Source organism: Ursus maritimus, unplaced genomic scaffold, assembly GCF_017311325.1.
Source record: "Ursus maritimus isolate PB19 unplaced genomic scaffold, ASM1731132v1 scaffold_26, whole genome shotgun sequence".
NCBI classification, from domain to species: domain Eukaryota; kingdom Metazoa; phylum Chordata; class Mammalia; order Carnivora; family Ursidae; genus Ursus; species Ursus maritimus.
Genome location: NW_024425119.1, coordinates 6,413,473 through 6,555,678, shown reverse-complemented (window position 1 = coordinate 6,555,678; position 142,206 = coordinate 6,413,473). Strand labels below are relative to the sequence as shown.

Below are 142,206 nucleotides of genomic sequence, written 5' to 3'. Positions count from 1 at the left end.
AGGGAAGTATTTATTGAATGATACTCCAAAAGCACAAATGACAAGGAAATTTAAAAAAAATGATACATTTGACTTTATCAGAATTTTTGTTTAACAAAAGACATCACTGTCAAGGAGAATAAATCAATAACAGATTGGGAGGTGTTTACAAAAATAAAAAATAAGCCTGGAATTAGTATCTAGGATGTTAAAAAAAACAGAAATCAGCAGCAAATACGTGGGTACCCAAGAGAATAATGGGGGAAAAGTTATGAATAAGCAATCCACAATAGGAGAAACCCAAATGGCCAACAAGTATATAAAGGGATACTAAATCTCACTAGAAGTGATAGTACTAGCAGCAGCAAATAGTAACAGTCTATTAACGCCACGAGGTAATTATATTCGTATCTCTATTTTATAGAAGCAAAAACAGAGGCATAGAGAAGAGTCTTTTCCAAGGTCATACACGTAGTAAGGGATGGACTGAAGATTTGAACCCATACTCTTAACCACCACAAAACCCCAAACTTTGCTTTCATCCACGTGTCAAGGATGTCGGTAAGGACTCAGGGAAACAGACGGCTTTGTACCCTGCTGGCAGGAAGACAGTCTGGTGCTGAGGTTCTAGAGAGAAACCTGGGAGGGGTGAGCACAAGCCAGCATGCCTTTCCCTACCAGAGGACGTGAGCAGAGTTAGGGGCAGAGGCCTGGGTACATGTGAAGGGGTGGGTGCTCCGTGGAACACCAGGTAGTGACTGTCAAGACCAAGACTTAGAGGGACATAGAGCATCACGGGCGAATCTGAAAAATGTACTTTTAAGTTAAGAAAGAGAAGAAGAATCAGAAAGTCCATAGCACAATGCCATTTATGTAGATTAAACACACAAACAAGGTATGTTCAAAATGTGTTTTAGGAAGTCCGTTTCTATTGGAGTGCCGGGGTGGCTCGGTCCTTTGAGTGTCTGACTCTTGATTTTGGCTCAGGTCCTGATCTCAGGGTCATGAGATCAAGCCCTGTGTCTGGCTCTGTGCTCAGCATTGCAGAGGCGGCGGGGGTGGGGGAGTGGAGGGTGGTTCTGCTACAGAGTCTCTGGCTCTGCCCTCCTCCCACTTGCTCGCGGGAGCTCCATCCCTCCCCCTCCCTCTCTAGAATAACTAAATAAATAAAGCTTAAAAAAAAGAGAAAGTCCATTTCTGTTAAGGACTTGTGTCAAACACATTGGGAGTGCGGTGAGAGGACTGGGGATCGAGGATGTGGAGGAAAAGATCATTAGACACCACCAGTGGGAATCGTGCATGGTCACAGTTTGCGTGATTAGCTCTGTCTTCCCTTCGTAGCGCTGCGAACTCACTGTCTGAGAGGTCCGTCTCTCCAGATGCCACCTGCCCCTGAAGAGCCCTTCCTGGGGGTTCTGCCGGGTCATGGCTGCCAGAACTCAGACTTGCCTCTACGAGACCCTGGCTTCCCTGAGCTGTGTAATTCCTTGAATGTGGAATTTTGGTCACGTCCAGACCTCATGCCTGAGGCTGGGCATCTGGCACTCTGTGGTACTGACACAGAGCTCCATCGCAGCCAGGTGGCCCTTCAGGGGAAAATGGCTTCTCCTCACCAAGGCCTATCCACCACCCCACCTGCCTAGTGCTAAGCTCAGCAGGTCCCCCTACCCGAATGCCTGCCCCTGTTACTGCCAGCCTCTGCCAGGCTTAGGGGACAACAGGGTCCCTGACCCAGAGCTTCCTTTTTCCTCAGTCACCCCAGTAAAGGAGAGGCCCTTCTTGCTCCTTGCCCTGAGTGGCACTTCTCCCAGACAGCCCCTCCCTACTCTCATTCCTTGGCGTGCACACAGGCCTGGCACTGGGCCTCCAAGTTCTCAGCGTCAGACGGCAAGAGCGTGCCAGGTGTACCTCGGGCCAGCCTTGGCCCTGTGTTCCAGCTGTGTGGGCTTTCAGCATTTTTGCGTCTGTCTGGGCTGCGTCACTTGGCACTTTAAGATGTGTTGCTTTCTATTAAGGTCACTTCCCATGTATGCATTTAATGTCCCCTGCCAGACTGATGACTTTCAAGAAACAAAGCTTGTCCCACTCCCCAAGTCCCTGGAAATGCATATGTGTGTGCCCCGGGGTAATGTTTGTTCTGCTATTTTTCAGTGGTGGGATGGACAGGCCCCGAGCCAGGCATACCATGGCATCACAGCCTTCACCCCTGCTCCCATCCAACCTACATGACCAGGGTGCAGTAGGACCTGATTAGGAAAACCAACAGAGCTCATGGAGTAGAAATAACTTTTGGGAGTCTGGACCTCTACCGCTTACAAAAGCCCTTTCACAGACATTTAACTGGTCCAAACTCCCGAAGGCCCAGAGCCTTACCCAGAGCTGTGGGGCTGTAGGTGGCTGTGGCAGGCTGGACCTCCCATCTTCTGCACCCACCTCTGGGATTTTCAGAGAATCCAAGTCTGACCAGCTTCTGCCTTTCTCTCGAGTGGAAGTTACAGTGTCTGTGCACTGGAGTTTGGGCCCAGCCTTCTGGCCTGTCCTGCTCTGCAGAAGCAGGATGCTTTCATGAGCACCTCGGCCTACAGGGAGGGAATGCTAACCAGCTCTAACACTTCCTTCCCCAAATGGCTTTCCTCCTAATCAATCCCAGGAGCTCCCCCTTTGGCTGCAGGGAGATGCTGACGGAGACACTCCAAATGCTCAGTGCCACACAGTAGCAACTTCGACTGTAAATACCCCAAATTGTGTTTAGACGGCATTAAAGCCTGGTTAGTTAGCAGCAGGAAGCTGGTCTAGGGCCCTGCCTCCATCCTGGGCTGGCTGGCTCTCTGCTCACACGAGGGACAGAATGAGCACCCTTGCGGGCCTGTCGGCTTCCTCTGAGGAGTGTGTCTCTGTCCCTATCCCTTGAGACACAGCAGGGCTGGGGAGAGAACTCTAGATGAAAATGGGGTTCCCTGCCTCCCTGGCCCCTATCATCCCTCCCTCTGTCCCAGCAGCCGGTGTTGATAAGAAAAGCATGGCTCAGGGGTGGATCCTGGTTACTTTATTAGTTTCCTGTGGCTGCTGGGACAAATCACAACTCAGGGGCTTAAGACAACAGAAATGTATTGTTTCCCAGTTCTGGACCCAGAGGTCCAGAGTCAGTTCCACCAGGCCCAAACCAGTGTGTCTGCTGGGACACCTGCCTCTGGAGGCTCTGGGGGAGAACTTGTCCTGTGTCTTCCAGGGCCCAGTGGTTTGTGTGTACATCCCTCCCCTCTCCGGGGTCAGCGTCTTCTCTCTCTCTGCTCATCTTCACATCACCTTCTCCTTGGCATGGGGTCAAGTCTCCCTCTGCCTCTCTCTTATCAAGATACATGTAATTGCATTTGGGGGCCATCCGGAGAATCCCGTATAATCCCCCATCTCAAAATCTTTGCTTTGATCACTTCTGCAAAGACTCCTCTCCCCACCATGTATCAGGTAGCGTTCATAGGTTCCAGATACCAGGACGTAGATATCTTCTGGGAGAGGAGCATTTTTTAGCCTTTTCCAGCCTCATTCCTCATGTTGTTGGTGAAGTTTACTTCCTCTCTCTTGGCCTCAGTTTCCCCATTTGTGAAGGGTGAGGTGTGGCTAAGATGGCCCTGAAGCCCTTCCCATGCTCTGGTGTCATTAACTTCCCCTCACAACCCGATCCAGCAGAGCAGCCCCCACTTGCCTCAGGAGGGGCCAGCCTTTCCTCAGCCCTGGAGCCCGTGTTTGCGGGCGGGGGGCACATTCTCCTCCCCACCAGGGCCATTTCCTGGGGAGTTTCAATTGCCCGAGGTGTTGGGGCAGTGACTGAAAGGAGGCCTGAGCAGCCTGTGCTCTCACGGGGTGCCTGTCAGACCTGCACCAACACCTGCCACCAAGCTCCAGGCCTGGGAGAGCGAGAAGGAAACAAGGGTAGGGGGCAGATATGCAGGACCCTTCCCTCCCACCCCTGCACCTAATACACGCCCATCCAGTTCCTCTCAACAGGAACACTGAAGGGCGGCCAGTCGCTGCCCCACCACCCCCTCTCCTCCCCTCCACCCCAGCTGCATGTTCCCTATAGTAAACACATGACCTCACGTCTGGCTGCCTGGCATTCTGGAAGCTGTCCAAGGAGCCTAGGCAGGTGGGTAGCAAGCCCCTCAGCATGGAGCAGCCGCAACCCCAGGCTGCACCCTCAGCCCTGTGCTCTTGGATTTTAAAACCAGACTCTGCGTGAAGAGAAGGGACATATGCACCCCAATGTTCATAGCAGCATTGTCCACAATAGCTAAATCGTGGAAGGAGCCGAGATGCTCTTCAACAGATGACTGGATTAAGAAGTTGTGGTCCATATATACAATGGAATATTACTCAGCTATCAGAAAGAACGAATTCTCAACATTTGCTGCAACATGGACGGCACTGGAGGAGATAATGCTAAGTGAAATAAGTCAGGCAGAGAAAGACAAATATCATATGATTTCTCTCATCTATGGAACATAAGAAATAGGATGATCGGTAGGGAAAGAAAGGGATAAAGAAAGGGGGGGTAATCAGAAGGGGGAATGAAGCATGAGAGACTATGGACTCTGAGAAACAAACTGAGGGCCTCAGAGGGGAGGGGGGTAGGGGAATGGGATAGACCGGTGATGGGCAGTAAGGAGGGCACGTATTGCATGGTGCACTGGGTGTTATACGCAACTAATGAATCATCGAGCCTTACATCGGAAACCGGGGATGTACTGTATGGTGACTAACATAATATAATAAAAAATCATTAAAAAAATAAATAAATAAAACCAGGCTCTGCAAACCTGGTCACAAGCCCTGTGCTCACTCCCTCTCTGTTCTGTGGGGCAGCCCCTAAGCCCCTCCTGTGTGATGTAGGTTATGGTGGCCTGAGGTGACCTTGCATTTACTCCCCCTCAGCATTGCTGCTGTGCCTCCTCTCTCCCCCAGCTTACCTACCAGGAATCTTGGCACCATCAGCAATTACCCAGGCAGAACTCTGTTTCTGGGGCCCTGGCACATGCCGAGGACTCTGCTAAATGCTCTACCCATGTGAAACCACCTTCTTCCTCCAAACCACAATTCTGAGAGGTTTGTGTTTTTCCTGACTTCTTTACAGGTGAGCAAGTGGAGACCTGGATAAGTCATAGATTGGCCCATGGTGGCCCTGCTGGTCAAGTGGCAGCCTGGGGTTTGAACCACTCTGCCCGACTTCAGCACAGGTGTCCCACCAGCTCGGAGACATTCCACAAACCATTCTTGCCCCAACACATGTCTCCCCTCTGTCTCTTTGCCAAGCATGTCCTTCTCCACCTTTGAGGCCTTGATCACCTCTCAACAACATTGTCGTGATCGCTCTTTTCCAGAAGCCTCCTTGTACCTAGGTTCATTCCAGACCACCCTTGTCTTTACTGTAACATTCCTCGCAGACACTGGGTTAATGTTGACATACCAGGTATAGTCCTGGGCAGCTCTTGGTCCTCAGTTTTCTAATCTGCAGACTGGCAGGGTTGCATGAATTTACTGTCCTCTGTCCTCACCTCTGCTCTGACCTCCATTCCCTCATAGACCTATCCAGCAAGCCGGCTGGAGAGAAAATAGAGAGCCAGTGCCAGCCCTGCCCCTCACCTAGCCTCCCGGCCTCCGATGTGACCAGCCCTGCCCAGGGTAGAAAGGCCATGGGGATCCAGTGAGCGCTCATGTGGTCCTTGTTCTCCACACTGACTATCCATGGGGCACCTTCCATGGACTGGTTTCACTCAGCCTCCTCTTCCCGGCTTCTGATTGGTCCCCTGGCAAAGAGCACAGGCTCGGTAGTCACATAGACTCAGGTTAAATACCAGCTCTGCCAACCAACAGCCATGTCCTTGAAACTCTGTAGGTCTCAGTTTCCTCCCCTGCTAAATGGGATCATATGACTTCGGAGTGTCATAAGGTCTGAAGGAATGTAGCATAGTAGCTGGCATAAGGTTACGGGTAACTCCTCTTACTCCCCCCTCCCTGTTCTCCCCTATATTCTTGCCCAGGCTTGCAGCCTAGTGTCCAGCCATTGCCCAAGGCTCTGGGTGGAATTCCTGGGTCTGCCGACCGCCTAGCACTGCCTGCTGCTTGGAGGTTCCGGATAAAGCCCAGCTAGTGTGTGCCTCAGGCTTCATGTTTAAGCCAGCTTAGTGCCTCTGCAGGAGGCTCTGTGGCATCCAGCCCCACTCCAGCTTCCGGCTTGTGGCCTGCCTGTCCGGTAGGACCATGTCATCGCTATACCTCCCAATATCCAGACCCACTGCCTGGGCCTCTGCTTTCCCCTGTGGCGTTTGTCACTCTGCCCCATCTCTTGTTGGCTCCTCCACTGCCAGCTCTTACTGTGTCCCCATGACCAGCTGACCACTCCTCATGTAAAGATGCAGCCTCTGGGGACACCTGTTTGTCTACGAAACAGAAAATCTGAGGAAGATTCTAGAACCAGACACAATGCCTTGCAAGTTGTTTTCAGGCCACAGACGAATCATCAGCAAAGATAAAGAAGGTGAACATAGCATTTGGGGTGCTGCTATTATTACAACCTTTTAAGATCAGTTAAGGTTGGATTTTACTGGGGTGAGACAGGAAATTATGGTACCTGAAGCCTGGAAACAGTCAAGACAGTGCAATGATTTCCTATGGTGATAGTGATAAAGCCCAACCAGGACTCAGAATCAGCTACAAGAGGTCCAGGACTTGCCACCTACCCTAGCTGTCCCTACCCCATCCCCATGCCAGAGAAGCTCTCTCCCTCTTTGTCCTTCCGTGAAATTCTGCTCCAAACCTTCCGTCCCTACAGCTTCTACCCACAGACTGGGAGGGCTGGTAGGACCCAAGGGACCACCTGGACTCATGGTTCCCAAGTTTGGCTGCTCCTCAAAACCACCGTCTAAAACTTACAGATTCTGGGCTTGTGTTCCAAGTCCGCTGACTCAGAATCTCTAGGGGTGAAAGCCCAAGACAGTGGGATTTTAGAAAACTCCTAGGTTATTCTTCCAAACACCCCGACTATAGAACTTCTGGCTTACCCCCATCCCCTCATCATACAGCTGAGGAATGAAGTTGAGCGGGGAGGCAGCTGGCTCAGGGTCAGAGCCAAGCAACGCAGAACTGGACAGACCCTTGGAGGGGGTCCTCTGACTATCCCGTGATCCCATCCCTATCGGCTGGCAGCATGCCGACCCTCAGCTTGCCAGGTGCTCTTCCATATAGGTATGCCTGTGGCCATGGTGCTAGGCTCTGAGGTCATAGGCCAGCTCTGGATCCCATCTTTTATCTGTAAACTGGGGGCAGGCATATAGTTTCTACTCTCCACTGATCCTGTCCAGGGAGCCTGGGACTGGGCTCTGCCCCTGGGATCCAGTTATGTGATCTTTCCAACTCATTTTGCCTCCAGGAGAACAGGCCATCGAAAATAATCTTCTGCACTATTCCAATTTGGGAACATTTTAGATGTGCCTACGTTCCTCTATATCTTTTAACTCTACCATAGAATACATACTCCTCTTGGAACAGGTCGCTCAAGCTGACAAAACCTTGAATTGTCAAGGTGACTCACTCCTTCCTCTTCTCCAAAGTGTAAAGCACTTCACTGAGAATCATAGCCCCTGCTAGTCATCCAGGGGCATTGAGGAACAATGAGGAGGCATGGATTTACAACATCTCAGCATAACAGGAGAAAGTTGGTTCTAGAATCTTTTAATTCCTTATTTCTGTATGGTAATATTCTGTCAAACAAGGACAATTCACATGGCATCCTCAAGGAAGGAAAATATTTTCTGCATCTTATTTCATAGTAAAGAAGACAATATGTCCACATGACTTTTATGTGGTTTTCTGTTTTGAGGATGAAACAAGCACCAGCCCTTCCTCCCCAAGTGAAAAATTAACATGTTTCATAGTTTACAAAATGCTTTCACATGCATTATCTCCCCAAACCCTTTGAGATAGGTATTGTTCTATCGCCATCACACTCTGTACAGACATGTAAACTGAGGCTGGGTTGTTCAAGTTCCTTCCATCTGACCACTGACTGTGTTTCTCTGAAGGCAGAGCTGACCCGCTTGGGGCCGGTCCTGCCACGGTGGTCTCATGTGGCCTCAGGACCCTGCCAGCCCCTCCCTGATCTCTAAGTCCCCTGCTCTGCTGCTGGCCATGGATATGTCCATTTCAGCTGTAATATTGGCCTCAAGTTGGGGGCTGCCAAAACGTGGGCAATTTATAGACATTGCTCTTTTTTTCCGGTATGAAAACCTTGCATTTCAGATCAAATGCACTGAGACTGAGAGACTGTCCTGTAGATTTTCCATGCATCCCTCCAAATCTTTTCTCTGCCCTTCTCTCCCTGCTCTGTGCTACAGGGCTGACCCATAGGAGCCAACAAGGTCTACACCAATGGACTCCCTTGTCCACCAGCATGCAGTTGTGTCCAGCCCATGAAGAACATCGGCAGGAGACAGGAGAAGGAGGTGAATGAGGTTCAGATGTTTCCCAGCTTTTCCTTGCAGAGGTCCCAGTTCTTGCCAATCCATCCTCTCCACTCTGTCTGCAGCTTCCAGGAAGGTTATGCCTTCCAGGCTGGTGGCCGTGTCCTGCACAGCCATATTGGAGCCCGAGGCAAGAGGAAATCTGAGGGCCCATGTAGACATGCTTTTATATCATTTTTAACGGTCTTTTTTTTTTTCTAGAACCTTAGCTGAAAAAAAAACTGAAAAACTGAAAATGGGTGTATCAAAGGTCACATTTTTTTTGTATTTCTAAAATATTTTATTAATACTCCACACTGAATGTATTATAATTTTGTTTCCCAGGCTTGAATGAAAGTGAACACATCAATAATACTTTAAAAATCTGTTTCTTGGCTATTCTCATTTTTAACTGAGAGTTGAGAGTTACAATAATAAGAGGAAATAATTTTGAAAATGTTTGATGAATGTAAGATTTATCAACAGATATAAATATACTTTCTGAATTTAAGAAGAAATGAAAGGGGCTCCTTGGTGGCTCAGTCAGTTAATCATCTGACTCTTCATTTTGGCTCAGGTCATAATCTCAGGGTCGTGGGATAGAGCCCCTTATTGGGCTCCATACTCAGCAGGGAGTCTGCTTGAGATTCTCTTCTTCTCCCTCTGCTCCCCACCCCCACCCCACTCACTCTCTCTCTCTCTCAAATATATAAATAAGTCTTTAAAAAATCAAGAAGTAGATTCTGAAAACACTATTGCTGAAGTTGCTTTTATTTTAAGCCAGGAAAGTAAAATTATGGTACAATCTGGTTTTGATGTATATAAAATATTTAAGTTTCAAATAATGCCGAGTTATACCATTTACTTTGAATTTTCAATATTTTAAAAACTCTATGTTCTAGAAAAAAATTAACCATTAAAAATATACAGAAATATGTAACTATAGGGATGCACATTTTTTCCTTTTGCCTCAGGCTCCACCATGGCTCAGCAAGGCATTGCTGGATCTTGTTTTTAGGATTTTGATGTTTTGTTCTGTAAGGGTTTTTTATATATATATATTTTTTTAATGTTCTGTGCTTAAGTAGATACCATTTTTTAATTTTTTTAAGATTTTCATTATTTATTTGAGAGAGAGAAAGAGAGAGAGAGCACAAGCAGGGGGAAAGGCAGCGGGAGAGGGAGAAACAGGTTCCCCACTAAGCAGGGATCCTGATGCAGGACTCGATCCCAGGACCCTGGGATCATGACCTGGGCTGAAGGCCAATGCTTAACTGACTGAGCCACCAGGTGCCCTGAGTTTTTTATATTGATTTTAATTTGAAAAAATATTGCTTCAAGATACTCTTTATCTTGACTGCTGAGTTGTTTGGTCACCCTTCACTAGCTCACCCTCGTCTGGCACCCCCTGGGTCATGGTGCCATGCTGTTCCTAGCCCCGGGGTGCTGCACCTTCCCCTCGTGCCCACGTTTTTGTAAACAGTCCATTACTACAAATCTCTTCAAATTATCCACTTTGACTGCACCTCCGCTTCCTGCTGGGGTCCTGACTAATACAACAAGGTCAAGGAACTGCCCCAAGGTGGCAGAGCTAGCAGGTAGCCAAACCAGGGTTCAAATTCAATTCTGTGTAACTCCAGAGTTCTCGCCCACTCCCTGTGCTGTGTGGCCTCCCTCGTGGGAACAAGGACTTGGAAAAAGTGAGGCTGTCCCGGAGACAGCTAACCTACTGAGGCACCTGTGCTCTTTCCCTGTCTGGATGGGCAGGATTGCACAAGCTGCTTCCCACCCCCCACCCCCAACTGTTTCCCAGGGCACACTGCCGGCTGGAGCTGTTCGTCCTCCACCTGGGAGTCCCCAGGCCTCGGGCAGGCAGGCTTCAGGAGAGGATTCCATGCTAGACTTTTTCTTCTTTTCCAACTCAGCCTCTAATTGAAAATGACCCCATGCAGCTGTCAACCTGGAGGCCTCGGGTGTCTGCACCCCAGCCTGTGCCAATTGCTGAGATCCTTGTTGTGATGACATCAAGCGCATACGCCCAGGAAGACATTAACAACTGGTTATTTGCCCCTGACAGGAAGGCGCTGGAGAACACAGCCTTGGGGCTCCTGAAGCCTGGCAGTGCTCCTAGAAACCAGAGAGCCCCACGCATGGTGCCCGTTCGCAGACACAAGCAAGCCCCAGCCTGCCCTTCGAGGGGCGGGGGCAGCTGGACAGAGGAGGTGCCTTCTCCCGTGTTGCAGGCATTGAGAACACTTACTGCAGTGCCTTGGAAGGGAGCCACAGACTGACTTTCTCTGGCCACACTTTTGGGACAGAATTTGCCTTCTCAAGGTGGACCCTCTTGTTGAGAAAGCAAAGACTAAGGATGGCTTAACTTCTCTGGGCCTTTTTCCTCCTCGGTGAAATGGAAGTAACTACACTACCTCTTCAGTTGGGAGGGAGGAAGGCATGATCTGAAGAAAGAAAAACAAATGCTTCTCTCTCTCTCTCTCTCTTTTAACAGAGAAGCAATGGGATTTAATTCACCCCTTCTGAACTCCAAGTATAATGTTTGCACTATGCTGTAGACTTGCCCTTTCACTTAAGGATTACCTAACAAATCAAAACATTTAGAAATATTAGAATTAATGAGAACACATAGGCGTCTGTTCCATAAATGCCTATCATGCAGCTGGGAAAGACAAGGTACTGTTCACTGTGCTAGGTATACGGTGGGACACAGACAGATGGGACCACGGCACCAGGTGGCTCATGTCCAGCATCCAATCAGTAAATAAACAAGTACACAATACAGCATAAGGCGGTGGTAAGCACTATTCAAAGGGATAGAGAGCGAAGGGCATTGTTGAAGAGGAGTGGGGTAGTGGTGATAGTGGGTATTCTAGCTCTGGTAGGGATTGAGTAGAGTTTGAAATGTCATAAAAAGTTGTCCATGAACAGATCTGGGTCAGCTGGATCACAGGCAGAGGGAACAGGTAGTGCAAAGGCCCTGAGACAGGAATGTTTGGCAGATTTAAGGAAAAGCAATACTGCCCATGTGGCTAGAGCAGGGTTGGTAAGGGGAGAGTGATGGGGGGTATGGCGAGAGAAGTAGTTGAGGCTGGATCTTCTGGGGTCTGGTAGGCTCCGATAAGTTTGGGATTTATTGTAAGTATGGTAGGAAGTCACCTGGAGGGTTTTGAGTTGAGAATGAACATAATCAGACTTCTGTTTGAATGGGATCTTTTTGCTCACTGGTTTCAAGAGTATGTGGGGGGGAAGGAAGGAAGTGGGAAGACTAGTTAGATTGTGTAGAAGTCCAGGGGACACATGTTCATGGTTGGTGCCAGGGTGGTGATGGAGGCAATGGGAAGCGGTTGGCTTCTGTGACATTACAAAGGGAGAGTTATAGCATGTATAATGGGTGAGACCCAGTACAAAAGAGAAAAAGATAACAGGTTGTTTACATAAATATATATGTTTTTGCTTTGTTTTTACATGATGCGCCTCTATTTTTGGCTTGAGTTGCTAGGTGAGCAGAGGAATCACTTGGGGGGGGGTGGGTAACACTGGGAGACTGGTTTTGGGAGAGGGCTGTAAATCAAGAGTCTGCCTCTGAGTATGAATAGTATTTGCACAGAGAGATGCAATTTGAGTAAAATGTGAAGAACTATAAACTCCTAAGTCATAGAAATATCTTGCTAACTGACCTTTGTAACTGCTGATCATTGATTAATCTGGCTTTATCACCAGACTTTGAGAAGAAATAACCAGATCTGAACCTAGTGATATATTAGCACAGGCCCCTGGGGCTTTTCTGATGATGAAGTAGTAAGTTCCTTGAGGGCAAGGACTCTGCCTGTTTTATTTTTGTCATTTCCAGTGTCGTCCGGCTTTAGGATAGACTTCTAACAGAGGTTCATTGAACCCAGAAGGGAAATGTGGAGTGCTTGTACCGAAACAGGGTCAATGCTTACCAGACTTATGAGTGTAGAACTTGCCTGTGTGCTCTTGATTTTCAGCTTGCTTACTTCCCATGACCTCAGGGAGGCCTTGACTGGAACACTCAGCCAAATCTGCATCCCCCACACTAAAAGTGGCCATTCCTGGATCTGATTCCATTTCACCTGATAGCTCATGCCACTGAGACAGAGGTGGCGTGTGTGTTGTCTAAATGGTATGTGTCATCTCTATTATAATTCAAAAGACTGGCCCAAGTGGCTGGTACTTTATGCCACTCAGTTTTTAAGAGAACTTGAAAAATAAAATCATATCACGTAGACAGTTGTCTGTATGTCTTCATACATAAAGCTGGAATTGGGTGGGAAACTGTAGTTTTAAGAAATAAATTAGTGCAGAGGCAGAAAGGGCAGACCACATGCATGGATGGTCAAGGCAGCAAAATAAGGGAGGGCTGGGATGCCGTAAGAAGATTCTGGGTGTATCATCTCTAAGCTGTTGCTGTATAATGAACCACCCTGCAATGGCCATTCATCACTCACAAGTCTGTGGACCAGTTCTGCTGATCGGTATTGGGCTTGGCTCATTTTGGCTGATGTTGGCCGGGCTTGGCTGGACAATTCTTCTGGTGGTGGCTAGGGGTCATTCATGTGTCCCACCTTCCAGTAAGCTAGCCTGGCACATGCCAGTTACAGGAGTCCAAGAAGGAGAAAGGAATTGTGCAAAGCCTCTTGAAACCTGAGCTCCAAATTTACTCATCAATACTTCTAGTGCATTCTTTTGGCCAAAGCAGCCACAGACCAGTCCAAATTTAAGGAATGGGGACATAGGCTCCACCTCCAGATGAGAAAAGTATGAACTCATATTGCAAAGGACTTGGATACAGGGTGGGGTGGAGAACTGGGGCCATTTGTGCAGGGGGGGCACTCTGCTTTTCATTTCTTGTCAAATAGGGTCCTCATGATGCATCGTGTGGCATATTCCAAAGGAAGGACAGCTACAGGGGGTAGCAGGCAGGGACCTGAGCACCAGGAAGGAGGTCCTCTCTTTCCTATAATTAATTCCAGATATGCTAGGTTGTGAGGCTTTTCTTCAAAGAAGCAGCACCCTTTGTGAATGTTATCTGGGGGTAGCCATCAGAAGCTCACCCCCTTCTAGCTTCTCCTTCCCTTATAGAAAACTGAGTCACGGAGAGGGAAGTGATTTGATCAAGGTCACATAGCTACTGCTGGCTCCAGGAGAATCCAGATGTACATGGAGGGACAGAAAGTGGGTTTTTTTGTTTTTTGTTTATGTTTTGCTTTTTTTAAACTTTTATAATGTAAAATAACAACCCATTCCACAATGAGGGAGGGAGTCAAACCCATTAGGTTGTAGGAAAGCATTTTGAGAAATGAGAAAGGGATTTAGGGACCTTATAGGATAAGGATGTGATGGACAAAGGGAGAGAAAGTTGAGGTCTCAGTGTCCAGAGACCACCTATTGCCTCTGAGCAGCCTGGCAGGAAACAAAAGGGCATCTCATCTCAAGGAACAGGTCATCTTTAAAGAAAAATAATCAGCATCATTTTCCTTTCCTGACTGAGGTCCCTTTCCTTGTCTTCTCTGCTCTATCATGCTGTATTTTCTCCATTTCTTCATCAAAAAAAAAAAAATGTGCAAGCTAAGTCTTAAACACTTATTTATTTTTAAGATTTTATTTATTTATTTGACAGAGATAGACAGCCAGCAAGAGAGGGAACACAAGCAGGGGGAGTGGGAGAGGAAGAAGCAGGCTCATAGCAGAGGAGCCTGATGTGGGGCCCGATCCCACAACGCCAGGATCACGCCCTGAGCCGAAGGCAGACGCTTAACGACTGCGCCACACAGGCGCCCCAACACTTATTTTTTTTAAAAGATTATTTTTTTAAGAGTGAGAGAGTGCACAAGCAGGAGGGGCAGTGAGGGAGAGAGGATCTGAAGCAGACTCCGAGATGAGTGGGGAGTCCGACGCAGGGCTGGATCCCATGACCCTGAGATCATGACCTGAGTCGAAAGAAAGAGTCTGATGCTTAACCGACTGAGCCACCCAGGTGCCCCTTAAACACATACTTAATATAATAAAATATATTTATTGAATGCCTGCCCTGTGCTGGGTATTCTTACAGGTGCTGATAATGCCATAGCAGAAAGAAGAGCCAGTCCCTGTCGTCAAGGTGCTTGCGCTCTCGTGAGCACAGAAACACCAGGCGGACGGGATATGGCAGGACAGAGATGGAGTGCAGGGAAGGCATCCTCGGGGAGGTGACCTTTAAAGTTGCCATCTGAAAGACAAGAAGGAGATGGCAAGTGGAAATGTGAGGAAAGAGCATTTGGGGTGGACAGAGCAGCTAGGGCAAGAACCCCCGTGAGCACACCAGAAGGGGAGGGTCCTGTCTGCAGCCTAACCTGTCACCTCTAACGCAGAACAGGTTGTGCTCTCCAAACAAAGAGTTGTTTTTGTTTCTCTTTTAAGCTTTTTCCTATGTGAAAACAGGCTGTCAGCATTGGCTCAGAAACCATTTGCTCGCCCGACGGGGGAATAAGCACACGGCCCTGGTGCCTTGATCGCCTGTACTTAAGCCAGCGCCCTGGTGTGTGGGGCAAGAAAGATTTGAGCGCTGGAACCGCATCCAATTTCCCCCAACCCCAGTAACAAGATCTCATGTACTTGACAAGCGGGCCCTCTCCCCACTTCCCGCACCATCCCTGCCCCCTGGAATTCCTGGGCGAACAGCTGCACCGGGGGCTCAATTTTCAATGAAACAATAAAATACTCCTGCGTGTCCCTAGGAGGATGGCATTTATGACTGGTGTGGGCCAGATTCTCTGCACAGACACCCCCTCCCCGATTCCCAGGCTCGCCAGCCCAGACGTCCACATGTCCCACAGCCTGTCCTTAAGCCTCTGGGAACTGCAGCATGGGTGCCCCAGAAGGTCCTGGCCCAGAGCAAACTGGTGGAGAAAAAAAGACATGCATAACCAGTAAACAGAAGGGCCTTTGCCAAGAAGTACCACGCGCACTTTTGCAGCCTGGGCCATCCAGCAGGGCACCCTCCTTGGCAACACACCCTCTCCCAGAACCCCGCCACCCCGCCCCACGCACACAGCTGCCTTGGGGAGACTGTCTGCTCTCTGGTTCAAGGACAGGAAAGCCCTTCCTGGCTCCGAGAGGAGAGAGAGGAGAGCGGGTGTGGCCCACATTCCGCCAGCATCGCACACCCCTCCCCCACTCCCTGCCTCTGTCCTGCGCTCTTCTTTAACGGAGCAAGAAGTCCTTGACTTTCCTAACTTTCTCTTGTGCTCTGCAGGCTCATTTGGACTTGCTTCGGAGTGCCAGACTGGAACTTCCACGCTAAGGGGCCAAACCTTGCAAGCTTCCACGTGGGGGCGCAGCGTGCCAGCCCTCCGCTCAGTGTTGGCCCGCACCCTCTGCCTCAGGCTCAGAGTTTGTGCCGTTATGTTATACACTTAATTTGATTTTGTCCTTCCTGCTTTATAAAAACAGAGCCATAGAGAGCAGGGGTAGGAGGCATAGGTCTCATAAACGGAACATAAATGAGACGAAGATAGGCGTCATTAGGCATGCTCTAGGAAGAGCAAAAAAGCCACAAGCAGGCACTTACCAGAATGAAGTGGATGGACTGTGTTCCATGGGTGCCAGAGGTGTTCCCGCTGTAGGCCCTCTACCCAGAAAGCTCTTCCCCTGAGCTTGCACAGTGCTCTTGCTCACCAACCTTCCAAGTCATTGCTCAGAGTTCAGCATATCAGTGAGGCTTCCTGACTCTCCTGTCTACCCTCCCCTGCCTTTTGGGACCTTAATTTTTCTCTGTTCTGCTTTCTACCCTACCTTCCCCGCCCCTCCCCCGCTCCCCCTGGCACTTAATCACCATCTCACCATCTCACAGACTGACTTATTTATTATGTGTCCTTTTTATTGTCTGTCTCCTTCCATAAATGATGGATCCCAAATACCTTGGCTGGGGTCTGGTACCTAAGACATTTGACATTTCATTCATATTGACATTTCATTATGAATGTTGGATCGTAAAGGAAATAAATTAGCGAACATGTTCAAACTATGGGTAGCCTATTGCAAAAATTGCGCAAAACAAGATGAGGTGTACTCACGAGGTTACGATTTCTTTTAGGTCCCTGGGAAAATACACACCTCGGCTGTGTAAGTCTATGACTCTGCTTTTGGATATTTTATTTCAGTGCACAGTTTCAGAAACACTGTACATAACGGTAGGGATGACTTTTGAACAAGCTGAGCTCAGAGTTAGAACAGATATAGGTTATGAGCAGAATTCAAGGAAGGAGAGTGAAACCCAGAAAGACTTTTTGGAAGAAGCAGTGGGGCTTGCCTTTCTAGTGGTTGATGTTTGGCACATAGTGAGTCAGGTTTTGCAGCAAGCTCTTGCCAAGCAGGGATGGGCTGGGGACTAGAGCCTGGGCCCATCTAGAATGCTCAGCCGGTGTTGGCCGTCTGCCTTTGCAGTGAGTATAACCACCTTGTGCACTCCTTCTGATAGGGAACAGGGACAAAACGTGTGGCTGTTCCCCAAGACAGAGGAACAGAGGGTGCAGCTCCCAATGAGGCCTGAGGGAAGGGAGTGAGTAGATCCCCTGGAGCAAGGACGGGGTTGGTCCTCACTACTGGTTTCCCCTGATTCTCCAGATCACATCCTTGATAAAAACATCAGCTATCCTGTAGTGAGCACTTGTGAAGTGCCCCGTCCTGTACTAAATGCTTTGCTTGCAACTATAACTCACTAACTTTTCACTATGACAACTATCCTGTGTTCTTTGGTTCCTTTCCCTCCATTTCCCAGATGAGGAAAGATAGGATCAGAGGGGCTCGTTTGCCCCTCATTGCACAGTGAGTGTAGGATGGAGTTTGTATCAGAGCTGCAGCTGCCTGGCTCCAGAGCCCGTACTGTTAACCCCCTCGAGGGCTGCAGAGAGAGGGGGCACACTGGGGGACCGGTGTCACCTCTCACTAGCCCCTCACCCTGAGGGAATGCAGAGTTTCTTTGTGGAATGGATAACAAAACCCAAACCCTTTCATGCTGCTGAAAAAGACAAACAGAAAAACCTTACACACAAAACCAGAGAAAAGCTTATGTGGGTTGACCAGATGTACAGAGTAGACAATGCCCTGCGAGTCAACTTCGTTTTGGGTTCAGGGAATTATTTCTCTTTCTCTACATGCAAACACAGAAAATGTGCATCATTTCATCCTAACCTCACAGAAATTCACCGCAGCCTGGGACCATGGGTTTGGATGCCTGTGTGGCTGGCTGGGGCAAGTGATAGTGGCCGGCCGGGGGTGGGGCGCTTGAAGTATGTGTCCCTTCAGTTCTTCTGCTCTGGATGCCGGTGTGGCTGGCTGGGGCAAGCGATAGTGGCCGGCGGGGGGTGGGGCGCTTGAAGTATGTGTCCCTTCAGTTCTTCTGAGCCCCAGCCTTTAACCTTGACCACGGCTGATTTACCAGGAAGTTATGAAGCTTCAGTTTCCCTCATTGGCTCTGGCCCTTTCCAAAGGCTGGGAGGTGCCCTTGCAATGTCTTCATATGCGACATGGTTTTTTAAATCTTGTGGAAGTAAGATTAAGATTATTCTGACATCAAGAAACAAATTGTGATCACACTAACATATTAATTCATTAAGGGAAAGACATAAATTTCCAATAGAAATGATACATTTCCGATAGAAGTAATGAGTAGGTCTTGGATTGTTACATAATCCAGTTAAAGGAAAGGAATGAATTATATGTTCACATGGAAAAAAGATTTCTTTTCTTTTGCTGATGCAACAAAAACTGCTATCATTGACAAATACATAACATAACCCCACAGTGGGAGCGATGATGACAGACTGCTTAATGAATGTTGGCAATTCAGAGAGCAGGTGAGATTAATCACTGCATTAAAAAAAAAAAAAAAAGGAAATGTCCTGACATTTTTCAACTGATATGTGAAAGAACTTTAATAGAGGTTTTCCTAAATTTAGTGACAATTCTGAAAATGCATATGACATTACCAAGGATAATTTGTGAGCCTGGAAGAAACTTTGCCGGAATATAAATATTACAAAAAGCAAAATGCAATCACCCACGTGACTAGAGAAACTAAGGTCCCTTTCTCTTCTCTCTATAGAAAACAGCATTATGAAACTATAGTCAGATGTGAAGAATACGCAGACAAAAAATATGGGAAAGAAAATGTCATAGGCATATGCTGGGCAATTAATGAAATTATTAGTATTAGGGTTTTCATATTTCCTGGTTTTTTAGTAGGACCTGTTGACCTTTAACATTTATAATTGTTGTGATTTATTTTTCTTCTTTAAGTACCTGTGCTGGTTTGTCAGGACTGCCACTGCAAAGAACTACAGACCGGGGCTCACACCGTGGGAATCGATTGTCTCGAAGTTCTGGAAGTCCAAGGTCAAGGTGTTGGCAGGGTTGGTTTCTTCTGAGGGCTGAGAGGGAGGCATCTGTTGGCTCGTAGATGGTGGTCTTGTCCCCGTGTTTTCACACAGTTAGTCTTCCCTCCGTGTGTGTGTGTGTGTGTGTGTGTGTGTGTGTGTGTGTGTTCTAACCTCCTCTTCTTCTAAGGACAGCTGTCAGATTGGATTAAGGCCCACCCTAATGATTTCCTTTTAATTTCATTACCTCTTTAAAGACCCTCCCTCCAAATACAGTCACAGTCTGAGGTACTGGGGATAGGACTTCGACACTTGAGTTTGGGGGGTGGGGGAGGTGTGCACAATTATGCCTATAATCGTACTCAATCTTTTATTGTTTTTGAAGAGGATGTCAGGTTGGTTTTTTTTTTTTCTTCCAAGTTTCAAGCAGCAGGAAATCTGGACATACGGGTATCTCTTTGTTTCTGAAGTTCATAATCCCTTGCATACAAGAAGTCTTTCCAATTCAATAATGTTTATTGAGGACCTACTACGTGTGGGCACTACTCACACCGGGGGTCCAGCGAAGACAGCCACAGGCCTGGCTTGCCCAGTTCCCAGGGACTGAGGACCTACTACGTGTGGGCACTACTCACACCGGGGCTCCAGCGAGGACAGCCACAGGCCTGGCTTGCCCAGTTCCCAGGGGTGGTGAGTGCTGGGAGGGAAGCACCCAGTGTCTGGAGCTCAGAGCAAGAGCAGGTGGGCCTCACGGGAGCACCACCTGGGCAGTCACCCAGGGCCCTGCCTGTAGAAGGGCTCCGTGCTCGGGGTTAATATTTTCCTGTCACCACTTTGAAATTATTTATCATTTATGAATAAGAGACCCCTTGTTTGCCTTGAGTATCAGGCCCTGTAGATTCTGTCCCCTGTCCCAAGGAGGGAAATTGAAGCAGCTTCTGGTGATGGCCAAGTTAGTGCTGATAGCTGGCTAGGGTTTTCCCTTCAGAAAAAGTGGAGGGGGACCAGTGTGTGCAAGGCATGTGGGAGCACTGCGTGTGTAATCCAGAACTCTCTCCCTCCTAGTGAGTCAGTGGAAATGAATTTTATATGGGGAGCAGTTTGAGGCTTGAGCTCTGGAGACGAGGATGCAGGACTGAGTGCTAGCACTCTCCTTCACCGACTGCACCTGTGGGCAAGGTACTGACCCTCCCCGGCGCTCAGCATCCTCATCCGACACAGGGCAGAGAGTCATACATTCAAGAGTCAGGGCTTCATACCTGTGTTTCCTCTCCTTTTCTGGCACGGCTTTTAGGTCAGAGTGGGGTGGGGGTGGGGACCACTGTGTGTGATGAAGGTTGTGGTCAGGGAATGATCTGGGGAGAGTGGGAAGGCGGGTGGCTATGCCAAGGCTGGGCACTTGCATGGCAGGTCTGGGAAATACAGCCACAATCGGGGGGGTTGCTGATTTCAGGGTCTGTGAAAGAGAGAAATGGCCAGAAAAGAAGCTGGACTACACTGTCAGTGACCCCCAGTGCCCAGCCAGGAAGCTTTGATTCTAGCACTGGGGATCTCCTGGAAGCGTTTGGGTGAGACCTGATGAAAGTGACATTTGATGAAAATTCATGTCTGGGAATTCTCTTATTCAGCTCCTTTGCAAGGAGGGAGGAAAGCCAGCATCACCGCAGGGCTCCTGCAGGAGGGGATGAGACCCCGTCTCTTTTGATCAGCAGCACAGGACACGCAATGCAAAGGAATCCAGGGGGCCGCCAGGAGCCTAGTGCTCCGAAGACCACCAGAACTGCACTCTCCGTCTTCCTACCCTCTTAAAGAATTGCAGCCTTGCTGCCTGTGGGTGGAGAAGGGAAGTGTGGCTCGCTTGCCTGGAACAGGGCCTGTGGGTTTCTGAGGCACAGCGAGGCTGCAAGACAGACGCCGAGGAGGCTGACTCCACTGGGCTGACTGTCAGGCTGACATGAAACAGGGTTCATGTCAAAAGTTCAGGAGGAAGCATGACAGGATAAGAGGGAGAGGAAGCCATGTGGACACTGCGATTGTCCCGGGACCGAGACCCAGCATCTGGCCTTCCAGCTGCAGAAGACCAGAAAAGGTAGGAACCAGAGCTGGTCCTCCCACCAGGCCAAGGGGTCCAGGGAATGCCCAGGGGGATGTTGAGTGATGGGTCAAAACCAGATGATGGGATGAGCGATGAAGTGGCCCTGCCTACACTGAGACCCGCATCCCCTTTCTCCAAACCTGGCTTTCAACACAACAGGATACCTCCTGGGGCTCTCCCTTCCACCTGTCTTTGAGCATGTCCTTCCTCCAGAGAGGATGTAATAGCACATCCTGAGATGTACACTGGGGCCATCCAATGGCTACAGTGCTGGCCACATCGGCTCCTCCCACTCCAGGCAGGCCTGGGTCTGCCTAGATCCAGGGAAGCAGCCAGAGCAGGTGGTCCAGGGGGTCTGGAGCACCATCGTCTCAGGGCTCTTCTTGACATATGAGACTCTTGGACCCATGGTGACCTCTCTACTGAAGGCCATTCTGCTGCTTAGCTCCCACAGGATGCAGACTCCCCATTTCCTGCAGGACTAGTCCACGTTCCTTAGCACGGTACAGTTGGCCTCCATGATGTAGCCCTTGCCGTCCCCACTTCCTGTGTTCCAACAACACAACTCTGTTGGTGGGACTGAGGCAAAAAGCCCCTTATCTTTGCCCTAATAATGATCTGTCATGAAACTATTGAGACACTGATTGCTAACCGTGTCTATGTCTCCAGGAGAGTGTGCTGCAAGTCTTGGTGGGATTCTGACCCAGAGCCGGTGCCGAGGGAAGAGGGCACTGGTGTGGCCTAGAGAACCTTGCCTCCTCTGAGGTCTTGTGGGGGGACTGGCGTGGTCAGGTTCACATCTGTAGTTCCTGATGTGTGCATGAGCTCTTGCCTGTTGACGTTTCTCCCACCTCTTGCTAAGCAGAAAGGACCAGGATGGGGCAGTGTGTCACCCAGCAGCAGGGGCGGGATCTGAGCCCTGCTGGAGCCACCGTTCACTAGAACATGAGGAGGACCAAAGGTAGATGTTGCAAAAGAAATTGGGAGAAATCAGGAATCCTCTGCTCTATGACCTCCCTTCAACCCCATTGGTACTGTGCTTTTGGAACCTATAGATACTTTGATGAGGACCTCAGAAAGCTTTCAGATTTGGTCTGGACTAAAATATCAAAAACACTGGAGTTGGCTTGAGCTAGAGTGTGAGGGATCTGGGCAAGGAAAAGAGACACTTCCTCAAAAGTGAGGGTGGCGGTGGGCAGCAAGAGAGTACATGCCTCTGTGAAGTTCCCTTAAGTGAGCTCCCGCTACATTTCCTCTGGGCTCCTCAGGAATTCCTTATAATCCAGCACCCCGAGAGGGTCAGTGAGGCCCCCAGGACCCTGCCCCAGCCTACAGCCCTCCACTGGCCCACTCTGCCTGTTCCAGCTGTAGACACCTTCACTCTCCCCCAGAGACAGATCCTACATCACTCTATTTGCGGATACTGAAGGAAATCAGGGAACTTGCCCAAGAGCCCGTGGTTACGAATGGCGGGATCAGGGGTCAAGAGTAGTTCAGCTGGACTTGGGGCCCCCACATCCCACCACAAACCCGAGGGGCAGTGTCTGGAGGGTCTGAGCCACAGATGGAAGATTCCATGTGGAAAAATCTGGTCTCTGGGAAGTCCCTGGAAACAGTAGACACATTTGCCGGCAGGGAAGATGTTGGGGTGACATCTGCAAGGCCCTTGCAAACACGCTTCTGTTGGCCTAGTAGAAGCATCTAGATTGCTCCTGTCCCTCACCCTGTAGCTCGGTCAAGAAGGAGCCTATTGAGGCAGTGTGGAGGGAGTTCTGGACAGGATGACAGAAGATCCAGTTCTCATCCTAGCTCTGTCCTACATATTGGCTGTGTGACCTTGGCTGGGTTGCCTGAACTCTCTGGAGTCCAGCCGGTTTAGTAGGTTGGGGTGGGAAGTAGTTCTAATGGTCTTTCTGGAGCTTCTTAGACGTCACCCTGCTTTCCTTTCCTTATAGTCTCAAATCTCTTACCCCAGCCACTCATTTTTAAGGTGGGTTGGTAGAGCACCCACAATACTTTGTAATTGAAGGAGAAATGTTTTTATACCCACTTTTCAGGAAGGAAAACTAAGGCTTGCAGAATACAAATGATTCCACTACAGTCTCAAGAGAAGTCACCGTGATGGGGTCACAGGCATAGTTTTCTTGAAGTATGACTTAGATTAAAAGGAAGTTCCCTTGGAGTACCCAAGCCAGAAACCTAGCCTTGGGTGGGGCAAACCATTCCACCTACCCTGGTTGGGAAGCTGCTCCCAGGAGCCAGAGGCACAGAATTTCAGAGGGAGTGGCCCTGCCACCACCTGTTCCCCACACCCCAGGGCTTTCAGCATCTGGAGGGGGACCAGAAGGCCCTCCCAGACAGGAGGAGGGAGTGACTGAGTCTTGTTTCTCTGGAATGGAACAGGTTTGACAGGATAAAAAGTCCCTCAGAGGGAGGGAGGGCTGGAGAAGACCCTCTGGCAAAAAGCAACACTATGCAAAAGGGAGCAATGGGGTGCCTAAGGTCCTCTGATAAAAAGCTTTGCCCAGAGATGATTCATTCATTGGGCCCTGTTTGCACTTCCATTGCCAAAGCCTGACTTTTGACTTTTGGTTACAGATCCCATGCTTCAATTAGGGCCATTAATTGCTCAGAGTACATGAAGTGTGTTTGGCTTCCCTTAGGTATACTGACGTGTCAGGCTTGAATTTCACAGCGGTAAGCATTTTAAACACGACAATACACGGGGTATAATAGAAGCACAATGCCCCTGCCCCCTCCTGCTCCCTGCTCATTCCTATCCTTTGCCTGTTTCAGATTTCTTCTTAGCAGTTACCACTGCCTGAAATGATTGTTATATACACTTTTGCTTCTTCCTTTCTTTTTTCCCTGCTGCACGTTCTAGACGGGAAGCTCCACGAAGGTATGGGCATCATCTGCCTGTTTGTCATTATATTAATCAATGCCCAGGAGGAGAGCGGGCACGCAGGTGGGTCTCTACGGAAATTTGTTGAGTGAATGCGCGCTCGAATGGTTGAATGACCACTTCACTGGTACACGAAGGGCTTTATTTACAAGCAGTGTAAACGTAGCCCTGGTTCACGGCTTCGTGTTGTGTTTCCCTAAGCTTCGATTTGAAAGTTTTCTCCTTCCAGCTCGGGTTCTTGTCCCCACATTTCCACCAATGGAATAATGGAGGCTCCAAGCTTAGGACTGAGAGGGACATTATGATTGTAGAATATTGGATGTGTGACCTGGAGCTTTTTGCCTCCAAAACATATTCCCCTACCTCCTCATCGACATCTAAATAACTAAAGAGCAATACAGTCTTCTACACTAATCCGTTCTCCTTTAAGTTTGACCCAAATCCTTCTTCCTGTTGTAATCCCAGTTTACTAAAGGGCCTCATTCATTGGTCTGTGCTATAAATACTGATTGAATGTCTCCCGAGAGCATGGTGCCCAGCATTTGGTAGCTACTTACAGAGATTACAGCCAAATGGGGCAACATCCACAACAAGTGATCACACAAATAACCATAGAAGTGACTTCGGTGGTGTTCTGTGGCAGGAGGTGAAATTCTGTGTGCTATGGGAACACATGGTGGTGGGGAAGGCTGGGTAATGAACTCAGGAGGAGGTTTCAGGAGATGTACCCCAGGGAAACAGAATTTACAAACTGAGATCTGAAGACTGAGCAGAGTGAGTCCGACCAGGGGAGTGGAGGGCAGAGGAAGAGCATTCAAGGCAGAGGGGCATGGCGTGTCTGCACCTTCAGAGCAGGGGTGTTGGCTCCTTCCAGGATTTTCCTAATAGAGAGGGGAATCTTTTATTTTCCTGCTTGACCAAGAGGCTTTCAAGCAGGCACGTTAACAATTGGTAAAGGTCCTAGCCCAGAAAATACGACAGAACCACAGTAAGTCTTTTTTGCCAGAATCTTTAGATTTCAACTACCCAACATTTGACCTTTCCCTTTAAACTGTAACCTGAATTGTCCTTGATGGTAGTATCCTCAAGCGGGCTGCCGAGTCATATCTCCATGGAATGCCACTGCCCTGGGCCTCAGAATATTCATTTGCTTCTCCTCAGTCATCCCCAAGCTGTCTGTCCAGGTTTCAAAGTGATAAAGAAGGAGGGTGGAAGAGGTCACAGGCAGTGGAGGCCTGACCACAGATCCCCAGAGGATCCAGATGCCACACCCTGATTTGCTGATGAGCTTCGACCGATCCACTGAGCTTCGACTAGACCCATTTGCAAATGGCTTATCTATGCTGGAATATTCTTAAATAAGTAAGAACTGTTCTTTCATAGTGCCAAGCATAAGGCTATCTTGATATCTGTCTGTTGGGTCTTTGTACCTTGATGTCTCATGGCCCCCTCAAACTCATTGTCATTTCTGCCTTCAAACCCACTCGTCTCGCTGTCCTCTTGAATTTGGTTTAGAACCATTATGCCTCGAGAATGTTGTGGTCGTCTTCCTTAACACCTTCCTGTCCCACCTTCCATATCCAGAGGTGACCAAATCTTCCTGATAACATTTCAAAAACGCTTCTCCAACCGAATGTGTCTCCCCACCCACACTGCCTTCTCCCTAGCCTGTCCCCTCTCTTGAGTTATGTACTGTTGATCTTCCAGCTATCAACCTGTCTCCAGTCTGTGTGTCAGTTATACTGTTGCCAAAATCACCTTCTTAAAAAAATAGGTGGAAAAACCCTTGTTGACACCTCATTGCTGAGTAGACCAGTGATTCTCAAAGGGTGCAGCACCATCGCCTGCGAACTTGTTAGAAATTCGAATTCTCAGGCTCCACCCCAGACCTAAGGAATCAGAAACTCAGGTGATGGGGCCCAGCAATCAGTTTTAAGAAGGCTTCCCAGTGGTTATTCTGATGCTAAGGTTGGGGGTACCCAAATAATCAGAAACAAATGTCGTAGACTTTCACACGTGACTTTGAAATAGTCTGTCCCCGCTTCTCTCTCCAGCTTCCTATAGTCATGAAATTCTTGTTACCCCAAACCTTTTACTTTTCTCCATGTGTGTCAGACCCTTTCACCCTTACTCTCTTTTGTAGGCTATTGTTCCGTCTGGGGCACCCTTCCTCTCATTCCTCCCTGTCAACTACTACGCATTGTTAAGAGCCAGCTCAGAGGTCACCTCTTCCATGAAGCCTTCTTCGATTTCCCAAGCAGCACTTAGTTGCTTATTCTCTAGGTTCGTATAGTCCTTTTGTTGACAATTTAGTTATAGATGTTATATCTGTGGATGTGGCTTTAACACTGGGAATGGATTTCTCTTGGATAATTAGAGCTGTTTTAAAATAGAGCCAGCTCCCTGTGAAGAGGTGCTTATAGAAAAGATGTGGAAATTATGTAGGCCACTGTAAGCTGCTATACCTTAAGGTCCCATCCTTTCTACACTGCTCTCCTGGGAGAGATAACATCTCTTGGGCTGAGTCCATGTGCTTGGACAGGGTGCATGACATCTCATAGGAATTCCACAAATTAAAAAGAAAAGGGGGGGCGCCTGGGTGGTGCAGTCATTAAGCGTCTGCCTTTGGCTCAGGGCATGATACTGGCGTTCCGGGATCGAGCCCCACATCAGGCTTCTCCACTAGGAGCCTGCTTCTTCCTCTCCCACTCCCCCTGCTTGTGTTCCCTCTCTCGCTGGCTGTTTCTATCTCTGTCAAATAAATAAATAAAATCTTTAAAAAAAAATTAAAAAGAAAAGGATTGAATGAATAAAATATTTTTGCCTTGTAAGGGAGGATGAAAGTCTCTATCCAAATGTGAAATTCCCATCTTCTATCTCTTTGCAAAAGACCCAGAGAAATAATACAGCAATACTGGTCTTCACACTTCAGGGACAAGCCACCGCCACCTTCCCCCAGCACAGCGATTGTCCAGCTGCTGGGCTGGGGGATGCAAGTTGTGGGCTGGGAGGGCCACTTGTGTTCGCCAACCCACTGAAGTTTCCTCCTGCAGCAGCCACTGCCCTGAGTCTGGCAGCTCCCTTCAGTGAAACGATCATTGTCATCTCTGCTGTACTGTACTTCCATCTCCCCTGCGTGCCAAGAGCCCGCCACCCTCCTCTCTCCCTTCACCCCATCGCGATCCAGCCATCAGGGGCCCCTGAAGCACTCAGCATCTTCTCCATTACTGTGTCAATCACTTAAGAGCATTGTGCCTCCAAACCACACAGGCCTCCGGGGCTCTGATATGGGCCCTTGCCCTTACCAGCTGCTCAGCACTGGGCAAGTGACAACTTTTTTAAAACCAGTGTTCTCAACTTCAGGAAGGAGTTAAAACGACCAGGCGCCCACAGGCTTTACGTGGAGGGATCAGCCAGTAAATGATCACCATTATTATTATTTATTCTTTGGTCTGGCCTTATCTTCTACCACTTAAACTCAGCACCAGCTTCCAGTGTTCCTACCAAATCAGAAAGCCCACAAATCCAGCTCCTTCTGTTTTGGCTGGTGGAGTCTGCCTCATGCCTTTTCTGTCTGTAAATCCTCAACCCTGATCAGCCTGTTTTCCAGTCCCAAGAATGTTCATTTTCCATATGCTCGCCAGCTGGCTACCAGCTCCGTTTCCTAAAGGTTATACTTGTGTTCCGGAGCATTCTTTTTGAGCATTACCTTTTCTTAAAAAAATGCAATGCATCAGTGGTTAGGAAATCAAAGCAGCTACACACACACACACACACACACACACACACACACACACACACATGTGCAAGCACACACACGCCCACCCACCTCCATACACCTCCATGTGAGAAACCATCTAACTCTAAAGAGTGTTTCACAATTTTCCAATAAACTTTTATGTTTTCTTGCCATGGAGCCTTCTGTAATTGACAGGCAATGTCATTAACTGAACTCTGTAAAACTCAGCCAAACTCATCAGTGGTAGGTGGCTTCTAGAAAAGGCTTCTGCTATCTCTGGGCCATTGCCTTCCACCTCTTTGCTTCTCTGCACCCCTGGCCCCTGCCACAGGCACATCTGTGCTTGCTTCATTGGACTCTGTATGCTGTCACCAAATACAGGCCAGCCGTGAAGGAAACCAATCCACTGCCCGTCAGAGGGCTTCTGACCGGCTCTGTGGTTCCGCTCTTCCCTGAAGGGCCAGCCTCCATCTGGAACCAAACAAGGACCCAGGGGTCCCAGCCAACACAGAGTGCTTGCATTGCAGCTTGTCGTGAATATGTGTGCCTTTGAGACAGCCACTCTTCCAGGGTAACTTGACAAGGCATGTGTAAGGAGTTCGGATCTCCTTAGAGGTGGGGGTTAGGCTGAAGAAGGTTCCAGTGGAGAGGCTCAGCCTTCAGTGGCTGAGGCTCTTTCTGGGTCTGTGGAACAGAGCACATTCAAAGACCTTGGGCCAGGGGTGAGGACGGTGGTGGAGTGGGTGGGCAGAGGTAGGGGTGGGGTTGGAGTGGGAGGAGGGGCTGCTGCAGGCTGTTGGCTATTCTCCCGGCTTCACAGTACCCTCTGCGGGGCTGAGCAGAGCTGGAGCTCTAGGGGGCAAAGCCAGGCCTAACTGGGGACCTGGCATTGAGTTTGCACGCCCAAGGCCGTCCACGCTTGAAGTCTGGGAGATGCGTCTTCCTGGTGAAGCCAAACAAATCTCTAGGTAGCCATAAACTGACTACACGGATTTCATTTCTGAACACATGTTCAAAGGTGATAAAATAAATGCAGATGGTTTCTGCAAACCTCAGTGGAGCTTCTTACATGGACTAAAGTGAAAAGCACACACGAACACACACACGGGAAAGGGAACGGCAAAGAAATCCTCAAAACTGCCAATGCAAAGAACCAAATGAACCAAAGATCAGGCTGGAGAAAGCTTTGTTAGACACAAGCGAGAGGGAGAGTTAGCAAGAACAAGGCTGCCTCATGCATTTGCAAAACACACGTGTGCACACATCGGAAAAACAGGTGCTAGTAGTTCTGCTAAGGAGGGTCAGAAATACCTTTCCTGGTGTGTCAGCTGAGGATTCAAGGCCTGTCAGGGAGACCGGGCCAGGGGAACTGGGCAAATGCTCTCTTGGAGACTGCATCCTGGGGGGTTGGTGACTGATACACTGTAATCAGGGCTAATCTTCCACCTGGAAGTTTGCAAGTTTCTACCAGAATTCCAAAATGTGGACCGGTGCAAATCCCCCGAGAGCTAATCATCTTCATCAGTAACCCTCGAAGTGACTTATGAGCCAAGAGCCGGATGATTTCATTACATGGCAAAACAATCTTATGTTGTAGGTATTACCCTCATTTCACAGACCAGGGAAGAAAGGCTCAGAGAGGTTTAGCAATGTATGCAAGTTCACACAGCTTGTAGATGGAGGCACCCGAGAGACTCATGGGAGGGCAGAGAGAATCCCCCCAATGGCCAGCAGAGCTTCTCCCTGTAGCTGCCATTAAGGAAGTAAGGATGGTCCATCCAGTCTGGCCACTGCCCCTCCGCACAGTAGAATCTCGTGTTGCTGAAAAGCTCCCATCATGACAGGTGAGTTATCTGAGGACATGCGGCTGTAGTTGACAACAAAGCTGGGCCAGAGCACGTTTCCGCCTGTCCGGGGAAGTTCTTCACACTGCGGCACACCTGCTTGTGTCCGGAAGCTCCAACAGGAAACCAGGGAGTACAGAGAGATGAAGGCGAGTGTGGAGTTCTCCCAGAGCCAGACACCAGCCCGCCAGGTCTCCTCTGTGGCACAGGAGAGTTTAATTATGGAGCTATCGCAATGGCAAGTATGTACACTAGATAGAAGCAGGGCTCCTGTGAACCTTGAGGAAGGCTGTGCCCCGGACCTGTAAGCCCGACGTGTTGACTTTGGCAGCACTTGAACGCCCTCTTATGCCAATAAAGTTACTCACGTGGAACCAGATAAGGCTTTGTTGCTCTGCCACCCAGTATGGGGGAGGCAAAGCCGTTCCCATGGCCTGAAGGCTGGAGTTCCTTTCTGGAAGGTCTTCATCTCATCCCCAGGCTCACTTTGTCACCAGAGCTGCACGCTGCCCAGAAGCACGCTGCTCCAGATTCACTCTCCATCTGCAGGCAAACTCCTTTGCTGGGGCCCTGTTGTTTAGGAACAGTGCATTCCCAGGTGGGGGGCGGGGGGGGAGCTCTGTCTCCCAAGCCCATCTCCCCAGGCAGCCAGACCCTCCAGACAGGCCCTCTACCTACTTGGAATAGCAAGTCCAGAAGAGGACCATTAGTTTCAGTCTGAGAAGAGGGCTTGGATTCCACCATAAGCCAGACGTTACTTTATCAGTGGGTTCATTGTGTTCTTGCTCACGAAGCAGGAACCACACAAGGTTTCCATGCAGGCAACTATGCTTTCCATGTCCCTAGGCTGTACTGTTCATTCTGAAATGCAAAGTGATGCATAGAAGAGGGGCAGAGCAGGCCTAATGAAGAGGAAACAAGACCGTGGTCCTCATTCCAGCCACGGATTTAACTCTTAGCTCTGCCACCTGCTCGCTCAATGACCACGGGCCAGTTAAATCCTCAGCACGTTTCCTTGCCTGTAAACTGGAGGTGATAATGCCTACCTCAACACACGTGTGACAAGGAAGGGTGGCCGTGTTTGCAAGTGCCCCGCAGAAGGTGGGCACAAGGCCAATTCCTCATGTTCTGCCTTCGTATTTTAGACGTCCGGCATCGAGTGCAATATGATGGTGCTCTTGAAATTTGCTGAGGCTGTTTCAAGAGGTTCATGTCACATAAAGAATGCATGTTTTATCAGGGGACATGGGCTGCTCTAGTTAGAGAACACTCGGACCTCGAAAGCAGCGCAACGCAGGGAAGGGCTGCAGAGCTGAACAGTGGGTACTCAGGCCTCTGATGAGATGGGAGATGAGAGTCCTTGGGCCTTAGTCCCGGGGGGAATGTCTGCTTCCCAGGGGCAAACGGCTTGGGGGAGCCACTGTGTCTTCCTCAGGCCTGCTTCTGCAGGCGGGTGTGGCCATCACCACAGGGATCTCTCTGGGACTCAGTAGCACCTTCCTTCCGTTTGAGCTCTTACGTCTCAGAATGATAAACCCACCAAAAATGATACAGAGGTATATGATAGCTAAGAAAGGAGAGGAAGGGAAGGAAGAAGGAACTATCTCGAATGCCTGCCCCATGCTAAGAAGTCCACAGTGGTTATTTAGCGGAGTCCTCCTGTTAGCCCTGTTGAGTTTGCAAGAATCCCAGGTGACTTTCTGACCCTAGGCACCCCAGGCTCTGGAAAGCCTTCAAAGCCTTGCCCCCAGTCACAAGGAAGGGAGGACCTGGGATTTTGAACCCAGATCTGACTCCGAAGTGCGAGCATTTTCCAATTTCTCATACAGCTCTGGGAGGGGCCTCCGGAGAAAGGGGGAGGCCACGCACCCAGAGGATCTCTAATGAGGAAGTTCACTTCTGTCTGTAGATTATTCATGATCTATTTCAGCTGGCTTCTGGGTAGCCATAAAATTATTCTGTTACAAAGACTTTAAACATTTTTTCCTATATGCCTAAAAGGATGAAACCACTTACAGAAAGCAAAACAAAAACCGTAGCCAAAAAAAAAAAAAAAAAAAAAAAAAAATCCAACTCTTAACCCAAACCCCCAAACAACAAAAGTGCTGAAAAGAGACTTCCACAACTAAAATTGCCAGGTTTGTTGTTATTGTTCCGGGACCATAACGTTGGAGCGAATCAGAGTTCTAATTGGCAAGAGTGACAGCAGAGAAGGGAGAGCAAGTCCCCGACAGTGAACTTGCTGGCCAGAATGAAGTATGGCTCTCATAGCTACCGTGTATCATTCCCGCGGACGTGCCAACAGTGCATTTAATGAACCAATCAAACATGAAGTATACCAGAAGGCGGGGGGGGCATCACTGTGTCTACACACAACTCTGACAGCATCTGATTTTAACAAGTTTACTAAAACGACAGTCATGGCCTTGACAAATACTGAATGCAGAATACTGGTGTACAAAGATTTTACAGGGCGGCTCCCAAGAGCAGGGGCACAAAATAAGGTTTAACAGATGGGAGAGGCCTGAGGGAAGGCAAGCACACGGATTTTATTGAGAAAAAAGCTTATATACTGTAGGGTTGCTGAAGTTTAATAAATAAAGGTCAACTTATAATATATAAAAACAATATAAACATTTATATGCTACATGCATATCATATAATTTAAAGTAATAATTTATATATGGGGAGAGATGCCAATTTATGTTCTTCCGATTTTTCTCGACAAGGCACACACACAGGAGGTGTCTATCCGTATCCATCGCCAGCCCACAAGTTTATTGTTTTCTGACGTCAGTGCTCGGACGTAGGTTTGGGACGTTTTGCACTGAGAGTTCCAGTGTTTATCGTCAATCCCCCTGCAACCGTTTTTGACAGGCCTGGCTTCTTTACATCTTGTCTCATAAAAATATTGTTTGACGGGAGAGTTGCCGGTTTTGATCTCCCCCAGCACCGTGACCTGGTGTCCCCGAATGTCGATGGCCGATGACTTGTCGGTTACCCACAGACTCTCGCTGTCGCATACGGAGTACTCCCCTCGGTGACTCTTGTGCTCCGCGTACCTCTTCCTCCGCGACGTTCTGTTGGCCACCACGGGGTTGCCCACGTAATCCTCCATGAGATACAAGGGAGGGGGCTCCAGGGGGGTGCTGTCACTCAGCAGGACCCGTGGCGAGTTGTAGCGTCTCTGTTGCCGCAGCAGGTCCGTGTCCATCGCAATCACGGGCTGGAATTCCGACTTGGCGGGCTCTCCCTGCTCCGGCTTGCGGGGGGCCTCCGCTTTGGGCACGGTGCTCTGGTAGTTCTCCTTAACGTCCACCATCTGCTTGGAGAGCTTGTTTTTCAAAATATCTGCCTGGATCAGCTTAATAATCAGGGAATTGAGCGAGTCTTCAGGCAAACTCCTTTGATCCATGTTGTTACCTTGGATGCCACGGAGATACGCGAGAAATATCACATAAAACAAGATGGACATCACCTTGTTCACCTGTAAGATCTGAAAAGGAAACACAAGGGTTAATGGCAGGCTGGGGCAGCTGAATCCACATCATACTGGGCTGAGTATCCTGTGAGAGCCAGCAAGAACACCCAGGCTCCTCTCTGATGTCTGGAGACCAGGGCTGTTGACTTCCTTCCTTGGGAAATACTGCCTCCATAGGAGTCCTTTGAATCTCTAAAGTACCTTTTTCTCCTGGAATTCCACCTGCTTCTTCCTCAATCATCCTTCCTCTGGCATGGTGGCTGTGTGCTAGGGAAAGTGCTCGTGAATGACAGAGAGGGCAAAGTAATTTTTTTATTAAACTAAATAAACCAAAAACCTGAGTGGTGAGGTCTAGGGTATAGAAGAGTTAGGGCTGTCCCCAGGACCTGGGTCCTCAAAAGCCTCCAGGACAGAGGGAGGATGAGGCTCATACTTCGGACTTCCGCCTCTGCCCTCTTTCCTAGACAGAAATCTAGGTCTGCATTTGAGGTCTGCTCTTATCTGCAGACTTCTGTTGTGCGTGGATGACATCCTGCCACTTCTTTAAATATCACTTGAGCCTGAGAAGACGATAGCCTGCTCCACCTTGGCAAATTATGAAGTTGTACCTGAAAATTATAAAGGCATATTTACATTCTTTTAGCAACAGGAGCAGACTTGCAATGGTCTTAAGGAACATAGCTCTACCGCCCTCCCCCCTACACCTCCTGCAGCATCTGGGTCCCTGGAAGGAATACCCTGAGGCTGGGGATGGGTCAGCTGCCCGCACACCGCAGCATCAGAATGGGCCCATCCCTGGCCAGGCAGTGTCTGGTGGAGCCGTTCTCCCGCCCTTGTAATGAACACGGGGGGTCGGGGGCTGCTCCCCACTCTGTGAGAGGGCCTGGCCGAGCTCTCCAACAGACATTCCTCACCAGGGCACCAAACTGCTTCCCAGAGACCCCTCCCCACCAGAGAACTACCTGCAGAAGTTGGAGGCACAGCAACAAAACAGCTCAAGTGAATGGGCTGGACCTGCCGAGAACAGCGAGATTCCTTGTGGATTCTTTTTTTCCCCTTGTTTGGCCTTTTAATGTGACGTTTCTAGTACACAATGTTTTTTTGGGGGGTTGCATTTTCATTTTGCTATCTCCTCGTTTAAATTGTACTTGAACCCATCCACACTCTCCTTCTGTGGCCAGAGCAGAACCTCGACACACAGTTTCCGCTGGGTCCTTATGGAATTATAGGGCTGATCTCAAGACACCTTTCTGGCTCCTCTCTCCCTCACTAGAGCAAAGCCCAGCTTTTCTGAAGGTTGGCTCCGGAAGAAGACTCTATAGGCGGGGAGGGCTGGCAGCAGGAGTGATCTCCACCTGCGCTCTGTGATCCACACCACCCTGGTGAGGTAGCCAAACCTTAGTTACCATTGCTACCACCTCACTGGCCCCCTGGGGCTCACAGTTTCCTCTTAAAGGCTCTCAGCATGGAAAATAAGAGCACTTCCCTTGGTTCACCTTTGGTATTTGCAGAGAGACTTTAGTAAATCCAGGGGGAAAATAGAAGGGAAATAAACAAGAGACACAGGAATCAGAGAAGCAGCACTGCTTACCAAGTACCCGTGTCTGAGCTTGCCCACGCTAACTTGCTCTTGGGACTTCCAGATGCAGTCTCTTTCCCCATCTTGTCTGAAGTACTGCTCTCTTGTCCCCAAAGGCCAGCAATGCTGCAGGCACTTTACTCCAACTTCCTCCTCCTGGCTCTTGGCCCACCTCTTTGATAAGGGGATCATCTTCCTTCCATGGGAACCACTCTTGTGGACAACTGACTCCTTCAAGGTCAAAGCCGAGAGAAGGATTCTAGCTTCGCTGCCCACCCCTAGAGACCGCTCTAAGAATCTATTATCCTAAGAAAGTGGTTCCCACAGGATAACTACTCTCCCTCCCACTCTGCATATAATTGACATTTCCTTCAGTGTTGCAGGCCCAACAAAATGAACCTTGAACACAAAATGTATGGCATGCATGCAGCTAGAATTGCATGCCCTTTCTCCCCACTCCAAATGGAATACAGCTGCGGTAAAGCAATTTGGGACTAAGAGTCTATCAGAAAACAATTTATTAAATCCTCCCAAATCCCAGCCACTGTAAGCTACACAGGGTACCTGATCAGGGGGAAATAGATCAAGGATGGTCAGCGACGGGAAGTCCCAGAGAGAATGAGAGTCGATGTACAGATTAGCCAGGTAATGACAAGGGTGCATGGACAAAAAGAAAGATGGATGGTGCCAGTGGACTGGGGATTCAAAAGGAAGCCCAGGGGGAGAAGAGCCATGTAAAGAGAGCATTGAATCCAGCTCCTTCATTATATAGATGACGAAAACCTAACTGCAGTTGAAGGAGGAAGAGAAAGGCACAGGGTAGAGGAGTCCTCTGCACTTCCGGCATAGCGGCCTGGCCCCAGCCCATTTGCTCTTCCAAAGCTGCCTGAACAAGCTTTAGGAGCTGTGTGCACATGCTTTTCCCTTCTGCTGGCACACTTTTCTCACCTCTCCTGTTGAAACTACACTCATTCTTCAGTGCCCGGTTGGAAAGCAAACTTTTCTACGTGGCCCCCCAAAAGCTGCAAGGCCCCCAAAAGCAGCAACCGCCGCTTCCTTGGCATTCCTGCGGCAGGTTTTGGATTGGCTGTGGCAGCAGGTATGACAGGCCCCAGGGCTCTCCATACTTTACTCACTAGATTCCCTCCTCTCCAAGGCTAGGAGCCCCTTCCTGCCTGTGCCTCGCCCCTGCGTGAATACACGGTGGAGGTCCAGGTCTGGGTGCGGGGAGGCTGGGATAGAAGAGAGGGTAGCTGAAGGCAGAATGACTTAGTTTGCAGGGCTTTGTGTGAAAATAATTTAGAGGCAGGGTGGTGGCAGGTGGGGTGACTGCATTTGAGCCAAGACTGCGAGCCTCCCGGTGCATGCTCCATTGTCCCATCAGACCTCACTTACAAAACACATATTTGAAGATAAAATTAGGAATTTCAAAATGGCAACCACAGAGCATTAAACCCTGAGTGTGGGGTCCCCTTCTTGAGTGCAGGGCCTTGGACAATGGTTACTGGCTGCACACCCATGAAGCCAGCCCTGGCTGCAGGAGCTAGGATGTTCCATTTTGGTGAAATTGTCTGAAGGTGAGAGCAGCCATCCATTTTTGGTCGGGAGGGATGGGCAAAGCCCACTCAGTGCTGCATGGGAGGGGGTCACGTTCAGACCTATGGACAGGGGCCATAACTTCAGCTGCAGTCTGGCGGGGAGACCCTGGGGATGTGCCAAATGAAAAGGCTCTCATGACGACCTGCTTTCCTCCTCTTGGCAGTGGCAACTAAGGAATGTGGGAACTAAGGGCCCCTGGATGGCTCAGTCGGTTAAGCGTCTGCCTTTGGCTCAGGTCATGATCCCAGGGTCTTGGGATTGAGCCCCGCTTCGGGCTCCCTGCTCAGGAGGGAGTCTGTTTCTCCCTCTGTCCCTCACCCCACTTGTGCTCTCTCGCTCTTTTTCTCTCTCAAATAAATAAATAAATAATCTTTAAAAAAAATGTGGGGACTAAATGGGGCAGTGGGAGAAGTCAGGATTGTCAGGAAGGAACATCGTATCACGGATATGGCTCAGAATTGCCAGAGCATGCTGATTATAAAAAGCAGAATGGTTTGTAGTTGATTTTATTACTATTTTTAGCTTCTGCCCGGACAATACTGCACCTGGGCGGACTGGTCCTACCAGCCCAACTCGCTGCGCGCTGCCTCTGGGACCCAAGGCATTGATTAGAACCCAGGTCTCCTGACTCTTTTAGACAACTCTGTCCCTCTCGGGTCTTAAGCACAGAAACTCAACACAAAGAAATCAGGTCACCATGGGTCGGGGTGGGGGTGTGACACATACAAAAAATTAATAATATAAGAAAGTTTCCAAATGCCTCTTAGCATTGGTCCTACCTATTTCTGGAGCTGCACTGTTTCTTACCATCAAATCCAAAACCTTACCATGATGCTTGAGAATAAGTTGTGGGAATAAATCATCTGCAGACTGGGAAGGGTTTCTAACCCACTTGTAAGGCTGCATTAAAACCCAGCAGGGATGCCTGTGGCTGCCACCTTGATAATCTGCTTGTAGCTTTCTCATAATGAGCAAGTCCAAGAATGTTGCAACTAGACCTCTCCAAAACACAGATGTTTGAAGCGGAAAGGAACCTGTGTAAACCCCTCATTTTTACAAGTCAGGAAGCTGAGGCCCGGGGTGGGAATGGAGGGAGTCGTCTAAGATTAGACTCCTCAGTAATGGCAGAGAGTGACAGAGGACGCCGGTTCTAAAGCTCAATAAATAAATGTGGCCTTGTGCATAAGCAGCATTATTGTGAGGGGTTCATAATGAAATCTATATGAGAGCTCTCAGCACAGTGTCTGGCATGTAGCGGCACCCTGGGAATGTTCGCTGAACGTGGATTTGAGTTCTCTGAGGCAGCAGAGTCGCTGCACGCCCGTCCTCCACGCAGTGTGCAAGGTACCTAGCAGCCGAATTCAGGAATTCCTTTTTCCGCATACAGCCTACAGCAATCTGCACCAACACAGAGCTTTCTCCCAAATGCCACTGCTAGCAAGTACTTGGATCTCAGACCAGCCACACGAGTTGTGAGAGAAGAAAAGATTATTGCAAATTGGAAGCACAGAGAAGAGGCAAATCTCAAAAGCAAACAAGTACGGGAAGCTGTGAAGTAGTGTTTCTGAATAAGCTGGGGCACGAAGGGCCTCAATCTGATCTCTGGCTCCCTCTGGTCCCTGGAGCCTGCATCTTCCACCCCATCTGCTGGGATGGGCTTTCCCCAGAAGACTAGCTCCCTGGAGTGGGGAGTGAAGAAAGGAAGGCAGTCCTGGCTTGACCCAAGCAAGGCACATCGGCGAAGTTTTCAATTTAGAAGGGCCTCTATTCTTCTCTTTTGGTCACTGTTAACAGAGACCCCCATCCAAGCATCCTACTGTGTTATCATTGGCCGTAGGTCTTCTCTTGGCTGAGGGGCCATGCTTTCTTCATCTACACGTGCCTGCTGCCTACCATGGGGCTGGTCCATTGCAGAGTCTCAATGTCTGCTTAGTGAATGAGTGCCTACCACCATCGAGACCTGCCCAAGACACTGCTCACTGGCCTGAGATCCTGTATGGGCTTCTGCCAAGCCTGGTCTGGAAGCCACTCAACTCTGCCCTCTTTTCCCAAAGAAAATACAAGGCCTGGCTCTGAAGTAGGCCATGGTCCCCAGGCTCTTCTTGGCTATAATTGGAAAAAGACCTGTTAAAGACCTCAGTAAAACCCCCTTCCTACACTCTCCCCAGTGCCCATTTCCCCTGCTCAGAGTTTTCCAAGATCCTGACCAACTAGCAGATGCTATTTTCCTCACTTAGAAATGCTTTCCCACATATGGTGTTTTCTCAGTCCCTGGAGCAACATTCCTACAAGGTTTCACCATCCCTCAAAATACTCAAAAGAGAGCAATTTCTGATTTCTCCTTTCTGGCTCAGTTTACAACACACACACAGAGGGTTCTTGGGCAAAGCGGCTGAAATGGAAAAGAAAGCTGGGTGGAGACTGGGGTGGGACAGAACCTGAGCCCACAGCCACCTGTGTCTGTCCTGTCACACACAAACACCTGGGGCACTCTCCTTTGAGTTCCAGTTTACCTCTCCATGACTAGCTTCCCAGTACATATGCCTCCTCCTGACCATGGACCTAGAGACCTTGCTTGCTGTCCACGTGTGGAGTGAAGGTTTAGCCAGGTTGGAGTAGGGGCATCAGGAACAAAAATGCAATGTGCCAGGGACCGACACACATTAGATCTTTAATCTTGGTAACAACTCCTGTGGGGTAGGTACTAACATTCCCCAGTTCGGATGGGGAGACTGAGGCACAAGACGGTTAATAACCAGCTAACAAGCAGCAGAGCCAGGATTTGATCAGAGTCTGGCTCTGGAATTGATGCCCTTACGGATTACGCTATAGGGTTTGTCCATCCCTGCTCTCCAACATTGCAGAGAGTTTATTTCCAGAGGAAGTTCAAGTTCCAAGGCTGGGACCAAGGCAGCTGCAGGTCGAGCACCTCCCCAAGAATCCTCAGCTCTGGGCAGAATTTCTAGGTGTTTGAGGCCACCACCCCTGTTTCCTCCTCCCCATATTCCCTGTGAAAGTGTTCACCATGGAAGTAAACAAACTCCTGTCCCCCTTAGGCCCGATGTCCTCCGAGGCTGGTCCCTCTGCGGGTCACTCACCCCTGCAGAGGCCATGTGTTGTAGTGGACGGAGCACCAGACACACCATCTCAAGGCCTGGCGTTGAAACCAGTGCTGGAAATCAGGGTGACTTACAAATAAGGCATAGAGGCTGTGCTCTAGCTGTCCTCAGGGAGGAGGCATGAGATCAAAGTGGATGCACTTTTTAATGTGCCAAGTTTTTAATATGCAAATTCAAGACATTTCATTATTTCTGGTACAGCCACATCCTCTGGAGGCAAATGCATTTCTCTGGCTGGGTTAACAAGGACACTGTCCAGCTGTATCCAGAAGGGCCTAATTCTTTGGAGAATTCCTGCAGCTATGACATGGTCTCTGACTAATGTTAAGGGCTCAAAAGACTACATCCTGCCAGATAACCCTAATATCTTGTTCAGGGACTGGAAAGGGGGAGAGGTGGGAAAGCGACAGATTTAAAGTAGAATGACAAAAAGGAAAGGAATGTGGTGGAAATATTAAACTAAGGCCATATAGAAGACTGGCTAAGCTTGGTCCCCATATCTTAATTGCAAAATTAATTCAAATTGGCTTTGTTCTGAACCCAGGTCCCGAGGCCTGAAAATTAGTCAGTGAGGCCATATGAAGATGTTCTGACCCATGACAAGGCTGGTTGCCGGGAGAGAGAGATCCTGGTGGAGCCTCCACTGGGGATTGGTCTGGTTTTGGTTAATCTCTTTATTAATGATCCGGAAGCAGGAGAGAGGAAAAAGTGGCAGATTAATTAAAATGCACAGATGACGCTCAAAGGGAAGGTGCTACAAACACCGGTGAGGACAGACCAATTATTCCCCAGCACCCGTGGGGGCTGGCAGCCTGGAAATAGCACGATGAGATTCAAACTGGAAACACGTAGGTTAACTCACTGGGGGCAAGAAGAATCCAAAACCAACAAGGGAGGGAAATGCTTGTAAAGGGATGAAGGGAAGGAGCGACTTGGAATGGCTACAACGAGTATATGAGAAATGAACTCACATGACTAGGGCCGTGTGGGTTTCCACCGCCTCGTCTTCTTCCCCTATAGTCCCACGGTCTTTCCCAAATCCCACTTCATTCACTCTGAGCACGCTTCCGAGTGGTGGCAACTCTTACGTTCCCTGTCTTATGAAGCACAAAAGTGTATGTAAGCTGAGCTTCAGAGACGGCAAGAAATAGAACCAAGATTGTAGAGCAAGTGGATGGCTGTCACCAAAAGGTGCCGACCAGCATGCTCTGCGTTCCCCCAAACTGGAAGCGAACAGTGATCGGAGGAAGGAAGAGCCTCCTCTCTCTGCTTCACTTGGTGACACCTCATTTGAGAGCCCTGATCCTTGGGCAGAACCCGCATCAACACAGTCAAAACTGGTGAGAACAGAGGCAGGGAGATGGACTGCTCTCCTGTTCCTCTTGTTAAAATACTTAATTCCAGGTTCGGAAACTGTCTGACATAGACAACACTTGGCCCGAGATCTGGGATAGGACAAGGTTCTCCACTTTCAGGGGCTGCTGGCTTACAGGGGAAACAAGGCACACAGTCAACAGGGAAGGCCTATTCTAGAACAAAATGAAACAGAAGAGAGAACCTCTAAAGGTTTCCTTGCCCCCCTCAGAAAGGAATTTCTGAAACTGGTCCCTCTTGGAAGCCAGAAAATGAGGGAGACAGATTCCAGAATGGACAAGGAGCCCGTATCCAAAAAGCAAGCTCGATGCCCTGAGATGGAAGTTGAAAGCTGTGAGTTTGCTTTGCACAGCTGTTGGAAGAGGAATTTTACATTGTTCAAAGCATACCCTCCCCTCTGGCCCCAAGGCAGTGAAAGACGGAAGGTATGGCATATGTCAAAACAATGTGCCTCAGCTCCAAGAGCAAGGTAGTACAGTTATTACCCAGGCCACGGAAGCCTCCGGCATGGCTCTGTCTTGGCAAAGAGATCTGAAAGGAGCTTGGTATGCCAACACAAGCCCCAGGAAATCCAGATTTACTTTATCCTTTGCATACTACATACTCTCATTTCATGGCCAGAGGGTGGACAAGGAAGGATCTGCAGAGAAAATCGGAATCAATCCAGCTATTGGCCATAATGGCATGTATTTATACATTTAGTTTTCTTTGTTCTGGGCACTAACATTCATCCACCACTGTGCATAAAAGTGTGCATGCATGGGCTCGTGTGTGTGTGCACATGGGCACCAATGCACATGGGCGTGCATTGTGTTCTCCTGCACACACGCATGAGTACACACACACACACACACACACACTGCAGTCCCCAAGATGAGGATGTGTTACAGCCAGCTATTTCTAAATTATTGTGTCATTTAATATCTTAAGACATTTTGATTTTGGTTTTGTCTTCTGCATCAGGGGAAACCCCGTTTTCCAAGTGTGAAAACACACAAGAGAAGGTTGCTTCAGTTATACAGACAGTTGGGGGTACAGCTGGCATTAAACTCTTAGCATCAGAGAATAACTGTCCAAGTCAACCTTCTGTTTGAGATTTGTGCCTCGTGTTGGAGTTGGGTTTATGTGTCATGCATCTGCATTACCTGCAAAGTGCTGCACAGCTGTAGGTTAGTATTATCACAAGGTAGGGGCTGCTGAGTAATTGATCTTTAATAAATAAAATAAATGATGATGATGATGATGATAAATTATTTATCTTGTCCACCCAGCCAAGAATGGGTCTCAAAATGGCAGAAAAAGAAGTTGGCTTCATCTTGAGAGCAGGAAGCTAAGGGAAATCCCGAAGTACAACTTCCATTCACACTCTGGATGCCTCTTCCAAACCAAGACCGCAGCTGACTTGGCAACGCCCAAACCTTTGTGCATCAACCAGAGCAGTGGCAGCGAGAATGGGATCAACCCAAACCATAATGGTTTGGCCCCATGAGAACTTGGCTGCAGTGTAGTCAGATGGCAGTCTTTCTCCTCCAGCCTCGGCGATCGGGTCCGTGTCAAATAGAGCTTCTGTCTCCCCCTCCGACTCCCCGCTGGCCCTGCAGCCAACCTCCTTCCATGAAGATGAGAGATTGGCAAATGGTCCAGGGCTGTCTTTGGTCTGGATCCCCTCTCCAAGAAACTGTGAGGTCTGAAGACTCCCAGTGCCACGGTTACCTCCTACTCTTCTGGGGGTCTCTCCCCTCTGCTCACCCTGGCTGCCATCATTCACCTGAACACTCTGACAGACCAGGAAACTGAGGCAGGAGAGACGTCTACATGATTTCCTGAGCCTCTTCTTGCCCACTTGTAAAGCGATGCTGGGATGTGCACACAGGAAGAAAATCAATCTTTCACCCAAACTGGAGTGTGCAGTAGGCACTTCATAAACATTATGACTCCAATCCCAAACAGTCTACGGCTCTCTTTCTGGGCAGCTGGGCGAGACTGAAAACCAACTCAGAGCTTGTCCTCTGAAAGCAATTTTGGCACCAACACTCTGAACCCAAAGCTGTCTTTAATCACAGACACAGTCATAATAATCGCTTGTAATAACAGCTAACATTCACTGAGCCGCGCCATATGCTAGGGACTTTGTGGGACACTTTACATGGATTATCTCAATTAATCCTCATAGATACGATTATTATCCCCACTTTTCAGTTGAGGAAACTGAGGCTCAGAGGGATTAAGGCATGTTGTCTGAGATCACACATCAACTGAGAGGCAGAGCCAGGATGTCAACCCCTCTCTGGGTGACCCCATGGGCCTGACTTATAGCCAATACTGCCTAACACCTCCCAGTTCATTCCAGGGAATCTGAGGCACCTGCCACTTGCTTGCAGTGCACTAGGCAGTGATAGCCACGCTGGTATATTAGTGCTTCTTTCCTTTTTAGAGAAAGGGATATCCAGAACAGGGGCTCTGAAACGTAAAGAGTCTGTTTCACAGTCTAAGCTTGGTGTCACCAATTCACAGTGGCTGAAAAATATACAATGCCACTTAGGGCTATCAGGCTCATTTATATACCCCCCAGCTTCCCAATACGTAAAGCACTTCTTTCCTCCCTCTTTATTTGATGGTGAAGAAGACCAAGAACCCAGGGATTCTTTTTAAAAATCGCTGGATATTTTGAAGGCCAGACAGATTTCTGATTCTTTGGTTTTCTTTGTAGTGTATTTGCAGTTGGCAAGGAGAAATAAAACAATGTGGACTCCTGGCACATTTCCTGCTCTGATTTATGAATAAAGCCCAACTTGGCCACTGATGAGCTTTGTGGCAAAGGGAGAATCATTGCTCGTCTTAGGGTCTCAATTCCTGATGATATTTCTCCATGGGGTGCTGCTGGTCTTTGAGCAGTGTAGTTCATTGCTCAGTCTTGTTTCCCCCCCCCCCCCCACAAAGCTCTGGCCCCCATCTACTGAATGCTAGTCTTATCCCCCCAATCACGTGACAATGGAAAAAATGCACTCACACTTGCCGAATGCCATCTCATCTGGGGAGGCTTTATCCCTCCTGGTTAGGAATCACATGACATAACATTGGTGGACTAAAGCAGTGGCTCTTAACCAGTTTTGGATCACTGACCTTTCCAGAATGTGATAGAAGCTAAAGCATCTTTCCCCTGAGAAGCATACATGTGCACATCAAAGAACAACTATTCAGAAAACTTTCGAGGCTGTGCAGACTCCCTGAAATTTAACCCAGAGGCCCACAGATCCTAGGTGAAGAATTCTCAAACTAAAGAACATTTTTTTCATTTATTCATTTTTTGTTTATTTATTCATTTGAGAGAGTGAGTAGGGGGAGGGTCAGAGGGAGAGATCCTCAAGTAGACTCCCGCTGATTACGGAGCCCAATGCAGGGCTTGATCTCAAGACCCGGGAGATCATGACCTGGGCCCAAAGCAAGAGTCATATGCTTTAACTGACTGAGCTACCCAGGCACCCCTCAAACTGAAGAATTTTAAAGTTTCTTTCTAGCTGGAGTAATCTGTTTTTCTATTACCTTCTGCCAAACCTGAGCCATTTCTTCGCCAGACCAAATGATCCTCATTACTGGTCTCATTTTCTGGTCCTCCCCATTCCTCTGTGTCATGTGGAGCATGACACCCACATCCTAATCCACTCAGATTCTTGTAGCATGGGAAGGTTATGGCAGGAAAGTGACCTGCCCCAAATGAAACGACACATTAGTAGAAGAGCCAGAAATAGAAGCCAGCTCTCCAGAGGACCAGCCCTGTGCTGCTCATTTGGAACCAACGCGGGACACTATATTTAAGAACACCAAGAGGGAAACCTGTCCCCAAGGCTCATTGCCTGCAGGGTTTCCTCGAGCAGACAGAGAGGTCCCGTGTGAGCCTGACCAACATGGTACCTTCAACACTACAGTGTGAGAGGGCTGAAGTGCTCATAGCCTGACCCAGCCAGAGAGGTAGCCCACAGAAGAAGTATTCTTCCCTTCCTCTTCCTTTCACAAATATCTGTGTCGCATCAGCACCATCCCTCACATGATCTCCACATTCCTCAAGGGCTTTGGGATTTTGTGCATTTTACTTTCCATGTCTGACCATGCCATCACCCTGGATGGTCTCGGGTCCACCCTGATGGCTTTCCATCCCTTTGGTCTCCCTGTTCCTCAATGCCCCCAAGACCATTATGTTGGAAAACCTCATTGTTTCTGAAGAGCTTCTCGCATTCCAACCAATTGTCTTTATGATTCTAGGGATGCCAAGGATGGAGTGTGGCTGTACTTGCTCTCGGAGGAAAAGCCAGTCACATGTGGAACCCTGAAAGCTTGAGAGAGCTTTAAGTATAGAGGCTCTCTTGATATATCAGGTATCAAAAATGGGTTAATCTACAAGAGGGTCTAGCCAGAAAATACATTGGGGCCAGATATCACACACAAGCATGTTGCTAGTTTAAAAACAGCTGCTCATTTCTGACCTGCCTGTCTAGAGGTGCTGTCTACATGCCCTCCCCTTGTATGGGGGTAGCCTGTGGCTGCTGTTTGACCAGGAAGTCATGCCAGAAGTCATGCTAGATGACTTCCAACGCTAGGCCCGAAGAGGCCTTCCTCTTCCATCTGTTGTTGGAACCCCGAGCTACCGCGTGAGTCACCTGACAGTCCCAAGGCCAGCATGTTGGAGAGGCTTCCCTTGATGGTCTTCTAGCTGGCCCTGCCAAGGCGCTAGTCTCGCAAGTAAAACTGGCCTAAATAATCCAGACCAGCCCATCTGCCAACTGAATACCACCAAGTAACCTCTGTTAAGGTCACATGGCACAGAAAAATCACCCGGCCCAGCAGCCCCCAAATTCCCGACCCACAAAATCTTGAGAAATGTGAAAATGGTTGCATTTTATGCCACTAAGTTTGGGGTGGTTTGCTACATAGTGAAAATAAGCAAACACCCAGAGCTGGAAAAACTATACAGATTAAATGTGTCATTTGTTAGTTTTGATGATGACATTTCATGAAATCTGCCCAGAAGCGTCTGAGTAAATTCCTGGAGGATAGATCTAAAATGGACCTCTAGGACCACTGCCAGTGCACTGCTGATGACTTGAGGCTGGAACTGTGAGAGGAGGGGTCCCCTGGAGCTGCCAATCACCTGAGGGTGTGCTCCAGCCGGGGTGCTGCAGTCCCGATGGGCCTGACTGCAAAGTGGCGAAGCGGGGGTGTAAAGACACCCCCTGCTCTTTGAGGTTTCAGGGTGTGTGTGCACCAGCATGTGTGCCTGTGTATGGAGAGAGAGAAGGAGGGAGAGACGGAGGGAGACACAGAGAGGAAGACAAGGTTTTCCTGAACAGGGGGTTTCAGTTGAGTCAAAGGCCCCCGGACCGGTGCACTTTTTCCTGGCTAGGGAAAAACGGGGGGACTGGGAGTGAATGTCCCCTCCAAAGCCACCACCACTGTAGGCCCAGAGGCTGGGTGCACTTCTATCCATGTTAGAAACTGCTCCGCCCTGACATTATCCCCCCAGATATCCACGCACTAGCACACATTTCCTTCCCACCCACCAGAGAAATATCACGCTGGTGCTGCAGACAGGCAGGTAGCCAGAGATCAGGGACCGGAGGAAAGCCCGAGGGCAGGAGCACTCAGGTTCACAAAGAGTTTCTGGCAATGCTGCAGAGGCCCACAAAACAGGCCATGAGCATATAGGCCGCCTGTGGCTCGTTCTAAGAGTGGGTGGGGGCAGTGCCAGCAGCCCTTGGTCTTCAGAGGTGGGAAGAGCGGGAATTTCAACCAATGCATGTGCTGTTGGGAAACAGGCCAGGTAGTGCGTGTGTGTGTCCATGTGTGTGAGTATGTCTGGGTATATGTATTTGTGAGTGTGTGTATATGTGTGAGTCTGTGTATGAATATCTGTGTGTGTTGTGTGCATCTGCCTTGAGTGTGTAATGTGTATGTATGTGTTTGTGTGAGTGTGTGGTGTGTCTAAGTGCACGTGTCTGTGTGAATATCTGTGTGTGTGCGCACATGTGGTGTGTCTATGTGTCTGTATGAATATCTGGGTGTGGTGTGTCTGTCCATATGACTGCATGCGAGTGTATGGTATGTGTGTGTGTTTGTGAATATTGGTGTGAGCGTGTGTGTGTGTGGTGTGTTCGCATGTGATTGTGTGGAGTGTGTGACTCTGTGTGTGTGTGTGTGTGTGTGTGTGTGTGCAGTATGCTGGGAGAGGGATGCTGACAAGGGGAGAAAACCCAAGCGTTAAGGGGACTCCAAAGATGGGGGTCCCCTCCCAGCTTGTAGTCACTGGGAAACCTTGGACAAGCCTTTTTCCCCCCCCACCTTCCAGGCATCAGTTTGCTCTTCTAGAGTGAGAGGATCAGAATAAATCATCCTCAGATCATTCCAGTGCTATCAGTGTGCCCCCCACAGGGGGTCTAAGGCAAGACTCTGGGCTGATGCTCTCTTTCTGGCCCCCTTGGACACAGAGGATTGAGAGATGGCTCTGGGGGATTTCCTTAACCCTTCCCCCGCCCCCACCACACACACACCACACAGGCTCTGCTCGTCTAAAGAGTAAGGCACATGGCTCCAGTGGCCTTCTTGGGTCCCTGTGAATTGGAAACATGTAAGGACAGGCAGGGGAGAAGCCCAGGAGATAGAAAGAGAAACTCTGGGTCAAGTTTGCATTTCTCATTATTTCTCCAACCCTTCTCAAATTCCTTTTGTTTAAAAACCTCCTTGAGTTTCTGAAGGCTTCCCCCTCCCCCATCCCACCCCTGAAAAACTCTAGGAGCTCCTCCAGCCTGTAACCCTTCCCGATAACACGTTCCATATGTCGGTCACTCTCTGCATGAAACGTTTGCACTCACTTTTCTGGTCACATCATCCGTGGGCTCCCCACACCGCCTCTCCCTAGAACAGCCCATCCAGCCCCTCTCAGGCCCTCTGTTCAAGCAGCGTGGGTTTGGGTCAGGCTGAAGCGCTCTGTGCTTCCCGTCCCAGGCCAATTCCCACTTAGGATTCTTGCAGGTTTGCCTCCTGAGTGCCTCTGCCCCAGCCCGCCACGCCTGCCGCTACCACCAGCTGCAGGGAGACCCTCCTTTAGGCACTGGGGCTAATTGAGCAGTGCTCTGACTGAGCTTGCCACATTATTTGCTTAAGAGCATGCTTTTATAGCAAGGCAACACAGCATTCTATTGTCTTCTTTTTCCCAGCCCGGCTCCCCCCTCCTCCCGCGGCTAGCCACCATGGTAAATAAAGGCTGAAGAGAGTTTTCCAACATAACTTCCAATACTCCTCATGGGGATACAAACAGACCTTCCGTCCCTCCTCACCCACCCCTACCCCATGTGCCCCCCCACCCCACCCCTTGTGACTTTCTGATGCATCTTTGGATGACTGGGCTTGACTCTTGAAAAATACAATGCATGGCTTCACACTAGTTTTTGTGCGTTTCCCAAAAGACCGAAGGTGGGTTTCCACAGTTCTGGAGGGGTTGCGTTAGAAGGGCTGAAGACCTCAAATTGGTCAAGGGAACCTGAGGACTGTGTGTAGCCCCTCTTCCTCAAAAGCATAATTGTATTTAATGGCTTCATCCCTACAGGTGCTAATGGAGAGGAAGTAGGGTGCCTTGAGACAGGCAGTGAGGCAGCCCCTTAACCTAATAAGTGCAGCCAGGGGCAATTGGAGAAAACACGAGGTCCCAGGGGCTAGATCGAGGGCTCAGGGCCTTCCAGAACAGACACGTGGGTCCCAGGCAGAGAAACACATCTAGGCACATGGCAGAACGATCCACTCTCTTATAGGAAGGAAGGGTGATACATCGAGCACCTGCTATGTGCCAAAGACTGCAGTTTAAAGCTTATATTCTACTGTCTTTAGGTTTTTTGGTCTAGATGGAGTTAGGGAAATTAAAAGAGGGTATTTCTAAGGGCGCCTGGGTGACTTAGTTGGTTAAGTGTCTGCCTTTGGCTCAGGTCATGATCCCAGGGTCCTGGGATGGGCTCCCTGCTCAGCCGGGAGTCTGTTTCTCCCTCTGCCCCTGCCCTCCCCAATTCGTGTTCTCTTTCTTTCTCACCTGCTCTCTCTCAAATAAATACATAAAATCTTTAAAAAAAATGAAAGAAAGTATTTCTATTTTAAAGCTGAAAGCTTTAGGGCATAGAGGTGGTGAGTGATAGGCTCAAAGCTGTCACAGCTAGAGGTTAATTCAGTACCAGAATCCCTGCTCCCTGACACCTGGTCCTACACTCTTCCTAAAAGACAACCCTCTTTACCGTCAAAGTCCTAAAGAGTCCAGAGGGCAGACCACACGCCTATGATCCCCCAGGGAGCCGAGCTCCTTCAGCTGTCTGTGAAGTCTGGGGGAGCCCCTGTAGTGCAAAATGCACACCGTACTTTTCTCTAGGCTCACCGGATCTTTGAAGTGCCAGCTTATACTAAGTGTGTCATTTCCAAAGCCGGGCTCCCTCTGGCTGCAAGAAAGTCCCCCTGTCCAGGTAGATGGATGGGGCCTGCCACTGGCCCACGTTTTGCCCCTACTTCTTTATAAGCCACCCCTACTCCCACCCTCACCCAACCTGCCTCCTTTTAGTGTCAAGATTTACTGCATTCCGGAGATCAAACAATAGGTTGAACAAAAGTGCGTGTTAAAAACAATCTTTCTCCACAATACCTGCATTAAGAAAATGACAACAATAATGAAGGAAAACATGTCTGACGATGGGTTTGGATGATGCGTGGTGGCTAATGAGACAGCTGAACTAATGTAATTGGGGGATCCGACTTCAGAAGCTCCAATTATGCTTGATGGGCTTGGCAAGGCATGCTGCAATTTGGTGCTAATGAATGGATTAATCCGGAGGAGAAGCTGGAACCCAAGAATGTGCAGGAATGTGTCCTGACGCCGTGCTGGGCATGCTGTGGTGGGGCAAACAAGGACGGATGGAGGTGGAAAAGTTCGTTGGCTCATTGTAGGGCCGTCATATCTGGCCAACCGACTAGCTCTTCCTCCAGTGGACCGACTCACAAAGCACTAGAGCCATCTATTTCAGGGAGATGTATTTCAGCTTACTAGAAAGCATGTGGTTGTGAGTTTCCAGGCATGCAGTCTAAATGACCAGATTAACTGGATTTAATAGAGCCAGTTGCAAAAAAAAGTTCCTTCCAGACCCGAGGCTCTGTGATTCTGTGTTGATGTTGTGAAGGAAAAACCTCCACCACAGGGAAGCCGGTGGGGCCACAGAGATGTGTGGGAGCAGTGAGTGACTTCCACCCCACATGGATGAGTCATGTGGCTGGAGGGAGGGGATCACTGCAGACTGTGGTCAAACAGAACGGTCTGGAAATACACTGGCATTGATTCAGAATGTGGAACTTTTGATCCTATAACATGATACATTTTAATTCCCCTTGGTGATGTTAATAATGTAGTGGCTAATGCCACACTAACAGAATTTACGAAGCGCCAGTCATCCAGGAAAAGGAAGAAGTAATGACCTCAGTTTGTACCCTACTCATGCTTCTGAAAAGGTTGTGTACAAAGCAAAGTTTTGTGAACTGAATTATATTTTAAAGAATACGAGAAGGTCTCACAACAAAAAATCTGATTGTGGATTCCAATGGAAAGCAGTAAAAAAATCATTCTTCAATTAAAAAATATTATATATTAGACTAGTTTTAGATGAAAGCAAAATGGAGAGCAACTATGCTATAAATACATTACAATTCCACAGTGAACACATATGCTTCGAGATTCAATTCTTCACCAAGGCAATCAGACTTATTTATCCTTTGATGAGTTCTTCAACCATCCGGGTGCCCCGTGAACGCGCACTATTCCCTATGGCTTATTCTCCAGGAAACTAGAAATCCGGAAGAAGAAAAGAGGCAGGAGAACTTCCTGCTGCAAATTCCCATTTGTTCCACTCTTGGTCTTAAATCATGTCAGCCTGAGTTCCCATGGTAAGCCACACTTCAGTCTTCTCTCAGGTCCCAATAAGGAAAGAAACAGAAGGAAGAGAGGGCAAGCAGAAACCATGCACTCTATTTAGTGAAGGTTCAAGAATAATTAGAAGGTCAATGATGATGATAGCTAACCTCACTGGACATGACTCCATGCCAGGGACTATGGCTAGGAACTCTACAGTCATAACTGATTTAATTCTACAATAACCCTCCCAGGAAGGTCCCCCAGTTTACAGTCTCTTATCTGAAACCCTGTATATTACCTAATACTCTCAGTGGGCCTGGGGCAGTAGGCCACGATGAAATGACCTAATATGTCTGCTGCAAAATTATCAACGCTCACTGAAGGGAGGGAGATCGTGTCGATTCAGGTCATATTTTGTAGCCAAATGGATCTGCTGTAACCTCAAGAAATGATGCCTTTTTTTTGAGTTTTGGGGTTTTTGGAATTATAAAGATGAAACTGGGGACATTTATAGTCCCCCCACTTTCATAAATAAAGAAACCACACCCAAGAGAAAGTAGCTCGCCTGAGATGACACCATGGCCATCCCACACAGCTAAGTAGGTAGTGAAGATTGGTAGCAGAGCTGGGATTCAAACCCAGGCGTCTCTGACACCAAAATCCATGTTCTCAGATACCAGGCCAGGCTGGTGGTGTTCCTCGGGTGAGTCCTGAAGGAATTAAAACTCCCTACAATGGTTTTTTGAGGAGACAAATTTAAACTGTGATTGCATACACCCTTTCTTATGTTTAAAGAATTTTTTCCTTAAATAAATTTCTCTAGAGAGAGTCTTTTTCTTTATAAAATAAGAGCATATTGAAGAATATTCTAAAAATGTGCAAGTATATAAAGAAATCTATCAGCTCCCACAAGTATCATTATGGAATATTTGTGTCCAGCCTTTTTTAAACACATGCAAAGTTTTTCTCTGCATTCCATAGTTGAGAATGTTTAATATACAGCATTCTGTGACATTCTTACTTAATCTTATAATTGAAGCATTCTCCCATCATATTAAAATTCTACGCAAACAAAATTTTGATGGCTACATAATATTCCATCATAGGAATGTGTTGTAATTTACTGGATTACACCCCTTCGTAGGAAATTTATTATTTCCAATTCTTTGCTCTCATAAATAAAGCTGCAGTAAATGTCTTCATGCTCAGGGCTGACTGTTGGTCTGAATTACTGCCTGGTGCATGGGCTCAGCTGATGCACCGGCCATGGGCACATCTGCCCTGCGGCCGCCTGGGGCGTCAGGTGGACACATCAGGTGGACTGGAGCCTCCGTCATCCCTGTTGATTGTCGGGCTGCTCAGAGGCAGGGACAGCACAGACACTCTGTTTGCTGCCCACACATTCATGTTCTCAGGTTCCGCTCAGCCCTGCTGTGGACCGACAAGACTCTGCTATTATTTCCAGCTCCCCCGAGGACACTAGTTTCAAAACGGCACTTGTCCTGAGGTCTCTTAGAACACAGAAAACCCTGCTCCCTACTTCACAGAGCCCCTCAGATAGGAACTCCTTCAGTCCCGACCTGCCGGAATCCATTGGAATGCACACGGTTGAAGGGATGGATCCTGCAACCCCCAAACCCATGCACTGCCGAAAGTGAAAAGGGGTGCTACTGATCACGCGGTCAGGGGAAGGGCTGCACCGCCGGCCTGCCCTGGGTCAGCCGTCACTTCCACTGAGTGGCCAGCTGTCCCTGTCACAGCCCTCTCTAACAGGACCTATGGTAACACGCTGATCCCACTCCGTCCCTCTTGCACGGGATCCTCATTGCTTCTGGCCTCCATCCTGGCTCTGTCTTCAGCCTGCCCCCCATGGACTTCCACCCCTTGGTACATAGTGTCCACCTCTTGCCAACCTTAAGAAAAGAAAATAGTTGTCCTCTGCTAAGGAGGTCCCAACCCAGCTTTGCACAAGAGCACGTGTGGCTCCGTCCATTTCCTCAGCCCCTGGCAACAGACAGGATCCCACCTTCCGTCACCAGGGCACCAGGCCACTCATGAAGCAGCACCACCAGGACACCCCTGAGCACCTCATTTCAATCAGACAGACGCCTGCAGTCCTTCCTCCAGCTGCTGTGACAGCATGCTCACGGTTTCGTCCAACCGCCACCAGTGCTGACCTTCTCACACATTCAGTGCTGTTTCCCCCAATCCTGTGTCCTCATCTGCACCTGTGACTGCACACCTGCACACACCTCTCCACCTGTGGCTAACTCCCACACCCCCGCCCCCAGCACGGACCCCAGTCCTAGACTCCGCGTCTGCAGATGCAACTGCCCGCTGGGCGTCTCCCCTTGAATGTTTCAGAGGCATCTCGAGGGTGGTATGTCCCCAACTGACGTCACCACCTTCCCCCAAGCCCTGGTCCTCCTCTGGCCTCCTGTGCTTGCTTGCAGGCAAGGGTACCAGCATTCACCAGGTACGGTGCTTGAGTCTTCGCCTTTCCCTGCCCCCCGCATCACACTGATCTTTAATTCCAGGTGATTCTGGCTCCTCCATCTCTGACCTGTGCCCCTTTCCTGCATAGTCCATACCTCTATGGCCCGCATGACTTCTCTTGCCCAGGGAACATCAACAGACTCTGAGGTGGTCTCCAAGACCCTACTTTTGTCCTCTCCCAGACTTCCTGGTGTTTCTTCTCCACACTGGAATGGGATGAGCTTTCTCAAGTTAAGCCTTATTGGGTCACTTCCCAACTGCAAAAATGTGTCCTTTTCTAAAACCTTCAGAATAAAGCCCAAATCCCTTGGCCAGGCAGGAGGCCCTTCCCAGCCTGGCTTCCTGGGTGCCTTCTTCCTTGGCCTTATCGCTCACTGTTCTCTCTTTACCCTCCGCATACCAGCCACAGGAAGGGGCTTCAGTTCTGCAAACGCACCAGTACCTACTCACCTCTGCAGAGACTCCATTGTCCCCCCCTTTCCTGGCTGATTCCTATTTTTCTGTCTGGCCCACTCCTATTCCACCCCCCTGACGACTTCCCTCAACATTTCCCCATTCTTTAATAATCAAAAATAAAGCTTGAGATTTTTTTTTTTTTTTTGCCCTTAAGTAGTTCACTGAATAACAGTTCTTGGGGTAAATTAATACAGTCATCAATATGGCAATTTGAGGGCACTGATTCTCTAGAGTAGAAAGCAAAAGGCTAACTCTGAGACTAGCTCCTGGCAGTAGAGGTCCCTGCCACTACCCTTAGCACCACCCTCCTGGGAGCCCTGGGCTCGGGGGGGGGGGGGGGACAGGTACAGATGGGAAGAGACTAGAGAAGGGGGCAATGCCAACCTTGAAAAACTGCCTAGTCACTCAGCATCATGGGAGATCAGCGCCTCCCCACACTCAGGCAGGTTCAAATCATACCAAAAAAAAATTGACCATAAAGAGGGATAAAGCAAGTAAGCACCAAAGGGGAAAAAGCAAGGATGGTGGCAGTGGTGGGTTCCAAATGTCATAATAATTCCTAACATATATACTGTTCTGTATATTTTCAAATTTATCGTTACAGTAGTTCAATGAGATATGAGGACCAATAGTATTTCCATTTTGAATCCAAGCCAACTGAATCATAAGAAGGTTAAATGAATCGTCCAATGGCAAACAGCCAGTAAGTGACACAGCCAGGACCAGAACCCCCAACCCCTACATACTCATGTACACTATATGCCCTACCATGCTCTTCTCCCTTCCCAGTACACAGACCCCCAACCCTCTTTCGCTGACACAGTCCTATAAGATTCTCGCCCATTCCAGGAAGGTAAAGTCTGGGTATAGATTTTTCAAAGTATTTCCATGAGCAAATAAATAAAAACTCGAAACTTCTTTAGATCCTGTGTATGGATAGATGGCAAACTTACTGTTAGCTAAATAACATACCTCTTGCCAGGTGATACTTTCTTGACCAGGTGAAAATTGACAGTAGGCAGGCAAAGGTGTCAGGGTCCCCAGGTTGGTTTTCTGTCTTGTACATAATGCTTTCCTGCATCAGACTTCTAGGGGTTATGCAAGGCAGCGGTGGGCTCATTCCTTGTCTCTTTGTGCTCCAATCACCGTCCAATGCCAAACCCCACTTTCTAACTTCCACTAGGAAACAGAGACTTCTCTGCCAAAAGACATCTATCTGTCCCCAAATTCTGCAGAGAAATCTCCCCCAGTGAACAAATTCTAATCCGTGCAGAGGTCCGCCTCTGCCTCCAATGCCTTTTCATGTAGATTTCTAATCATTCTTCACCAGCCCCCACCCAGACCCCCCTGCCTGCTTCCAAGAAGAGCTCCCTAGGGGTATGGCCACAGGGCAAGGGGTGTGCCCACACGGACCCTTCTAAGAGGCCTATGGGAGGGGCCATGGCTCCTCTCAGTTGTCTATGCCCTGCTGTCTACCTGAAAGCTTCTTACTACAAATCCAGTCCCTTTTCTTGGGGTATGCACTTGGTGGCAATGGGAGTATCAACATGATCCTGCTTCTTTAGCATTATTTTATAATTTCAATATGCTATCACATCAGAGTTTCCCGAATCCACATAGTGCTTCTGTGTGACAGACGAGGAAACTAAAGCCCAAGGAGGAAAGTGACGTATTTAAAGTTACTCCCTGGCTGATGACACAAGGCGAAGTATGAGTCCAGGTGTGCTGACCCCTTGTGAATTGCTGTTTCCAAAGGCAGTCTGCTCCACGTTAATAGCCCATGAAACAGTCTATAAAAGCTAGAGGAATTTTTAGTGCTAGAAAAGACCTTAAAGTCAGGGAGTCCATGTTTCTCAACACAAATTATACTGTGGAAGAAGAAACTAGCTAACGTGTCTATTGCAAGACCCAGTAAAAGGGCAGGAGAGAGGAGGATGGTCCTGGAGGAAATGAATTGCAACTTAGCTGCCAAAAGGAAGGGTGGGAAAGGGAAAGACATGCCCAGCTTCTGTGAATACCGGCAGTTGAGAGACACACACATTTTGTATTTCAAAATAACAGCCTTTATCAGACATCATCTGGGGGGCATACTCATCCTACAATCAGTACTTGTTTTATTGAAGAGAAGCCTCAGGGCTGGGTGGCATGTCCTAAGGATGCATTTGGGCTCTGTAAGTGAGGGAAATACCAGGTCTTTAGGTCTCATAGCCATGCTGGCTGGTACAGACGGGTAAAAGCAGGGGAACCGTTCCATTTATGGCCCCTCAGCCCCCCCTTTCTCCAGCCACCGCCTCAGGAGCCGGGAAAAGCAAGGGCACACTTGCCCAGGACAGGAAGTAAAGAGGAGGGCACAGCCCCTGCCCTCTAGCCAAGGGAGGATGGGTGGTGGGGGAGATTTTTCAACAGGAACTGCACAAACTGTTCATTCAGGTTACAGCTGACCAAGTGCAATGCCCCCAGGAATGCAGATGTCCCTGCTCCCACTTCGGCATCCAGACCGTGATACAGGATTCAGTAATAGACTTGGGGCGAGGGGCTGTTTTCCTGCTGTAAAACTTGGACGTGCTAGATACTCCCTCCTGGAGCCTGTGGCAGTTAATCCAGCTTCCTGCTCTCAGTGGACGATAGGAAAGGGGTCTTGTCTCCGTATCAGAGGAGTGGAAGAATCCCAACCATATAATTCCTCCCCATGAAAACCTGTACACCAGAAGCTGCTCTTAAAATGAACTCATGAACAACTAACAATGCCAAAGGGAAATGGAGTTCCTCCCATTCTGTTCTTTTCTTTCTTTCTTTTTTCTTTTTTTTAGAAAGAGAGCACATGAGCAAGGGGTTGGGAGGGGCAGAGAGAGAGGGAGAGAGAGAGAGTATCGTAAGCAGGTTCCATGCTTATTCTGGAGCCTGACGTGGGGCTTGATCTCACGACCCCGAGATCATGACCTTGGCTGAAATCAAACGTCAGACTTAGAATGAAACTTAGCTGACTGAGCCACCCAGGTGCCCCTCTTTTTTTTTTTTTTTTTTAAATATAGGGTGTCTCACTAAATCAAAGACATGGGTAAGTAACAAAAACAAAGGAGGCCATGAGCGAAAAATTATCTCATAAAAATTAAATTTTGGGGCACCTGGGTGGCACAGTTGGTTGAGCCTCTGACTTTTGGTTTTGGTTCCGGTCGTGATTTCAGGGTTGTGATATCCAGGCCCTCATCAGGCTCCATGCTCAGTGCAGAGTCTGCTTAAAACTCTCTCTCCCTCTACCCCTCCACCTCTCTCTCTCAAATAAATAAATCTTAAAAAAAAATTGAACGTTAAAAAAATGCATGGTTCAGGGTTGCCTGGGTGGCTCAGTCAGTTAAGCATCTGACTATGGAGCTCAGGTCACAGTCTCGGGGTTCTGGGATTGAGTCCCATGTCGTGTTCCCTGTTCAGCAGGGAGACTGCTTATCCCTCTCCCTCTGCCCCTCCCCCAGCTTGTGCTCACTCTCTCTTAAATAAATAAATAAATAAAATCTTTTAAAAAATTCATGGTTCAAAATTATTTTTATATTGTTGCGGAATGTGAAAGAGACACATGTTTGCCAAGATCTGTGACCTTCAAGGAAGGTTTGGCCAGTATTCCCCCATTTTGCCTTACTGGTCAGGGTTAGCTCTGGATTAATGATAAATCCCATCCAATTCCATGCTTGTCCATAGCCTGTAGTTAAGCAAAGATGTGGAGCTTCCCCCTATTCTGCTCACTTGAAATGGTCACTGTACCCCTGGGGAATGTCTGGAGCCCCCAATGGTGGTGGTGTCCCTCGTGCAGTTCTCTGCCTGTCTCCAGGACTCTGCACACCCCAGCCCCTCCCCGCCTCCCTCCAAAGAGCTTTGTCCCTTTCCCCTAGAACTCTTCTCTCCTCGCCTGTTGTTTGGGAAAGTGGCTCTGTCATCACTATACTCTGACTCCCCCAGACTCTTGCTCTGAATGTTGTAAAGTTAAAATTTCATAATTCACAAAACACTTTTCTCTCTTAAGTGCCTGGCTGAAATTAAAGCCATGACTTGCCAGAATCGATTCTGCAATTCAATTGACTTTGCTGTTCTAGATGGTATCCACCCTCCACGATGAGGTGATGAGTGTTAATGACCTTGCAGGTGGCAGGGGGGGGCTTCACTATCACTCAGAATACTGTCCTGCTTCACTGTATCCACACAACCAGGCAGTGTAATTGCGGGGCTGGTATTATTCAGCATGTGGGGCGTGTACCCGGATTTTACCACTAAGCTGCCATTTCTGAGTTCATCTGCACACTGTCTTCTAGGCCGTCCCTGAGTCAGAACTTCCCCAGCGCTGCCTCGTAGCCTTTCTTCTAGACAAAAGAAAGGACCTGTAATAGGATGCATGAAGACTGAGAAAGCACCCCTGGTGGTGGGGAGCATGGAGAAGCAAACCACCCACCCCACTCTTCACTACTCTGCTATGTGGCTGAGATTTAGGACTGGGGGAAAAGAAGTCTGTCCTCCGTCGATAACTCGTTCTTGGCCCAGATTTAGAGAGCTCTTCTTAAAAAGTAAAAAGAGCCCATAGAGTTCTCAAAATGAATCCAGTTTAGGTGATATGCATTAAGACACTGATTTGGAGAAAGATGAAAAGAAATTACAGGCATGATGGAAAATGTATCTCTCTTTCAATCTATAATATACATACATTACATGTAATATATACACATATATATGTATTTAAGTATGTATACATAAAACAGCCCGAGAGGTGGAGGACACAGTGTGAATTACACGAACAAATCAAGACGGAGTTGGTATCACTGAACAGACTGATTATGTTGATTGAAACCAGGTTTAAAGGACCAGGGGAATTTGTTTGGGAACAGAGAACAGGACCAAAATATTCCCTCAGAGAGGAAATCTCATCAGAGGAGAACCATGGGGGTGGGGGGGAGAGGCAGGGGGCGGAGCAGGCGCAGCAGCTGAGTTTGGGAAAGTGGAACGAATCTGTCCATTTGCAAGGGTGTACGAGATATACAGCAGGAAAAATCCAGGGGAGAGGATGGTGGGACAAAGCGGGGTCTGGGCAGGGAGGGAGGAGGAAGAACCGGCCTGTCTATCCCTCTGCTGCTATGTGCTGGGAAATAAATTCACTCTGATTTGGTAACTTCACAGTGAAACATACCTCATCTCTAATTGTCGGAATTCAAGGATGAACGTTCATCATGTTTAGGTTTGAAGGAAGCAAGATTAATGGACAGGTCTAGCAAGATGAACCAAAAGAATCTTTTTAGGCCCAAACATTTGAGGACGGGTGAGAGGCAGGAGGTGCAAGAATCTGGCATCTGGCCAGTCCCTTGGAGAAGAAAATGGCAAATTCAGAATTCTTACCTTCTAGACCAGTCGAAGCCACTCACAGCTGCAGGTGACCACCGCCTGACTGAATGACAACCTCTCAGATCTGTGACAACACAAGGTCATGCTCCCTGGGGGATCTCCCCAAATACATGCTTTGAAATGACAGTGGCATTTTTAAAAACAGTCATCACAGGAGAGGAGGATTTTAGCACTTGGGGGAACACGGAGGTCTTCTAACTCTTCAGCCTTTCTTTTACAGTGGAGGAAACCAAGGCCCAAGGATCCAAGGTGAATTGCCCAAGGTCACAGCCGGCTAATGGCCCAGCTGGCACTGGGTTTTGTGCACCCAATTAAATGGCAGTTTCTACTTATTCTTTTTTAGTTTTTTTTTTCTTTTAAATTTCGTGCTGCTTTTATGACAACATCATAACCTTCATTAGATCAATTAAATCATAGAAGACACTCAACGGAATTTGGCCTAAGAAGAAGTAAGTTAAATACGGAATAGAAATAAGCACCACACTGAAGACTTCTTCCTCCCAGGCACTAGGATGTGAGCATTTGGGAGAACAAAATTCTGCTCCTTTGAATGCAGTCACTGAAATAACGGGAAGGACAGAGAAGGGCTGGTGAAGATCACAGAACCCAAATCCCAGGATCAGATCTTCCTAATTTTGTTCCAATGCTCCCAACGGGAGCCTGGTAAGTCCCCACTTTTCAAGGGGATGGAGGAACACTTGTAGGGGCGGTACGTTCCTGCTGTTTCCTTTCTCCACCTCCCTTCCCTAAACAAAACTAACAAGTACAGGGAGTTCGGGTTCCCTGGTCAGTCCTCCTGGGAAATCCCAACCTACAGCATTTCTCGCCTGTTCATTCTAAAGTGGAGGAATTTTTACTTTCAAGTTCCAACAGGAGACTCTACCCAGGGGGGAAAAACGGCAAATAACATTTCAGTGAGTAGGTAGTACTCTCTGGATATGGTTCTCTGCTACATTCGAGCAGATCCAAACTTCTCATTTCCCCTCTTATCCTCTTCCCTGGACTCCTCTCAACTGTGTATATGTGCACACGCATGTCACTTCTGGAATGACTGGATGCCTAGGAAAGTCAGTATCAAAAGGAGAATTTGTCAGAAGAATTACGAGTGAACAAGAAGTTGTCATAAAAGACACCCCTGGGGCCGGCAGAACATTCTTTTGTCCTTATCCTTGCACGCTGGTTTTAGAGCTCAGCCGCACTAGAAGGGACAGCCCCATTCTGCTGACACGCTGGAGGCAGACCTGTCCTATATCAGGAGCTGCCCTTGCCACGGTGCCTCTCACCCCTGGCCACAGTGGAACAGGGCTGGCCTTTCCAGAGGGACTCGCTCAAGGAGACACTGAGAGATACCAGAGCTGGCTTCAAAGACATGAGAAGCTCCAGTATCGACCTGTGCCACTGGTAACCTAGAGGGAGCTCAGCCTGGAGCGTGGAGCAAGAGCCTAACGATACCTCCAGGCCCTGCTTCTGCCTTCCTTGGCCTGGTGGCACCTTAGAATGCCCAGCAATCTCCAGAGGGGCCGAGCTAGGAATGGTACGAGGACAGTCGAGTCAGAGGACCTGTCTCTCAGTCCCGGCTCCACCACTTGGAAGTTGGGCAGCCCTGAGTGACTCTGTCATCCCTCTGTGAGCCTCGACAAGCTTCTTATGGCAATGCTTCCTCAGTAGCCACTCCCGGTGCACTGTCTCTTAGATGAGCACGGGTGCTGGTATGAGACGAAGGCCAGTCTTTCCTGGTGATGTTACTGCTGTGATGCTCCTGATGGACCAGCTTAGTAGGGTCCCGGCCAGGGACTCGGGAGATGCAGAGACACCAGGTGAGCCACATGGTAGGCAGCTCTGATGCAAGAAGGTGGGCTGGGAAGTCAGAAAGACCTAGAAAGACCCAGAAAGCCCTGCTCTGCCATCTCTTAGCCGTCTGTGCTTACATCACATAGTCTCTATGAGTCTCAGTTGTCCCCGCTGTAAAATCAGGTGAACACTGCTGACCTCGCAGAGCAGGGAAGAGGAATAAATGAGGCATTTCATGGTATCTACCCAGTGTGCACACTGCCTGGCACATAGGAGGCACTCAGTAAATGCCAGTTCCATTTATTTAGGAAAAGTACTCCTTTTGACTTGAATTTTCCCACCGGCAAGCTTCTGGGTAATAAACTCTTCCTCCTTTCTGCCTCATGTGAATTCTGTGCAGAGGAAACACCATAGCACACTTCGTCACAGTACTACTTACCCCCTTAGAAGGTGGATAGGAAAAGCTGTCATTCTCAGCAGCAGGGGTCATTTCAGATCAGAGCCCTGTCAGCTGCCCTGCTCTGAGTGACGGGCTCCAGCCAATTCTCTGCCACCTGGAGTCTGGCCCTGTGTGCAGCTGCCCCCAGGGACCCCAGCCCACACTGGCCTCTCCCAGCTCTGGAATCCAGTGCTCTGAGGGGCAAGGGGAATGCTTCTCACTTAGCGTGGAGTGGGGAGCGGCACTGAACTGAGGGCAGGAGTTGGGCTCTGAGTGGTGGGCTTTATGCTTGCTACTTCCATGGGTTGTGCATGCTGATCCCCCTCTCTGAGCCTTAGTCTCCACATCTGGAAAAAAGAAATAAGGACACCTGAGTTGTCCACTGTAGGGGGCTCTTTCCAGTCTCAATAGATACAATGCAGTCTTAAATGAAGGCTTAAGGAGATGGTGCAGATGCTAATGAAAACATTTCCCATGGAGTGACTTGCCTTCTGGAGGTTGTAAGCTGTGCAGGCACTCACAGGTGTAGGTCTTACCGTATTCTAGTTTACATCCTCCATCCCCAGCTCCCACCCTGGGATACAGACGCCCACATCAGGCACGCAGGAGATAATTGAGAATCCTCCTTAGTTGGCGCTCCCTGATCTTGGCCCGGCATCATGATCATCCAGGGAGAGGTTAATGTTACAGATTACCAGGCCCCACCCCAGCTTACTAAATCAACAGCACCAAAGGAAAGGAGCCCAGGAATCCACATTTCAAATAAATCCTCTACAATGACTCTAATAAGCATCAGGTCTGGGAACTGCTACTTCTTCCGTGTCTCCCCTTCTGCCTCAACATTGGCAGTGATCTCCACCCCACAAAACCCCAGCACCATACCCCACATAGGAACTGGTCTAAAAGCACTTACTGAATGGGGCTGAAATTCCAAGTTGGTGGCCCAGCAAGACAGAGCCCGTTGGAACCTCCCAGAGGACAAGGGCGAGCTGAGCTGTCTACCAGTGCCAGGGCAGAAAATGGACACAGCGTGGCTTAGGCCATGCCCCTTATATCAATCCATTCTCATAACAACCTGTACCTCTCAGGGCTCTTTATCTCCACAGCCTCACTCTGGGGGCCCCTTCGGCCTGTCGGTCCTACTGCCCCACCCCCACCTTCCTTGCTCATCCATCTAGAGCCTTACGGCCAGACTGATCCCAAAGGCTACAATCGCTTACCTTCTCCACAAAGCCCTTTGGGATCTGCCTCCCAAGGCATTTTGATGATTTCTTTGGTAGATCTTCTATTTTGCCCTGTCCTTTGTATATTTCTTTATCCCTCATGACAGTTTTTAAGGTGTGTAAGGATAGGGACTACACTTTTATGCCTTTCAATAGTCCCTGTATTGTCTAGCACACACTTAGGTGATCAACATGTATTTATTCAATTAAACTGAGTCTTGACCTGATGCAATGGCCTTGGTCCTGCCTCTCTCATTCCAGAAGAAAGGGCAAAATGCCGTTGACCAACCTTTGGTGTGGAGTAGCCACACTTGAATGGAAAGATAAACAAGGTAAAGTCCAGAGAGAATTTGAAGCCACAGGGAAGAGTTCTATTCAGCTTGCCTTTTTCAGTGCAGACCAGTAGGATAGGAAGTAAAATGCATGCACTACACAGGATATATATATGTATGTAAACTTGAGAAGGTATTGTTTAATTAATTAATTAATTTTATATATAGAGAGAGCGCACAAGCAGGAGCGGCAGATGGAGAAGGAGAGAGAATCTCAAGCAGACTCTGTGCTGAGTGCAGAGCCTGAAGAGGGGCTCAATCTCGCCACCCCGAGATCATGACCTGGGCTGAAACAGAGAGTTGGATGTTCAACCAAGTGCGCCACTCAGGCACCCCCAGAAGGAATTTTAAAGTCATCAATATCTTGGGGTATATAAATTTATGATACTAAAGGTTCAATTTGCTCAAAGAATAGTCTTTGAGCTTGCTGCTCTGCAAATATCACCTTCCCAATCTGGAGGCAGGGTTGGGTTCCAGTCTGATATTGTTTTATTCCCAGGGATGCCCTACACACCAGTCTGTAGTCTTCTGACCTTGGAATGTGGTAAACTACAGTGAAACCTCCTCCAGCAAATCCTGTCCTACCACCTCCCTATCAACCAGTTGTACAAAGGTCTCTACCAAGATCTCTTCTGGAGCTTTCCTCAGTCACATGAAGACGCTCTGGAGAAGGACTAACACAGGCCTGGTGTTGCCACATGGCTACACACTTAGTGTGTCAGGTCCTGTCACGTGGGTGTGAACTGTGTCTTCCCAGGGTAATGAGGGGGTATTATATTAGTTCACAGAAGAGAGTTTCATAGCAGTCTTAAGCATGTGAAGTTAAAGTGAGGTAGATTTAGAGGGCCCAGGTGTTCTCCATCTGCCTTCACTGAGGACATTAAAGGAAGCAGCAAGGGTGAAAGAAGTACTATTCGTTGTTCCACACATTGGGGGGTGCACATTGTGCCTGTGCCACTTCAAATCATATTTGCTTATCATTTGCTGAGTGCTTACAATGTGCCAGGCACTGTTCTAACATGTATGTTATCTTACATTTTATATGTTATCTTACCGAATCCTTACCTCAGATCTCAGTGATAAGCAAGTTTTGCTTATCATAGAGGAGGAAGCTGAGGTTAGATAATCATTATTAACAATTAATTATTAATAAGTAGTAGGTCAGGGACTAGGATTTAGGTATTCTGAATCTGAGCTTAATGGTCTTTCCATTAAACTAGAGGTTTAAATGGGTTTCAATCTAAGTTCCAAATCCAATTGGTTGATACATAGGGTGACCTGGAGGTCTATGTAGAGGATTAAAAGACTTGGTGAAACTCAGTGTGAACAAGTGCTCTGATTGATTAGTGATGTCTGCTATGGGCAAAGGCATGACAGTACCAAGGAACGATGTGATTGATTAGCGATGTCTGCTTTGAGCACAAGTAGAGTGTCAGCACGTGTGATGAATGTAATTTGTCATCTTTGCACCAAAACATACTTCAGCAAGTGAACAGGTTACCATTACAAGGTTTGAACACAAATCCAATTCCCCACCATATTCTTTTAATACTTATCCATACACATACCCCTCAAACATTTTCAACACTCCCTTGATTTTCTTTTCCCAAGTCTTCCAAGTTCTCCACATTTTCAAGTCGCTAGCCCAAAAAACAAGTCTTGGATTAGCATGGCTTATGGACACGATTTCCCTTCTAAGGGCTTCTTCCTGTAGGCTGCCCCAGTTTGACCTTCCTTTTTTTTCCAGAAAGGCCCTTTGGGGATGGAAAACATTCTCAAAACATAGAGGGTGGCATGTTTTATATGACCCTTGACAGTTGTTCCCTGGAATGACCGTTACCGACTGAGGGCTGCAGCTGATGGAGCGTGAGGAATGGAGTCCAGGAGAGTCGGGGGTATGAGGACAAGGATGGAGGGCGGCAAGGAGGCAGGACTGCATGGGGGGGGGGGTCAAAAGGCAGAGCAAAGGCAGCTGAGCAGCCACTTTCAGAGTATAGGCAAAACAGCACTGCCTGCTTGAGCAAGGAGCTGAGGAGTGCAAAGAGCAAGGCTAATGACCAATAGCCATTCCGTCTCAAAGTGATTTACTGCCTTGTGGAGCCAACCATTAAAAAATAAATAAAAAGGAAAAGAGAGGGAGGAAGCGTCTCTTCTTCACTTTAGCTCCACTGTCTTAATCATCGGAGTCATTTGGATGTTGCGCTGCGTGCAGGACTGACCGCAGCTGAGAGCCTGGAGAAACCGGATCCTACCCTGGGCCCCCTTTAAAGCGATTAAACTCGTATCAGACCAGGCTGGACCCCCTGACAGCAAAGACGTCATGCTTGGAGCAGCAACCCAGGGAAATGCTCATTGGGCAAATCAAGACTTTAAAAAATAATTACAGTTCACACATCCTGAAGCAATAATGACTTCAAAACTCTCTTCACATGTGATTTATATATAAGCACATTTCCCCCTTGAACCTTCTCCCCCATTCCCATTCTGCTCACTCCACCCAAATCCAAGTGGTTAGAAAGTCAATATTCTGAGGTCCTGCTAAAAAGTCCAGATGGAAAAACCCTGGTCTGTATCAGGAGGAAAAGAACCGCTAACACCACCTGCCATTAAAATTCTTATACACCCAATTGTGCATGAATGTGTGTATGTGCATGCATTCCAAGAAGTTCAAAGGAAAAGACAGAAAAATTAATTAAGCCTTCACCTCTCTGCCAAGGAATCAAAAGCTCTCTGGGGCCTGGTTTTTGAGGCAAAGAAATGTACTCCTACAGGGCTGCTGGTTCTGATCCAGTCTATTGCAGAAAGAAGGGAGAATGAAGTTAAATGGGGGTGGGCACTTGAATTGACCCTGACCTCCTTTGTTGTCCCTAGGAAGGTGTCCCAGGTTGTGAGAGGTAATGATCACTAAATGTGCATCTGTTATATGCCAAGTCTGGCACAGGTAGAGGTAGAAAAGAGCATATAAAGATGGAGAAATCCCTTGGGTGGTTGGCCTTGTGGTGACTGATTCCGCTTCCATGAGATCCCAAGGGGGGACTGATAAGTGGGATCAGGAAAAGGGAAATGCAAGAGGATAAGCTGGCCCCTTAGGACAAACTGCAAATTGGAATGAGCATCTGGGATGACTAATCAAATATATTTTCAATGTTGGTCGTAAAGACGTGAACCAAGTGCTCAGACTGATCTCACACGCCTGTGAAGAAGAAAGAACCAGACACCCCAAAGAGAAAGCAGCTGAAGAAGGGTGTCCCCTCAAAGGCTCTGCTGATGGGATCTGCTCTAGGACTGTAGTCCCTACTGGAAAACAACCTCCAAGCACCTTGATAACCTAGGTCTGGGACATCAGATGAACTCCAATCTTTTCTTTCTCATATTGCAATCGCAGGTGTAAAGAAATGAAATGAAATTTCACAGCCAGGCAAAGATCCAATATTCATGTTCCTCCCTGTAGATATATGAAATACAGAAACACCTCCAAAGAGGATGGAATCACTTATAAGACCTCTGGGAAATAGCCTCTTGCTGGATTGTGAAGGGCAGGAGCCAGGGCGGGGTGTCAGTCTGGCTGGGGAACAACAGCAACATCTTTCAGAGTGAGGCACAGACATGTCCTTAACTGAGAAGCCTGGGGGCAGGCACTGAGCCTTGAGCTTCTCAAAGCATCCTCCTCCTCCCTAGCAAGAGCTGGCTGCCTCCTGGGAGCTTTCACGAAACTTTATGGGGGTCAAGGAGGAAGGGTGTGGTCAGTCTCCCTCCTCTGACTTCATCCCATATGAGAATCCAGAAGAGGAAGAGAAGATGAACTCTAAGCACAGGAAGGAGAAAACCAGTTGTGGGGGGGGGGTGTCAAATCAGGTGTTTGCTTTGGGAGCAAGCAGAGTGCTCACCGATGAGAAATGGGGACAGGAAGGAAATCAGCAAAGATCAAGCTACAGACTTCACTGTTGGAGTCAAACCTGCTTCCCCAGGTCGAAGGCTGATGGGATTTTCCATGGCATGCCAAGAGCCCAAACTGAAAAGTGAGCTACCGTTTTGTAAAACAGAGGGTTTGGGCATGTCCATGGGTGAGTGTGTGTGTGTGTGTGTGTGTGTGTGCGCGCGCACATGCGAGTGCGTGTGTGTGTATGCATGTGTGTACATGCACGCTCCCTTTTTCTACATCACTGCTCACAGAGAAAGAAGGACCAGTTCGTCTACCTGCCAAAATCATTTCAGAGTTTGTCTTAAGAGACTTTCAAAGAAGGAATAAGCTCCTTGTGAGAAGGGATTAAATCTCATTCAACTTTTACCTGGCTGTGCGGCATGGAGTAACTGTTTGCCAAAGTGAATGAGGGTTAGTCACCTGTTCTGGGAATTCAAGATGCCACCTTCAGAAAGTTGGTTCCTTAATCCCAGGCCAGATCTCAGATCCAAGTCCAGGTTTCTGCTGGATAAACACCTTCCATTCACTCCTCTATCTATTCGACAACTACTGTTAAGCCAGGCACTGTGTTAGGTGTGTTTGGCACAATGCTATGAACAAGCGGGGATGATTCCTGCCCTCAAGAAGTCTAGAGTCTAGTAAAAACGGGTTGAACCAGTGGTTAAAATACAAAATGCTGGTGTTAGGAAAAACATAGGGTACTATGAGAGCATGTGGCAGGGGACCCTAACGTAAGGCGGGATTAGGGGCAAACTCCCAAAGGAAGTTCAAGCTGACACCCGAAGAGTGGTAAGAATCAGGCAAGAGGCAGTGAGGGCAGAGAAAGACGGTTCTAGGTAGTGGGAACAATTACCTAAAGACTGAGGCTCAGAGGTAGGAAGGTACATTTGTACATTCTGAGGAAACAACAACAAAATCCAGGATGTCTGAGGGAGAGGGAGAGGGATAGAGGAGAGGGAGAAAGGATGTATAAAGAGGAGGGGGATCATGAACAGTCTTCAGAGTCATGATAAGGACTCGGAAACAATGGAGAACCATTGTAAAATTTCGAGTAGAAAAATGACCCAATTAGCTTTGCAAAGTGTGGAGAACAGCAAAAGATGAAGGTGGTTTTGATTAGGGTAGAGGCAGTGGAAATGAGGAGATTGGGACAAACTCGAGAGGTAGTTTGGAGCTTAGAATTAGGATGATGTGGAGGACGCTTGGTCACGGGGAGTGAGAGTAGGACAAGCTAGGGATGACCCCCAGGCTTCTGACTTGACCAAAACACAGTAGCAGGTGGCTCCGTTTCCTAAGCCGGGAAACAATGGAGAACATTCACTGGAAGGAGAGCAGGCCTGCAGCACAGAGAGTCCACACTGAGTGTGGGATGCATTGAGTGCCAGGTACACAGAAGACATCTGGATGGCGTATCTGCTGGGGGGTTGGATGTTTGGGTCTGGAGCCTAAGAGAAAGTGCCCACATGTTTGGGAGTCAGCATTGTGCAGATAAGGGAGGCCACTGGAATGCTTGGCTTTGGCTATGGAGAGTGTGTCGGGAGAGGAGAGCCCAGGTCAGGCAGAGGAGAAAAAGTCAGCCAAGAAAAGTATAAAGACACTGTCCAAGAGGCAGAATGAAAAGCAGGACAATGTGGTTGATCAGGGGAAGACAGAACTACAAGAATGGAAGAGAGCGTGGAAGAGGGTATTCAGGGACCATGCAAGACAAGCTTGGCTCTCTTCCTCGGTTTAGTGACACAAGGGCCATGGGCCAGAGAAGGCTCTGGGGCATGTCAGTGGTGACAGCCCCACCCAGTGGTTTTGAGCACAGAATGGAAGTTGCAGAAATGGAGACTCCATTGAAGAAGTCAGGTTTGTAAAGAGGAGAGAATCAAGGTAGGAACTGGAATGGAGTAGCCCGTGATGGTGCGAGGGACAGCAGTGGTCTCTAGTTCACAGACCCCCCCGGCACTTCCTGACAATGGCACCCAATGACTGGATTAGATTAATTTCTAACTTCTGACCGTGCAGACCTCAAATCCTAATATGCCATGAATTTATACGGTTCCTATTCTCTCTGGAATTCAAAACACTTCATAAATATGTTCTCTTTGTTCTCATTCCATACATGTAGCAAAAGCAGCGAGACGATCATTTTCTTCTTTTTGCAGGTGAGCAAACCCAGGCCGACACTGCCTTGGCCCTGCAACCCTGTCAGTGGGTGGGTGGGGGTTGGAAATGGGAAGTCAGCTCAGCAGCCCCCTTTTTCCTTCCATACCCATCTCTCCTGGACCAGCAGCTGCAGGATGCTTGGCATGCTCTTGCTACTAACAGAGCAGTTATTCAAGGGCTCTGATAAACTTGGGCCCAAATCACTTGACCTAAGGGAGCTTGCTCTGTTTCCCTGTCTATTTCAGGAAGCCTGGTAAAAATCTTGGCAAATATCAGAGCTCAGAAACTGAATCTGGTCCTCGTCATCCCATCTGGGCTGAGCTGTGGAGAGGGAATCTTACACAAACCTCTCCTCCAACAGTCAGACACTTAGCAGACTAATGCCAGAGCTCTGACCCGGAGCCATGGCTCCAAGGGGGAGGGGTGGAGGTGGGCTCCCCAGGCTCACAGGCAGGGGGACAGAAACTGAATGTGGACCACCTCTGCATAGAGAGCTTTCTGCAGAACAAGTGGCAGCCCTGCCTGAGGCAGTTAGGTGCAGTCAGCCCCAGCAGCAGGGGAATGGATTAAATAACGCTGGCAAGGCTCCACCTGGGGCTGAAGATTCCAAAGCTCCCAGTGTTCAGTACGTTTCTAGAGTGAGAAAAGGAAGCGGAAGTTATGTTGCAAAATCACAGAAGTTGGAGATCATTCATTCATTTTTCACTCATTTAATCAATGTTGATCTATGTGATTCTCTGAAAGGGCTGGTACATCCCCTCCTAAAAAGGGCGTTTGGAAACGTGTGGAGGTGATCTTGGTTGTCATGGTGACCGGAAGGGGGAAGATGCTATTGGCGTTTAATGGGTGCAGTGCGTCCTGCACCACCAAGCACTGTCCCGTGCAAACTGCCCACAGTATCCTGGCTGAGAAGACTCAATGCCCACTGCAGACCTACAGCCCACCCATTGACTGTGGAATTCCTAGGAAACTGGAAAGAAGGAGCCATTGAGATGCAAACACCTGGCCTGCCCTGTGGTGTGACCACACCCCTCCTTTTTCTCTTTTCCCAGCACTGACACTTATCTTGTCTGGAGTGGGCAATTATGATCCCTGTGAGCCAGAGTTGGTCCTGTTTTCCTAAACTCTGTGGACCTTCAAATGCTTCCCATTGACCGACACTCCTGACCCTTCTCCCTGCTTATCCTTCCCCATCCCTGCCAATCATGAAAGGGGCCTCAACAGAAGGATGCGAAGAGTCAGCCTCTTGCATCAGCATCTGGGGGTCAACAGCTCATTCTAGTTTATCTGCTGGGTGCCCCCAAGTGAGACATTCTCTTCTCTGATCCATCCGTATCCTCCCCTTCCCCATCATCCATACAAACAGGGTGCAGATCTTGGCCTCACATTACCCATGATGTAAGCGGCTAAATTGGGCAGCAGGGCAGGGCTCGGGCTCCTTGGAATAACAGGGCAGTGTCTGTGTCAGTACTGATGAGAGGTGAATAGGCCATCATGGCCTCGAGATTCATTTAACTATGTAGGCAGCCCCTCTGCAGTCGGAGCTGGAGCCCGGCCCAGGCACTTCTGCCCCACCCCAGCGTGCAGGCATCTTCCTCTCAGCTCCCGGCGAAAGCACAGGACAGAACCCAGGCAGTCACAGGCTGTGTTCAAGAAGCTTGGCATAGCCTCCCAGAGCTGACAACGATCGAAGACAGATGTGTGCAGTCAAAGACTAATGGGAATCATGAAAAGGAGTAGCAGGCTTACATGTGGAACGAGACAGCAGCTGGTGGGGGAGAGAAGTGGGAGCAGTTTACAAAAGAGCAGGCTGAGCACAGATGCACACTGGGTGACCTTGTGGGCAGGACAGCCCCGTTGAGAAGATGTTTCCACAGGAAGAGGGGCTCGACTCTCTGCAGGGGGCCGAGAACTCCCATTTGCTCTACATGTTAAACTCTAATTGAGAATTCTGTTCTGGCCAGGAAGGGACCCTAGGGAGCAGCCACCCACCTCCCAATTTTACCCATGGAGAAACCCAAGGTGCAGAGAAATTGAACGCCTAGGCCAAAGGTACACAGCTTAGTGGCAGGGCCGGGACAAGAACTCATGGCTGCCAAGCAACCTTCTGCTGCCTCCTTACCAATCTGGTGCCTCACTCACTGTACTTTCCTGATCTCTCCACCCGTTGCACACCCCTCCACCCTCTGCTTTCCCAGACCTCCAGCCCCTCCCGCTGTTCCCTACCAGCTGGCCTCCCGCTGCACATTCTCTCCGTGGCTCCTAGAAACTCCCAAATTGTTGGAAGAGGAAAGCAGAGTCATGATGAAAATGAAAAAAAAAAAAAAAAAGATTGGATTGAGACAAGGAAGGCAAGACACCTTCCTCCTTGACTATCAACTCTTGCTGAGACAGACAGAGGCTCTACTCAAAGGTCTTGCCCCTCTTCACCTTAATTCTGAAAAGAGCTGGCTGTATTTGCACATGGCCTGCCTTGCACAGTGTGAATGGGCGGAGGAGCGTGAATCCTTAACGTCTTTCCTCCTCTTATAGGTTGAATGGTGTCCCCCAGAAAGATAGGGAAAGTCCTAAATCTCTGGCACCACAGAATATGACTTTATTTGGAAATAGGGTCTTTACGGAGGTAATCAAGTTACAATGGGGTCTTTGGGTGGGTCCTAATACAATGGGTGTGCTAATGAAATTGGGAAATTTGGACACAGCCAGACATGCTGTGAAAACACATAGGGAGAACGCATGTAAAGAGTAAGGATTTGAGTGATGCATCTACAAGCCAAGGGACACATTAAGCTACTAGAAGCTGAGGGAAAGGCATGTGAAGTTCCTTCCCTGGCACCTCTAGATGGAGTGCAGCCACACTAACACCTTGATTTTGGATCTCTGGCCTTCTGAACAGTGAGGCAATACATTCTTGTTGTTTTAAGCCACCCAGGAAGCTCAAACAGTACTTCCTAGGTAATCTTCGGCAGGCTGCCCTACCCTAGGGGCCTCACTCTTTTGTCCACAACAGATAATTTAGGTTTAGTTTTTATCAACATGCCACAAAGTACAAGCTGCATCATGTATATTGCCGATCGACAGAGCTCCTAGGACAGGTCTAAGAAACTTCAGCTGACGTCCCCAACCTCCATCCTTCCCTAAAAGCAGCCACTCCAGGAAGTCCTGGTCACCATGCCACACCTAGTGTTGCTGGGCAGATGAGAGCTTCAGGATAGATGTCCCTGGTCTGTGGTCAGCTGGGAAAAAGACCCCGAACTAGTGAAGGATCTGGAAGGGACATGAGGCTAGGCAAATGGGATGCAAAAATCCTCCAGCTACCCACACAACTGCCAGGAGAACGAAGCCAGCTTGACACAGATCTAAGAGGTTTCTAGGTAATAGTGAGAGTGGTCCTACAGTGCAGCACACAGACACAGCCAGCTGGAAAAGCTGCCAGCCAGGCTCTGATGGCTCCTCAATGGAACAAAAGAACTGCTAAGGAGGGAGAGATGGGAAGGAGTAACATGCACGTGTGGGTGGATTGGGAAACGGGGGAGAAGCCCATGCTCTGTGAAATAGCGGGTGTCTAAGGGGAGGGGAGAGAGAAGGAATGAGAAAAACTGAAAGGGAGGAGGGAACTGGTGTTAGGGACTGGAGAAAGAGTTGTTGGCAAGTCACACGCACACAGCGGTGCTAACACACTCGCAACAGACTTTACAAGTCGAAACAATATGGACACAGACATTAAGAACGACAGTCTGTTACCGATTTATCCATCTTAAGATTTATTTAATAAACCGTCACTTATTAAGTGCTTCCTGTGGGCCAGGCACCATTTGAAGCGTTTTATATGGATTCGATCGTATCATCCTCACCTCATCCGATGAGGTAGTTCGGGTAGTTTGATTTTTAGCCCCATTTAACAGAAGAGGAAAATGAGGATGACTGGCAGACTAGTCAAGTAACCTGCTCAAGGTCACCCTGCTAGTGAGAGATGGAGCCAGCCTGGCTCCTGCATCCCAGTTCTTTTCCACCATGCTACAGGAGATGTACACGTAGTGGAAAGGTGGTTGTTGGGCTGGGGAGAGAAGACGAGAGGAGAACCATCCAGAAATTGGATCAAGAACACACATACACCCAGAAGAGCAAGCTAATGGAGCGCGTTGGGGGGGGGGCAGGCTTTTTCATGACCCATAGTGGTCTCCACTAAGGCTGGTCCTGGGGGCAGGGGCAGAGATGTCGGGATACCTTTTAGCTGCCCTGTGATAACCGTCAGCTCAGATTCCCCACTCAGAGCTGATACACCTTTTAAAAATCACCACCTTGGCATAGCAGCATTGTCCACAATAGCTAAATTGTGGAAGGAGCCGAGATGCCCTGCAACAGATGACTGGATTAAGAAGATGTGGTCATATATACAATGGAATATTACTCAGCCATCAGAACGATTACCCAACATTTACAGTAACATGGACGGGACTGGAGGAGATTATGCTAAGTGAAATAAGTCAAGCAGAGAAAGACAATTATCATATGGTTTCACTGATTTATGGAACATAAGAAATAGCAGGAAGATCGGTAGGAGAAGGAAGGGAAAAATGAAGGGGGGGTAAACAGAAGGGGGAATGAACCATGAGAGACTATGGACTCTGGAAAACAAACTGAAGCCTGTAGAGGGGAGGGGGGTGGGATAGGCCGGCTTCAGAGGGGAGGGGGGTGGGATAGGCCGGTGACCGGTATTAAGGAGGGCACATATTGCTTGATGCACTGGGTGTTATATACAAATAATGAATCATGGAACACTACACCAAAAACTAAGGATATACTGTATGGTGACTAACATAACATAATAAAAAATTATTATAAAAAAAATCACCACCTTGGGGGTGCTTGGGCAGCTCAGTCTGTTAAGCGTCTGCCTTCAGCTCAGGTCATGATCCCAGGGTCCTGGGATTGAGCCCCACATCAGGCTCCCTGCTCAGGGAGGAGTCTGCTTCTCCCTCTGCGCTGCCCCCCACCCCCTGCCCATGCTCTCTCTTTCAAATAAATAAATAAAATCTTTGAAAAAATAAAAAATAAATAAAAATCATCACCTTAAAAAAATGCTAACATCTTTAAGCCCAGAAAGGTAACTTCTAGAAATCTATTTTAAGAAAATAACCAGATACATGTATGGTTAACTGTAGAATAAAAACAGTGGCCGAAATGAAAATATGCAACAATAATGAAAAGGTTCAAGGACGGTGCACGATGGACTAATATACAGTGAAAATCATCTTACACAAGAATACTTGAAGATATGGGGAGATACATACGATATACAGAGGTGGGAAATGCCATTTGAAAACTGTTTATCCATATGATGAGCTCCATTACAAAGAAAAGGAAACATACACATAGGGACACATAAACACGCACACACGTGTACACATGCACACAGAAAGAACTGCAAGGGATATGTACTGGAAATTGTCTTCCTCTTCATTTATCCTAATCTTCCTAATTCTCTATAGTGAACATGCATTAGAACAGGTACCTATTTCATAATCAGAAAACAATGTTGTATGTTGTAACTACTTCTGGGAGGGTCCCAAAGCTTTAGCTGTCATTTTTAGCTGTCTGTGTCATCTACTTTCCACCAACCAAGTCCAAGAAGAGGGCTTTCAAAGCAGCCTCAATCAGCTCTATGGTACTTCTTTGGCCCTGATCCTAATTTAGGAAAAACCAAAGCTTTTGAATTAAAGAGATAACTTTTTTGTGTTTCCAATTAGATAAAAGAACTATAAATATTGTATATATATATATATTTAATATATTTATGATACCTGTTGATTTAATAGGGACTCAAGGAAGGAGGTCAAGTGGGCTGAGGGTACCGTGTGGTGGGGTACTTGCTTACTGCATCTAGTAAATGACAACTGTGCCGTTTACGCAGCTAGGACGAGAAGGGTGAAAGGTGCTAGAGAGGTGGGCAGAGCAGAAGAAGGGAAATAAACTATAAATAAACAAGAAGGCAATGTGAAGTAGTGGGTAGGAGCACAGACTCTGGAATCCAGAGAGTGATTCTAAGCTTGGTGCCACCACTTCTTAGCCATTTAATGTCAGGCGTGTTATGTGGTCATTCTGCAAGTATTTACTGAGCAACTACTATGTGTCACATTCTATTCCAGGTCCTAGAGATAGAGCAGTGAAGCCAGGATACAAAAATGAGTGCCCCCATAGAATTTACTTATATATAAGGGAGAAGAAGAGAGGCACCTGGGTGGCTCAGTTGGTTGAGTGTCTGTCTTAGGCTCAGGTTATTGATCCCAGGGTCCTGGGATGGAGCCCCATGTTGGGCTCTCGGGAGCCTGCTTCTCCCTCCCCCACCCATCCCCCCACTGCTCATGCTTGTTCTCTCTCTCTCTCTGCCTCAAAAATATAAATAAAATTTTTTAAAAATAGGGAGAAAAGGATAGTACATGAGGAAAACAAGTAAAATATGTAGTTTCTCAGATGATCTTACGAGCAATGGAGAAAAATCTGTCCAAGCTTCAGCTGCCTTGTCTGCAAAATGGAACGGAGATAATAAAAGAGCTATTTCATCGAGTACTTGTGAGGATTCGTGAAGTCACACATAAGGAACTGAACAGGATTCCCACTTCAATAGATATTACCAATTACCATTATTTTGAGATTAAAGGAGGCAAATCTACTCTTATCTGAGTGATGACATAGGGAATTGTAAGAAATGGCTGCAAGCATTCAGAAATTGCAGAGGCAATGAGGATTCATGCCCAGCAATGAGGAAACATCAAACCACCAACACTGTGGTAAGGTACTGAGCTTCCTATCGACTAAGACAAAGAGCACAATCTTTCTCACCTGGGGTTTATCCAACCCCAGGAGAAGGCAGAGGAATCCCTGATCACTTCTATTATCATTGGATAAAGATAATCTCTGCTCTTCGGATTCTCCCACTTCAGGATTTAGCAAAAGGCACCTGACCCAGCGAACTTCACCTGTGTCCCCACTGCTCCGTTGTCATTTCTTCCCCGGTGTCTCTCTACGGATGGCAGAGGCCAAGAGGAAAGGAGGTCTATTGCGTATCTAAGTCCCCATGTTTTCAGGGCCATTTGGGAGTCATGAGATCAGTCAAAGATTCTAATGGAGTTCTCCCAAAGCCTGGTGGAGCCAAATTAGAGATCCCATTGCAGATTTCCACACAGATTTTAGGAATGAGCCCCCAGAATACAAGGGTGCTTCTGACCCATGTCCCAACCCCTGGGCCAATGGCCAAGGATTCTCTGGGGGAAGAAGGAAAAAAATGGTGCCCTGGCTAGTCAGAAGGAAAAGCTTTCCAGAAGTCTCTTTTATAAGCCTTGGATTCTAGCCTCCTGGAGAGGAGAGAAGTCATCATAAGTTCTCAAAGGGCACAAAAAGAGAGATGTGTGTGTTTGTATGTACATGTGCCAACATAAGGGTGTGCAAGAATGTTTTAAGTAACTAAACGCAGAGCTTAAATCAGATGGATTATCCTGGGGTTTCATAGACCAGTAGCTTATTTTTGGTGGACCTCTGAGGAGCTAAATGATTTGTTTGCTCTTGACATCAAAGAGGATTGCTTGTTAGTGCTTTTCCTCTTCTCTCTGTAAAGCCAGGTTTGGCAGAGCTCTGGCCCTAACTGAGAACTCAGAAGTGTTAGGATTTTCTGTGAAGCCCTGCTGCTACACTTATGTCCTTCCTTCCCGGGAACTGGGATGACAACACAGGGCTGAACACAGAGCAGCACTTTGGGAAAGCCGAATCTCAAAACACTACAACCTCCAAAGCGGGACCCCCTGAGATGGAGCATTGCGTTAAACTAGGAACAGATGAGAAGACCCCAAGAGGAGTTTCTAGAAAGTTCAAAGAATGCTCCAAGCGGGAAATAATGCAAACCAAAAGCAGAAAAAGGGAAGAGAGGGGCCATGAGGGGATGTAATCGGCCCTTTCCCCCAAACCACAGGGTTCCCCCAAATGCCCAGGGAGCAGAGGAAGCTACCCTGAGACACAGCCTCTCTTACTGCTGTGTGCAAGCTCTCTCTTTCGGGCACATTGGTCAAGCCCCAAACACTGTGTGCTTTTCCCCACCTCTGTGCCTCTCATTGTGTTATCCAGATCTACCCCTTAGAACTCTCTTGTCTGATCCAGGGGTCTCCTCAATCACCTACCAAATGTCTTTGGAGCTCTAACTGCCCTCCACGTATGACACATCCGTTGCCCTAATCCTTTCGCTCGGGTTTTGTTTATTCGGGGATGTCTTATTTCCTGAGATGTACTCAACATTCCTAGAGGTGAGGAACCATGCATTTTTGTATTCCCCAAAGCACAGGACACAATACCTTACCATATCAGGCACTCAGTAGCTCGCGGCCGAATGAGTGGTTTTTTTAGAACCAGAATTTATGCCCATTAGGTCACTGAGCAGAGTTCATTTTTCAGAGGAGAGAAATGAAGCATACTGAACATTCTGACTGCTTTTCTTTCTCTTGTGCTCCTGCTAGAGGCACACCCAGTCTCAGGCATGGAAAGTAAGCTCTTCCCAGTAGGTCTCCAGAAGCCAACAAGAACCGTGGTGTTGGGGCTCTGACTGCCCCTTCTTCTGTCACAGCTTTCTTGCCCTCACCCTCCATTGCTCATCCATCAGCAAACCCTCCCAGCCCTGCTTCCAGAAAAGATCCCCAATCTTCTGGCTCCTTCTATCTCACCCATGATCACCCAAGTCCAGGCTTCTCTCTCTCCCACCGTGTTGGCATCTGATGATCTCACTGCCTCCACAGTCTGCCCCCCAACAAGGTAGGCAGAGGAGCCTTCTTAAAAGGTTAACCACATGACATTATTCCCTGATCCGAACCCTCCAGTGGCTTCCCATTGTATCTGAGAGGGAAAAAACTCTGGCTTCCCAACATATTTGCTGGGGGCACTGAGAGGTCCTGGCTTCTCATTATATGCTTCAACTCAACACACAAATAAACTTTGTAAATGGCCCATGAGGCCCTACACGGTCTGGTTGGCCTCTCTTGCTGCTCTCTATCCCAGCCACACAAGCTTTCCTGCTGTGTCTTGAACATACCAATCTAAAATTCCCTCTCCCCCAGCCTCACATCTCTTTGTTTTATTGTCCACCATGGCCCTGATCCCCATAGGAAAATGTCATTTTTTGATCTATTTATATGCTTGTTTTTTTCTGCATTAATGGATTGTCTCCACTGGAATGTAAGCTCCATGAGGGCAGAAGGTTAATTTTTCCCATTCACTGCTCTATTTACTGCGTCTGAAACGGTGCCTTGCACATATCAGGTGCTTACTAAATGTTTCTGGATAGAAAAATCTTTTGGGATACTGATGTAAGAATTACTTGCCAGAAGAGCTCTTTCTAATGTCAATATTAATGCTGAAAGACATTCCTAGAGATCAGAAATTGAAAGTCATAATTTTATAGCTCTTTTTAAAGTTATCTAGTTGAAATTTCTCATGGAAAGAACAGAAGGCTTTAAAAAATGTCCACAAACCTTCCCACAAAGATGTGCTCAACAAAGATAGATCTCGCAGGGCTGAAAAGAGTCTTGCCACATTCTGTTTACCCATCGTGCTGCTGTAGGTTTGTTTGCCTGGGGTTTAGCTCAGTGTAACCAACATTTCTTGAACACCGGAATTAGGTCCTGGTGAATATAAAGATGATTAGCATAGGGCTCTTACCAGTAAAGAGCTTAAAGATGCAGGGGGGAGATAGACACAAGAGCACCATATTTGCAGGGGGGCCCGGGGTAGTAACACAGTAAATAGCAAACCAGAGATCTGTTTGGGGCTTCAGGAAGGTTTCCTGCATGAGCACCCCTAACAGTCAGCCAGGTAAACAAAAGGGGAAAGAAACCCTAAGCTTTGGGAGAAACATAAACAAAAGTATGGCTGGGAGAAACCCCACAGAGGCAGACAGAGTGTGTCACCGAAAAATAAGCAAGTCACGTTCCAAGAGCCTGGACTGTATTTGGTGTGCAATGGAGAGAATCTTCTACTGCACCTTATTCATTCAAATATACAAGTGTGGGGTAGTATGGAGTATGTCCACTCTTGTCCTCCATAATCAACAAAATTGTTCATCATCAAAAACCCCAGCTAACGTAGGAAATAAAGAGAAGAGTGAGAGGAAAGACAATGGCTGAGACTTTTGAAGCCCACTCAAAAATTAATCTAACAATTAGATAAGAAGTTACAACAAAAGAAGAATTTCACATGAAATTCAATGAAATTGTGTATTTTTTACAGAAAAGTATGTGGCTTTATTGAAAGGTTGGACGAATGGAAGGAAGCCAGACAGACAACCACCATAATCCTGAACAGAGGAGATGCATGGTCAATGGGCAGCCCATGAGGCTGGGAGTCAGATCTTGCTTCTGATCAAGGCCCTATTGGGCCAGCCACTTTACTTCCCTGAGTCTTGGTTTCCCCATTTGTAAAATGGGGGAGATTATGTCTAGGCGTCCTGTCGAGTTGTTGTGCAGATTGGGATTGTACAGGGATAGCACCTAGCATGGTGGGATACCTGGTGCCACGACCGCATGTGCAAATAAATCCTGAACAAAATTATCCCATTAAAAACTCTCCTTGGGGATCAGAAACTGTTTATCTTAATTGCCTAGGGTTTAAGGATCTGAATCTTGGCAGCTTTGGATATTCTTAAGGCCTTCATTTTTTAATCTCGTGTTCAGCTTGGAAAATGCAGGGAATTAAAAGGCTCACACAATTGGGAACTCCCTGTATACAGTGAGGGGCTGCATTTTCTGACTTTATGAGGAGAGCCCAGGGGACCTTCAGAAGGAAGATCTGAGATCTGTGCTTGGGAAGGGAAGCTGAGCATTGAGAAGGCAAGGCCTGGGTTCCCTGTGCTGCACAGCACGTGTGAGGGAGAGGGGAGGCCCCGCCGACCAAACCTCACCAAGCCTTCCTAAACTACAAGCAGAATTCATCTCCTGCTTGTTGACCCAGGGATAGGCCCTGATTGAATTGTCACCCAAAGATAAAGACCAGGGATGGTCCTGAGCATGGCCTGAGGCTCAGCAAGAGTCTTGCAGGAACACATTGACTGCCTTTTTCTGAACAGGATGCTCGGTGGGCTCGGCTTGCTTGTTGTATTAGCTGCATCTTGTTACCTGCTTCTCTCCTCCCTGGTGCAGACGCTCCTGGTGCCCTACAGTTCAGCATAGGAGCCGTGTGCAGCCCAGAACAAACTGGTCTCTTCTGATGGTCCCCATCTATCCTCACCTGAGAATCCTCACATGCCTCATTGCTGTTTTCAGTTCTGACGTGATGTATTGACCATTTTAATGGATAATTTGGGGGGTAAATTCTCAGTCCATAGGCCTATACTCTGAGAACAGCTGCACCTTTGTTGAAAGGCTGGGCTTCTGACGTTATTTATGAACTACATGACATGACCCCGCTCCCCGGTCCACAGCTAATGAACTAGCACGAACCTCTGAGTCAAGCTGGGCCAATCAGGATCTCTCTCTGAGGAATCTGAGAATGGGGGCCTGGGACACTCAGTTGCTGGGCCTAGAATGGTGGGGGCTATAGAGGCATAGAGAGCAGAACCACATGATCCTGCAGACAGAGAATGGCCTCCAGGATCCTCGGTTAACGTCTTAGGAAACCTGTTTGCAGTGCCTGCTCTTGGGTCCCCAAGATGGCACTGTGTCTATTTATTTTTTTCCCTCGGGTTAATGAGTAGTAGTCAAGATAAAATCATGATAGTAATAATTAACATTTATTGAACCCTGACCATGTTGCAGACTCAGAGAGCCACATACTGTCTCATTTAGTCCTTCCAACAATGTGATGATATCCTTTTACACTTAAGAAAACCCACTGAAAGACCACATAGCTAAGAAGTGAAGCCAGGATTTAAAGCCGGGCTGATGGTCTACTTTTAAGGACAATAATATACAGCTAAGAGAACAGTTCTGCCTGTGCACCATAAGCCCCCGCTGTGGGGCCAGCACCATGCTAAGTGGTCCAGCTGTTACCCCCATCACCTCTGCTGCAGCGATGGGCTTTGAAGTTTCTGCTAGCTGAAGCATTCTGAGAACTTGGAAGGGTATCCCTTTCAAGACGGCAGATGGAGTATCCCCTGCAGATCTCCTCCTCCTGTATTAAATCCATACACACTGGGGCGCCTGGGTGGCTCAGTCGGTTAAGCGTCTGCCTTCGGCTCAGGTCATGATCTCGGGGGTCCTGGGATTGAGCCCTGAAAGCCAGCACCAGGAAAAGAAAACAGCAAACTGGTACCGGAAAAACTGAAACCCAAGGAAGCCGCTAAAAGAGGAATCAAGAAATTGAATGAGAGGCAGAATTCTTTGGAATACCATTTTTCTGTTTTATGTATATACAATCAATCAAGAAAATGAATTATGGGTGAAAAAAAGCAATCAGAAGGGGACTGTGAATATTTCATAATCTTGAAAATATAAGGTGCTTCATCCACAATATGAGAATAGGATGTTCCAAGGAGATTTTCACAATGATAAGAAGATACACCAGAAGGGCAGGTCAGCCGTGAGCTCTGCGGCCAGATCCATAAAGGTGCTGGAAAGGAAGTTCTGTCTGGCAGATACACACGTGTCCTTGCAGAGGGAGTATCACACTGAGCAAGCAGTTGGACACAAACTGGGCGGCTGGCCTCAAGGAAGGGGTGGGCAAGCCGTACTGAAATAAACTCAAATTGCCTGGACAACATTTTGACTGCCCTGTGCGTGTCCATCCTCAATATTCTGTTCCACCAGCCGCCCCTCACAAATGACAGGACCCTGAGCTTATACCCCAGGTGACAGCATCAGAAAGACGTAAAGTAATACATTGATTCTTTCAAGCCACACCTGGGATATTCCTTCCCATTTCTCTTGGTGCCACTTGAAGGCTACCTCCCAGACTCCCAAGGTTTGCAGGAGGGCCTGACTTGGAGGAGAGCCATTTTTCAAACAGAACAATGTGCTATTAGCATAAGAATATACCAGTTTAAACCATAACATGTATTTGTAAGGTAATTCACGGCTTGTAAAACACCATCTTATGCATCATCTCATCTGCAACTCTGCATTAATTATCTTGATTAGGTAGGGTTTATTACCCCAGCTTACAAAAGAGGAAATTAAGGCTCCAAGAGGTTGTGACCATTAGTGATTGACAGAAGTGGAAATAGAACTGGGTCCTCTTGCTTAAATGTTAGTTCTCAGTATATTTCACTGTAATGAGGTTTGCATTCCTTCACCATTCCCTCTAAGGCCGAAATAGCCTGAGGGGCATTTTCTCCTGAAACTCCTGTGCATAATCCTATGGGGAGGGGGGACCTTGGAGGACCACTCTTATCTGCTTTTACTGCCAAATGTACTTCATATTCCTCAACACTAGTGCCAACTTTCTACTCAGTTCATGATCCCTTCTGAACATGGTCTAGACTGGATTTTGGAAAACAAAATAAATTGCCTCAAGTCCAGAAATAAGTGCTTCAGCTCATCTCTCTCCATCTTCCTTTGAAACATTCCTGTGTCTTGACCAAAAAAAAAAAAAAAAAAAAAAAAAAAAAAAAAAAAAAAAAGCCACTGTTGAAGGTGAGCGTTGGAGAAGGGGGATGGTGGCAGCTACACACTGCCGGGAATGACTTCAGTTCCATCCACTTGATACACAGAGAGGCAGCCCGGGCCTTCCTGCCTCCACTGCTCCTTGAAGGGCTTGTCTCTGGCTGTGACAATGCAATCCTCTGGCAGTCCTCTGCACAGGATGAGGCCTGTCCCCACCTCATTGCCCAGTGCTGCAGATCGCGGTCACACCAACGTCTGCCTTCCTCCCATGAGCCACCGTCCCAGTCTTCCCTCTGGTGGGTGTGGCTCACTCCACCAGAGTTCCTAAACCACCCTAGGCCACTCTCCACTGTCTGTCTGGAGAACGCCAGATCCAAAACGCTTACGGAAGCACACACTTAGCAATGGGTGTTAGACGTCTAGCCCCAGCCTGCCTGACAGCATACCCGGTAATATCTTTTTGTAAACGAGAAACCCAGAGACTACAATGATTCCAGATGGTCCACTTTACAATTCAGGAATATGTGGTTGGAAACATAACTTTTTCAGGCCTTATTCTTGTTTTCAAACCTTAGCTTTTAGCTTCTTTCTCTGACCCTCTGCTCCCTGGCCCTCCTGTGAGCCCTGGCTTCCCAACAAGAAAATGTCAAGGGAGAGAACAACTACTTTCTTGGATACGGAGGACCACTGGTTAAGGCATGGCCTCAGGCTGCACCTCCTGGAAGCCCCATCCCAAGACTGGCCTTTGGGCTGGATCGCACAGGATGAGAGGGGACAGAGGTGCTTCCTTTCCCATGAGCCATCAGTGCAGAAATCAGCAGCCCTGATCCCCAGCTAAGCCTGGAGGAGGGTCTCTGACTGGTATGCACATTCCCAGGAAGAACCAGCGCAAGAAATCTGATCATTCAGAGACCACAAACCATTTTGCATCTTAAATGCACTGTGGAAACCTGGTATAATATCTGCCTCTGGGGAAATATCTGCTACTGGGGAAACTAATGAGATGACACTTACAAAAGTGCCTACACAGCATTCATGTCCTGGGAATGCTGGTCTCTGCTCCTTTCTCCTGCTCCGCACCCTTCATCCTCAAAACTCCCTCCAGAAGATGGGGGTGGTGGGGTGCTTCACAATCCACTGATGACCTGTGATCTGCCCTCCTGGTACCCAGTTTCTAAGGCAAATGCTAGGTAGTGAGGGAGTAGGAGAGCTCACCCCAAATTCACTAAACATCTTAACTAGGTGAGGAACTCTCACAAGGACACCAAGGGTGAGGATGGGGACAGACGGGGCAGCGTGGGCCACTACTGTAAGCCAGTGGTTCTCAATCTGGGCCGCATATTGGAATCACCTGTTGAACATTGAAAAGTATAGACATCTCTGTCCCAACCCTAGATACTCAACATCAATTGGTCTGAATATCATCCAGAGCAACCACTGAGCCAAAGCTAAAAGATCTTCAAGTGCAAAGTGAGATCAGAACAGCAAGAACATGGTATGGGGGTGTCTGTCGAGCAAAGCCTTTTGAGATGACACCTGAGGTTCCCTTTTGGCTTTACCAAGTGGAGTTCTGGCATTCCCACATCCCAAGTTGCTGGGTGGCGTGCCAAGTGTCTGTCTGGGTCACTGTCACACACAGTCTCTTTATAATATCCTAAAAACAGTGGGACCTTGCAAGTCACTCTGTACAGATCCAGGACTGGCAAAGAGGTTCTGCTGATTTAGGTATTTTCAGGAGACTCTGAAACACACACACACACCCATAAGAATTTTCTATAGGTGGATCTGATGCTCAGGAATCTGGGACCCAGAAACCTCAGCATCTGTTCACATCCCACTTTGCACCTGTGAAAAGGTCTGCAATGCAAGCGACCCTCTCTGGAGTCACAGTTCCACATTTTCTGGGGTGCCACTCCAAAAGCCACCTTCTTTCTTGATTATAAAGGAAATCAAAATCAGATGGAAATGTATGGCAAAAGAAAACCTGCCAACCACCCTAAACTCTGAGCATTACGAGTTCCTAGTCTAGTTCCTGCTACCCCGAAGTCAAAGCCACTCCGATGAATGCGCGGCCCCCCGGTTTTCCCGGGCTGGCATCATCTCCCCCAGCCAGCACGAGTCAGAGTAGCCAGAGCCCAAATCAGGCCTGATGCCCCCACTCTGCATTTCATTCATTCATTCCCTCACTCATTCATTCTTCCATCAGTCCAACCAACAGTCATTCTTTCATTGCACAGCTATAAGTTAAGAGCCGGCCTCCATGTTACAGCCAGAGTGATCCTTTTTGAAGCCAAAACCTGACTGTGGCCTCTCCAGGGCTGAGCCCACATCTTCAGTAGTGCCCCAACACCCTTGGGGTAAAGAGGGAGCCCCCCGTCAGCTCCTGCCTACTCCACACCTCTCTGTACCCATCATCACAGGCTGCTCTGTGCACCACCTACTTGGGCTTCTTTCAGTTCTCCTGACTGCTGTTCTCACCTTGCAGCCTCGTGCCACCTGCTTCCTCACAGGGAACTCTTTTCCCCCTCATCCCCTCCTGCTTTCATGGAGGCTTACAAATCACATCACAGGCTGTCAGAAAGCCTCCCCACCATTTCCTGGAGTTGTTTGGCTTGGATCTGATGATCTCCCTCCACACTGGCTGCTCTCGGAGGAAATCTCCTTTCTATCTCTATTGTATCCCCTGCTCACCGCTTCTCTTTGGACAAGAGTCTCAGACATCCCTGTGCCCCAGGAAAACACATGAAAAACAACCGGAATCCCTTTCCAAACCCCTCACATTTTTTTTCCATTTTAGTAAAAAATCGGACCTTCTCGAATGGCTCTATCCTGGACGGTGCCTCTGTTGAGTGGTCCCCCAAATGACTCAGGAGACTTGCAGCAGACAGACGGTAACTTTATACGGCAGCCCCCAAAAGGAGATGCAAACATGGAAGGGGGCGCTGGGAAGACACATTCCCGATTCATACAAGAGCCAAAAAGTAAAAGGGGAATGTCAGAGGATTAGAGTGACAAGCTGAGGTCTCTCTGCCAGTAACCCAACCACATTCAACTTGATTTCCTAGACTTGCTAATAGACCACAATCTAAAATATCTTTCTTATTCCCCTGACACACACACACACACACACACACATACACTAAGACACAAAAACATGAAACGAACTGAACGTTTCCTTGGTGCTCATTTAAATGCTAAGAGAGAAGAGTTATGAGGGTGAGTGATGAAAACAACTTTTTCCCATTTTATTCCACAACCATCAAAAACTCGCAGATAGAAACAACAACGGAGAACTTCATAAAAGCAAAGGCTGAATTCTAGTGCTAGGGAATCCCACACTGGAGCTATGAGCCATGCTAGGGGACCGACGCAGTTTTTTTGGGGGGGGGGCACGATCTTTGACTCAAGCACCGCGCGGATGGATCCTCAGAAGGAAGGTCCAGGAGAGGGTCCGCGGGGAGGAACGCAGCAGACGCCTCAGAAAGCCATTCACCCCCTTGCGTTTGTGTTGGCGCCGCCCCCACGACTCCTCTGGGAAATTCGGTCTCTCCCATTGTGTGTGGGGCCATCAGGATAGACCACATGTTGAGGTGCCCTTCCCGGCACAGGATCCAAGTGGGACTCTGGCGTTGCAGCTTCCTGACAGGCTGGACCCAGGAGCCACCTCCCACTGCGTGCAAGCGTGGCATGTAAGGCAGGGTCAGGGACGGCATGGCCCTTGGACAGCAAGCACAACAGCCCCAGGGCACAAGGTGGCCCTGTAGGTCCCAGAACTCTCAGTCCAGAGCCTGTGCCAGGACACCAGACAGCTCCCTCAGGAGGCACTCGCTGACCCCTGGACTTGTGTGCTGTTCCACGTGTCTTTCTAATTAGCCCAGCCTATAAGGACTCCTCCTTCCTCCAGACTCTCAAAGCCCCTGTGGTCCCTGCCACTTATGTGCCACTTACCAAACACATCCTGCCACCCAAACCCCACCCCACCGGTCTATTTGTCTGCAATCTGTCCCAGACTCCCAAACAGACTGCCGGGTTCTTGAAAGTAGGGTCCCTGCCTTTCACCCCTTGGTCTCCCCGATGGTCCCCCCCATGGTGCCCAGCATGGTGTCTAGGAAGCATCAGGTGAGGCAGGAGACCCTCTTAAAGTAACACTTTTGTTTGGTGGCTAAGAGAAACATCTAACAGATGTGTTATGCTGTGGTTTTTTTTTAAGTCCCCTTATAAATTCCAAAGAAAGTACTATTAAGGATTTGCTATCTATTCTATTTCTCCTGGTATCTGGGCCAATTAAAAACAGGATATGAAAAAAAATGCTGAGGCACTCACTGAGCAGGAGGGACTCAGAGGACAGAAGTGGACAGTAGATGGCAGTCTGTCCCTGTGTCAGAAGTGGTCACAGAGACAGTAACTATGCATGGAGGCCCCAGGGAGAAGCACGTCCCCCGTCTGTGTGGACTGAAGCCAGGAGCAGGGAGATTTCTGAAGAGCACACCTGTGAGCACACACTTACACATCTACCAAGCCCCAACACCTGGACAACAGGCACCTGCCCCAAACTCTCCCCATGAAGAACCACACATCCCAAAGGGCTCTGAGCATCCACGGCCAGAGCCCTGGTTGAGCATCGGGAACTTGGGGACGAGAAAGCCACTGCCCTTCAGGAGTGAAGACTGCTCCTGACCAAGAGGATTCCAATTATCATTCACACTAACAAACAACCCTCCGGTCAGGAGCCCTGCACTTCATCTTCCATGCTCACACTGCTCCTCCCTGGAACACAATGATGGAACCCCTGTCTCCCTCGCCAGCTCCTGTATCCTCAAGGTCGAGGGCGAGGTATTCACCTGCATCTTCTCCATCATCTAGCACAGGGCCTGAGACTCAGCAGCAACTAACACGACGTTTATCGAATAACCTTTACATGTATTTTCCAAGCGTCTAGAGATGGAGTGCCCTAATTCCTATGCAGTGACACCCAACTCACCTTTAACCAAGAGCCCAAATTTGCAGAAGAGCCTGGCTGACTAGGACATGGGGTGGGGAGTCTCTGAGGGGATCAGGAACAGCCTTTCCCAGTGAGCAGGTGGTGAGCATCATGACTTCAGCCTTGGGACAGGTCAAAAGGAGACACAGAGAACACAGCTCTGGACTGTTGTCCAAGAGCGTCACCTCTCTGAGCCTGACTCTTAGCGTTGTCGGTCAGGCTTTACAGATGACCTGTCATGCACTCATTCACCAACACATTTCTGTAGCAGACACTGCTCAAGGTGTTGGGGGACACAAAGATGAAAAGTCCAGATCCTTTCTTCGCAGAACTCGCATTCTAATGAAAGGTAGGAATGCAAATAAAACTCAGGCTGCTAAGTGCTATAACACAGGGAGGCTGGGGAGGGAGCAGCAGGCTTTTGGGGGAATACAGGGAGGCTTCCCAGAGAAGGTAATGGTGAAGCAAAGATGTGAAGGATGACTTCCATATCCTTGGTGAACAAGGAGGGGAGGGCATTCTAAAGACAGAATATATCCTCCAGGGCCATCTCAAATGCAAGACCACATGTATATTTCTGCCACTAGTGATATCTTGTAATCAGAGGACATTTCCCTTTACATTTAAGCCATGTCCCCTTATGGATCCAGCCATCCAGGTTCTTCTAATCCCTGATTCCCACAATAAAGGATGAGGCAGAAAAGACTTTAGGGATCACCAAAGCTAGGAGTCCTCAACTCTCTTCCTTAACACCTAAGCAAAGTGAAACCTGGTGTGGCTCAGGGACCCCTGAAAATTGCACAGTTCATCTCTGCTGGAGTTAAGAGTGGAGCTTGGTCTTCTTGCTCAGAGCTCAAGATCCTTCTGATTTAGCTTACTGAATTCTGCTACCCACAGACAGTTTCATCCCATATAAACCTCTCCCTATGCTCCCAACTTCCAGTCCAAGATCTGCCACAAATCTGGCAAGCTTGCTTCTTCAGCACTTTATAAACATACACTCATCCATATGTTCAATAACTTATCTGGCATCACATAACTTAATTTCCTTCTCCACCCCCTCCACGTTTCTGCACATAAGTCCTGCAGGCCAGCAGAGATACCTGGAAATCCCAGGCATGGGCCACAGGGAGGCTTAGAGAGCAGCAGAATCACAGATTTTGTGAACTGTCACAACTGGCAGGGTCCTTTGACCTTCTAGTGCATCCAGTCCACTTCTTTCCCACAAGGGGCAACAGAAGCCCAAGGAAGGAGAGTGAATTGTTCAAGGTCACGCAGCTAGTTTGAGTTCTTTGCCAGGAGAGACAGGGCAAGCTGTTTCAGGTAGAAGCTAGGTGTCAGGAGAGCTGGGCTCCTTCCCAATTGTGGAATATATTTATTGGCAATCAGGTGATTCCCAGAGCTGCATTTTCCTCCAGAACCCAGTGGAAGCAAGGGATGTGCCCTATGAACCACCAGGAGCAGCAGGTCTGCTAGACACAGTATGGAAATAATCCCAGACTATGAACGTGATACATATTCCCTAAGGGATAATTTAGAGCCCGAGGGGAAGGATAGTTTTTAATTCTAGGGTCTGAGACCTAGAAACAGAAGGAGGGGGACAGTACATTGCCAGGACCTGGCTACCATAAATAAATAATAGCAGAAGGGCTATGTCCTCTTATACAGAAAAAAAGCACCACCCTATGTGTGAATTTATTTTAAATAAAATAAACACATTTTTTGAGCACCTACAATCTCACAGGCCTTAGGTTAGTATTCTACAGTTATCTGCACGTTGCAAATACCTTTCAGCAACAGAACAAAGTCATTCTCATTAACTGCCTTGAAGATGTAGTGATAGTGGTGATGGGGAAATCAGCGGAGGGGGAAGGAAGAATAAGAGCCTCCAGTCACAGCCTTCAGAGATGGCAACATGCATCCCCAAACACCCCTCTGGCTTCCCTACTTTTGGTACTGCTCAGAGAGGGGCATGAGGCAGGCAAGTGCCAGGCCTGGGGGTCTCCAACTGCTCTGCTCTGCATCAAACAGAGCCTGGGGATCCCAGTCCTTAGCAGCAACCCCTACCCCAACCTTTCAGCAAAAAATCTACATCCACTTTGACCCTGGCGTAAATGGAGGGAGTTCCTGAGCCTACCAGGGAAGGCCATTTTCCAAATTCTGAAGGACCCTCGGGTTCTCCATGCAGATTCTCTTTTACTTTGATTCTGTGCAACCCTCATCGCAGGACTCAAGAATGCTGGGACGTACCACCTCTCGTGGGCGTGTGGATCAAAACCAGATGTCCAGCTCCAATCTTATAGAGTTTACAAGGAGGCAATTGTGGCTTAAATCAATACCCCCATTCTGGAAGGGCAGATCCCCTTGTCAACAGAACGGGAAGTGAAGGGGGAGGGCCAATGGGAGCTAAGACAGATCTGACACATGCTTGCCAGCAGGTGGCTAAAAACCCTCAACATTTGTCTTGCACATGAAAATGAACCTTCCAGTGGAGAAGGTCACCCTGTGGGGTGACAAACTTTGCAGAGGCCTATCAAACAATCTCTCATCTGGATGACATCACAGAAGGCAGAAAACACAATCTGACTGGCAGGTGATGGACTTGGGATGGCCACAGGCTTCAGGATAGAAAGCCAGCACATGAACGTATAGTTGTGTAACCATAAACATATCCCTCAAAGTCAGGCAACCTCAGTCTTCCCATCTGGAAATGAGATTATTCTGGCTATTGAGATAATGCCATGCAATATTTGTAATAATTCCTGGCACCCCATAAGTACTCAAATATTAACTATCATCATCATCAATCATCATCAATCATCTTAAAGGTGGGTACTTGTCTTAGTCAGAAACACTGATACTAAAAGGCACTCATGTAGAAGCTGAATGATTATCATCAGGCCTACATGAAAGCCAAACCCAACCCCTCTCAAATCTATATGCACTGTACAGGGTAAGCCAACTTCACGAGCATTCTTGGCCAAAACAAAACACTATGGCAAATTCTTTGCATGCCTTTCTGCCTTTGACTAAGCCATTCCCTAAAGATAAAAAGCAGGAGTTCATTTAGGGTGCGTCAAGATGCACTCTAAGCAAGGCACAGATCATGTAGGAGGATGGGGCCACTGTAGAATCCCAGGGTGGTGGAATTGGAATGGGGCTTTGAGATCTTCTAAACCAAGCTTCTCATTTACAGATGGGTAAATCGAGGCCTAGAACGAATGCCGAGGGTCACATAACAACAGCTGATTCGTGACAGAGCTCAGTCTCAAGAGTGATGCCCTACCTGCAAGTCAGCAGGCTTTCTGTTGCTCCTTGCTGCCTGACATCACCTCATTGGCCTGAGATCTTTTAAGATCAGTAAGCTACTGTTTACGCCTACAGCTCTGGACTTTAATGAACAGGAACCTTAAGATTATCAAAAATCCCTGACTGAAGAAACCCATTAACGATCTGGGCCTTTTCTAAAAATACTGTTAAAAAGTGAGCAATCACAACAGATCACACCAAATTTCACTTCAAAATCTGTTCTTCTCCAGCTAAGTCACACTTATACTCAGAGGTTTGTCCTGTGAAGATGCCAAGAGCCACAGCCAGCCTCTGGTAGTTCCCAACAACTAAGACTGCTTGAGAAGGGCCACGGCATAGATAAGGACATGAAACAGCCAGTGCATTCTGATTATCCAGGGGTTCATGCATTCTCTAGACCCTTGGCTTTTTTAGGTAGAATGAAAAGGCTGAGTTACAGAAAACTATCAACAACAACAAATGCTTTAAAGGTCTTGGGCTATCTACATGGGCTTTCCCAGGTTCTAAAGTGAGTTCTCTGTAAGATTTACCTTTGCCCAGCCTTGATCTTAATACAAATCCATCCAGGCAAGAGCAAGATACCATCTATAGTGGCCTTATACTTCTTAAAAATTCACACATCCTCCATCCTTATATACAAATGATCTGAAAGAAGCTGCTACCAACTTTTCCGACAAGCTGGCCCTTCTGCAAGAAGCAATAGATGATCGTCTAATCTGAGCCAGGCAGCCATATCCCTCCTACCCATGACAAGCTCTGCAAACACCTCCTGCCCACCAAGGGCCACTCCAGAGCTCACGTGTCCCCCAGCACACACACACATACCCCATGCTCTTCTCTCGCTCTGCACATGTCTGTCCATGCACAAAGTACATCCACAGACCTTATCAGCAGCACCACACGGGGCTTACGCTTGTCTCCAGTAGAAGATTTGGTCCCTCTCCAACGGACTCGATTTTAAATACAACTAAACTTAAAACCCTAGCAACGGTCATTAGTTCAACAGGTCCACCGCCAGAAACTGCCTGCCTCATTAAAGAGTAAAACAGCAGCTGGTGAGGTCTCCAGGCAGGGTGGTGGGTTTTAAAGATCTTCTGTGTCGGCCTGACTCCCCTCTCTCACTTCAGCCAACTCGTGGATTTACATTCCCTCCAGTTGGGGCCGGAGCACTGTAATTGCTCAGGAAAAGGTCTGGAGAAGCCTGGAGCAGAAGTCGCGACTCCGTTAGTCGGCTTGAATGGAGGGGAAGTGGAGAGGCCTGAACATCTGATCCATCTGGGAGTGGAATTGCGGGGATGGGAAATGTTATGTAATTAAACTCTGCTGGCCTGTCCCGCCTGGGGAATGTGAGACCCATCAGCAGTGACCTCTTCCAATCAACTTAATTGGCCCAATCTCGCCAAGAAAAGCAACAGAATTGGTTTAGTGCCTCATGGAAATAGCTTAGCTCCTGACTATTTATGGCCACTGAACTCAAGGATGGGAGCCTGACTCTGAGCCAGGAGTTGACAGCGCGTGCTGACTGCTGGGAGGATTTGGAGGCTTCAGTGGATTCCCTTGCCTCTCTGGGCCTCCATTTCTGTCTCTGGGGGAAGGCGCTGTAACAACGTGCTGCTTCAGGTGCACGGCACTCCGCAAACCCGAAGCCTCTTACCAGGCAGGCTCTTGCCTCCAAGGACCCACGGTCTAGAGAAAAACAGACCTTCACAGCAACCCAGCATGGCTGGACTTTGCTCCTCTTTTATTCAAATATGCCAAGGACCTTGACCATTTCCTCTGTTTCCAAAGTCACGTTTGTTTTAGTGTCGTGGTCTACACAGCTCTTGTTAAGGAATAGGCAAATGTCTCTGATAATTAAGAACATTGATTTCGGGGCCACTTTTCTTCAGAATAGTTCAAGGACATTTTATGAATACAGATTCCCATCAATTGCAATCTAGGCTAGGTTGTCTTTGTTTGTTGGGTGGGTAAACCGAGGCGGTTACAGAAAGTTCTCTTTGCATGGTGCGTGAGCAGTAGACAAGCAGTGGGTGTTAAGACTATCTTACCAACTTGGGAAGGGGTACAGATCCTATTTTTACTATGGTTCACAGACATGCTATTGCCTATATTCTACGAGACTTCATCTCTGAGTAAAGTTTTGTATTCCTAAGCACACAAAGCTCTGGGGAAAAAGAAGAGTGACTTTTCTCCTCATTGAGTCTTTACTGAGATTCCGGCATTCTCCCAAAGCCACACTGCCCCAAAGGGGGCACGGCTGAACTAGAATCAAGGCATTCCCACCATCTTCAGAAATATGTGCCACCGGATCTTCTGACCAATGGTCCAAGCCTTTATCGCTCTCTCTTAAGTGGATGAATTTCACCTAAAAATAAGGTGGGACCTTAAAATGACACAGCTCCGATGTCATAAATTTAAAAATGTCAGGAGTCAAATAAAGTCTCCCCAGTTATATGCCCTCTCACGATTAGAACCTAATAAATGAGGTTCCCTATCACCTGGTGCAGTTCAGCACATATGTGCGGCCAAGAGCACACCCTCCTCCTGCTTTGATGTACTTACCTCACTAGCTGTCTGAAGGTACGAACGCCACCAACTTCACCTTTCCTTCACTCCCCAAGTGCTCCCGGAAGCCTACAGCTCTTGTTCTATGTATACCTTTTATACTTAAAATACACATCTGAGCATCCAAGACAATTTTCAACTTTCCTCAGGCACAGAGGATTCCTGCAGAAACATACGCTCTACCCCCTCATGAGGGCCAGAACATATATGGCTCCTATCCTCTGGCCAGCTTTCTCTCAGCTGCTTAACCTCAGCCTCACAGTGTGCGCATGCGTGTGCATACACGCACACCAGGTTAGCTGTACGCTCACAGCCCAGAAAACATCAAAGGTGAACAAATACTCCCAACCTGCATCCTCCCTGACCCCAGCTTCTCCCTCACTAGCTCCACATATCAAGTCTCATTCCTGCTAATGAGTCTTGCACATTCCCAGAAACCCAATCCTTCAGTGTATCAGGACCTGCATTTTGACCTGAATTGCAGCACTGGCCACAAATCGCCAGCCCACAACCCCTACAAGAAAGAGTAACACCCTTCAGCCGCCTCCCTAACACACAAAACCATACATCATCCCTATCTTTATGTCCCCTTATTACATAACCACAGATACATTTCAAGTCAGCTTCCCTTTGGCCCCAAAGATCCATAAACATCTCTAGAAACTGAATTATAGTTCTTGAAGAAACCTCAACTAGCATCCAGCTCTCTTCGTTCCTCTTGGCAAAACTGCAGCAGTCAGCTGAGTCTGAAAAGGAATTTTTCCAGGGCACTGTGCCATGCCCCAGTACCCAGCAATGGACTCAGCATCCAGTAGGCATTCCATAAATTTTAATTAATAATCAATATTAACTGGTGACAATGAATTCCTTTGTTAAATTAGCAACCCATCATCCAACATAATTTAACACGCGTCTCTGCCACCAGGCGTGCAAACTATATTCCTCCACTCGCTCCAATCTTAACTAGACATTCTCCCCAATCCTCACCTGCTGCCAACGCACAGGACATTTCCCCTTAAAAGTACATCCCTCATTCTAAGCCTTGGGGGAGGGGGGAGCAAAAACCAACCCAGCATCCTTCTCTGCAAATGCCTTGTTTCTCCATAATGAGTGCCTGAGCCCACACTTTCTATCCCCTGCATACCCCAGTGCCATCCCAGCCAAATTTCCCAATGCACACTCATAAAGTTCAGACTCTGCTCTCCACAGATAATCTTTCCCAACCCCCCCCCCCACTCTGGTAATTCTTCAGGAGCCCAACCTTCCAGACACGTCCACCTTTCGCTCCTACACACAGGCACCCTCCCACGCCACACCCACTCCATGTGTCTGTGCAGGCATGCACAAGCCATCTGTCTTCAACACACTGTACCTCTCCTCCTGCTCTGACACCCTTCACAGGCACAGATTTCTCATTAGCTACACCTATGTTCCCACATGCTCTCATCTCCTGCCAGTCACACATATGCCCATCCAACAGAGTCCTCAGAAACACACACCTCCAATGCGCACAGAGCAGGTGGCGCTCTGGCTCTCTGGCCACCCGCAATCCACACCCTGGTGTGGAGACTTTCCAGAAACCTCTCTCCCTGACCACACAGAGCACCCAAGGGGCCTGGATCTCCCTCCTTAGGAAAGCACCCCATTCACACAGTCCCCAATCCTCCACTTCCAGCTACAATCCAGTCCTTACCAACGCAAAATCTCACACATTCCTTGCTGCAGGCCGGCAGACTGGCTATTTTCCTCCACCACTGTTCACAGAGCCTGCTTTCTTTCATCTCCCCCCAACTCCCAACACCATACCCAGGTCTAAGTGTCTGAGCCCAAGGCAGAGGCCATTGGATTTTGTCCCCTGAATTCTATCTCTCAACTTTCTTTGTGCAACATGTCAGGAAGGAAATGGGGGCTGGGGGGGAGCAAGCTGAATATGCTGGAGAATTTCTGAGTGTAAGGAAAACAAAACGGGTTGCAAAGTTCCCTCTGTGTGACAACTTTCTCCCTTCCTGACATTTAGGGCAGAGGGCTAAGATATTTTCCTTGCTCTCTGTTCTGGAGGGTGGGAGAGGGCATCTCTTTGTGAAAAAGCAGGTCATCCAGCATATTCTCTAATCCGTGAGTTACAAACATGAGGCTCCAGGAGTGACACCCACCTCCGTTCAGGCCACCCCTCCCAGCTCCCGCCCCCAGCTCTTCACACACATAAACAAGTCTCCCCTGAGCTCGATGTTCCAGCTCTCCGGCTCTGAGCCCTGCGCTCTGGCTGTGTCCAGGCTGCACCTCCACTCTGACTCTCAACCTGCCACCCGCCGCCAGAGGTCGAAAGGAGGCCGTCTAGTTCGGTGTTTTGCTCCACCTGGAGTGCCCCCAGACACCGGGAAGGCGGGGGATGGGGGTGGGGGGAGTGCTCCTTACCAGTTGGCAGCCCGCACCGGGTTAGGCGCTAGGGTCTCAGCTCCATGCATTTGAAGCGCCGCTGAGGAACGCAGCGGCCAAACTCCCCCCAAAGCAGCAGGGCCTCCTCGCTGCGCACCCACTTGCGCCCAAAAGCAACAAGCAGAGTCCCCACCCCCACCCTAACCCCTCCTTTCCCGAACCTTCAACTCCCAAGCGTCCCAGATTTCGTTTGGAGTGTGAGCAGCCTTTTGGGGCAATGGGGTAATTTGGCCAACTCGGGGTCCTTCTGACTCCAACCTAGCTCTGCCGATCCCTGGTCTCTCAGCCTTCCCACACCTCTGCCTCAAATTCCTAGAGCTGGCCTGGAGAAACCGCGAGGAATTCCCCAGGGACCGCTGGGCCAGCGTGCCCATCGCTCCCCCGCGGGGTCCCAGATGCGCGGGCTCCGCGAGGAGCTCCAACATCTGCGCAGAGACCCAGGGTGGGGTAGCCACGGGGTGGGTGCTGGCCACCACGAGCCCGGGGTGCATGGCCGTTGCATAGAAAAGCTTTCGGAAGAGGCGGGGTACTCCAGGACAGGTACGCCGAGCAAGGCGAGGAGTTGCAACTCCCCAAACTGGGAATCCAGCATCCAGGTCGGGAGCTCCGAGTCCCCTCCCCCAGCCCACTCCCAGGCCCGGGGAGGGGGAGGCGTGCGGGGTACCCCCGCGCTGTGGGGAGCAGAGCGCTCGGCGCGTGCCGGGGAACAGCGGCCGCACGCTCGCCTCTTCCCCGCGCGGGATCTGTTTGCCACCCCCTTTTGTTACAGGATGCGCGGGGAGCCCTCTCTTGCAGGAGCAGACGGGTGTGTTGGTTGGGGGTTGGGGGGCGGTTCTGCTGAATCCCTTTGCTGCCCTTCCGTCGCCCCTATTTCCCCTCGCCTCCGCCTCCATTTCCAATCCTGGTCCCTTAAACCTGATCACTTTCCCAGATATTGGGCGGTTTCTCGGGTAGCCCAGGGACGGGAGGAGAGGTAGGGAGGAGTGTCCGTGTGTGTGTTTGTGGTGGGGAGGGGGTGGCTGCGGTTGCGCCTCGGCCTGGGTAGATCCCAGCGCAAACTTCGGGGAAGGCACAAGCCCGGGAAAGTGAGTGAGTGCGGCGCGATGGGGGTGGGGGCGGGGTGCAGAGTTGGGGACCCTCGCGCTAGTCCACAGGAAAATCTCCCCGCTCAGTCCCCCACCCTCGAACCTGCCCACCCAGCGTGGCCGCCTCCCCTTACCGTGGCAGAAGTAACCATGGCATCCGTGTGACTGTTTCCAGGGACGTCGACATGAAGAGAAAGGTGGACGCGAGCTCGGTCATTCAAAGTCTCCCCCACCCCGCCGCCGCCACTACCCAGCAGGGGAAAAAAAGAGAAGAAGAAAGAAAGAAAGAAAAAGGAAGAAAGTAGTTGCGCCGGGCTCTCTCGCGGGGCCGCGCGCGGAGCTGCTCGGTAGGGAGAGGAGCCTTCAACTCTGAGTCCCGTGAACATAATCTGCGCGGTTATAACCAGCCAACCCGGCCAGATGGCTCTGCGCTCAGCGCCTTAACCCTTTCCGCGCCGCGCCGTCCGCCCCCGCGCCGGGCCGCAGCGCGTCTCGCCCGCCCGCGCCCCTGCGCCCCTGCTGCTTGGGGCTGGGGGGCCAGTGGGGCGACGGGGTCATTTCTCCTAGCCTGTCTAAAGAAAAACACCAAAACTTCCAAATTAATAGTATGCTTCAGTATCCCCCTTTTAGAGATTCAGGAAAAAAAACGAAATATTCAACTTTTCATTACATTTTACATGTTCATGTCTTCAGCCAGTCTTATTTCTTTTTCTTGAAAAATTTCTTTTTGATCTTCTTTTTCTTTTCTTTTTATTTAAGATTTAAGTCTCTAGGCAGAAGGGCCTTTCTTGCCCCTTCCCCCTGGCGGCTTGGGTCTAATGTGCAAACTCCTCCTCCAAACCTTAGACCCTTCCAGCTCTAGATCTCTCCCCACCTCCTATCAAGCCCACCCGTCACTCCTTCCCCCACCCCACAACACGAACACGCCCAAGGACAATCGCTCCCCAGCGAACTCGCTGCTCTCAGGGACCAGTACCCAGGACGCTGTGCAGGAGGTCAAGGACAGCGAGTCAGAGAGGTAGGGGGTCGAGGGTCAGAGGGACCAAGGAAGGGGCGGCCGCGTGTGTGTGTTTGCGCGAGCGTGAATGCGAACGTGGAAGGGAGTGGGTAAGGATCGGAGACTTCCATTTGACTCAGACACCGACTTCTAAGCCCCTTCCTTCCAATCTAGGATGGGGCCCTGCAGCTGAGCACCCATCCAGCACCCACCAGTCTGCACGCGGGGACAGCGCGGGGCAACAGAAAAGGCAAGACACAAGCAAACCTCTTAGTAGCGCTCCGAAAGTAGTGACGCTCACTCCCCCACCCGTAGATTATTCGAGGAAAGGATGGGAGGGAGGGTGCAAAATCTCTTATTTCGCGATAATTTTAGCTGCCCATTAGACCCCACTTGTTCTGAGATCGTTCTCTCTAAATTTACCGAGTTAAGTCATCTTTCTTTCCTCCATTTGCCATTGAGAAAAGTGGCAGCGGCGGGGGGAGGGGGCGGGGTGTCGCTTAGGGGTCAAGGATAAATCCAGAGCCTCCGAACAGAGTTTTGCTCTCCGACCCCCTCCTGCCCAGCTCTCCGGGCAGTGACATGGCCGAATCCATCTTCGAGCCCCCCCCACCACTTCCTCCCTGTAGCCTCTGCCACCCTTCGCCCCATCTTTTACTAGGACCTTTTGACTCAAGAGCGATTGGGGGAGAGGAGCAAGTAAGTATCGAGTCTCGTCTGGTCCTTGCCCTGCCACTCCAGGTGTCTAAGAAGCAACCCACTCCGTGTTTCAGCCGGGGTCCAGGTTCAAAAAATCCAAATTCCTTTGACTTGTTTGAGAATTTGGTCAAACACGGAGAAGCATCAGGCCAAGGCGGATGCAGAGAGAGGCTGCGGGGTCCGCGCGGAGGTAGGAAGGGATAGGGAGTCTGGGGGCTGCGTACTAGATAGATTGTACCTGCCTCATCATTATCCTGGCAAATGGAGGCTGCCACATCGAAAACCGCCAGAAGCGCCCACTGAGGCCCAGGGGCGGCGCTCCCGCAGTCACCAGGGTCCTCCTTCCGTGCCTCCCTCGTGCCAAAATGTCGAGGTCCTCCTCCGGACCAGTTTAAGCTGCCGAGTTGTTCCCTCCACTGGGCACACAGCACCATGAAGGTTTGGATTGGGCGTGATCTGCTTGGTTCTGGTATTCTCCCTCTGCTCTGGCCCGCCTCCCTGCCCTCCCCCACTTCCCGCACTTCACCCCCACCTCCGCTGTCAAACGAGGGACTCAGGCCCAGTTTCAGCTCCACTGGCCAAGTTCTAGGGGCTCTTTTCTGGAGCTCCAGGTCCACCGGTAACCCGAGTGTTGCAGGGAAAGAGGTGGTTGGCTCCTGCTGCAGTGAGGAAGGGGTTAAAAACATGTGCGGGCTGATCCGCCTGCAGCTCCTCGGTCACTGGCAGCCTGGAGGGAGGAGGGGAAAGGAGGGGGCAAACTTAAATTTGAAAAATCAGAAGAAAAAAAAAGAAGAAAAGGCAGCAGTGAGTTTAAGACCCGATTTGTTCTGCAGATGCCTTGCACCGACTGGCCGCCACAGTTTGCCAGGACCTCGGCAATCACAGGAAGAGTTTGTATTGTTTTCCTACTCCAGGGGGTTTTCTCCTGCGCTGGTGGGTCTGTCTTTGCGTGCAATCAACACGCCTTGTAATATGAGAGGTGACACCTTAATCTTGCCAAATATGTGTGGTGCCTTTGGGGGGGCAGAGGGAGGGGCTGCGGAAGGAGAGAGGAAGAGAGTGAGAGAGCCAGATAGAAACAGAGGGTAAAAGATGCATTTTCCCTTACTTTTTCTGAACGGAGAGCTACTGGTCCTTTCCTTTGTGGAAGACCTTTTTCAGACAACCTCTGCCCCCCGGCAAGCAAGCTGCCTTTTCCTTCACTGTTTTTCTTCCTACTTCAGAGCTAAAGATTCTCTTCTCTCTAAAGAAGACTGGGACAGATGCCCAGGTCTCTCTCTTGACTTCCAAGAGAGTAGCAAGGTAATCAAAGAAGAAGGTGGCCAAAAAAAGGAGTAGAAAGCATATATTTTTTTAAAAAGAGTAAAACATTATTGTATGTAATTTAATTCATTTTGGAACTGCAGAACATTGGGAATTCTAAGCAAATCTGTTTTTGTAAAGAGAGGACGATCTTAATGGTGCAGATAGCTCAAGCAAAGAACAGAACTAGGAAGTAAGCGGATGAGTTCATGCCCCATAGACAGTGCTGGGTGTGGAAGTCCATCCAGGACTAGGTCTTTTCTGATTTGCCAGGTAATCGCCTCTCTCCAAGTTGACTCCTTTCTCACGGTCTTGGCCGTCCATCTGTTGACTGTGTTTTTAGGTTGCTAAAATTTCTTTTTCTCCCTGCTTCATCTGGGTGTAAGGCCCTGACTCCTGAAAGTTGTTTGTGAGGGCAGGAATTAGATCCAGGGATTGAAAGCCCCCTTTCAAAATCTCTCCTAAAGCAAATTTCTAGAGCGTGCCTTCTGCCCACCCTTATCTTTTGCAATAGCACCACTCTGTGGTTGAAACACTGAACAGAAACAAAATGGAAATGCTGGAATGAATTATGTCTTTACCTTGTGAAAAACAGTATTGATCAACTGGATGTTTCAGCTAAATGGACTGTGTGTTGGGGTGGGGTGGAGTAGGGGGCAGTTGCTCAGCATGTGGCAAAGGAGGGAATCTTGTGCAGTAGCTGCATGTGGTTAATTCATTATGACATGGTGACCCAGGAAATGAGAGAACTGGGCCTAATGGCCTCCAAAGACCCTTTCCTCCGTGACGGCATGTGGCAAAGACAAGCTCAGTTCTTTTCCCCAGCACCACAGAGCTAGGCTTGAATGTTTGTCCTCTACCATTGTGGGTTTTTTCTTTTTTCCTGCCTTAGATTGCTAAGCTGTACTCCACACTTTAGATGATCTTAAAGTGTTTGCAAGTTGTCTCTTTTGCTGCTGGAGGGCACTGTGGAGAGGTTTGCAGAATGCTTGCACCTACTTTCTTTTGCTCTACCCCATCCACACCCACCCGCACTCATTCAGACAGCTGCTTGAGTTCCTGGAGCCTGAAAGTCTATGTTTCTGAAACAATTAAAGTGCCTGCAAAAGGTGTTTGCATAGGGACTGGGAACTTAAGGGCCCAGGAAGGCTATGTGTTACCTTGGCTCCTGGCACTCAAAAGATTCCTGGCTGCCCACCCATTACTACACACACTGTAACTATAACATTATTAACCAACAGCCATATGAGCTATCCTGTCTATTAGCAATTCCGCCCAAATGCCCTGAAGAGTCATGGGAGCCATTCTTCTTCTTCTCCTTCTCCTTCTCCTTCTCCTTCTCCTTCTCCTTCTCCTTCTCCTTCTCCTTCTCCTTCTCCTTCTCCTTCTCCTCCTCCTTCTTCTTCTTCTTTTTTCCAAAGTACGTGCAGATATCTGCAGGAACTGAGTGACTTTATGTTTATTCAGTGAGCCCAGATCTTCCCTAAAATGTTCATCATCCTGAGAAAGCCCAGCTTTGCTGCTATCAACATTGATCTCTAAATGAGCAATGAGACGGATCAAATTCTAGCAGCCTCTGTGTCCCTGCCCCACATTTAGTAGTTAAGAAAACTGAGGTACTGGCTTCTCCATGAATTTCCCCAGGGAAACAAACAAACAAACAAACAAACAAACAAAAACGTAGTAACAGATCAGGAAGTAGAACTCAATGAAAGAGTGGATTTTGGAATTGTACAAACCTGGGTTCCATGCTCCCTCCTTCACTGGTAGCTGTGTGTCTTTGATAGGTTCCTGAACTTCTCAGAAGCTGTCTGTAATTGGCAGAAACAATGCCACCCTCATAGGAGTATTATGGGGACCCCATGAACTAATTGATTTAAAACGCTGAGCACAGTGCCAGACCCAACTCCCAATCTGATAGTCCTTCTATCAAAACACGGCCAACTGCACTGGTGCTGGATCTCAGCTTCGCTCTGGAATGTCCTCTTTGGTACTTGTAAGCCGTCTTGAAACATTTCATTAATGTAGCTTCATGGTTATATATTTTTCCCTTGTAAAAGACAGAAAGAAATTAGCAGAAGTAGTGGACATATTTAGAATTTATATAATTTCCCAACACGGACCTCAGGGAGCATAACAGTCATAGTTGAAGGATTTCAGAATCTCATCTTATTCATTCTTTGTCTCTAAGGCAGAACTGCCTCATCGTGTAAGAGGAAATTCCACCATGTCCCTCAACTTGTAACAGATTGCCTAGGATATTATTGGTTTGTTGTTATTGCTAATTATGTTTTAGGGCTTACATTGAACAATATGATGAATTACGTTGAATAACAATGGATCAACTCATTTTGTGAAATAGCATATATATTCATAATTATGTTTCAAGAAATTACCCATAATGATAGAGGGAAGGTATGTATTCCTACCACACAGGTGGATATAGAAATCATAATAAAGTCTCCTATTTCACCAGTCATGACATGAATTCCTCACCACCCTATAAATTAACTTTATGCTGCACCTAACTCCACTCATAAAAAAAAATGACATTAAGGTTTCCTAGGTAACTAATGCACTTCCAGAGGGAATAGGCCTCAGGAGACAAAGAGGGCAGGGAAAGGATGGGGGTGGAGAAGTGAAGAAAAAAAATTAGCTTAGACGCATGTGACATAAACAAAATATTTCATGGGGAAGAACTCATAAAGTTTTATTGCCTGGGCTCGACATAGATATGGCACTGCCATTAATTCCATCTTCGGACAGTAAAATACTCAATAGGCTAGCCCTCTCATTAGGAATGCCAGCATTTCCTATTTGAGGTTCAGATTAACAAATGGTGAGAGTAATCAGTCCCTTACATTCATCTGCTAAGCTGTGTCCACTCACCAGCCAGCTGTTTCTTGAGCCCTCCATGGTCGTATTTAGACATAACCAAATGTTGAGATGAACATGAAAAATAGGATTGATTTGGATGTTTCAAAATATGCAGATGCTTTGATCTTATAGACTCTGAGAACCTTGGAGCAGGTCTGTTAGCCTCAGGAGAAGGCTGGCACCCCGGGTTGAAATGACAGGGCCTAGGTCCTGTTTCCAACTACCCTACTCCCACCTTGTGGTCTTTTCACCCATGGCGTCCTTCTTCTGGAGAAGGGTCTGGATGCTAAGGAACACTTGAGTGTTTAGGAGGAAGTGGAAGAGTAGAGGTGGAGTGCAGGCGTTAGTTTATGCTGTAAGAATTTCGAGCAATTCTGAAAGAAGTGCAATCCGTAGAAGATCTATAAGCTGGAGACTGGAAGAATGAGAATGTGAGCTTTGGCACCGCTTTGTGAGCTGGGGACATCGCTGAACTTTTCAGTGTCTCGGTTTTACCATGTGTAAAAGTGAGTTAACCTCATTTTCTTGTATACCTGGGAATATAAATAAGAAAGCAAAGAAACACACTAATTTGGATATAGTTGGGAGTTTTATATTATCTGCTTTCCACCTACAGTAAGTAGCCCCAGTAATTGATATCTGTACGTGGAAACTCTAACTGGTTATAAGCCACAGCCAGGTGATTTCTCTGTGCCAAGTATGGTGAGTTTCCCTGGATTCCCATAGCAGAAGTGTTCCTGCCCATTACTACTGGGACAGTCAGTGTTGAATGCAGCCTGCCTTTTGCACGTTCCATGCCCTGCTGGAGAAAGGACACAAGATGCAGGTTCATAGCTGGAAAGTTGATGGGAAAACCAGCACTGTTTGCATCACACAATACCTTCTATTGGGGATTGAAGTCATTTTGGGATTTGCTCTCGTTGGGCATGTGGGGTGGGATTGAGGATTAGAAAAATCTCTGGACACACCCTCCATTTACTATCTTCAGTGGGTACTAAGGAGTGGGGGAAGTCTGGGAAGCAAACATGTAGCAATCCAAAGGTGCAGCTTTCCCAAGGATTTAAGGCTAAGTACGATGGGGACCCAGGTCTCCTTTCCCCTGAATAGGAGCCCTGTCCAGTCTAGCCATGTGTATGACAACAACATATAATAATGTGTCCTATGAATACTCTCTTCCTACACATCTGTCCCCAGAATTCAAGGATGGGCGTACCTGGCAAAGGTCACTTCACCCATCCTCCTGACCCCAAGATCAGTCCTCACTTACCATTGACAAGATAGGTACAAAGTATATGGGGTGGGGTGGGGGGCACGGAAGGTTCATTCTATTATCCGTATATCCTTGAAAACATTCTCTCTATTCCCGTGGTCTAGGAAAACTGAGGAAGGGGAATTAATCACAGTCTTTTACTTCAAAGACCTTATACCCAGAGTTCTCATGAAACACCAGAAAGAGGTGTTAATAGTTCTTGGGGGCCAAGGAAAGCTGAGTTCAAGGTAAAATACACGTACATACCCTTCCTTTCCCCAACACATACGGGCAGACAGATATACCCATGTAGCCAATCCATCTGATGGTTTTCTGTATTTACCAGCCAGTTCACTGACAGTTCTGCTCCTCTTCTCACCTTCAGAGCAGGCTGTCTTCAGGCCTCAGTTAACACAAATGATGCACAAGTGGCAAAGAGCACCCAAGCTGGGGTCTCATAGAAACATAAATGCCCAGCTCAGGAAGGAATGTTAGCAGGTGGGAACTTCTTCCAGATCACCACCACCATCATGATCACAACAGGTAGCATTTATTGAGTGTTTACTGAATGCTAGGTACTGTTAATAATATTAGTGTAATATGCCAGGCACTGTTTGAAGCGCTGTGTGGATGTATATATGTATACACACACGTGTGTGTGTGTGTACTGGTCTTAGTACTGGACTAGAGACAGTGTTCATGGCTGAGTTCCTGTGTGATCTTAGGCAAGATACCGGTCCCCTTCTAGATCTCAATTTTTTAAATCTCTAAAGTAGTGAAAATAATAGTACCTACTTTGTAGGGTGTCCTTAAGGATTAAATGGTACATAGGTAGGTACTGTTATTATTATTATTTAGAGATTTTATTTATTTGAGAGAGAGAAAGAGAAAGTGTGAACATGAGCGAGGAGGGGAGGGGAGCGGGGAGCAGAGGGAGGGGAGAGAGAGAATCTCAAGTGGACTCCTCGCTGAGTGGGGAGCCCAAAACGGGGCTCCATCCTGTGACCCCGAGATCACGACCTAAGCTGAAATCAAGAGTTGGACGCTCAACTGACTAAGCCACCCAGGTGCCCTGGTAGGTACTATTATTGTCTTTATAGATTTTAAAAAATGGAGCCATAAAGAGTTTACATAGCTTGCCCAAGTCTACATAGGGAGTAAATGAGGGTCTAAGCAGAGGTTTGAACTGAGACTGCCTGTTACCTCTACACCATCAGACCTTGAGAGGGTGGCATTTTAACAGATGAGGAAGCTGAGGTCTAGGAGGGACGAGCAACTTGCCTAAGCACACTCGAAGGAGCTCCCACGTGAACCAGCTCTGCCGTGTGTAGTCCAAGGCTGAGAGCAGAAGCAGGGCTACGGTATGCATAGAGGCGATTCTCCTGTGCTCAGGGTTGTCCTCTGGTGTGGAGGGAAGCCAGGAAATGGACGATGAAGTTAAGTAGGATGAGGTCGCGTTGTGGGCCCTTTGCGTACATTTCTAGGTGACTGGAACTCACACTGGAACAGTGACTTGGTATGTGGAAAAAGGACTGGTTTCAGCACTTCCCATCTCTTCAGAAGGTTCCTTTGTCAGGATGCATTTGTGTAAGCATATGACCGCCTTGGGCCCGAGAGCTTCTACAAGCGGTGGGACAAAGCCACACAGTGCCAGGTTACTAAGAAATTCTTCCAAGGGGGCAGGCCATTGGCTTGGCTCCAGTGATTGAAAAGCTAATCAAAATGGTGTTGCTAGTGTTTGCAACATTGAGATACACAGGAAAAAACTTGAGTCCTAAGCGCCTCATTAAGTAATAAGTCTGTAACTCACTCAGAAACTATAGAGCCCCGGAGTAGTTATGTTTTGCTACAAATGTTTCATTTGAATCCCATACAGTCACAAATATAGAGTCATGCAAATGTCTCTCCCTCTAGCATGGACATAGACTTAAATGCCACTTAGAGCTCAGTCTGAGCAGGGAAGCCAGTGTTCAAAACTGCCTATGAATGAACTTGAAATCTGGAGTTGCTGCCAAGATAGTAAGTATGAGGCGTCAGATGAGTTTCTCACTGCTTCACCATGTCCACATGAGGACAAGAGAGTTCCACTGGCTCTTCTCCCACAGCTTAAAAGATGCATTGCCAAAGGTTTTCAACAATGAGCCCAAAAGTTAGAAATTAGCTCCTTTGGGGTGAATAGAAAGAATAACATTGCAATTGATGATAGCGATTATCTTTCTACCTGTATTGATCTCCTCAGGCTCCCTCTACAGGCATCTTAAAATTGAAGTGAATGAAAGAGGTACACAACCTAGTTGGAAATAGACTTTTATGCATAGAAATTAATAAACCAAAAACTATGTCTTTTTTTTTTTCCCCGGGTTAGGAGGGAGTTAGATGGTTAAGATGAGGATGGACTGATAATTGGCAGAAGATTCACAGTGTGAATCACTGGTCCACACTCCACATCTCAAATTGGAAAACAAAAACTGCCTGCAATGTAGAATCAATGAGTGAATGACTTATGTTCTTTCAGATGGGAAGGCGCCTGAGATTCCCCTAGTCAAATCCCTGATTTCACAGAGGAAGTTATTAAGAGGCTCTTCAGTGACAGCATGTAACTCAAACTCCTGATTCCCCCAGTATTGTTTCCTCTACTCTCTCCATGCAACCCCCAGGAGATAGAGACATCTCATGCTTTCCTTGTGGAAATGTTTTCCAGTTCCCTCTGATTCCTTCCCTACCTTTTCTTCTTTCCTTTATTTTATTACTTGTTTCAACTTAGTTTAATATTTCATTTCCTTTATTTTGTTTCCATTGTGCACCCCTGGCAAACCAAGAGAAAATTAACTTCACATGCAGAAGGCAAGGTTTCAGTAGGAATTGGAAAAGAGTTTTAATCACGGGAGAGGTCAAAAGACAACCTTAAAAGTGAAATGGATACTCTCTTATTGGCTGGTCCTTTCTGAAGAGAGAAGATTAATTAGATGAACTGTATTTTTCAATAATGTTATAGATCACCTTTAAGACTTGCACTAATGTGAATCTTTTTTCCCAAATTGTTCTTCTTGCCTTTTTTTTTTTAAATCTACTTTCCTTTGTGTTGAAGGTGGCAAAGGATCAATTTTGCTAGGGAAATCTTTCTTTGGTAGAATAAAAAAAATTTCTTCTTGCAATAAAGCAATCAATAAAACCTGGGGTCAAATTATTTACTCTCCTGTTTACCTCCTCATTCCTTTCTTGTAAAAGAACTGGCACCAGTTATCTGTCCTTAGCATTATGGATCTCAGGAGCCTAGGAGCATCCAATAAGTAGGAAAAGAGTTAGATACCTATAGGGTTATTATGTAAATGAAAATGTGACTGTTCTGCAAGACTTCAAGGGGTAGAACTAGGATTGACGAGTGGAATTTACAGGGGCACAAATTTCAAGTCAAGACAAGGGTGATGGTTCTGACATAGAAAATTTCCAAAAATAGAACCAATTGCTTCACAGATAGCGAGTTGTTTTCCTGTTACTTGACAAGCTCAGGCGTAGGACCACCTTCAAAAAATGTTGTGGAGGGGTTTCAGATTTGGATGGGTGATTGAACAATCGCATCTCAGTGATCTGGTCACTTTAGCAAGTATGTACTTTCCCAAGCATGGGATGTATATAATAAGATTATATTTGATATATTAAGGGTTTTTTTGGTGGTACATGGATAAACATTTTAAATTATAACAGTTATATTTAATTTGTTTTAATTTATCAATTCAAAAATTCCTTTAAAATACATTTATTTGGGACTTTCACTTCTGATTATAGCAGACTAAATTGTAATATACCAATCTTTCCACCAAAAATACCTAGAAAAGCTGGAAAAAATATTTTAAAAAGCCATCTGAAGGTTCTACTTATGATATGGTTGTGTAAATCCTTCTACAGATAACAGATATATGCTGGGGACAAGAGGATGGAAAAGTAGGCAGATTCTCAAGGGGAGTTGACATTTCAAGAAGAGAACAAGATAGGGTGAGTTTTCTGTCTTTTATAATTTTTAGCTTGAGGGGAGTCATTGGTTGGTATCATAAGAAGCAGCAAAAGCTTACAGGGAGAAAAAGACAATTCCCAGTGACAGCTTGAGATTCTAATACCCCTGTCTATGCAATTAGTAGAACTTACAATAATCTAAATACCAGTAAAAGCAAAGATGATACAATCACCTCTACTTAATTACTATTTATAGAACACCACACCCAATAAATACAGAATACACATTCTTATTAAGTGCATGTGGTAAGTTTACAAAGATAGTCTGTATACTGGGTAATAAAACAAGCCTCATAAGATTTAAAGAATAAAAATCACATAGAGTATATTCTCCAACTACAATGGAGTGAAACTAAAAATCAACAAAAATAAGATGCGTACCTGTCACCGGCCTATCCCAATCCCCCACCCCCCTCCCCTCTGAAGCCCTCAGTTTGTTTCCCAGAGTCCATAGTCTTTCATGGTTCATTTCCCCTTCTGTTTACCCCTGCTTCATTCTTCTCTTCCTTCTCCTACCGATCTTCCTGCTATTTCTTATGTTCCATAAATGAGTGAAACAATGTGATAATTGTCTTTCTCTGCTTGACTTATTTCACTAAGCATAATCTCCTCCAGTCCCGTCCATGTTGCAGCAAATATTGAGAAATCATTCTTTTTGATGGCTGATTAATATTCCATTGTATATATGGACCACATCTTAATCCAGTCATCTGTTGAAGGGCGTCTCGGCTCCTTTCACAATTTAGCTATTGTGGACAATGCTGCTATGAACATTGGGGTGCATATGGCCCTTCTCTTCACTACGTCTGTGTCTTTGGGGTAAATACCCAGTAATGCAATTGCTGGATCATAGGGTAGCTCTATTTTTAACTTTTTAAAGGACCTCCACACTGTTTTCCAAAGTGACTCTACCAACTTGCATTCCCACCAACCGGGTAAGAGGGATCCCCTTTCTCCACATCCTCTCCAACATTTGTTGTTTCTTGTCTTGTCAATTTTTGCCATTCTAAATGGCATAAGGTGGTATCTCAATGTGGTTTGGATTTGAATTTCCCTGACACGTAATGATTTTGAACATTTTTTCATGTGTCTTTTAGCCATTTGTATGTCTTCATTGGAAAAGTATCTGTTCATATATTCTGCCCATTTTTTGATCTGATTATTTGTTTCTTGTGTATTGAGTTTGAGAAGTTCTTTGTAGATCTTGAATACCAGTCTTTTATCTGTAGGGTCATTTGCAAATATCTTCTCCCATTCCATGGGCTTCCTCTTCGTTTCTTTGACTGTTTCCTTGGCTGTGCAGAAGCTTTTTATCTTGATGAAGTCCCACAAGTTCATTTTTTCTTTTGTTTCTCTTGCCTTTGGAGATGTGTCATGAAAAAAGTTGCTGTGGCCAATGTCAAAGAGGTTGCAGCCTATGTTCTCCTCTAGGATTTTGATGGATTCCTGTCTCACATTGAGGTCTTTCATCCATTTGGAGTTTATCTTTGTGTATGGTGTGAGAGAGTGGTCAAGTTTCATTCTTTTGCATGTAGCTGTCCAATTTTCCCAGCACCACTTATTGAAGAGACTGTCTTTTTTCCACTGGATGTTTTTTCCTGCTTTGTCAAAGATTAGTTGCCCAAAGAGCCGAGGGTCCATTTCTGGGTTCTCTATTCTGTTCCATTGGTCTATGTGTCTGTTTTTGTGCCAGTACCATGCTGTCTTTATGATCACAGCTTTGTAGTATAGCTTGAAATCCGGCCATGTGATGCCCCCAGTTTTGTTTTTCCTTTTCAACAATTCCTTGGAGATTCAGGGCCTTTTCTGGTTCCACACAAATTTAAGGGCTGTTTGTTCCAGCTTTTTGAAAAATGTCATTGGTATTTTGATCAGGATAGCATTGAAAGTGTAGATTGCTCTGGGTAGCATAGACATTTTAACTATGTTTATTCTTCCAATCCAAGAGCATGGAATATTTTCTTTTTATACGCAAATAATGAATCATGGAAAACTACATCAAAAACTAAGGATGTGGGGTGCCTGGGTGACTCAGTTGTTAAGCGTCTGCCTTCAGCTCAGTGTGAGATCCCAGAGTCCTGGGATTGAGCCCTGCATCGGGATCCCTGCTCCTCTGGGATCCTGCTTCTTTTTCTCCCACTACCCCTGCTTGTGTTCCCTCTCTTGCTGGCTCTCTCTCTCTCTCTGTCAAATAAATAAATAAAATAATAATAATAAAAAAAAACAAACAAAACTAAGGATGTACCATATGGTGACTAACATAACATAATAAAAACTATTATTAAAAAAATGCAGATAATAATATATTTTATTATATTATTCTGAGAATAAAATGACATAACACATAAAAAAATAAGATGTGTAGAAACCTCTAAATAATTAGAAATTAAGCAACATACATTTAACTATTCTATAGGTCACAGAGGAAATCACATGGGAAATTAGAAGATATTCTGATCTCCATGATAATGAAAATACAACATATGAAAATCTGTGGGATGTGGATTAAGCAGTACTTAGAGGGAAAGTTACAGCTTAAATGGTTGTATGAAAAAAAGAGAAATATCTAAAAATCAATGACCAAATGTTTCGTCTTAGATATCTAGAAAGAGAAGAGCAAAGTAAGCCAAAAACAAATAAGAAGAAGGAAATCATAAAGATAAGAAAAAAGCAATGAAATAGAAATTAACAGAGCCAAAATTTGAAAAGATCAACAAAATTTGTTACTTCCTAGTTATATTGGAAATGAAAGAGAAGAAAATTACCAATAGTGGGAATGAAGAGGGACTGTCACTCAGATCCTACCGATGTTAAAAGGAAAGCAGGAGACTATCATGAAAAATTTCATGCAATAAATTTGACAACTTAGTTGAAATGGACAAAATATTTGAGCTAACACATGGTCAAATAGAATATTTGAATAGCTTTTTATCTATTAGAAAAATTGAATTTGTTATCATAAATCTTCCCAGCAAAAAAAAAAAAAAGAAAAAGAAAAAGAAAAAGATGGTTTCACTGATAAATTCTATCAAAATTTAGGAAAGAATAATATACTTAAAACATTTTATTGGTTGTTATATGTGGCCAGTGTAATGCTAATACCAAAGTTTGACAGGGCCATTTATAAGAAAGAAAGAAAGAAAGAAAGAAAGAAAGAAAGAAAGAAAGAAAGAAAGAAAGAGAGGGAGAAAAGGAGAGAGGAAGAAAGAGGAAAGGGAAAAAAGTGAAAGAAAGAAAAAAATACACAAAATTATAGGCCAATATCTCTTATGAACATAAATGCAAAAAATCTTTAAAAAACACACAGAATCCAGCAATATATATGTTATCACCAAGTCAGATTTATTCTAGTAATGCAAGGTCAGAAAACCATTCAATATAATTCACTCTATTAATATAATAAAGAAGAAAAATCATAGTGTATTTTCAGTAGATTTAGGAAAAGCATATGACAGTATTAAATTCAGTACTTATCCGTGATAAACACACACACACATGAGCACATAGAACAAACTAACAACAAAAGGGAACTTTCTTAATCTTATAAAAAGAATCTACAAGTACCAACAATTGACATAATGCTTAATGGTGAACTTTTGAACACATTTTCCCTAAGATCAGGAGCAAAGCAAAGGATGCAAATATCATAGGTATTTTTCAATAGGAGAACGGATAAGCAAGTTGTTGTATATTCATACAACGGATTACTCTTCAGCAATAAAATAAGGACAAATTATGAATACACACAACAATATGGATGAATTTCAAAAGTGTTATATTGAACTAAGCCTTACACAAAATCATATATTGTATGTGTTTCCATATTTATGAAGTTTTACAACAAGCTAAAATAATCTGTTGTGCAAAAAAAATTATAGTAACTGTTGCCTCTGGGGTGGTGGAAGTGGAAAATAACTGGAAAGAGGCATGAGTGATAGAGGTTTGGGTTATACAGTGTATACATTTGTCAAAACTCAATCTGTGTTTACTTAAAATTTACAAAATTCACTTAATGCAATTTTTGTGTCTAAAGAAAATTGCCTGTAAAACAATATTGAACTCTAGTTAATGAAACACATCCTAACATATTTAAAGGGAAGTGTCCTGATGGCCTTAATATATTTTTAAATACCTTAAAAAAAAGCTGAATTGATGGATGGACAGAAGGATAGATAGATGGAGAGACATATAATAAGCCAATCATGAAAAATGTAAATTATAGAATCTGGTCTATGGGTATGTGGCTGTTCACTGTAAAACAGTTTAATGTTTTCTTTATGTCTGAAGATTCCCATAGTAAACTATTGGAGGAAAAAATAGGAAAAAAAATGTTTGAAGTAATTGGAAAGGTACCATAGCAGTATGAACATGAGGAGACAAAGTCTCAGAGAAAAGGGAAGCACGGAGAAGTGACACTGATCTTTAGCTGCATTTTTCTCTTGAAGCAGATGCTGATTTGTAAGTGGCAGCTGAGAGAATAAAAAACTGAGGTGAGGGGCGCCTGGGTGGCGCAGTTGTTAAGCGTCTGCCTTTGGCTCAGGGCTTGATCCCAGCATTCTGGGATTGAGCCCCACATCAGGCTCCTCCGCTAGGAGCCTGCTTCTTCCTCTCCCACTCCCCCTTCTTGTGTTCCCTCTCTCGCTGGACTGTCTCTGTCAAATAAATAAATAAAATCTTTAAAAAAAAACTGAGGTGAACTTTCAGTAATCTCTCTACACTTCAGAAATAACAATTGCAGTTCAAGAATCACTGAGATGTGTTTTCAGTTTTGATTGTTGAAAGGCTACTTCTTAGGGTAAGGAGGAATCAAAAATAGAACCACTTTTGGAATGACAGAAACCCACGTTTCAATCAGTTCAAAATAGGATTAAGATAATCTTTCCTTGGCCTCAGTGCCCAACAGAATCAAAAGAAAATCCTTACTGGAGTACACCATGCTTCAAATATTTACATAACTGTCCTTACACACACCAGGAAAACTGTCCAAAAGATTAAGAAACAAGAAAGAAAAATCAGACAAAAGGAAGAAAACCCAAGGATATCAATATATTGAAGTTAATATGCATGAATTTTAAAAGTTATGTTTATTATGTTAAAAAATTAATAGCAAGATGGGAAATATCATGACTCTATATAAAAGAATCAAACATAAATGCTAGAATTGAAAGACTAACAGAAAGTTAAGAATGAAGTTTAAATACAACTGAAGAGGAGATTAATGTACCAAAAAAGAGATCAGTAGAAAATATCCAGTTAGAAGCATGGAGTGAAAAAATATTAAGAAATACATAAAAGAATGTAAGAACATATGATACACAGAGGAGAGATCAAATACACATATAATTGGTGCCTGAGTAAGGAGAGGAAAAGAGAATGGCACAGGAGCAATGTCAGAAAACATAATGGTCAAGAATTTTCAAAAGTTGATTAAAGACACCAAGTCACATATTCAAGAAGTTTGGCATACCTGGAACAGAATAAACAGAAAGAAAACTGCCCTGCATTTCACAATAAATCTGCTGAAAACAAAGACAAAAACAAAAATGTGAAAGTGTTTACCAGAGAATAAAGACACATTACTTTCAACTGCAGTAAGACTTACCAAGGACATTTCAACAGAAACCATGGGAGTAAGAAAATATCAAAGTATAGGAGGAAATAACTGTTAATCTTGAATTCTTCATTCAATAAAATATCCTTCAAAATGTGTGAAGTAAAATTATTTTCAGATAATTAAACTGAGATAATTCATTACTGAAAGATCTGTACTGAAGGAATTATTAAAGGGAGTTATTCTTACATAAGGAAAATGATTTCATATAGAAGTAAGAAAATATATGAAAGAAAATAACAGAAAGCAAAAGAATGGTTAAATATATGGCAAGTGTGAATGGATACTAACTATATGAAACCATAAAATATCTCTTAGAATTAAATTCATGACAACCAAAGCACAAGAGCAGTAAGGTTTTTTTTTTAAGTTTTTATTTTAATTCCAGTTAGTTAACATAGAGTGTTATAGTAGTTTCAGGTGTACAGTTTAGTGATCCAACACTTAACATACATCACCCGGTGCTCATGACAAGTGCACTTCTTCTTCTTCTTCTTCTTTTTTTTTTAATATTATGTTAGTCACCATACAGTACATCCCTGGTTTTTGATGTAAAGTTCAATGACTCATTAGTTGTGTATAACACCCAGTGCACCATGCAATACGTGCCCTCCTTACTACCCATCACCAGTCTATCCCATTCCCCCACCCCCTCCCCTCTGAAGCCCTCAGTTTGTTTCTCAGAGTCCATAGTCTCGCATGCTTCATTCCCCCTTCTGATTACCCCCCCTTTCTTTATCCCTTTCTTCTCCTACTGATTTTCCTAGTTCTTATGTTCCATAGATGAGAGAAACCATGTGATAAGAGCAGTAAGTTTAAATGAGAACAATATTCTAAGATCCTTGCATTCTTTGGGAACTGAAAGTACTAATGTATATTAAACTTCAATAATTCAAGGATCACAAAATGAGTAATAAAAGAAGATATATTTAAGAAGTTAATGAGGGGGTTGTGGAAAATACTAGTTCCAAAGAAGGCCAGAAAACAGAGAAAGAGCATCCTGCAGGTGAAACTGAACTAATAGTAAAGTAGTAGAGAATTGAACATAAATACATGTTATTTGCAAAAAATCTTTATTTATTAGCAACAAATGAATATAAGATGAAATCTAAAAATTTCATTTCAATAGAATAAAAACATATGTATTAAGAATAAGTCTAGTAAAAGATGCATAACATCTTTACATAGAAAAGTACAAAACATTATTGAGAGAAATTAAAGAAGATTTGCCTGGGTGTTATATGCAAATAATGAATCATGGAACACTACATCAAAAACGAAGGATATACTGTATGGTGATTAACATAACATAATAAAAATTATTATAAAAAAAGAAAATTTACATGAAAAGATATACCATGTTCATAGATTGAAAGACTCAATATTATAAAGATGTCAATTCTTCTCAAACTGGTTTATTCATTTGATATAATCCCAAATAAAGTAACAGGAAAGTGTGTGTGTGTGTGTGTGTGTGTGTGTATGAATTGATGAGCTGATTCTCAAATTTATATTTTAAGTTTTTCTGAAAACCACCAAGTTGAGCCAAGTCAGTAGTGAAGAACAGTAAAATTAGCGACTTATACTACCTAATATCCTGAGTCATTATGAAACTGTATCAATTAAGACAATGTGGTATTTGCATAAGAACATACTAATATATTAATGGGCCAGTATAAGGAATGCATAAGCATACTCATAATATATTGGGCACTTATGGCACTGAAAGACACGGAGATAATTAAAAAAAAATTGTGTTGATCAATGAGGTATTCACATGGAAAAATATGAATCTTGCCACTATTTCATACTAGATACAAAAATTACTACATTTGGATTGCAAACCTAAATACGAAAGGTAAAATAATAAGGTATATAGACTATATCATGAAAAATGGGGTAATGAACCATGAGAGACTATGGACTCTGGGAAACAAACTGAGGGCTTCAGAGGGGAGGGAGTGGGCGATTGGGATAGGCCAGTGATGGGTATTAAGGAGGGCACTTATTGCACGGTGCACTGGGTGTTATACGCAAGTAATGAATCATGGAACTTTACATCAAAAATTTGGGATGTACTATATGGTGACTAACATAACATAATAAAAAATTATTATTAAAAAAATAATATAGTCCAAATGATCAATCTCTTCCTTTATGATTCATCCTTTATGTCTTAAGAAATCTTTTCCTATCTTAGGGCTATGAAAATCTTTTCATGATACAGTATATACAACCCCATTAGTCAAAATTGGAATACCAATTAAAACCACAGTGCAATACCACTGCATCCACACCAGGATGGCTAAAAATAATTTTTAAAAAACCCTGACAATAGCAAATGTTGGTAAAGATGTAGAGCAACCAGAACTGTCATATGCTGCTAGTGTGAATATAAATTGGTACCATTATCTTAGAAAACTGTTTTATCACTATTTAGTAGAGGTGAACATACACTTATCTTTGGCCTAGCAATTCCATGACAAAATACATACTCAATAGAATTATGTTGTGCTTCTGCACCAAAAAACATTGCAGTATGTTTGCAGTGTTTGTATTTGCAATATTTTAGAGACAATGGAAATATCCCTCAATTGTAGAATGAATAAATAGATTGTAGTGTATTCATCCAATGGAAAACTTTACAGGAAATGAAAATTGTGAATTATTGCTGCATGCAACAAACATAGATAAATCTGACTTCCAATATATTGAACAAAAAAAGATGGACAAAAAAGCCATATATAATATCATAGCTTCATTTTTTTGGCCTAATTTAATCTGATAGTTCTTTATTTTATTATTTTATTTTATTTTGATGTAAAGTTCGATGTTTCATTAGTTGCGTGTAACATGGGTTGTAAGGATGGCACGTATTGCGTGGTGCATTGGGTGTCATAGCTTCGTTTTTAATAAGTTGCTAAAAGAAGCCAAACTAAGTTGTGGTATTTGAAGTTAGGATAGTGATTACCTTTGAGGAGAAAGTGTAGTGCTTAAGAAAGAGGCAGAATGAGGGCTTCTAGAGTATTGGTGATCATTTCTCAATTTGGATGATAGTTACATATGAGGGTTTACTTTTCAAAAATTTATCAAGTCATGTATTATGACTAGGGAACTTCTCTACATGAATATTGTGCTTCAATATCTTTGTAAAAAAAAGGAAACATCTCTCTAATTAAGTAAAACAAATTAATCAATTTAAAGAAAAATATTAAGTTTATAATAGTTTTATTGATACGCCTATACAGGAAAAAACATTATGTGATGAGCAAAAGATAGAAGTTTGGGAAATATTGAGCTTGTAGCAACTTATGTTCTACATTTCTCATTTTTGGGGTATCCTTTTGGGGCTACTTAGGCTGGGGACAAAGAGGCAGTCTGTCCTGACTCTTTAGGTATTTCTTACCCTTCACCCTTCTGCTGCCTGGGCCATGTCACACTTTAGAGAGCATCTAGCATTTTGTCTGATCTCTTGTGTGAAGCAAGTTTTAAATGATGTAGCATGTCTCAGTCTCCAAGTGTAGCCTTCATTCCACCTAAATTCCAAGAAAGCTTGATGAATTTAGCATATATCTCCATCCTACTTCTGTGAAATCCCTTCACCAATCCCCTTGGATGAAATCCATCCTAAAATGGGCTAATATGTGGGAGAGAGCATAGGATAATTAAAAAGAGAAAAGAAAGCAAAAGGAAAAAAAAGGAAGGAAGAAAAGAAAAAGAAGATGAACAGGAAAGCAAGGGCTGTAGAACCAAACTTGTTTTGAATCCCAACAATTTAGCCACTTTCAGGCTGGAGAACTTGGGCAAGAACTTGTTTCCTCATCTGTAAATGAATTGTTGTGACAATTAAATAGGATAACAGATGGGAGACCCTTGGTGCTGCACCTAAGAAAAAGATCCCACAAAGTTATGGGGTGTGCATTGCCTCATCATTCAACTGCTTCAGGAGAGGGATCAAGTGGGGGGGGGGAGAGATCTCAAGGTATTGTACATCTCAGACACAGGGTGTTATTATTTATCACACCCCCGGCAGACTACTTTAACATGTGAAAGGAAGGTCCAGGTTAATTCTCCTGAGAATATCTGTAATAGATCCCTCATGGGGCTTGTACTTGAAGAATGTTGGTTGAACTAAACTCATGCAAAGTCATCGTCTCCAGAAAGCCTCTGTCAAAAAGTGTATATTGAGAAGCACAGTTCATTTGTGCCCATTAGTACACATCAGTTTATCGGATCAGCTGGATCAGGTAAGGAAGTTACGTTCTGCTGGAAAAAAGCAATTACCTCTATTAGTGGGTGTATTCTGGATGGGGTACGCCTAGAAACCATCAGTGAATAGGAGAGAGAGTTTTGTCTAATGGCTAAAAACACAAATTCTGGAGCCACTCTGCTTAGATTCAAATCCCTTAGTACCTCTAAATTTAGAAAAATTACCAAATTTTTCTGTGACTCAGTTTCCACATCTTTAAAATGGAGATGATGGCTGAGTGGAAGGAGTGACAGGGAGCAGGGTATGAGGACCATTCTAAGGAATGTCTACAAGAGTCATTTCCTTCTATTTCAGACTCCTTACAATGCACTTTCATAAAATTACTTAAAGTCTTGTTACTGTTTTGCCAAAATCAGTTGCACCATTAATAACTGTTTCTTCCATCTGATATGCCAATTAGGATTTAGAAAAGTGACCCAGCATAATGAAAAGAACAGTGGATTAGGAATGTTTTAAACTTGCCCACCTCGTGGATATACCACATAATACTCATTAACCCACTTTCTCCTGAGAGATTCACTTTTATCTGCAAGATGAGGGGCTGCACTAGACAATTTCTAAATTCGCTCCTAGTTATAACATTTTACAATCTTTTTCAATTTGCCAGTTTGTTTCAGGCTCTGAGCTGATGGAAAGTGTTTGGGACATACTGTGAGCACGTGATATTGCCAGGTGACTTCATGAGACGTCTTTCCCATTCCTCATCCTGTGGTCTTGGGTGAGTAACTAGAGTTTTCTGTTCTCCTTGATGGATTATGGGGAAAGTTTCTGTGTGCATGTGTATAGGGTAATAAATAGATTCCAAATCTATTTGCAACCTCTATGGGAGAAAAAGGCAAAGAGACAAAAAGTGATTACTCAGTGTATTCTTAAATTCAAATTTCTGGCTTCACTAAACTACACACTAACATATGAAATGAATTAGCGTTTACAATCTTTGACAACTGTTTATAATATTTGAGATATCATGAAAATGGATCAGATACTGAAAACAGGCAGATATTTTTGTTTTCAAAACAGGAGACAAAGATGACTTCAGGACACTATAGATTAAATTGAACATTCTGAAATGAGTCTCGTGTAGGCAGCATGTAGATGGTTCTTGTTTTTCTATCCATTCTGACACCCTATGCCTCTTTTTTCCTTTTTTTAAAAATTTAAATTCAATTAGCCAACATATAGTACATCATTAGTTTCAGATGTAGAGTTCAGTGATTCATCATTTATGTATAACACCCAGTGCTGAGCACATCACGTGCCCTCCTTAATGCCCATCACCCAATTACCCCGCCCCCCATCCCCTTCCCTTCTGTAACCCTCAGTTTGTTTCCCAGAGTCTATAGTCTCTCATGGTTTGTCTCTCTTTCTGATTCCCCCCTTCAGTTTTTTCTCCCTTCCCCTGTGGTCCCCCGCACTATTCCTTATGTTGCACGTATGAGAGGAACGATATGATAATTGTCTTTCTCTGATTGACTTCTTTCACTCAACATAATACCCTCCAGTTCCATTCACATCGATGTAAGTGGTAAATATTCATCCTTTCTGATGGCTGAGTAATATTCCATTGTATATATACCACATCTTCTTTATCCATTCATCTGTTGATGGACATGTTGGCTCTTTCCACAATTTGGCAATTGTGGACATTGCTGCTATAAACATGGGGGTACAGGTGCCCCTTCAGATCACTACATTTATATCTTTGGGATAAATACCTACTAGTGCAATTGCTGGGTCATAGGGTCACTCTATTTTTAAATTCTGGAGGACCCTCCATACTGTTTTCTAGAGTGGCTATACCAGCTTGCATTTCCACCAACAGAGTAAGAGAGTTCCCCTTTCTCCACATCCTCACCAACATTTATTGTTTCCTGTCTTGTTAATTTTAGCCATTCTGACTGGTGTGGGGTGGTATCTCATTGTGGTTTTGATTTGTATTTCCCTGATGCCAAGTGATGTGGACAGACACCCTGTGCCTTTTGATTGGAGTGCTTAGTCCATTTAGAAAAGATGATTAAATAGATGGTTTTGAATTTTTATACTAGAAAGTGATAGTCTCTAGGATCTAGGAAGGATTCACTGAAAATGACACAGCAGCTGAACTAGCTCCCAGGGAATCAGGCAGTCTCAGTGGGTTGAGGTCAACCTATAGTCAAGTCCCAAGAGACATGAACAAAGAGTTGTATACATGTTCCATACTTTTCATCAATGACTTGGAAGAAGAGTTCAAAATTTGCATAAAAATAGAACTACTCTATGATCCAGCAATTATACTAGTTTGTATCTACCCAAAGGGTACAAAAATACAGATCTGAAGGGATACATGCACCCCTATGTTTATAACAGCATTATCTACAATAGCCATAGATATAACGGAATATCACTCAGCCATCAAAAAGAATGAAATCTTGCCATTTGCAAGGATGTGGATGGAGCTAGAATGTATTATGCTAAGAGAAATAAGTCAGTCAGAGAAAGACAAATGCCATATGATTTCACTCATATATGGAATTTAGGAAACAAAACAGATGAATGTGTGGGAAGGGGAAAAAAAAGAGAAGGAGAGAGGGGGAAGCAAACCATAAGAGACTCTTCATGATAGGGAACAGAGGGTTGATGGAGGGAGATGGGTGACGGATGGGCTACATGGGTGACAGGTATTAAGGAGAGCACTTGTTATGATGAGCACTGGTGTTACATGTAAGTGATGAATCACTAAATTCTACTCCAGAAACCAAAAAAGAAAAAAAAAGAGTTCCAACTTTCCAAATTTATGGGTTACTTCAATCTTGGAAATATTTGTTAATTAGATGAATGGCAGAAATAACATTCAAAAGAATTTTGAAACTTAAAATGCTAGGTAAAAACTAACAATATGAAATTAAAAATTAGATAAAAGGACAAAAAATTCAAGACCTGTGTTTAGATGCAAAGGCAGTTCTGCCAGGTCAGATGTTGGGCGATCTGGGTTGACACTGGAAGAGAGCAGCAAGTTCAGTAGAATATGGACAGAACCAAAATGCATCCAGTGACCTTTAGGTTCCTCAAAGGACCTAATCCCAGGGACACTGGTGAGACATCTGGAGGTGTAGGGGAAGCAGGACTGTCACAGGCCCTTGGGAAACAAAGTCCCTTACAACTGATTAGTTGATTGTCCTTCTGAGTCCCAGTGCAGTTTCATCTTCGTGTCTTCTTTCTCTGAGTGCAGGGAATTTCCTTTTCTCTCCGTTGGATATTTTATCTCGTGTATGATTATGTCCAGAGCACCAGTCCATTAGGTGACAAATAAACTCCACTGACATCTCCCCGATTTATTGAACAGTTCTTTTAAAAAGCATTCTAGCAGCAGCTCAAAAGAGCTTTTGGAGGCAAAGTGCTTGATCACTCAGAGAACATGTGCAAGGGTCTTTTTCATGTCTGCATGATGAAGCTGTGTTCCTGTAGGAAATTGTAGGAAATTGTAGTCTGGGGTCTGATAGCATCAAGGAGGCAGAATCACAGTTTATCAAATAAGTGAGAGAGGCTGATGGTTAGAAGCTGAGCTGTGCAGGTCAAATCCAGGTACAGGGCCCAATCCCAGCTCAAGGCCTTACCACTGTGTGACCTTGGGCAAGTCGCTGAGCTTTCCCATGTTTCTCTTTTCTTATCTGAAAAATGGAGATGATGATAATAGTACATACTTAATAAGGGTGCAATAAGAATTCAGTGTTAAAGAGCTTGGAAATGGCTGTGTGACCTTGGGCAAGTTGCTTGATGTTTCTGAGCTCTGGTTTTCTCTGCTCTTAAGTGAGGATGATAATAGTACCCCCTTACCATGAATATTACCCACAGCCATGAAACTCAAGTAAGACTATGTATAATGTTCTTTTCATAGTGTCTGGCCCCTGGTGGGGGTGATAACTGTGGCAGATATTAACCAGAGGGAATACAATTTCTCTAGTCCTTTGACACATAACCTATTTCAAAATGAGGACCCTGGTCTGTTGCCAAAAAACAAAAATGTCTTCATGCCCTATACAGAATAGTGACTGCCCTTCTGGTATCCATTAACTGAGAATGTTTAAATGACAGAGGGATACAAATTCAATAGTTCTTTTAAATTGATGTCTATTTCGATATTCTTAGCATGTACATCCACCTGAGAAATGGTAGCACATGTAGGTAACACATGCATCTTACAGCAGCCCTACTGCTGACACAGGAAGACTGCACATGCAGCAGTGTGTGGACACACTTCGTGGGTGCTTAGATGCGGCTGGAGGGGTGCTCTACCTCTGCAGCTCTGGAAAACTCAGACCACGGTGGGCTCTGCCCCTCCCCACTCAGATACTCATGCCACTGCTTCACTTCGCATCAGGGATTTTCCCTTTCTCCTACCTTCCCCTACAAAATGTACCAGAGCACTCCTACCAAACTACCAGGGACTGATGAATTGGTCATGGGTTTTGGGGTGGCAATGACCTGACCCTTGCTGTCTGTGTGAGCTTGAGCCATTCATATCACCTGCTTCTTAACCTATACAATCGAGATTTTACTAATGCCTTCCTTTCAAAAATAAGTAATATATGTCACATTCGCAACATCACGGCTGACAGTCAGCAGTTGCTAACGGTTTTCCTTGTTTCCCTTTCTCCTCCTTGTATGACATTCTACCTCCCTATAGTGTGCAAGTAAAGTACACCGTAGATAAGAGATAATTAAATGTTTGGGTGATAATGGATTGCCTGTCAGTTCTATGTCTTTTCATATTGTTTGGGTGAATAGTTATTTTAGGTGATTGAGCTGAGACATTAGGATATGATTAGAATAAAACATTCTCATATTTAAATAACACTACTGGGTGTTTACCCCAAAGATACAGACGTAGTGAAGAGAAGGGCCATTTGCACCCCAATGTTCATAGCAGCAATGTCCACAATAGCTAAATCGTGGAAGGAGCCAAGATGCCCTTCAACAGATGACTGGATTAAGAAGTTGTGGTCCATATATACAATGGAATATTACTCAGCTATCAGAAAGAACGAGTTCTCAACATTTGCTGCAACATGGACGGTACTGGAGGAGATAATGCTAAGTGAAATAAGTCAAGCAGAGAAAGACAACTATCATATGATTTCTCTCATCTATGGAACATAAGAACTAGGAAGATCGGTAGGAGAAGAAAGGGATAAAGAAAGGGGGGGTAATCAGAAGGGGGAATGAAACATGAGAGACTATGGACTATGAGAAACAACCTGAGGGCTTCAGAGGGGAGGGTGGTGGGGGAATGGGATAGACTGGTGATGGGTAGTAAGGAGGGCACGTATTGCATGGTGCATGCAACTAATGAATCATTGAGCCTTACATTGGAAACCGGGGATGTACTGTATGGTGACTAACATAATATAATAAAAAATCATTTAAAAAAAAATAAATAGGCCTTAACCCAAGGAATAATTAACGTAGGAATTCCAGGTACCCATATAGGCCAGTGAACTACATATTTGGACCCAGCATCTTGGTGAGTCATCACATTATGTCATGCTTTACCTGAGGACAGCAATCACTCAGGAGTGGTTCTTCCTCTGTGGTCCCCTTAGTCCATAGTTTCACTAAAGGGTATGTTATATGGTATTTTAATTCATCTACTTGTATCTGCCTGGTCCCTATCAGACAGCAAGAAACTTCTCTGGACTGGGTCATATCCATCTTTGTACCACCAGCATCTATCATTAGTTTGACATATACAAGGTGCTTGACAAATGTTGAGTACAGGAATGAAAAGTTAAAAGAAAAAAGCTAAATCATATGGTCCTCTTGAAATAGGAAAGCGTGCTACTCTTGTATCTGCAGAAGGCAGGTTTTCACTCCCCATGGTGGTGAAGCCTCATCTGACACAGTGGGAGGGACCCACCTTGACTCACCTCTCAGACAAAATGTCTCCAGCACTATTTTCAGGACTTGGCCTTGACATTTAGAATTGGACACACCAGGCAGCCAGCAGAAGGCACACATTTCTCTTCCAAAAATACTACACTGGGAAAGAGGAAATATATCTTACTTTTCTAAGAAGTAATTTAATTATCCAACAGCTAACATGACCATGGAGACTCCCCACATAGCTTTCGAGAGCCTCTGATCTCATTCCTTTCTTCCTTCAGCATGGCTTTGGTTCAAGTACAATGTAAACCAATGGCGCTGTGCCTGCAGGCTTTACAAAGAAGGTGCTTACCTTCTCTGGCCAATGACCTTCCCCCAAATCTGATCTCATTGGCATTTGCCTCTTCTGAGAGATTAAAAGAACATTGTCCAGAGTCTTTTGGGGGACATTCCATTCTTTTGCAACCCCCACCTCTGTGACTTCCTCCCAGAGGAAACACTGGAAAATGGCCCAAAGCACTGTAGTCTCTTCCTAAACGGGCTCCTTATCTGCATTTCTCCCCACTCTGGTCATTCTCCCTGCTGCCATATCAGTAGTATTTCCAAAAAAGCAGAGATTCATGTCAGAATACTCTGCCTTGTCCAAGTCACAACCTCTTGTTGAGCCTACAGGATAAAATTGGGATCCATACATACATGCCCGATCCTTTAGCTTCTGGGCCTTTTCTGTCTTACACCTTTTCTGTCTTCCTGCCTAACCTTTCCCCATGAGACACCATCGAATACATCCAGCTCTTTCAATAGGAGCTTGCCGTGATTGTGCTTTTGCATCACCTGTTCCCTCTGCCTGGAATTACCTTTGCATGTCCAATCTCTACTGGAGTAAGAAAGAGAGCCTGGAGTTGTGGGGAGCTCCCCACACCTTAGGGGAGCTCAATCCAGCAAACTTATATGAAGGACCTACTCTGGCCAGGAGACCCATTCAATCTGTTGGTCCTTTATAAAAATTGAAGCTTTTTTTTTTTCTTGTGAGTAGCCTTAAAATATCTGATTTTTATTATGAGTATAGGGAGCTGCCTTGCTATTTGTGGGCTGAATTGTGTGTCCCTCAGTTTTATATGTTGAAGCCCCAACTCCCAGTACCTCAGAATGTGACTGTATTTGGAGATGTGGCCTTTAAGAGGTGATTAAGTTACAATGAGGCTATTAGGGTGGGCCCTAGTCCAGTCTGACTTGTGTCTCTCTAAGAGGAAATTTGGATACACACAGAGACACCAGGGGTGCATGCATATAGAAGGAAGGTCATGTGAGGACACAGTGAGAAGGTAGCCATCTGCGAGCCAAAGAGAGAGGCCTCAGGAAAAACCAAACCTGCTGACACCTGCGTCTTAGATGTGTAGCTTCCAGAACTATGAGAAAATACATTTCTGTTGTTCAAGCCATCAACTCTGTGAAATTTTCTTATGGCAGCCCCAGCAGACTCATCAAGCTTGTAACTAGAAGAATTTTCTTATTCATCTTTGAATTCTTTAAATTCTAAGTACTTAGAGCTTCTTGGAAAATAGAACATAATAAATGTATATCAAATGACAGAAAGAATCTAGGATTGGCATCATCCAAGAGGAACTGGATGTAGGCACCAAGTTCTGAGGGAAAGGATGCACCCAACCCCGGAGAGATCTGGGGAATTTGCAGGAGTTTAAGGCATTAATAAAAATGTTCGGGGACTTAGGCACCGCCGTTCACTCCCACATCACCAGTCAGGCACATGCTCGGCCACCTTCTGAAGATATCTCTTTCCTCCTGAAGGCCTTCACATCACTTTGGGATGATGGTGAATTTCAAGATTTTTGACTTAGTTTTCATTTATTATAAGGAAATAAGAGAAGGTCTTCTTTTTTTCCATGTCAAAATTTATTAGTATAACCTCCACCCCACATACTGCCTTCCACCTCTTAAAAATAGGACATTCCTCTTTAGTGAAATAACATGCCAGCAACAAAGACAAATGGAGAGCAGCAAGAAAAAGAACTAGGGAGGCTGTGAATTGCTTTCTTTCTTTCCCATACAAATATAGCAAGAAAATGTCCGAATGTATAATGGTGCTTTGAGGAAAGATCTCAGCTCATTTATAGGGGAATAGTGAGGACTCTGCTTTTTACTGAGCCAACTTCTACTGGAGGGAAAATTGATGTTGGAGCCAAGTTATACCCAGAGTGACCTTTTCTTTCTCTTCCTCGTCAAAGTACATCTCCAGGCTGTCTTCTGAGATTAACTCTCCTGTGTCGCCCTACCTGTTGCAATGTTCCCTTTTCTCTGTGTGCATACCCCATTCACTTGCATAGTCTTGGAGCTTCTCCCATTTATACTTGTTAGTATGCATTTTTTAAAAAATCAAGTTCATAAAGCTTTTGTTTCAAGGTATGACTGCCTGGTTTATGTCTGCTGCCCATTTGCTCTGCAAATGTTGCTTACTATCTGAAACAACAGATGAGATTAAACTTGTCTCCCTACCTCCACCCTAATGCATAAACATACAAACGTACACACACACACACACACACACACACACACACACACACACATTGTGTGGGTTGACTGGCTATTGCCTGCAGCTGAAGAGAGCTGACCTGGTTGAATGTGTGACTCCAAGACATAGGGGAAAACAGTGAATTGAGATGCTCCCAGAGAACTTGGAGAAAATTAAACGCTGAATGATGGAGCCACAGAGAAGAGGCCATTCACCTGATCCTGGCAGAGCCAGAATGGAAAGGCCTCTTGACTTTTAATTCTGTCCTGGGCTCAGACATCTCCTGTGGCTGCCTGGTTTGGAAGACTAGTTCACCAGCTTACCCACTGATTCTGAAGTCTATCTAATATACTTTCAAGAAATACTACATATAGTTGGGGAGAAAGAAAATAGAGAGGTGGAGTAGATTAGGGAGAAGATAGCAACAATAACTGGTTTTGTTGGGCAGCCTTTTGGGGGATCCTCACAGACATTCCCCTTCCCTGTCTGCACACATAGAGGCACACACACATGCACATGCACACATATATGCATGCATGTGCACAAATAGTTCTCCATTCTACACCCTTTCCTTGGTAGCCCATCAGCCTCAATGAGCTGTCAGACTTTCACCTGCCTAACAGGGTATTTGCCTTTAAACAGGGCCTCATGCCCTAGACTGCTAATTCTTCATCAGTCCTATTAGAACTGCCTAGTCTCAGCTCTTGTCATGTCAATTGCACCTATTCCAGAAAAACATTTATTAGCCCAACACAATTAATGATGGCATGTCAAGTATTGCCAGAAGGCCAATGGGGAAGAGATTATTTTAAGGGAAAGGGGCCTCCTTAGATTATACCACAAGTGTTCCCTGTATTTTAAGCTGGCTCTACTTGATGCCTTGGGGCTATAGACAGCCTGCTACAGAATTTCCACCTTGATAAGCGTTTGGAGAGAAGCCTGCTTAGACTTCAGTCTTTAATATGGTAAAGGGAACATCTCAACTACTTTGGAAAACATGTTCTCTTATAGCTCTGTGCAATTCTAATGTTTAAATATGGGTCAATCTGATCATTTCATATTCAGTCAGTAACTCATTTCTATTCTGATCTCCGGTTTCTCAGTGTGCAACTCTGTAAGGGAGCGATGCTGTGTCTCCACTTCTCCTTCAGGGTGTGGAGACTAATGATCTCAACCCCACAGAAGCCCTCCAGAGTTGGAGACAGCTGGTCCTCTAAAGTAAATTGGACAGTACAGCTGATGAATGAGGCAGCGATAATTAATGCACCTAGAATAAATGGCTTATGGTAATTCCTTCATTCAGCATATATTTACTCACAAAACAGCTTTGTTTTGATTTTCTCAAGGAGACTCTGACATCTCCTTGGAGGTACAGAAAAGTCAAAATCTGTTATTTTCAGAAATAAAAGGCTAGAGAAGAAAGAACAAAATTTAGGATCCCAGTTTGAAGTCCCCAAGCCAGAGCATGCCATATGTGATAAAACATAGGTATTAATAGTCCACTTCTCCTTCTCATTGCTTTCTTATGTGGGCCCAGGAAGCCCTCTTATTCCTAGTTAGCATGGCTAATGCAGTGATTCCTCTGATACCTCCAAATTCGGATTTATCCCAAGCATTTGCATAGAATAGATTTTTTTAAATCTAGGATCATGAAGAAGTGCAAGGAGAAAGGATTTGATATGATAAGGAGGCTCTTCCCATTCCAGCAATGTGGGAACCACTGATTTTGTAAAAAAGCTCACATTTCAGAATTAGTAAGAAAGACCTGTGTTTCAGTTTTTTAGTTTGAGCAAATTCGCTAGCTCACCTCTCTAAGCTCTGCTTTCTTCATCAATGAAGTGGGGATAACTACACCTACTTCAAAGAGTTGTGTGTGCATATGTGTTTTGGGTTAAAAAGAGAAGATGCTTATGAAGTACTCATCACAGTATGTGGAACATATTAGGTTTTCAATAACTATTATCCCCTGTGTCTTCCAAGTTTCAACCCTGAAAATTGAATGAAGCCACATTCACTTCTTCTTTGCATCATGCCTGCCTTTTCAGCTCTGAAGCTTCTTCCCTCCCATGGACCTGAAGGGTGGTTTAGGCAGAATTATGGGAGTCCCCATTGCCCATCTCTTGCCCCACTTGGCACCCTTGTCACATCAGAGGGCTCCATGGGAGAGATTCCTGTCTCAATTCCTTTTCTTTCTTTCTCTCTCTGCACACACACACACACACACACACACACACACACACACACAGACAGTCACTCTGGGATGGGTTCACAAAGGCCTTCTCAAATGCTCCTATGCAGTCTCTAGTATGCTCTGAATAACTGATCAGGGTCAGCTGAACCTCAAGCTATGTTTCAGATTCGTTTCCATAGCCTTATGTAATTAAAATATGGTTGTAGAGGGGCACCTGGATGGCTCAGTTGGTTGAGCATCCAACTCTTGATTTTGGCTCAGGTCATGATCTCAAGGTCATGAGATTGAACCCTGCATCAGGGGCTCTGCCCTGAGTGTGGAGTCTGCTTGATATTCTCTCTTTCCCTCTCCCTACCCCTCCCCAACTCCATTCTCTCTCTGTCTCTCTCTCTCAAAAAAAATATGGTTGTAGGGATATAAAAAAGAATCAAAGAATCAGTGCACTTCTTTGCATCAAGTGGTACAAGAGCCCTTAGTTGAGAAGCATTCTCTATGGAGAGGCCTAGGCCTGTTCCCTATATTGCTGAGCTTCTCCGCTTCATGCTTAATCACAACTCAGAGAAAACTCTGGAAGACTGCATAATCCAGCCAAGAGCAACTGTGTACTAACGTCAGAAATCTCCCCCCAACATCCAGCAATTTCCCAGGCTCTCCAGTGAGGACCTGCTTGGTTTTCACTAATTTAATCAGCCATGCAAAGGAAACAGAGGGGTTGCATTTGGCTCTGGGGAATTTTCATTATGCGGTGTTATTAGAAGGGAATACTACCTTATGGAATAATATCAGGGAGAGGCTCATGTAACATCAGACCTAGAAGAGTCCTTGGAGACAATCCAGTTCAACCCCAGACTTTAAAGAATAGGAAACCAAGCCTCAGAGTGGGAAAGTGCCTTGCTCAAAGTGACACAGATATTGTAGTTGGTGACAGATCTCAAACAACAACCTCGGTTTCTAGGTCATGTTACTGCCTTATCTGTTTCATTCTGGCATAACAATTCTGTGGAATCCAATATGCGGAGGTTTGTATTCATCATTTATTTTTAAACACTGGGGATTCTCCTTATTACTCTTATTTCAGCTACTACTGCTTGAAGAAAACATTGAAAAATCAGGATAAGTGAATAGTTAGTGAATGTTGCTCTCAGCCTGCTGTCTGGCTACCTGCACTGGCCTAAATGAACTATACGATGGACAGTTATTGGCTTCATCTGGTGCCAGGCAGATAGTGTTCCTTCCCTCAGTACCTAGGAAAGCAGGCAGTCCCTTCTTTCTCATTCTCACAGTGCCTTCTGTATAGTAGGGGTTCAGTGACATCTTGCCAAAAGAAAGAAAGAATGGATCAATGAGCAAGTGAATGAATTGGATTCCATCAGTTGGAGTCCCACTCTTTCTACCCTTCTTCCCTGGGGTCCTCCTTTTTTCTGCAGTGCCTAGAATCACAGATTTTTAGAACTAGAATGGAAAGTATAGATTACCAGATCCAACCCACTCACTTTTCAGAATGGGGTTTAGAGAGAGTAAGTTCTTGGGCAAGGCTCACAAAATGACTCTGTGTGTCAGGGCTGAGACTGGATTCCAGCTTATGTGACTCCTGGTCAAGGAGTTAGGTTTTTCTTATCACTGTATTCCTTCTCATGTCCTCTCCCAGAACGTCTCATACCTTGGCTCCTAACCTGGAAAATGTGTTCCAAGAGCCACCTTAAAATTTCATGATATGATGTGTTCCAGGGTGGTAGTCTCATTAAGAAAGAGCCCACATAGTTGGAATAACGGCAAGTATGCAAAGCATAGCTAATCCTCTGTACTGAAAGATAAACTTCACTTTCCCTCTAACTGGACTAGGACTAGTCTAGTTCAGCTAAGATTCATTTGTGAAAGTGGTGCTACCCCCCATCTCTCTGAGGGCTGAGGCCAATGACAAGGGTGACAAGCATCTTCATCATTCCTCGCCATGGCATACTCGTTTATTCTTCTCTCATATGATGCTCACAGATCTTTGAGGTTGGTAGGAGTAATATAATACCCATCCTTAAAGATATGGGTGTAGAGACTCAGAAATTAGAGTGATTTGGCCAAGGTCTTGCAATTACTACAACTGGGTGAGGACTCATGTGCCTGGTGACAGATTCAGGATGGGATATTGAAGTGGGTGGATATTCTTTAGTCTCCAAGGCTGACCTCAGTGAGAACAACCATTACCTCCTGCATCACATTGGTGGCACCACAGTTCAGGAAAGAGAATTAGATTGAGAGAATTGTGAGTCTCAGTACAGAAGTTCTCAGTTTTTTCCCTAAGACGCCCAATGAGAGCTGTGTAAGTTAGGCCATTTGCTATAACAAGGCAACTTGAAAATACAGTATGGTTAAATAAGAAGTTCTCTATTTCATAATAGTGTGAGGGGAGTAGCTCAGATTGGCAGGGAAGCTACGCTCCTTGAGGTCGTGCAGAGATTTGGGTTTCCCTTGTATTATGGCTGTACCATTGCCTAGGATGTTGTCCTTTGCACGATAGAAACTGGGTCTTAACCAAGTCTCTCTTCCAGGCTTTGGGAAAGGGAACAAAAAGAAGTGTGGACAAGCATTTGCCTTTAAGCAGGTGACATGGAATTTGCTCATGCCATTTTTCTTATTGGTAAGAACTTATGTCATGAGGCTACTTCCATCTGCAAAATTCTGAGAAATATAGTTTGTAAATGAGTGGGTATGTACCCAGCTAATGTGTGTGTGTGTGTGTGTGTGTGTGTGTGTGTGTGTGTGTGTGTGTTGGGGTGTGGTTCTATTACTAAAAGAAAGAAGGAAAAGTAGATACCAAGGACAGTTAGCAGTCTCTAGCACAGTGGCTGAAAATCAGGTACCTCTCTGAGACTTACTGATAATAAGAAAAATAAGAACAGTGCACCTTTACTGAGTACACAGCTAGGGCCAAAGACTAAGTAGTTTATGTATGTTGTCTTATTTAATGTCCAAAATAACCCTGTACTTACTAGGAAAATACCCATTTGCCACTGTTCTTCAACTGTTAATTATGCTTAATGTAAAAGCAATCCACGGTAGCATTTGCAGGCAGTTTATTCATTCATTCATAAAGTATTGAGCACTTTCTAGATAGCGGGTTCTAGGCTTATCATTGCTCATCTGATGCTGAGTAAAGCAGAGATGGTGTCTGTTGCAAGGTGTTTCTAAACTAAAGAAAGGGGTGGGCATTAACTATGTAAGAACAGCAACAACTAAAAATTCCACAACTACAAGTTGTGGGAGGTGCTATGAAGAAAATGCCATGAGAGAAAACAGTGGGAAGGTGCTTACTCTAGACTGAGTGACCTGGAAGGCTTAGAAGAAGTAACATCTCAGCTGTGTTATGAAATATGGACAGGAGGCATGATAGGAGTGGGGGAGGGGTGTCCAGGGAGAGGGGACAGCCATGCAAAGACCTTCAGGCAGGAGGGAACTTGGTCTGTTTAAGGCCTGGGCAGGAGACCAACTTAGCAGGAGCTTAGTGAGTGGGGAAGAACTAGTAGGAGATGAGGATGATCCAGAAGGCCCAGGGCAGGCCACACAGGGCCTTGAAGGCTGTGCTAAGGAGTAGTATTTTTATCTCCCACCAATGAGATGTTTTCAGGGGTGAAAGCATTGATTTATGTTGTACTAAGATCCCTCTTATTCATATATGGCGAGTGGAGCAGGGAGAAGCAGGAGTGGGGAAGGGAGAAAGATTCAGAAGCTATTACAACAGTTCAAGTAAACAATGATGGGGGCTTAAGCCAGAGGGTGGATAGTGTAGGTGGAGAGGATCACGTGTGCTGGGGGTCTGTTTTGGGTTGAGTGATGGATTGGATTGGGTATGGTGGAGGGGTGTGGCCTGAGTGAAGTTAAGAAAGATGTGCTCCCTTGGGTTTCTGGTTGAGGGACTTGGTAGATGGCAAAGAAGGAGAGAAGGGCCAGTTTATGGTGACGAACTGGTGATAAGCAGGGTGGGCCAAGTACAGATTTTCGCACAAGTGTACTGGCTAAGGGACTACAAAATTAGGCCTATTCTAGGCAAATGATCTGTACGTATGTCACGTGCGTGCATTGATAATTAATGAGGGGCTCTGTGGGGGCTGGAGTCAGTTCACCAGCTCAGTCTGGGATGCTGTGGGCGGAGCTTTTTAACCTGCCTTCAAAGGTTATCCCTAACTCATGGGGAGAGTGAAACTGTACCCCAGGGATCCAATGCTATAGAGGAAACAGTCTTCGAATTACTTTGTCTTCTGCTTTATCATAAAAGCTAGTGTGAAAAGAATTTTCTGTTCCATAATATATATGCATGTATATATAATATATGTACATAATATGTATGGATATTATCTTAAAAATATTTGTAAATATTTTGATACATATATATTTTGTAAGTATTTATGTAAATAGTATTAAATTATATCACTTATAAGCAATTGACATTGACCATCCAGGAAGAAGCATCTCATTTACACTGTGGTGGTTTCCTATACCTCCTGGCATCAAGTCCGGCATTCTCAAGGGGTATGTGTCCCCTTTTTGAGGAATATGATTGTCAGTGAATGAAAATTAGAATAGAAATTAGTAGATCTGGCTCCAGAATCATCTTTAGTCTTGGGCGAGATGGTTTTCCCATCCCTGCAATGATGATAATATTGTCCATCTACCCAGCCTACTGTGGTTGACTGACTCCAAAGTGCCACATATACCTGGCATGTCATTTTACTGATCGTCAGAGCAGGCATTGTCTATCCTGATGAGAGGTGCTGTGCCTTTCTGCTCCTAAGCTGTCTGGTATGTGAAGACCAAATTAAGCTGAGCAGTAACAGCAGAACTATGATAATATGCTGTACTTCTGGAACTGACCCAGGGCACACATCACATACAAACAGACACACAGAGGCTTCTTGTTTGAGAAGGAAGTACCTCCCCAGTCCTGGGCTCATTTCACAGAAGTGGGAGTGGGAGGCCTGGCTGGGAGGTGACCTTCATTAGCTCTGAACCTGCACCTCTCCTCTTTCTTTCTCCCCTTAGAGATTTATTTATTCATTTAGTTTGGCGTAGTTAATGGGGACTCAGGCTGGGAATGGCGGGTGGCCAGTAGACTGCCGCAGATGGAGGGTGTTATATATTGCTTCCTGAAAGGTGACATCTGGGGGCGGAAGGGTGACATCTGGGGGCAGGCAGGGCGGGAGGAAAGGAAAGAGTGAGAAGGGAGGAGACAGCAGTGGAGGTCTGCTCTAATTGAATACCTAGTGCATAAGATGAATGATCTCCCCCCAGGGAGCAATTGGAAAAGAAGTAGCAGGAAGGAAGCAGAGGGAAAAGGCTGGATAGGGAAAAAGAAAAAAAAGAGTCACAGAGAGACAAGGCCCTGTGGTGTCCAAATCTCAGAGTAGGGCAGAGAAACCAGGCAACCAATATGGGGATGGGGAGGGAGGGTGGAGCCAGTGGCTGCCTCATATCCAACAGCAGGCACATTAATGGGGGACATGGCCGGGTGTGATTTGAGAGAGGCCTTCTTGTCTCCCCTTTGCACCTTACATCTTCCTGTTTGATGATGCATGAAATTCATTATTTAGCTTTGGGGTTTTGAGTCCCCCGTGGGAGGCAATATTTTAAGCTGTTGTCATTGTTTTACACCACAGTGTGAGCGAGCCCTGTGGTGGTGGTGGAGGGGGGAGTTTTAGGACCAAATTAACACCTGCTGTAAAGCTAGTGAGGGATATGAGAGGAGGCATGAGGAGGAGTGGATGGGACCCAGGATGCAGAAATACCACTTTTGTCTCCCTATCACCTGAATCCTAGTGCTCCACGGCTGAATCTGGATAACTCAGGGCCCTGCCACAGAAACACTAAGGAAGTGACACAGGAGGGGGGCACTAGGAGGTGGAGAACAGGTGGAGCTGGCTCAAAGTAAGGAAGACAGAAGGGAGCATGTGTAAATATTGGGAGGGCATAGATAGAAACCTGGTTCAGGGACAGGTAAGTGCCCAAAGCAGAGGCTCTTAAGGAGAAGCTGATGGAAAAGAGTTTTCGGAAGGACTGTGGGTGGGTGGCAAGCAAAATGTGAAGGATCTTAAGCATACACCATGGGGCTTGGACTTGATTTTATAGATCACCAGTAAGAACCCCACAAGAGCTTTCTGAGCATGGAGAAGAGGAGAGGAAGTTGTGAGGGAAGAAAACCAGCACCCTGACCTTCTCTTCATAACACCCTGGGAAGGGAGGTCTTAACTCTGCTTTCTGTGGATGAGATGCCTGGGACCCAAGAAGCTGTACAATTTGCCCAAGAACCTTTCCCCAAAAAGCAGCAGAGCTGAGACTCAAATCTAGGTTTATCTGACTCCCAGAGCTGTGCCTTTCCATGACAACATGTTGGAGTATCTTAGTAAGACTGAAATTTTCTGCCAATGTGTCATGTTTTCTTAGTGAGTGCATTAGTTCTAAGGCTGCCAAAATGAATGACCACAGACTCGGAGACTTACTACAACTGAAATTTATTCTCTTTCAGTTCTGGAGGCCAGAAGTATGAAATCAAGCTTCCCTCTGAAGGCTGCAGAGGAGAATCCTTCCTTGCCTCCTTCAGCTTCTGGCGCCCCAGGCCTTTCTTGGTGTGGGGCAACTCTGCTCCAGTCTCTGCCTCTGTTTTCACATGGCCACACCTATGTATCTTTGCTTCTTCTCATCTCTTACGAGGACCCTTGTCATTGGAGTGAGGGTCCATCTTAATCCAGGATGATCTTGCTCCCAGATCTTCCACCTTATTACATCTGTGAAGACCCTTTTTCCAAATAAGGTCACATTCCCAGGTTCTGGGTGGACGTGTCTTCTGGGGGCTACTACTCAATCCACTGTGTGAGTGTGGTGAGGACTATGAAGACCAGGGCTCTGGGATGTGCTTTTACCCTTTCAGCCCCAGAATCAGCAGCAGCGTTGGGTATGGCATCCTCTCGTTTTAATTACTGGTGCAAAGAAAGGAGAAGGAAGACATGGCGCCTGTCCTCTATGTAGATGGGGAAATGAGGCTCAAACTCTGAAAAGCTATCCTGTCGGTCCATAGTCAGGCTGGAACTAGACTCCCTACTGGCTGTGGGGCAAGGGAAGGGGCCAACTTCTTTACCAACAGAAACAGCTCTTGTTTCCAGACCATCTGAAATAGTAGTGACATCTCCTTTCCTGCCTGTCCAGACCAATTTCTTGTCACCACAATCTGGGCTTGTGCCGTGTGCTAAGTAGAGACTCTCAGCTAAAAAAGGCCCTTAGCAATGGCTGAAAGTGAAGTAAAGCTTTAATGATTTGCGCCAATAAGAAAACTGGTCATTGGCTTTCAGAGAGCTAAGGGGGCACCTTTCCCCCATTTCAGGTGTTCCTTGGCTAGCTGGTGCAATGGTTAATGGATGTCTAGGGCTGCTTCTTGCTGGCCACCTTCAGGGCTCACCACCACTCCCTAAAGGTGGTGATGCTTATATTTGTGAATGACCTATGTGGGCCTTGAGCCCCAGGCTCTGGCGCTGCCCTCCACCTGGCTGCAGGGGAGGAGGTGTTCTGCAAGCCCTGGATGGTGGTCACTGAATGGGCCTGGGGGATCAGACAAGGAGAATGCTTTAATATGAATGTGTTTTATGCATCAGGAGAGGGTTTCCAGGAGTATTTCAGAGGCCCCTCAATATCTAAGTCAGGTGTCGAGCCACCCCTGCTCCTTTCAGCTTGGAGGAACTGCTTTCCTGTGCTGGGACCCAGATGTCTGACATGTGTTGGCTGGGAAGAGGGGTGTGGGGGGAAGAGGAGGGAAGGGGAAGGGAGAGATTGGTAGAGGAGTAAGGACTGGAGAAAAAGAAAGATAAATAAAAGGAAGAGAAAGGAGAATTTGAGGAGAGAAAAACTTATTGGCTGTTGTGTAGAGGGAAACTGAGGTGAGTCTTGACTGATTTTTTCAAAAGAATGGATAGCCTTTGATCCTCATATGCCACTGCCAGGATGCTCTTTGAAGCCTTGAGTACTTAAAAATGTTGGCTGCTTCCAGCCATGTCGTTCCAAGAAGAAGGAGAAGGAGAAGAAAGTTCATCTAAGTTCTAATTTTTTTCATGATAACATTTTTTTATTTTAATGTTTTTTTATTATATTATGTTAGTCACCATACAGTACATCCCTGGTTTCTGATGTAAAGTTCAATGATTCATTAGTTGCGTATAACACCCAGTGCACCATGCAATACGTGCCCTCCTTACTACCCATGATAACTTTTTAAATATCGCAAATATGATTTCATGGTATTTTAAAATAGCAAATATCATCTTATTCCCAAAAGTATTTTTTTGATGACCTTCCTTTGCTAATGTCCCAAGGATAGGCTTAAGGCTATGCTTATCAGGTAGAGCATACCAAACAGACAAGCATTTACAAAATGAAGTGACATCATCAGAAGAGTCCTTTATATTTGTTTGGTAGTTCACAATGTACAAAGCTATTTCACATATGCTGTATGACTGGATCCTATGAGGAGAGAAAGAAAACAGGTTTTTACTTTTAATTGGGAGAACCTACAGCTAAAGGAAAACAAATCCTAGAGCTAGTCTCACCATCCAACTCTTTCAACTCCTTACGTTGTTTTCCAGGGTGCTGATAATTATGTATATGTGAAGATGTTTATGTAACACGAGGAAGAATGTTGTACTTCAAAGCTGTCCAAGAATGGAAGACCCCTGATCAGGAAGAAGTGAGTAGCTCTTCAGTAGTACCCCCACCCACCCGGTTAAACAAATAATCCACCTCCTAACCCCCAGGACTTGTGAATGTGCCTTATTTGGAAATAGGGTCTTTAGATAAAATGATTTTAAGGATCTTGAGATGAGATCAACCTTGGTTTAGGGAGGGCCCTAGATCCAATGAGTGGTATCCTGATAAGAGGAAGGAGAAGAAGGTTTGAGACCCACGCACAGACCAAAGCAGAGACTGGAGTGGTGTTGCCATAAGCCAAGGAAGACTGGAAACCACCAGCAGCCAGGAGAGTCAAGGAAGGATTCTCTCTGGAGTCTTTAGAGGGAGAATGGACCTGCCTGCAGACTCTTCTGTTTCAGACTGCTGGCTTCTAGAGCCGTGAGACAATAAACCCCTGTTGATTTAAGCTATCCACTTTGTGGTGATGTCTTGTGGCAGCCATGGGAAACTAATATATAAGGGCAAAGGGGATGTATGTTCCCTTAGTAAAGATGTCTCCCAAGGCATCTGAGGATCAGAAAATCAGGTTGTTGGCCAGGTAACTTTTTTTTTTAATAATAATTTTTATTTTGTTATGTTAGTCACCATACAGTAGATCTTTAGTTTTTGATGTAATGTTCCATGATTCATTTTTGCATATAACACCCAGTGCACCATGCAATATGTGCCCTACTTAATACCCATCACCGGCCTATCCCAATCCCCCACCCCTCTCCCCTCTGAAGCCTTCAGTTTGTTTCCCAGAATCCACAGTCTCTCATGCTTCATTCCCCCTTCTGTTTACCCCCCCTTCATTCTTCCTTTCCTTCTCCTACCGATCTTTCTACTTCTTATGTTCCATAAATGAGTGAAACCATATGATAATTGTCTTTCTCTGCTTGACTTATTTCACTTAGCATAATTTCCTCCAGTCCTGTCCATGTTGCTGTAAATGTTGGGTAATCGTTCTGATGGTTGAGTAATATTCCATTGTATATATGGACCACATCTTCTTAATCCAGTCATCTGTTGAAGGGCATCTCAGCTCCTTCCATAATTTAGCTATTGTGGACAATGCTGCTATGAACATTGGGGTGCATATTGGCCAGGGGACTTTTATCTAATCCTCAGATGTTATGATTCAGAGCATTTTTACTCAATTGCATTATATCCTTCTAATTTAATGTTCTTCTTTTATATTCAATATAATTTTATATGAATTTTGTTTGTATATAATTTCATATTTTTATCTGTAATGGCTATATGCCATCAAATGAGTGTGTCATAATTACCTGACCCCTCTCTATTGATACAAATGGTTTTCGTGGTTTTAACTATTATACATAATGCTGCTGCAGACCTGAGTTCTCATGCAGCCATCTTTCTTTTGATATCCCATGACACGGTGCTTCTCAGCTGGGGTGAAGTCTCCCTAGAGACATTCAGCCATGACCGGAGACTTTGGTTGTCAGAAGTTGTTGGCGAGAGCTGCTCCTGGCATCTAGTGGGCAGAGGCTAGGGATGCTGTTAATCATCCCGCAATGCACTAGATAGAGTTCTACAACAAATAGTCCCCAGTCTAAAATGTCAGTAGTGGTGAGATTGGAAAACATGCCTTAGGATAAAATCTTGGGAGTGGGATCAATTGATCCTTGTGTTTGACTCTTGATATATGTTGGAGGAATATATATGGTTAGAGCAGAGGTTCAGAGAAGTGAAGAGATTGGGGCCACAATCCATGGCTACTAGTGGCTGAGCCAGGGTTACATCTTCAGTGCAGACTTTAGTCCAGAGCTGTCACCGTCCTGGCCCAGCTGTGTCTCCTCCACAGTCTAATGACAGGAAAGCATCCAACGAGCTGTCTTAGGAACAAGAACCGATGAAAGATAAATATACCTGGGCCTTCCGGGCTGAGGCTCTTGATGATATTGGGGGGAAACGAGCTTACTCCTCCTCTAAACAGAACTCTGATTCCCACTGTGTCAGGAAGACTTTCTTAAACACTCTGGCCACCCCGTCCTGCCACACCATAAGCACCTCTCATTGCCTACACTGCTCATGAAAGCACTTTAACATGTCTGGCATATGGTAGGCCCTTAATAGATGCTTGAAAATGTCTGAATGATGATCAGTTTAATAGCTTTCTGTGAACAGTCCTGAGTCTGCAATTAGCAGTCTGAAATTGTGACTGTGGGAAAATGCATGCTTTTTGAAACATGGAATGGTGGCAGAGCCTCCACACTCTGCTTCATTTCCTGAGACTCAGGGGCTGCTCCCCATCAGATGGTGGAGGAGCCCATTCCATCACTACTTTCAGAGCACGATCTGGGGAGGGGGGGCACCTCTGCATCACCTGCAGAGCTCGTTAAGAATGCAGATAGCTACTTTATAGGTTTAAAATACATCACCTCCCTGAAGCCTGGAGCCATGTTTATACATGCATAATTGAAGTGAGGCTCCCCTTCCCCCACCACCATCATGGAAGGAGCTTGGGTGTTCAAGAGAATTGATTTGGGCAAAGCACTACTCCTTGTCAGTGAATGGGCTGGAATTGTAATAAAGCACAGGACAGAGAAGGGGCAAATACTCCTTTAGCATAATAAGGTGAGGATTATTATCTTGCAAGAAATAAAGTAAAAGGAATACAAATTTTTCATGAAGACCAGACAAGAGCCTTCAGAATGACATTAATCCTCATGATAGTACTATGTGCTGGTTCCAGATCCTTAACAGGGAAAAACAGGGACAGTCCAGAGTAAAGTCCCCATTGCCGTCATTTCTTTTCCCCTGTTCCAAGTGTAGTCCAGAGCTCCCTCCCTACTCCATCCCTTCCTTCTGCTTGGAATCCAGAGCATGCTCCTTTGTTTTATTGGGATTAAGTGGAGGTTTCAGGCATAAGAAGACTGAAGAGATGGGGATCTCATTGCTCTATCAGGCTGGGCCAGAGGAGAAGAGACACCAAAGGCCGAGGTCTTAAAGGAAGAGAGCGCCATAGGTCTGAGATAAGAGTGAAAGAGGACACAGAATGAATGTGGGGGGCCCTCTTCCTCAGGTACGAGAGGACTGGTTAGTAAGGCTAGGGTCTGATGCCTGATTCCCATTTCCCACACCTTTCCCTCAAATCCCTTCAGTAGGAGCTGCTTCATTGGTTGATCCCCAATGTGTGTTCAGGTGGAAGAAGGCAAGGGAGAGAAAGAAGGAAATCCTCATGTCTACCCCATCCCTCACAGTCATCTAACAGGTATAAACTACACCTGCTTGATTATATTCAGATAAGAAAACTGAGAATCCCAGGGGTCTATCTGCGTCGTGGTAAAATACCATGTTGCAGGCCCAGGACACCAAGCACAGTGCTCTTCCCCATGTCTGTCTCTGCTGCTGGGAAGACAGAGGAGACCCACCTGTATGGCCTCTGGGGGCCAGTGGTGTCAAGCAGGGGACACAGCTGTCCACACAGCCAAGGGGGAGGGGATGATGTCCCAATCTGTGCACCACATGAGGTTAATGAATCCCTGTGTGTGATTCATAGCACTTACCTTCTCCCTACTATGCGGCAGTGGTATGGAGTGAGAGGGGCTTTGCTCTCAAAAGAGCCTCGGGAGAGTCTCTGAAAGGCATTGATCATTTCAGAGGGCACATGACCTCTTCGAAGGACAGTTTGGCTGCAGTGGAGCAGTGAAAGCGTGTAAAGACTGCTGCAAATAGAAAGTCCCTATTGTCTGATGCGCGGTGGAACAAGTGCGCTGGTCTCCTTCCAGAGAGATCCTTCATATTTTTAAAGGAGCAAAAATATCCTTCATGCCGCAAAAATCACAATCCTCTCCTTATCCATCAAAGCCCAATGAAAACTTAACCTCTTTCTTTCTGTTTTATTTATTTTTAAAGAAGTGAACATATTGGCATAGCCCTTTTTTTTCCCTCTTTCCTTCTTTCCCTCGCTTCTTGCCAATTTTGTTTAAAGTAGTGCAGGCTGAAAGGTGGGTGTGGAGGAGGTGGTGACCATGGTAATGAGAGGATAGACTATAAGTAATAGTCAAACATTTAACATGTATGTAGTTAGGCATGCACTCAACAAAAATATTTTTTATTCACCCAACATATGTTTATTGAGCACTCTCACGTTGATACTATGAAGAATAAGCAGAATTAATGAGCAGGTCTAGTTGACAAGATAAAATAGGCATGCTGATTACTGCAATATGAAAAGTCAGTGCCTTCAGATATACATGCACTGTAAAATAATACAGGATTTGAAAGGAAACGTTCAGCTCAAAAAATCATGGAAGTTTAGTGGAGTCCCAAGGTAACATTTTTGTTGGGCCCAAAGAATAAATAGGATTGAGGCATGAGTGGGTGGCAAGTAATAGGGATTATTGACAAGTGAACCTGCCCAAACAAACAACAAGATGACAACACAGAATTATGGGCTAAATGCTGAAGATGGTAAATCATACAGGTTGCATGAAGTTTAGATAAAGTGTATGATGAAAAGTAGTGGAAACTATGTTTGGAAAGATATGTTGGTATCAGATGGTGGACTATATCTGGTGGATTACGCTGGCTGCATAGGAGTGAAATATAATGAGAGTGGTAATTCACCCACACTTGCAGACAGGTGCATGAAACTGAGGCAGAAAACACAGTTATGAGGCCATTGCAGTGGCCCAGGAGAGAGGCGATGAAACCCTGAACTGTAATGACAGGTTCGGATGGAGAGGAAGTTCAATCACAGAGGTTGAATTTATGGGATTTATAACTGATCATTTATCAAGACGAAGGAGAAGGCAAAGTTCAAGATGGTTTGAATGTTTCCAGATTGTGAAGTCCAAATCAGAGTAATCTATTAAAAGGATTGGGGAATAAAAGAAAAGTAGCTGATTCTTGTGAGAAGCTCAGAAATTCAGTTTTGGAAACATTGAATGTGTCACTCCATAGGGATATGTAGGTGAAGATGTGTATCAGCTCTTTTTCTGCAAATGCAAGGTTGCACTTTCAACGTTGGGAATCTTCAGAAGAAAGGCTATAGTTAGAACAAAGAGGCTGGCTGACATTGTCACAAACACATCTAGATGAGGAGAAGAATGGGCCAGAGAAGACAGGAGAGTAGAGGGGAGGTCAAATCTTTGGATAAGCTGTGGTTTAAAAGGCACAAAAAAGAAAAAAAAAGTTTAAAGGCAAAAGTCATTGGAGAGATAACAAAACAGGAGGAGGAGGAAGAAGAGGAAGAGTGATCAAGAGGAATAATCTGAGAG

General features: G+C 46.3%; 1 protein-coding gene and 1 long non-coding RNA gene across 4 annotated transcripts; one reads left to right on the top strand and one right to left on the bottom strand.

Annotated features, from left to right (window-relative positions):
- Positions 1 to 30,074: 30,074 nt before the first annotated feature.
- On the bottom strand, positions 30,075 to 97,023 carry NTF3 (neurotrophin 3). 3 transcript variants are annotated; one of them, XM_008683574.2, is made up of 3 exons: positions 96,796 to 97,023; positions 40,195 to 40,320; positions 30,075 to 32,941 (listed from the first exon to the last, which is right to left on the bottom strand). In XM_008683574.2, the coding sequence occupies exon 3, from the start codon at positions 32,918 to 32,920 to the stop codon at positions 32,147 to 32,149; it is 774 nt and encodes a 257-aa protein (XP_008681796.1). In that variant the 5' UTR covers positions 32,921 to 32,941; positions 40,195 to 40,320; positions 96,796 to 97,023; the 3' UTR covers positions 30,075 to 32,146. The 3 variants fall into 3 exon arrangements, with proteins under 3 accessions (XP_008681796.1, XP_008681795.1, XP_008681797.1); XM_008683573.2 differs by lacking the exon at positions 40,195 to 40,320; XM_008683575.1 differs by lacking the exons at positions 40,195 to 40,320; positions 96,796 to 97,023 and adding an exon at positions 95,556 to 95,637.
- A 10,666-nt stretch (positions 97,024 to 107,689) lies between these two features.
- Positions 107,690 to 136,972, top strand: LOC103656211. Its single transcript, XR_566574.1, has 3 exons — positions 107,690 to 107,778; positions 118,285 to 118,395; positions 136,873 to 136,972. It is a non-coding gene; the product is annotated as an uncharacterized LOC103656211 (long non-coding RNA).
- The last annotated feature ends 5,234 nt before the right edge of the window (positions 136,973 to 142,206 follow it).